This window comes from Lampetra planeri, chromosome 7 (assembly GCF_965212315.1).
Source record: "Lampetra planeri chromosome 7, kcLamPlan1.2.h2, whole genome shotgun sequence".
In the NCBI taxonomy this organism is placed as follows: Eukaryota; Metazoa; Chordata; class Hyperoartia; order Petromyzontiformes; family Petromyzontidae; genus Lampetra; species Lampetra planeri.
In genome coordinates, this window is record NC_136113.1 from 6550165 (window position 1) to 6693031 (window position 142867).

The following is a 142867-nucleotide window of genomic DNA, read 5'->3' on the forward strand; positions in this document are numbered from 1 at the left end:
GTAACACATTGGTCATACCGATTAAATACGCAATACATTTAAATGACAGTACTTGTGATCATACATTATTTCAAAATACAGCACATATGTTCATGTATTACACACATATAGTGTTGGATATATTGTGACTGGTAACATAAAAAAACAATTACAATATGCACCTGTAGTTTCACTACCTACAGTATATAGCCTGTAGAGTATTTGGGATTTATAAAAAGTAACCGTATTTTTATAACTGTAAAATAAAAATTAATCCAATTTTCGCACGAATAATGCCACGTCTTGTATACCGCTGCTTAGCTTTCACCCAATTCATTTATGGGTCCACTGTGGCCAGTCAACAATGGGTCACAACATAAAATTATTTCTATACTTTAAACGCCCTCTCACATTACATTTAATACCAGCACGGTGCCCAGCATGTACACCACATTACACTGTGTTCGGAGCCAATCTTCCAAAAGGAAAAAAGGAAATCCTAAGTAAATACCTGAGCACATAATAAAAATGTATGAGGCATTTTTAAAGGCAAAAATGTCAAATAATTTGTTTTAAATGAACTTCTATGTAGCTTTCTTAACTAAACACGTTCTAACATATTTGTTTATTTTAAAGCACACAATGAACGAATGTGAACGTTATACAAATATTACGGTGCATAAATGTGAAGAAAAACAAGAGAAGACTTTTTTTATTACAATAGAAAATAAACACCGCATCAAGGAGTACAGGGCGGCACTAAAACATGTATGTGAACTTTTAACACCTAAAATAAGTCCCCACTCCGTTTTGCCACATCATACCAAACTTTAAATGTCGCGTGACCTCAAATGTTGGGGAATCAAATTCTCCAGAGGATTCAGCAGGGGAACCTTTATGACTTCCATCGAACACTGCGTTTGGAGACAGCATTCCATTAGCGCTCGACTCAATAGAAATATCCGTTTTAGTGGCATGTGTCATCATTCTGAAATATATATACGCAGCTACATAATTCTCAGTATCAATGAACAGAACAATTATGATGCAGTATCCACAATTGATGTTATGCCAGCATTTTAAATTGCAATACAAATGGCAGGAACAAAATGAGTTTGTGATTGTAGCTAATGTCGCAATCATTAGGTTATTTCAAGCAGAACATGTATGAGGTATTTACACATTAAATGTAATACATTTTGATTCTTGAAGGATTTTCGTCTCGACAAATTGAATTACAAATACATTTCTGAGCATGACAGCACTGACAAATATCTATGAAGCTACTTAAATTAGCTCAACGAGAAGCGAAAACATGTGGATAATAAAGCCCCATACCCAGCTGTTCCAGGAAAATGAGATACAATGATTTGCACATATGGCGCATACATCATCATTGCATTTGGACTAGAAGTGACCACCCATATTTGTCACTGGGGAGCAAAACAAGCACTGTAAGCATGTGCAAAATATCTACAACAATGGCTCCAAAAAACGTATTCATAAACTCTTTACACTGTATTTAATTATATCCCAATCCTGCATAAGCTATTGAGCATTTCAATATGAGAATATTTGTTTTTGTATATTGAGGTTAAAAACGCTATTTGTAGATGTGTAGTGGTTGGGTATGTCACGATGTGGTGCCGGGCCTGCGAGGCCACGGCGAATGTTATGTTGCCATTATGTGTAGCCCGGTTACTGGGCGCAGTACGAGCCCCAGCGGGGCTTGGGTGGGCGCTGGTTAACGCGAGGGCACCATGTACAGTGTGCGGTGCGGGCTCCCGGTGACGGAGCAAGAGTGTCTGCCAGCCAGGGTTACGTTGGGGCAAGATATTCTGGGTGACCTGCTGACACGTGACCGGATAATATTGGTGGAGGGCCACCGGTGGACGGGGGACGCTGGGGGGCCACGTGGTATAGAGGAGCTCTCGGGAGCCTTGGGGAAAAAGCTCGAGCGAGAGATCTAGAAGGTAGGCGGGGCGAGAGGCGGAGCCAGCCCCGGCCCAGGTTGATATAACGGGGGCCCCGTGTGGGGCTCGGGGTTCTTGACCATTGGTGAGTGAAGATCCACGTCGGGTTGAAGAAGCCTCTAGCCACGCGGTCCAGGACCCAGCTCGTGGTCTGGACCGGGATAGCGGGACCGTGTCTAGTTCTGCCGTAGTGTGGTTAGATGTGCGTTCAACACCCGAGTGTAGGTTACGTTATGTTGTGTTGAGTTGATGTAATAGTGTTGCTCCCAAGACAACGTCTGGACTCACTACATATGTATCATCATGACAGGGTAATCCACAATAACTATAAGGCAATTCATTATATTAATTTGGAAATAGAAAAGGAAGTCTGAACATTTAGCACATTAGCAAAGGGGCCGTCCATAAATGACGTCATTTTTGACCTCGCCTCCCCCGCTCGGCACACGGCGTCACAAAGTCAGACCACCCTCAAATATGACGTCACAAATCTCTACCCCCCCCCCCCCCAATCATATTTCCATTTTGAAAATAAAACATGCTTCAAATCACTTTAAACTATTGTCATTGTCGTGCGTATTTAATGTGGCGCTGCTCTCTGATGTTGTAGGAGAAAACGTATTAAAAAGGCGTTGGAAAGCTGAAATTTAGCATAAAATTAACTTTAAAATATTCAATGTCTAACTAAAACTGCAGATTTTGAGAACATTATATTAAAATTATCTTATAATTATAAAATATTAAAAGTTATTATAACTATAAAAAAATACTTGAAACTTTGTAGTAGAATGAAGCAAAATGGAGAGTACAATTATAACAATCACATATTCATTTCACGGAATGAAAAGCCCTAGTAGAATCATTAGAATCAAAAAGTTCAGTATCATTTAAAAAAATTACAAAATGTATGCTTCTCCATTCTCCCATGGAGAAGCAAAATGATCTTTCATGGAATTAATAAAATGTGACCTTAGTCAATTTAAATAATCAAAAGTTAATAATGAAAATTAATCTAAATTAGTGTTGTTATAACAATTCTATTTAGATAATATTTATTTAAAGTTGCCCATTTTGATATGACGTCACATTTCTCAAACCCCCCCTCCCCCCCTCGTCACACATTGTCACAAATGTCTGACCCCCCCTCCCCCCTAGGTGCGTGACGTCATTTATGGACGGCCCAAAGCTAAACCAGGAATAGATCAGTGTCTTGAAGGCATGGTAATAATTTGACACTTGCTAAATACGAATTATTTTGACACAGGTGTTATTTCAGCTACAATTGAATATATGTGCAGAAAATGGAAGATTTTTATTATAATCAGCAGATGGAAAAGGAGCAAAAACAGGTCCCATGATGATGTCGGTTAAAGAGACAGAATTGGTTGGTGTCAGAGACGGAGGTCGGAGCAGATGGGAGCAAGGGTGAGCAACGTCATTCTTATAAAATACCTTTCGTCATATTTTTCATTTCCTCCCCATGATGATACTGCAGCTGAAATCCCAGGATGAGTTTAGTTACAGTACAGTACTGACATTGACATTGTCTCGGCAGTTGTACACCCAACAAGCAGAGAGGATGAGGCTATAATTTTACTAACACGACACTATCGGCTAATGATCTAAAGCCAGGCACTTAGGCACATGAACACGACACATTTGTGCGTATTAAGAAATCATAAAACTGTATGCCATCATTAATCATTGCATATTACGACACAAACAGCAATCTGAAACTTTTCAAGAGCACTTTGCTCATGCAGGGTCAAAAGTTTGTAATTACCATGCTGCACTTTTTTATTTGAACTTAAGAAAAAAACATGCAACAAAAGAGCAATGAATTTGACTGGGTCATAGAAACAAGGCCGTTTTTTTTATATTAAAACATCAAATAACTGTAAGCAAGAAGTTTATAGCGTCAGCCACAAATCATTGGAGTAGGGAGGAGATGTATTAAAATAGGGAGTGCATGTGCCCCGTGCTCGTTGACCCCCACATTAGATTTGGCAAGCAAGGCTGTTTCATGTCCCGCATTCTTACGATAAAATACTCATCCCACTCATCTCACCTTCGGCATCCCACTCATCTGGGTGTCTGATTAAATTATTTCCCATGTGCACTTAACCCCCTAAACCCAAAGGGCTTCCCTTTTATAAAAATTTTGATTTAGATGTTAGCTTGGGCTGCATTTAAATTAAATGGAGCATGTCACGATCTTTCGCCCTTCACCATATGTGCTGTTGGATGATTTTAATCAATACATAACCATCAACTGACAAACTTAATGACTCTTTTTTTTACTTAAGCACAATTACCAAATTAGATCAATTGAAAAAACTCTACATTCCAGTCGTTTTAACTTAAAGCAATTCACAAATGAAACAACACACCCCAGCAACATATATAAACTAGCGGCGAAAATATCCGAAGACTTTTTTAACATCTCTGACCTATTGCGACAAGGTAGCAATGCAAGTGTAGATCAAATTAAATGCAGTCCTTTCAGAGGAAAAATATACTGTCAGCCAGAAGTAAGAGTGACCTACGAAGTTCATCAGCTTGCAGTTACAAGACTGGGTGACAAACAAAATTGATACCACACATAAATAACTACTACTGAAATACAGTGGTCCATTCAATTATAATGTAAAATTACAAACTTACACTCATTTCTCCCTTCCTGTAAATTAAAGCAAACGTTGAGAATTGTCTCATTATTTGGTACTGATGTATACGTGACCAGATTTATATAACTTCATTAACACCGGGCATAAGTTTGGGGTGCGTCTGACTTTCTGAAGCGTCTTTTAATCTGCAGACTACGGAAAAACATTGTCGAGCCTTAAAAACATACCCCGGAACTCATCTTGCTTTTTAAAACCAATACCAAAATTGAGATATTGAGTCTCAATCCATTGCGGTCATTGGTAAACAAAGGTTGACTTCGATAGGGCTGGGAGGAAGCTCGTCACTAAATGTGGAACCCCTTCAATACCTCTCCTACACTGGGCATTAATTCTTGCGAGCATTCATTACGGCACTGGGCAGTCCCCCCGATCCATCCCTCCCTTTTTTCTTCTTCTTCTAAAGGGGTGTCAGACCTTAGGAAGACACCAGGGTTTATAGAGTGTATTGAAATCTTGATTGAAACGTGCGGCTTAGACAGGTTTTTCCATTGCACTGTAATCCGTAATGTGTTTGTGCTGGTGTCAATCCCCTTTCATATTATCTGTGGCGTGTACCCGAATCGTTGTGTTAATAAAATGCTTTCAGAAAAAAAAGTAGACTTCGATTTAACAAAAATGTCGTTTTTTGTAAAGAAATTATCCGTTTTAACATTGAATATGTAGGTTATTGCTTGAAATACTGTTTAGGGTGAAGGCTCATGAAACTTGTGGACTATATGCAAGCTAATAATACAGCAGCTGCAGCACTGGCCCTTTTCTCGCATATTTTTAAGGCGACATCTGCCGAAACAGTTGTTGGTTCCCGGACACGTTCACAAATCACTCGCGCACAAAGCAAAACCAGACCACTGGTTCAAATTGCAGGCAGCGTCTGCGAGCGACAGTATTCTTCATTCTGAAAGGGTAGGTTAAAATAACATATACAGTTACCTCGATTACTAATTTTAAACAGGCATCCCCTGCAATTAAACTCTTTGCACTTTAAACCTGAGGCAAGCATCTTCAATTGACCTATTTTTAAACAGGAACAATTCGCAAACAATTAACGGTTTCTGAGTAACTGTAGAATGCAGAGCCATGCAACATATCATAAAACGACCATCTGTAACCTATTCCTAGATTCTGTAATGTCTATGGAATAAGCCACACTCTTGAAAGTCTAACACTTTTATCTTTTCCTCCAACATCTGGATATAGAATTCCTAACAAATGATCAGTATAATAGCGGCATATGGTTCTGCCACACATTGTTAATCACCAGGCTGTATTTACTGTAGAGTTCCAAATGAACAAATGACAAAAATGTATTCGTAAAATAAACACATATTTTAACCATGGGATTTTCATAATCACCAGGGCCAGTTGAATATAACATTTTATTCAACACAAATGAGTAGCTTTTACCAACAACTTGGTGGCTCATGCCTTGAAAAAGAGCAAAATTGCCAAATGAAACAAATTTTTGGTCCTTTTAAGTCATCTCCATTACTTTGACATCAATTCTGAAAATCAAATAGTGGTCGATGTCTAGCATTCTGAACAACTTTCCATCAAGTGAAACAAAACTTTAACTGGGAATATTATTTTTGTAAAACCTGGCGACCAAAGGCCTCTTCTCCAGCTCGGCTGAATGATGATTTTCTTCATTATTAAAGAGTAGGTTCCTATATTGCATTCGTGTGGCCTTTGAAGTGTGATGCCTGTCAACACACTCGCCTCTGGGCTTGTCCAAGCTGTCAACTGTGGCTGATGCTCCTTTACATCTCCCTTCTTATGACAATAGTTACATACAAAAAACATTCCTAGGAATGTTATCAATTCTCCATGTGTACAATTCCGCATGAAAGAATGATAAAAGTCACAACCTTGAACAAAATTTTGATGCCAAATCTATGACTAGACATTGCTTGGACTTGCATTATTTTGAACATATCACAAGCAATAACGTTTTTAGTGCGGTTTGAGATTAGTTTATAATTCAAACAACAGAGATCCCTCCAAAACCTACATATACTGCACATATGTAAGACAAACTATAATGAATTGGATATTAATAATAGACTGTGCAGATCGCACGAATTGCTTTAGTTTATTTATCAACAGAATAACCGAACATCAAATGGACTTATGTTGCATGATCTATACATAACTGCGAGGGGTTGAAAATAAACGCAACCCCAGCAGGTTGACAATATTTTATTCGTGCGCACGCTTTAAAGGCGTTCAAAAGCCCCAACGTTCGGTAAACATATCACGTTTAAAAAGTGATGCGACCAAAATGGTAACTGTATAATGCATGCACGATACACAACACTATTTAGGGTATAGTGAAGGGAAGAAAAAAAAGAGTTCAGTAATTGTATGCAGTGTAAAGTCGTGCGGGTCGGCGCCACTCGACGCGAGGCTTTCCGAGATGCCGTCTTAATTACAGCGACGCCTAAGTGACCGCACAGCGACAGCTGGCCCGACAACCACCGCGGCATGTCGCGACCAAGGCAAAATATAAATGAATGGCCACTTGCAACGCAAAGGACAGATTTTAATTAGTTTTCCACGGCTTTGCAATAAAAGAAAACGTCATGTAGGATGGCGCAGATGAAACACCACCCTTAGATCCACGCCATACGCTAATGACAAATCACACAAAAATTACATTTCGGATCAAGACAGACGATGAACAATCCCAAACCAGCCAGCCAGCAAAGATGCCATTGTACAATAAATAATTTAGCAAGTCACCATCATCTGCCATGGTCAATTCACTGCTCGGCGAAGGCCTCGCCAAGCCACCGCCATCTCTCACGATCCTGCAAATACAATCATCCATTTAGCACTTGCACACAAACTGATTTCATCACTCAATCTCCAAGGTAGGGGTACTCTCAAGAACGTTCAATTTCTTGGCTGTCACTCCGTTATTATTCTCGACCATCAGCCACCATCTATTTTAGCAGACATACCCTGACCAAACCCACTTTTCTCCATGTGAATGCTGTTCACCTACGTGTTCTCTGATCCATGTTCATATTTCTGTCCCTCAGTGTAATTCCGAGCATGCATCTCTCCATTCAATTGTTCTTTATTTTTTGTTACTGACCATACACCTTTTTTTAAGCACATTGGTATATTACTTCATTATCAGGCTCGACCTTTCAAAAGCACTCCAACCGACACCATGTATTGCTGCCTTATAATATGCAAATGGATACATGCACATTTATTGCAATTTACTAAATACGTTTTAGCATTTTGTATATTAATATAAAACACGTATAAATACTAATTTAAAGCATTTGGTATTCACACCGTTTTAATGGTGCAAGGCCATCAAGAAGGCATTGAGTCTGAAATAGTTGCAAAATAGGGGGCAATTTTCCTGTGTGTAATCTCCATTCAGTGATTTGCTTTATTGTTTAGGATTGGCAAATTTGGACCACGATGTTGGCACACAATGGCCTCCTCAAATGAGATCAGGGGATCTTTAACGTACACTGTGAAGCGTACGGGAAGGGCGGACTTTCAGATTCGAAAAGCGACTGCAATACGCGGTGACTGCTCTACCGCTGGGCCAAGTCACTGCCACAAAGGCATAGCTTATGATAGAAAAACACGAATAAGACCTTAAGGTATCGTTTTAACTGTGCACAGTTTACACCGCAAAAATAATACGACATCCTACGTTCATAGGCCTATTAAAGCTCTGCAATCAAGTGGCACATTTTACGAGGTAGATAGAAAAGAACACAGTACGAGCATATCAAATGATATAAATTTATTGTAAATATTCCATGAAATTACTTCAACAAAATACAGCATTGATCTTATAAACTGAGGTTATTTTATTTAAATAAAATTGCTAAGATTATCTGAGTAATTACTGTATTTTTTTCCTGTGTGAAAATGCCTTCCGCTCTCAGGTAAAATAATTACATGAATACTCGTGTTAACAAATCTAGGTCGCCTATAAATATGCCACTTCATTTTGTATCATTTAAATTCTCAGGCAAGCTCACATATGTTTCAAACAAGATGCATGATATGCAAAGAAAAAGGTAAGTTACGACCTACATAAAGATCACAAATATATATTTCATACGGGGCTATTCATGACAGGTGTTTTTTTTATCCGATACATCACACCAGCAACACTTCCAATTGAGTTAAAATGTTTTCTTTGAACTAAATGAAGGACGTATATTTACAGTTTCAAGTGATCACCAATAGTCTGCTTGCCCTTTGGTCAGCATTTACATTGTATTATACAAAAACGACTTGTAACATCAAGACACATGGCAAGTTTATCCAGGCAGAAACACACAACCACATTCAGAGAAGAAAGCAATATTTCTTCTTAAGGCGTTCACACGTCATATTAACCAGAACACAACAAAAATTCTGAGAACTGTTAACCAAGACCACAGCATACAAGGTAACCTGGGGTCAACATTGTACAGAATACAAAAAGTGCTCGCAACAATATTGCACGGAGGAATTCAGACCTTCAATGATATGGCCTGAACAGGAAGCCCGTTAGGTTTGAGATGGCTTGAAAGTGCCGACAGAGTACTTTTTTCTTCAAAACCTTCAATATATTTAACATATATACATTTTCAGAGGCCACAAACACACCTCCCAGCAACGTCATCCTGTCCCATGGCTGCTCGAGTCAAAGACGCCTTTCCTAAAGAAGGATACTGCCTCACACACTGTATGCTTGGACAGTGTCGCTCCTGCCGTCTGCAGATTCAGGGGTGACTCTGGGATTCTCAGCATGATCGCGATAAAGTTCCGCAAGTAAGTCTGCAGCATGGAAAACAACATTATGGTATTTTCTTTGAAAAAACAAAAACAGCACATGGACAATAATTATCTATGTTTTGCTTCAAATTAAATCACAATCCTAGAGGATTGCTCGAAGCCTTATTTACCGAAATATAATAAATACATGTTATAAAATTATAACTAATGTTGAAAATATACACAACCTCCGCGTAGCTAAGTGACAAAATATATTCTAGATTTGAAGCTTTTGTAACTGCAAGGATTCATATTCTTAGGTTTTTTCGGTAAAGTCACGTAGGTAAAACATTAAAATTAATTTACTTGATACAGCTGTCGTGGCTGTGACGGTTCCACCTGAAGACGGAAGCTTGTGTTGCCTCCGAAACGTCGTGATTTTTATTTTATTTTACTTTTATTAATTTTAATGTTTTACCTACGTGACTTTACCGAAAAAACCTAGGAATATGACAAAATATATATTTAACAATGACAAGCAAGTATATGGTACCTCCAATTGGGCCTGTCTCTGGTCTATTACTCGCTCATCTTTATTTCCAAACAGCTTCTTCGGAGGGAATCCCAATTCTGCCACCTAGTGGACAAACACGTGCTTTCATAAACGAACAGATAAGCTCCTGAAAACAAAGCGAACATTCTACAACCCTAATTAAAGACACACAAATAAAAATCACAAATTATAATCAGTAACAAAGTTATTCCTTTACTATTTAGTTGCAAGACAGAACAGCCATAGGTCAGTGCAGATAAATGATATTCATTATGTGCTGCAGAATTACGTTACAAATTACAAGTGAAGAAAATGACCGGAAATATTGCAAAGCATTTCACTCATTTCGTGATGTTAATATACCAAGCTACTTCTGAAACTAGTCATGTCGTGTAGGTTTAATGTTTCACCTCGGGATATCGAGCTTTCATGAGCTTGTGCATTTCTCTAAATCGGCTATATCGTCGAAAAACTGACCACGTTTCCCCCAACACCGTGACCTGCAACACAAGTCAGTCAACCACATGCAACACAACCTCTTTTCAAAGCATTTGCATAGTTCTTAAATATTGCACATGAAGGCTTAATCGCTGATGACGATAATTTGACGAGCTTTGTAACTTTACAGGCTTGTTGAAGACACTTTGTATGCATGTTGTTAACAGGTAGGTCACATTATTATTATTGCAACCTTATAAATGTAACAACGCAGGCATTGACATACAAGTAACTTGCAATGAAAATGAAGTACCTTTACTTCAAACTGGAAGTGCTCAGCTTTTCCCTGACCACGCAGGACGTAACGCGGAATTGAAACTTTTAGTGGCTCTTTCACAGCGGAGATGTCCACATCCAGAGGTCTAGACAATATTCTCTGTGCAAAGACAATTCACAAACGTGTGAAAAAAACTATTACAAGAGGCGGTACATTTATAAATAGGTAAGGACATAATTTTTTGTTCTGCTAATCCTGGGACAATATAGTTTACTAAAATAAAATATCACACCAAAGCACGGTCATATTGAGACAATGCACACAAAGCTCTAACAAGTCATATATGCAATGTATTCTATTTAAATCGAAACGAGTACACGAAGCTGCATTCATTAGATTCTAGATTTGAAGCTTTCGTGACTGCATGGATTCATATTCTTAGGTTTTTTCGGTAAAGTCACGAAGGTAAAACATCAAAATTAATAAAAAATAAAATAAAGATCACGACGTTTCGGAGACTTGTGTTGCCTCCGAAACGTCGTGATCTTTATTTTATTTTTATTAATTTTGATGTTTTACCTACGTGACTTTACCGAAAAAACCTAAGAATATGCATTCATTAGAGTTGAGAATTTAGAATGATAAAGCGAACAGATTATTTTCATGACCAAAATTGAGAGACTGAATATCCATTTGTCTACCAAATGGATATTCAGTCGTAGTAAGTTGTACGCAATGAGCATGGTTACTCACCCAAGATGTCGAGCATTGCAATTATAGATTTTATTCGTACTTAATTCCTGATGAGATTAAATGATGCACCATGCAGAATTACAATTACAAGCCATTTACCGTATTGGGACAAAACCCTCTACATTTTCCTTTTTAAAAAAATTTCAATAAGCGGCATGAAACATATTCAATGGTTCAATTAAGTTAGTGTGAAATTAAGTGTTGATAATTTAAAAACAACCAATATTGTTAACTGCCCATGACATACCTCATACTTCATTTTTCTTGAAAAAGTACCATTTTGACACAATTCATCTGTCTGATGAGACCATAAACAAAACTGATATGAAACATCATGACATGGAATGCTGGAACAATGACAAAATACCATAGACGACCTAAAATGAATCAACATGACAAACCCCTGGTCCTTCCTAACAAACACAATAATACCCAACAAGGGTCGTTACAAAATGCAACAGAGTCAATGTGCCACCTCGTGAGTTTATACACATGCATTACGTATTTTGCACTTTAGCAATCCAGTGCGATGAATTTTAATTACGAGCAGGTATAAGGATAATTATGCATTTGCCTTTGAGCCATCGGTGGAACAGGAGGAGTCAAGCTGTTGACTTGGCTCGGGGGAAAATGCCAGGGAGGTACTGTGCTGCTCCTCATGCAGTCTCCGCCTCACCTCCTCCTCAATTACAGAGTTCAGCCTGCAGGAGCAAATGCAGTGACCCACATTTCCAATTATAATAGGATACCGGCAGCAAAAAAAAAGAACAGCAATACTGCACGCACATAAACATTGTATTCAATTTGTCAACTAGCACATTGACTTCATCAGTATCAGCCACTATCTATCTACTGCTGGATTAAGGCCCCCCACGCTATCTCCATTCCATGTGGTCCAGTGCTGCTAGCATTCTATTCACTGTACATGCCGAAGGGCACTTAAGCAAGTCTTTTTAATAGACACACAATTAAAGACAGAATGAGTGAACTAATTTTACCCACAATACATGTAATGTAAGTGTAATGGCTAAAAGCATGGCATATCACGACGCTCTGCCAAGTACGATTCTGGAGGTAAAGTACACTGTATACAAGACAGACTATGCACACCTTTCTCGTCCCACAGTAAGAAGTGAAGGCGAGTGTGCCTTGATGGGGCTGGCGTTGTCATTTAGGGGGCTACTCAGGGATGAAAACTTGTCCTCAGAAAAGCTGGCACTTCTCACATAGCTATCATCTCTTTGCCGGATGGTTAGCTTCAACTGCTGCATCTCTTGCTCCAGTCTAAACACTCACAGAAAAATATGAAAGGCCAAAAAGTCACTTGCGAGTTAAGCTTCTTTCATTATTTCCAATTCCCAGATGGCAAATACCAGGACGCACCGATCTCCATCCTGCTGCAGCTCTTTCTCCTGGGCTTCCAGACTGGCACACAGGCCAGCTTCTTGACCCTCGGACAGTCCTCCCAGCTGCCGCTTGTTCTCCTCCAGCCGGCGCCGCTCCTCATGCTTCACGCGCTGCAGAGCCGAGTGCTTGTGCATGAGTCGCGTCACGGCTTGCTCGAGCTCCTCCTGCTGCTGCTTCTCTTTCGACTGCAATATCTGCTTTTCCTTCTCACGGACTTTCTCTTCCTGCAATTAACGCAAAAGAAAATTGACGTAAAAAAATCCTCCTTCACAAAATATAAGCTTTAAAAGCATAATCACCTACGTGAATTGGTCATGGAAGTTTTTAAAGCCAACCACATTTATCTGGAGTAAATATATGATGTGTATAATGTCTTAGTCAGTTAGGATTACGAGGAAAAGCTATTCCCATATCTCAGGTGTTTTGGTACTGCATACATCACAATTTAAAATGTAATTCAATTGCATCTGTACATTATGCAGGGGGAATACCTGGCGAGCCACGTTGGTGGTAAACTCGTAGGTCTGTTGCAGCTGTAGCAGCTGGTCACGGCTCGCACGTTGCTGCAGAAGCTTGTCATCAATCTCCTCCAACTCCCGCTCAATCTGGTAAAGGGTGTTGTCCAGGCTTGGTGTCCCCCGCTCCAGGATTTCACTGGCCCTGTGCCTCTCCTCAATTATGGCAGGAAGCTGCTGTCCTGTCAACCACTCTACTTGCCTCTCCTTTGCAAGAATCCTCTGTTCCAAGTGTCGCATTTTCTCATCTTCCGCAGAAATTTCAGACGTTACCAACATTGCCGTTTCAGATCCGTTTTGCTCGGCATGAATCGCATGATCTTGATATGTTTTCTTTAATTCCACCAGGACATTTCGCTCTGTCTGAATCTCAAGGCCAAGCATTTCCCGCTCCCCACACATTTCAGATTCCAAAAGTAGCAAAGTCTGCACTTGCCTACTTTTTAAATCCATATACATCTGCTTGGCGCTGAGGACATCTTCCAAACATTCGCTGTTACCGTCGCTACTTTCTTTAGCTTCCAGAAGCACTGTCCTGATTTCCTCCAAAATGAGCTTCTCCTCTTCTACCCTGCGGTGTCCATCTCTCTTTAGAAGTTGTATCATCTCGTGCTTCTCCCGCAACTCAATCTCAAGCTTCGCCACAAGGGCTCGCTGTTCCAGCTCTTGCTCTTCCAATCTCTTCTTCTCGATTTCAAGTTTTGCACTCTGTTGCTCCTTCTCCATCTTGAGCCTCTCTAGTTCCTGCAGGATCTCCACCCGGGCTGTCTTTTCATGCTCATGTAGTTCCTTCAGCTGCTCCATCTCACCTTCCACCCTTGTGCGGATCTCCTCCTCTTGCTTCTGCCGCTGTAACTCCATCTCTTCTTTGCCTCTCTGCCTCTCTTCCTCAAACAGCTCTTTCTCAACCAAAAAGTCCTTGAACTTGCTCTCAATGTCCATGCTGCGACGCTTCAGGCTTTCCTCCTGCCGCTTTATCTGTAGCTGGACCTTCTGGGTTTCCATCCTCTGGCTCTCCATCTCCTCCTGCATTTTCTCCAGCTCTGCCTTTGCAGTTTTGTGCTTCTGTTCCATTTCCACTATTTCTTTCCTAGTGTTGCACAAACAGGTACCAAATCATATGAATACGAAGCACACACCATTGATAAATGTAGTGAGAAATTTTAAATATGTATATTATAATGTAGTAGTCACAAACCTTTTATGGTCTAGTTTTTCCATTTCTTCCTTGTGTTTCCTTTCAAATTCAAGCCTAACATCATACAAAGAGCTTAGTTGCTAAATATTAACATTTGTGTATTTAAACAAGATTAATGTTCATGATGTAATATCAACAAATTAATAAGACATGATATGCATCTTTGAATAACTTAATAAAGTGTACATAAATAGGATTACATATACACAAAGGGTACATCAGGAAAGGTTGTTCAACTTAACGGATTAATAAAAACACAACTTTCAGCATCCCATGACAAAGACTTATGAGCACTCTCATAACAAAATGTAGATCAAGAAAATAAAAAAAATAGTTTGCAAACAACAGTGAGAAAATGCAATCTCAAGGGAAACTGTTTATTTCTACTGCACCCTTGTTTGCTTATGTTTTACACTGAGCAAATGCTAAACAAAAATAAGTGTGCAAACTAAAAATCAATGTCTCAGCAATGTTGAAATGAATGACAGCAAAATGTGTAAACCTGCACAGCAGGATAACTATGTTAAACGCAACCTCCTTTTAGCTACCGAGGGTGCTCGTGTGGACATCTTCAATTACAATAAGTACTGGGCCTGGTGACAAATCACGGCCACATAAAATGTAGCCCCTTACACATCATTGCTCACAGCTTCTGTGCCTGGCTCTTTAGTAATTCACCGTCCGAATTATTATTGGCTACGGGTCCATTCTTCTCAAGGAGTGAATAGAATGTTGACCCACTGACCATAGGGCAATAGACAATACCAAGTATGTAATTTCATGCCAGCAAGTGGCAGAGAGACAAATTAAATGGTACACATGGCAGGGGCTTGGGTATTTATGCGTTTTCAAACCAACACTATTCTCAGCTAAATTACTACAAAGGCAACACACGCTATTGGACTGTTTACCCAATATGCACAAGTTACTTCAGAACTGCAATTTATAATTGTACATTTTGGACATTTTAATCTTTCTACATCAGCTTTACAACTTAATTATGATAAAGCTTCTTTATGTAGAAATAAACAGTTCAGTCTTCCATTTAAATAAAAACATACTTCGACACTAACTTACGTCGAACAGTAAACCAAAATAAATTTAACACAACTAATGCGAACATATTATATCTACCTTACAAATAAAGGCCTCCTTAAATTGTCCAGACTGCCAAAAGGAAGTAAAGCAAAGCAAAGGTAAGAGAAAAATAAATCTGCAATACATCGGGCATCAGTGATGTCAGTTTACATGCAAAGAATATACATAGCAAGGCAAAATGTAACATTAACAAATTCATATTTACGGGTACATTAATCTAAAAGTTTTGCATAATTAAAGGATTTATCAAAACACTTCGACATTTTTGCAATTCATCAGTTTACAGCCAGTTAAGCTGAGAAGGCAAGAAGTTATCTGTAATACTTACCCAGGGTTATAGAGCATGACTGCTGAAAGGTTTTCACATGACTTTGAAAGGTCAGTCATAGAGAGGCTGAGTGTTGACAGTAATCCACTCTGCAATATATTCAAATAAAAGGAGACATGTAACTGCTGTAAGGTCAGTCATTGACAGCCCGAGTGTTGACAGTATTCCACTCGGCAAAATATTGTAATGCAGAGCAGCATCTGCCGTCCTTGACACAAGTAAAAAGTATTTTCACATTCATATTAAAGCTTCCAAAATGGTCAGTAAAAACGCTTTTTTATGACTTCATACCAGGCTGAGTTATGCAGTCTACGTTCTAGGTAAATATGGCACTAATGGTATTCAATGTGCTTTACAAAGCTGGCTTTTAAAATAGAATCATCCATTAAAAACAACGAAGACAAACCTTCCTTTTCTCTCTGAGTTTTGCAGCTTCTTTGGGATGGTTGAATCTGAACATATTTGTTCGACCTAACAGGATGACAGCACCTAAAGCACAAACATTGACTTAAATTATTATTCTTTACATTATAGGTAAATATCACTACTCTACTCTTTCAGAGTACTTTTAATGTATGTACTTAATAATTCCAAATACATGCATCATTGTACTTGCATCTGTTTTTATATCTCGGTATTAAACACAGCCTCAAAGGCCCAAAATGCCAAGCGGTCAGCAACAAACTACATTTTTGAAGCTATTATCAACAAGAGTTAACACGTTTCCTGAATAAAAACAGATTATAAGAATTGAAGGGGAAAAACACGATGGGACTTAATGGCACAGCACAGTTAAGCAGTGTGAGGAAAGAGGCAAAATGTGAAGCGTTTTGACCCATTTAATATGTATGGTGATAAACACATGTGCAAACAAATGTCACAACTAATTAGTTACCCTGGCTGAGCTGTGTAGGTTGACGGATCTGTACTCCATTCACAGAGCAAAGGGCATTGTCACGAGGGACAAGGGTGACTACGCCTTTCAAATGCTCAAACACACAGTGTTCGCTTTCAAGATCTGGACCATGCAAGACTGAGGAAGCCAGAATACAAAACATTAAATGTCACAAGTACATATAACAACAGACATGACTGTGCATGTAGTGGCATCACAGAATTATACATTGACTGCATAGTCACTTACTTATGTCTTGCTCGTTTTCCGCATTATCTACCCCAACAAATGTCCTTCCTTCCTGTAATATACAACACAAATATTATGGAGCTACATAATCAAAAGCACTCAACCCAAATGACCATTATAGTATGTAACAAATTGTATTTTTAAAAACCCAGCAGACACCTACCTTCAGATGATAGAGTATGATCCCTGTGCTCAGCAGGTCATCATCAATGCCAATTAGATGAGGCAATTCTGAGTCGAGAATAACTCCAATGCCCTCCTTTCTCAAGGCCAAAGTTTGCTCCTGAAAGTCAAAGTTAGAATTATTACAAAAAAATATACATACTAATTAAATATTCCACTGAATGTAAGTACCAACAACCTATTAGGTTGGTTAACTATTTCCATTATAATAAAAAAGCATAAATGGTTTATTTAATTATGGCAATGGCTATGCTAATATAGCAGAAAAAATGCAAAAAAAATGCTTTGTGTTGAACCATGTTATGTACTCTGAAAATTGGTGTTATTGTCATCACTCTTTATATTTAGTACTGTTACACCTACTCTTAAGATATTCTGTGTTTCATTCCACTTATTTGTCCATTCTTTCGTGAGTTCTTCAACCTAAAATTAAAAAAACATGATTATTATAATACAAAAGTGTATGAAATAATCTTCTTTATACAATTAACAAGGCATTGGATTATATAAACTGCAGTACGATTCAGGGTCACGATTCAATACAAATATTCTTATAACACTGCTTAATGTAGCAGCCTCTCGTGGTTTAATGCAAACAATTAGTTCATATAAACATATATGGATTGACACAATTGTATGCATGTATCATGAACGTCAAATATCTTTGTCAATTCACTGCTGAATGAAGGCCTCCCCACACTGTGGAGGTCATAGGGGGTTGTTTGACCATAATTCAATTTGCTGGTCAGTGTGGGTTGGTCAAGGGGGAGCCCAGGACCTGTTCAGAAATCACTCAACATGAATGCTAGGTGTGGCCAGGAATCTAACTCAGGCTGCCATGTTCATAGCGCAACTGCTGCACTGGATCAGGAACTTACAAATTAAATATCAAGGAATGGATGCATCGTTCCAGGGCCACTGTATTTGCTTACATTAATGTGTATTACATCTTGTACATTTAAATCACCAAGTTTAACACAGAAAAGACATCACACTTACACGAGCTTCATTTTGATGTAACTTTTGTTCCATGCTTAGTGCCGTGGGTGAATCCAGTAGTGAATTCTGTAAATGAGAGATTTGTGCACGATATCCACATTATTGTACTTACGGGTTAAAGTGTACCATTACACTTGTATGAGAAAAGGCAATACTTTACATGATAGCTGGTGTGTTATGTTTCTCAGTTTACTGCTTGGCACAAACGAGGAAGTCCTTGTTTAACGCGGTAGATGCATTCCCGGAAAAGTTCCGCAGTTAAGCGAACACAATTTCCCCATAAATAATGCAATGATAAAGTTTGGCGAGATACTATGAACACAAAGTAAGATGGCAGGACAAAGAATTGAGGGTACGCCGCCGCGTTACTTTATCATTCTGTATACTGTATCATTCCGCTCAGCCACGAAGGTCAAGAAAGTAGTTCGTCCTTGACCGCTCAGAAGCCGCGTTATAACGGGAGAGTTCCACATTATAACGGGAGAGTTCCACGTTATAACGGGTGCGTTCTGTGTTGTGCGAAGTGTTCTCTAATGGAATTTCTACCCAAGGAACTTCTGCCCTTAAGTTTTACTACTGGAGACGTTTGGAAAATCACCAAAACAAATCAATGCGAGGTCTAAAATAACGGTCAACACACCTGGTTTCCCTGAGTGAGGAGTGCTTTAAGGCGAACAATCTCTGCACGTAGCTCTCGAATAAGCTTAACATTGGAGTCTTCATTGATAGTTGGCTTGTTGATAATGTTCTTGGCTCGGTTTGCATAGCGAAGTGTGCTCAGTGTCTCTCCGTAGTTGACATCGGCCGGTGAGATTGCTGTAAAGAAAAGTAAGTGCATGTATATCGGTAAACAGTAGTTAAAGCTCTCCAGTGTGTTTTTCGGTTGTACCGTGTGTTGGGAGCTTCAACATGTCGAGCCAAACGTCGAACAACATGCCCAACAACACCCGTTACAACCTGAAAATACATGGGAGGAATTCACAGCACTACCGCAAAAACCTACACAATAGTAGTATACCTAAATACATGTAACACATTTTTTGGTGATACTGCATTGCCAGTGGTGCACAACCACAATGCTACCTCTCTGGCATCTTTATGTGTCGCAAATGAGAGCCATTGCCCAAAACGTCACCTATATTATATACTTTTGAGTGTAATGTTAGTTACGAATGTCGAGTTTCTAAATAAACATAAAAAAGCAGACAATCTAGTTAAAAACAAGTAAATATTGATGCATGTAATGTTTCAACATGTGGGAAAGCAAGAAATGTGAGTAATGCCCACTTACTGGCTATCATTATGGTCTTGGAGTTTCCCCCAAGACTGTCTTTCAACAGCCACGTTAACACAGAGTCACGGTAAGGCACAAAGACTTGTTTCTTTCTTCCCTGAGGAGAACTTGAGGACAAGGAGATGTCGGCTGGTACAAAAGAGAAAGGCACATTTTTTTTCCAAGATAATCTTTCCATACGGTGTCAAAAAATTATTTTTGTTCGCCTTGATGAATGGCTATTAGCTGATCTATCAAACATAATTTCAGGAAAAAAATGTATAAAAACATTATTTAAAAGTAATTTGCCAATCTACTGCTGCATGAAATACTCCCCATGCCATATCGGTCACGATTGTTGTTTGAGCATACGTCAGCACACAGGGTAAATCAAGGTTGATAAAATTAAAGGGCGGGCCCTGGACCAGTTTAGACATCACTCGCCACCAATATTAGCCATGTCCAGGAACCAAATTTAGGTAGCTGGCTTCATAATGCAGTGTGTTATCCATCGCATCACCCTTATGTCCCAAAACGCGTTTCAAAACAGAAATGATTGTAACTTATTGTAAACATATATATAACAGAAAATAATCATGACAATTATAACCCTTTGTCAATCAACTGCTGAATGAGGGCATTTCTGTGCTGTGTGGAGTGTGGGCATTATTTAACCATGTACCTGTAAATACATATTTATGATATCATATTTCAGGTCATTATAAAAACAATTTGATATAAGACACCATAACCACATGGTTGGCACTCTCTGCTTCCATGTAATACAACACTGTGTGTAGCTAGCCCCTGCAGTCCCCTTACCCAGCGAGGAGATGACATTGCCCAGCGTAACGAGAGACTTGTTGATGTTCCCTCCCTCCTTGAGCCGCACGCCCGTGGCCCCGGTGGCATCAGCACGCTCGCTCCCAGCCAGGTCCACCAGGTGGATCTTGCTTACCGTTTCCCGTGGCATTTCGGCGTCGAATTTGGCCTGGCATGGAATGCAGCAAACGACTAGTCACATGCTCAACTGGGTTGTATGTACAACACAAGCATTATGTGTAATAACTATTGATATCTCAATGTATTTACTTAAACAGAGATGCCATCTTAGTCATTGAAGGAGTACGACCATATTGCACCTTGCTTATCAGTGGGGGTAGATAAAGGAGTTCAGAGTTTACTTGCCATTGATGTTAACTATGGCTGGGTATCAAACTCAGATAATCGAGTTAACAGTGCAATGTGCTAACCACTCCTCAGTCATGGTGCAATTATTACTTGACACCTATGTTCAAAACACCAACACATTTTGCATTTCAGTTGCTTCATACTTGCTATATTTGAAAAAGCAACAGGAATTAATGTAAACTTTTGAACATGATATATCAAGTACAAATATGCATTATTATGCAAAGGGAAAAAAGTTGATTCATAATGAAGTCATCATTGAGGATTAACCTGTGTAAACTTGATGGTGAAAATTGCATGAGAGCGGCTGCTGACATCATTCATCCCTGTGGCAGCTGTCGTCCTGTTTATGTTCCCAGCTTCCATCAGTTCTTCCACATCACTATAGTTCTGCACAAGGTGCTTTGACAAATCTGCGAAATTTTGGACCAAATATATTCAAATTAAACCCTTAGTACATTTGGCATCTGCGTCATTCTAGTAGCACAAAGCTATCACAAAGGCACTGTATCACAGATAAGCATAGTCTGCAGTAGTTTTATAATAGGGGGGCTATGGTGCTTTGTGGATTTACTCAATTAAGTAATATAAATACTATATAAATATTACATTCCGAATGCAGTTACAGGAAACTGGAATATTTAAAAAAATACTTGTTTTCAGAATAGAATCCATTCATATCAGTGGTTTAAAAGCAAATTTGTCAACCGTCTTTCACGTAGAAATGAAAAAAACCAAACCTTCAACATAGGGACCTTCTTTAGGGTGTTCTCGTACTCTGAGGTTGAAGCTCTTTGAAGATTTTCTCCTCAAAAGGTCCCTCACTCGCTCATTATAGATTTCCAGGTAGCTAAGGGCACAATGTGGTCATAAAAAGTTCGCGGATTGTTGCTATGATATACAAATGATTTGTCATCGTGTCCGGGTGGAGTTGCATATAAAATTAGGAAGTCGTAACTTACCTAACTTCAGTGCGATATGAAGCTCCGCTTGAGATATGCCGACTTACGCCTCTGTACAGCCCTTCACATATACGTGGAATCAACCCAAGGTCTCCCTGATTTCATTTTTGAAAAACATGCCAGAAAAAATAAACTATGAGAAAACTTGTGCTTTATACGTAAATTGCCGATGATGCAGGAAAATGCCAAAGTATGAAAAAAATCCGCTTGCAATCTGCACACATGCAGCAGGATTAAAGATTATAAAATAATTTGTCATACCATATTGCAATTACTACAAAACAAAGAATAGCTTAGGGAAATGCAAATACAATTAGCTCCACTTTAATGAAAGACCTCTAACAGCAAACTAAATCAAGTAGAAAAGCCTCAAAGCATTATCTGCAAAGTCCAAAGTAGCAGGTATGGGCACTTACTGGGTTTCCCATCATTGTGTATGACTTGCCAGAGCCGGTCTGTCCATATGCAAATATACAAGCGTTGTATCCTTCAAAAGCAGCATCCAGTACATCCATGCCTATGTCTTTATACACCTAAACAAAACAAATATTATCACCTTGAATTTTTTACGAGATTTTGACTTTAAAGTGTGTTTTATAGTATTACATTCTAACTAGAAAGCTTGTACGTTCGCAAAAACGTAAAGCTTATTTATAGCAGTACCTCGGTTAACGTTTTTAATCCATTCCACAAAAGCTACTGTTAACCAAAGTAACTTAATCGAATTCATTTATAATTTTAAAAAATATACGTAAAAATCACCAAGTCTGCAAGAGAGCTGTTTTCCACTGCCAAAAATAAAAAAATAAACATATACAGGGACTCCTCTAATTATGCACATTCGACTTACAAACTTTCAGAGATACGAACAAACCTGTCCGTATGTCCAGTTGCCTGTTCGGACCAAGAGTTGTAAGTTCAACCACCGCGCAATAGATGGGGGTGGTGGCATCTACATCTGCAGAAGATGAAGAACCAGTGGCATCTACATCCTTCCCTGTGTTTAGTGTACATGCCGTAGAACATGTTTGGAATCGACAGGAGTAAAGTTGGACTTACGAACAAATCGACTTTACCAACAGACGTCTGGAAACGAACTACTTCGTAAGGAGTCCCTATAATGTAAACAAAGCCAGTCGAGGTCTAAAAGCTCATGAATGGGCGTCGCTGATTGGCTGAGGGCATGGTTCAGCCTCACTTAACGAGCGCTTGGATTGGGTGAAATTGTCGTAAACATACCGTTTAATGTTAGTCGAAACCATGGGGTCCTATGGGGTAGGCGAAACGTTAACCGAAAAACCGTTAACCGATGTCACTGTTAACCGAGGGACTACTGTATATGGATACTTGTCTTAATATACTTTATTTCGATTTTATTTTCTTTATAACCACAGCCATAATATAATGAAAATGAAAGTTCACCATTTCCTGGGAAGCAAATTGGGGGCTCCTTTTGTCAACAGAAAAATAGGAGTAATCGTAAGTAAACTCCTTTAACCTCTCTCGGCTCACATCTCCAGTGCTGCCCTCTGGAGTCTAGAAAAAATACACAGAAACACTTTTCAGATTAAAACCAAAATAAACAGCAGAAATATATTAATAACGCAAAACAAATATTTGCAATTAAAACGTTTAATATGCATGGCAGCTCTCCGAATGTGTTTTCGCGTTGTATACTGCACCGCCGCTCGGTATGATTGTCAAACATTTCGCTTCACGTGTTTGGGAGCTACTTCATCAAGTGACATCATACCAAACATCGGGAGATGCATACAGCACGACCCTGAAAACCTACGCAGTAGAAACTTGTATGATAATATGTAACACAGTTTGGCGTGTCTAGCATGGATACTCACCTTTAAATTAGTGATTACAGTCTTTTTGCCCTCCATCTGGATAATGAATTTGGCCTCCAAGCCTTTTTCTCTGAAAAGAAAAATGCGTGTTGATGATAACAAACGAGTAACCTTGTTCCAAAATACACCATCATATGCAACAGGGCGAAGCAATAGATGAGCTGAGATGATAATTTTACCGCATTTAGACATCACAAATTATATCAATGATGACTGTAGCTCTATAATAAAGGTATAACAATACAATTTAAGAGGAAGAATTAATCTGTAAATGGGAACACTGTCCATTGAGCTATTCAACATTTCTGGTTAATGTGGTTAGATGTGTAAAATGAGCCATGTGAATAATATATTGGGCTGTTCAACGATGAAGGCATACTGAAGTGCCTTCCAAAGTGCCTATTGAACCAATGATTATTGAATCCATCGAGGTAGACTTGTGAAATAGGAAATACTGGGCAGCAAGTGCCCTGTATAGATTAACAATAATTGATCTAAAATCTAAATTAAGAGGCATCGTGGAAACATTACACGAACAATGTAAATTGCAACACAATGGTTTATCATGTTGTTACATCGATGAAGCTATCCTTGATTAAAATGACCGTTTGTTAATGTTATTGCAGGAGGTAACACGTGGCCCCTGATAGTACTGTAATTCATTGTCAGTGTTGACCTTTGATCACCATGGCGCGTTGAAGTACCACGTAACAATAATCATTGTGACCTAAATGAAACGGGCACTAGTTTCCACTTCCGTTTTACAGTAACTTTCTACTAAGTTACTGTATAGTAGTTGGTGAATGTTAACAGTTCATTCCAATTACGATTACATAAAATACTGATGGATATCTGGGAGAGTCAAGTTTTGTTAATTTAAACGGACTTAAGTCTTCACTATCATTCATAATTATCTATCCATCTTCTTGGTTCTTTCGGTAAAGTCACGTAGAAGGGAAGTAATAAAATAATAAAAATAAAACATAATAAAACAATTCTCACGACGTTTCGGCCACAACGCAAGCAGCCATCCTCAGGCGAAGAATGAAACACCCCAAGCTTGGAGCGTATATTTAAGCTGGGTTAGAGGGGGGGGAGGTGGGAAGAAGAGCGCCTAAACAAAATAATTTGCATATCAAGAGGAATTCAGCATATGGAAAATGCGTAGGAGGTGGGCGGGGGGGGTTCCAAATCAATACTATGCCCGTGCATTATGCAGGATTAGCAGCATCAAAGGGGGGGGGGGGAAGGGGGGGAGCATTAACAAAGGAAAGGAATGTTAATAGTATGTAGCTGTAGTTACTAAACAACCACGTAAAAAACTACAGTATAAACTGCATGACAAACTAAAGTATAAACTACATAGCATCATCAGTTTATACTTTAGTTTGTCATGCAGTTTATACTGTAGTTTTTTACGTGGTTGTTTAGTAACTACAGCTACATACTATTAACATTCCTTTCCTTTGTTAATGCTCCCCCCCTTCCCCCCCCCCCCTTTGATGCTGCTAATCCTGCATAATGCACGGGCATAGTATTGATTTGGAACCCCCCCCGCCCACCTCCTACGCATTTTCCATATGCTGAATTCCTCTTGATATGCAAATTATTTTGTTTAGGCGCTCTTCTTCCCACCTCCCCCCCCTCTAACCCAGCTTAAATATACGCTCCAAGCTTGGGGTGTTTCATTCTTCGCCTGAGGATGGCTGCTTGCGTTGTGGCCGAAACGTCGTGAGAATTGTTTTATTATGTTTTATTTTTATTATTTTATTACTTCCCTTCTACGTGACTTTACCGAAAGAACCAAGAAGATGAATCCCTGCAGTCACGAAAGCTTTAAATCGATATCTATCCATCGTTAAGACGAAAGCTTCCGCAGATCGTTTCTCACTGCCGCACGATTCCACGCACAATTTCGCTCCTGCGTGGGCTCAACTTGTCGCTCCATCTCCATCGTGGACGACGTCTGGGGCACGTTGCCTCCGTTCGGCTACCATCCCTGGGCTGGATCGAAGACGGTCTACGGGACTTACACGTGGGAAATCAATAATCTAGAGTGAAGACTGTCTGGCCCCGAGCTGGAACAAGGCTTGACCCGAGCTGGAACAAGGCTTAACCCGAGCTGGAACAAGGCTTGACCCGAGCTGGAACAAGGCTTGACCCGAGCTGGAACAAGGCTTGACCCGAGCTGGAACAAGGCTTGACCCGAGCTGGAACAAGGCTTAACCCGAGCTGGAACAAGGCTCGACCCGAGCTGGAACAAGGCTCGACCCGAGCTGGAACAAGGCTCGACCCGAGCTGGAACAAGGCTTGACCCGAGCTGGAACAAGGCTTGACCCGAGCTGGAACAAGGCTTAACCCGAGCTGGAACAAGGCTCGACCCGAGCTGGAACAAGGCTCGACCCGAGCTGGAACAAGGCTCGACCCGAGCTGGAACAAGGCTCGACCCGAGCTGGAACAAGGCTTAACCCGAGCTGGAACAAGACTTGACCCGAGCTGGAACAAGGCTTGACCCGAGCTGGAACAAGGCTTGACCCGAGCTGGAACAAGGCTTGACCCGAGCTGGAACAAGGCTTAACCCGAGCTGGAACAAGGCTCGACCCGAGCTGGAACAAGGCTCGACCCGAGCTGGAACAAGGCTCGACCCGAGCTGGAACAAGGCTTGACCCGAGCTGGAACAAGGCTTAACCCGAGCTGGAACAAGGCTTAACCCGAGCTGGAACAAGACTTGACCCGAGCTGGAACAAGGCTTGACCCGAGCTGGAACAAGGCTTGACCCGAGCTGGAACAAGGCTTGACCCGAGCTGGAACAAGGCTTGACCCGAGCTGGAACAAGGCTTGACCCGAGCTGGAACAAGGCTTGACCCGAGCTGGAACAAGGCTTGACCCGAGCAGGAACAAGGCTTGACCCGAGCTGGAACAAGGCTTAACCCGAGCTGGAACAAGGCTTGACCCGAGCTGGAACAAGGCTTAACCCGAGCTGGAACAAGGCTTAAGCCGAGCTGGAACAAGGTTTGACCAGCTCAGCTTAACCCGAGCTGGAACAAGGCTTAACCCGAGCTGGAACAAGCCTTAACCCGAGCTGGAACAAGGCTTAACCCGAGCTGGAACAAGGCTTGACCCGGGCTGGAACAAGGCTTGACCCGAGCTGGAACAAGGCTTGACCCGAGCTGGAACAAGGCTTGACCCGAGCTGGAACAAGGCTTAACCCGAGCTGGAACAAGGCTTGACCCGAGCTGGAACAAGGCTTAACCCGAGCTGGAACAAGGCTTAAGCCGAGCTGGAACAAGGTTTGACCAGCTCAGCTTAACCCGAGCTGGAACAAGGCTTAACCCGAGCTGGAACAAGCCTTAACCCGAGCTGGAACAAGGCTTAACCCGAGCTGGAACAAGGCTTGACCCGGGCTGGAACAAGGCTTGACCCGAGCTGGAACAAGGCTTAACCCGAGCTGGAACAAGCCTTAACCCGAGCTGGAACAAGGCTTGACCCGGGCTGGAACAAGGCTTAACCCGAGCTGGAACAAGGCTTAACCCGAGCTGGAACAAGCCTTAACCCGAGCTGGAACAAGGCTTAACCCGAGCTGGAACAAGGCTTGACCCGGGCTGGAACAAGGCTTGACCCGAGCTGGAACAAGGCTTGACCCGAGCTGGAACAAGGCTTGACCCGAGCTGGAACAAGGCTTAACCCGAGCTGGAACAAGGCTTGACCCGAGCTGGAACAAGGCTTAACCCGAGCTGGAACAAGGCTTAAGCCGAGCTGGAACAAGGTTTGACCAGCTCAGCTTAACCCGAGCTGGAACAAGGCTTAACCCGAGCTGGAACAAGCCTTAACCCGAGCTGGAACAAGGCTTAACCCGAGCTGGAACAAGGCTTAACCCGAGCTGGAACAAGGCTTGACCCGGGCTGTACCTGGGGATGAGCCCGCACCGCCCACGCCGCCTACCTCTGGTTCATGGGCCGCACCCGCACTGCCACCTTTACTGACGCCATGGCCACGCTCTGCCCCGTGCGAGACGACAAAGAAGGGAGGCGTGCAGCGGTGACTCGGCAGAGGACCACGGTCCCGTATCGGCGGTGTTTCTTGTTCGCGTTCCGACTATTGTCGTCGTCACCACCGCCGTTCGTCGTGGCCACGCACGCCTCGGCTGCCTGCCGCCTCCGTCCGCGAGCCGGGGCCGGTGTCAGCTGACATCCCCCCCCGGGCGCGACCACTAAACCCACCTCGAGGGGTGGACGAGGCCATGTGGCTACTCACTTTAGTGGCTATATACCACCGTTTTTGATATTAACACAATTAATAGTGGATATTTAATGTTTTGTTTTGTATATTTATTGTGTGCTATGGTACTGTGAATGCAATTATTGCCATGTCAATGGACTCTGCGTGATTTAGCCTCCCCGGCGTTTTGGTGATGTGGTAATGGTCTCGTCCGCTGGGCGCCACGTGACGGTGTTGACATTGGAGCATGAGAATCTTTCTCTGCGTGGCACCCACTCGGTTTGGTGTTTAACTTTCTACTGCCTCGAGCTGCGACCCACAACACAGTGCTGCAGCCTCGTTTTAATGAGTTAATGACACACAACGTTTAAAGAAGTAACATAAAAGGTTTTTTGGTATTATTCCCGGCGCTAATGCTGTACATTGGTCGCGGGCTATGCCACAATATCGATTTTTTGCGTCACACTAATTTCAAAACGTACTGGGGGGGGGGGGGAGTGAAGATATTGAAATTGTATGCGATTATGCATTCAGAACCTTTGAAAGCCTTTACAGATACGCACTTTCATAGGCCTAAGTAAAACAAATGAAAAACATCAAAAGGCGTGCCAACAACCCTCGCCCACCGAGATTTTCTCACGTTTGATGGGGTGGGCGAAAATTTTACAATTTGTTTATTTGGGACTTTAAAATCGGAGGTAATTTTTTTATTCTGCACTCGTCAAACATCCCCAGAGACAAATGTTTTGTGGGGCATGGATTGTTACAAATTAAACAAAAATCAACCCCATTTTTGGGAGGCACAAAATCGAACATGTTGGTATTTTTTTTACATATATACTGTATAAACTTAGACTGGATTATATATGCAAAATAAAAACACTTGTCAGCTCTACAACTCTTCTAGAACAATTAGAAGTATATTTCTACTCCGATAACGGCCGGCTATTCTGCCTCCCTTCATCTGATGGCCTTTCAAGCTTCACTGCAACATTTGTCAATATTTTGGTTCCGCTTTATAAAAGTAGAAAAACACGTTTTGCAGAAATGTACAATATAAAAACTTGCGTTATATTCTACAGTAAAATTTGGCCACACGTTATGCTGGACAACAGACGTATTCAATAGCAAATGTACAACCGCATACCTGTCAACCCATACGGTGTTACCCGTATTATTGTACAGGGAAATTGAGTTTTCAGGTCCATACTGAGTACAGCCGTTTAAATATGGGCAAAAACATGTGTTTTGTCTGTGTTTCTCCCATGTGATGGGATTTTGTAGGATGAATGTTGAGATTTATAAGGGCAGGGGGTGACCAATAAGCTCTGAATTGGGCTGTAATAAGATAGGTACTGATACGGGGTTGACAGGTATGCAACAGTATGTACTGTAAATAAAGTATTTAAATTTACCATATGTACACAGTTATGTAACTAAATTGCACGAGAGAATACGCTAATGCCTAAAGGTCAACCATTATGCTATTCTTTGGCGGATTTGTTAAATGGATGACTCGACATATTGATCTTGGGCGTAGCGTTGGCAGAGATTGTACATTGATTTAACTTACAACGGAATGAATATTATCGTGTCGCATAGTTCGCATGAAATACGATCTATACATGACTTGAAGTGGTTTAATGCATGTGAAAGCTCGATTAAAGAATGTACAGTGCTGCGTATCCTTAACCACTTAAGACATACATACACATCATTGTCAACCCCTTATCAGTGCCTACCTTATTACAGACCAATTCAGACCTTATTGGTCAGCCCCTGCCCTTATAAATCTCGACGTTCATCCTACAAAATCCCATCACAGGAGAGAAACACAAACTAATAGACAAAACGTGTTTTTTGCCCGAATTCAAACGGCTGTACACCGTATGGACCTGGAAACTCAATTTCCCTGCACAGGATTAGCAGTAAACCGTGTGGGTTAACAGGGATGCTGACAGCACAGTGTAAAGGCAACATGTTTCACCTTGTTTTTTATTGCACTTACTGTATTGCTAAATTGTGGTGTCATCTTCAAAGCCTTCCCAGCGCTTATTTTGCAAGCTGGCAGGCAACATCAGCTACGGTTAACAATAATTGCCCAATGTCCACTAAGTACTCTTGCATGCATACAAATACCGGTAGTTGTATTGTATTTGTGGGGAAATGCATGTACAGTCCAGTATTTAACTACCTGAACGTTAGGCCACGTGGTACTTGGCGTTAGTTTAAACTTGGAATTTTTCTTAATATATTTTCTTTGGTTACGAACCTTAAAAGCACTGCCAAAGTGATGTTTGCAACGATTGCACGTGATGTGCAGAAACAATACAGTACTTCTAACCATATTTTCAATGTTGTGTAGGTCATCTAGGGCTTACTTTCTCATGAGGCACGTGGCTGATAGGCACAGCCATAGAGGAGGTATACTTGATGTGGTGTGTCAGGTGCAGACATACCGAGACAGACCCGGCATAAAGCCCTGGGTAAATCTGCCTCGCCAATGATTTTTTGTTAAACTTTTGGTACATATAGATGCACACAGCCCTTTGTCAATCCACTGCTGGATCAAGGCCCTCCATACACCGCGTTGGTCAGTGCGGGTTGGTTAAAGGCAAGGAGCATCCATGTGGGAGCATCGAATTAGTGTGCCACGGATGTTGCTGCATTATGGTGCTCACATCAGTGTGCACACAAAGCATGACTACATATGTGTGTAGCTTCATCTGAACTTAATATTGTGTAAAACATGCATGGTATCAGGCTCAATTACAGTATTATGTAAATATAATCACCGTGGATGAAAGTTTTTACTTTTAAAAAAATTGTACTTTACTGTAGTTATAGTGATGGAAGCTGTATTCCTTAATTCGGTTCCCATGGGTGGATGTAATTGATTCTAAATACAGTCAATTGTCCCCAATGCATTCACTTTAGGAAGTCGTTGGCTGAAGCACTATGCAGTCGTTGGCTGAAGCACTATGCAGTAAATTAAAATGTGCTTTAAAGGAATAACGACAAATCAAGTCATTGTTTCTTTTACAGTTTTTATAACGAGCCGCATGCAAATCACTAAATATAGTTTGAACAGTAAAAGAAAGGTTTGGCTGCGTCTGTGTAACCGTTTGAGTATGTGTCTGACATATGCTTGACGTATTACATCAACCCGCAATGGGCAAGTGGCTGGGGGGACATCCATCAGTAGACAACTTCATTGGCTGCTGCCACTCACGTTTAAGAAACAAAGGCTTGCAATGGGAAGAAAGCAACTCGAACGGCGGTGGGATTTTAAACACGTCACTTTACAAACACTAACCTCTTTAACACCACAAACGACATCGTGGATAGTTCCATCACTGTTACATTGCTTTTATATCTTTATTTTGGTGATTTCGAAAACGTTTTGGTTTAGCCATATTTGTTTGTTGTAGTACAGAGTTAGACTGATCACTTTAATCTAAATTGTCTTATGGTTGTTATTGTTTGACTTGCATCCCACTTGGATTTTTGCACACAGCATTGATATACCGTGTTTTTTCTGGAAGACTTTGCTGTTTTTTCCTGGATTTTTCTGTTTGCGCTTAGTCACTTTAAGATGTTTCTTGTTCATGTTTCTGTTTGTTGCGGTTGCACCAAGTAAATGAATCTGAAACTGAAATTGCAGTCGCGCAGAGCTTTGAATGAGGCAAAAAGAGTGTTTTGTGCTAGTTTTGCCAAAATCTTTTCCAAAACTCCCCCACGCCTGCAAATAGTTTTACCCAGCCACACACGCCTCACTTATGTTATCCCAGCTGTACTCTTGTGTTGGCTGTATCTGGAATTTTATCCGTGTCAGTGCTCTCATACCTGGCTGTGGTGTAAACGTGACGATGTGCAGAACTGAGACCAGTGCAACGGGACATAAGCTACCAAAATGCCTATTGAAGTGAGTTTTTGTGATGTCATTTATCACACTTAATTTTGTAAAACTGTTGTCTTTGAAAATAAAATCTAAATCGCATATATATGTGTTAATGTTTTGTCCATTAAAAAATACAAAGGGTAATTTACCCTTAATCCCTACTAAAAATACAAATTCAGTTCAGAGCAGAATTGTTCGTGTGCCAAGCTAATGCTGGATGCGGCCCAGCACTACATACAAGCCTGACAGAATTGGGTCGAGTGAAATATATTGTAGCTTCTACATTATTAAGTGCATACTGTTGAAAAAATAAGTGTTAGAGGTTTAATACTGAATGTTATCACAGTTTTCAGTTTAAAATACAATGAAATGTAAAACCGTAAATGTGTAATGCTCATATTACATATTTCCACAGGCCACTGGTCTCACGGTGGTGTTTAAAGAAGAACCGAATCTCAAAATTGGCAAGTGCTGTTAAAATACTAAATCCCGTGTTACCTGATGTTCATGCTTCATATTAAACTGCAGCGTAGAGGAAGATACAGACATGACAGCAACTGCAAATTTTACAGTATTTACAAAATAGATAAGCAGACTGTCTTCTTCATATATGAAGTAGTTTTAAACACTATCAAACATTATTGTGTAAAGATTGTAATCAATACGTTATCAAACATCGCCCAAAGATATTGGAAGCAAAACAAAATGCAACATGCAACCAATTATTGTGTGCCATGATTCAACTTTTGAACCTTTCAAGTTAAAGTCCCAAAATTGTGCAAAGTATGGCATACATTACACATTGAGGAAGTGAACAGTAATTGTATTGAGCAGTTCCGTGGGCTTATAAATAATGGGAACAAATAAATCTGCTGATTACAGTCACCACATGCATTGCAAACAAACCCGTGAAACACGTGAAGAGGAGCGTGAGTCGTGAAGCCCAGGTGCGCCCACCACGACGCCTTTACAACCCCCAGCCTTGTGGGTCGCACCGCCCGCGCTTTCCAAATATTCTGTCGTAAAAATACAGACAGAGGGTCATGTGTATTGTGTTTATTTCCTTTCAACTATATCCTTTGGTAGTTTTTTGATAAAGCGTGAGGGCATGAAGTGGAACCTGCATGTTGTTTGTAGGTCTCTTACCAAGGTTGGGGAAAACCTGGTGGTATTTGAAGGCGAGCCCTCAAACAAGGTGAACGTGGCAGAGTTGTTCGCTGAAAAGACTGGCATCCAGTTAGGAGTCCCAAAAGATATCACCCCTGGGTGTTCCGAGTTTGTGTTCTTTTAATTAATACTCAGCTTTCTCACATACTAATTTAATGAAAGCTCTGGCACCGGAGGTGTTAACCCTTTGGATTTATATTGTACTGTATTTGCCTTTAGTACAATTACTGTTATACTTTTGCTTGCATCCAACAACTATCTCTGTATTCTGACAGGCTCACTTCCCCAGCTTTGTAAAATTAAACTAAACTCTTTTTTACGCTATTTTACCAGGTAAAGCAGATGAGCTGAAAGGGAAAGGCATGGAGGTGATTGCCTGTTTTTCTGTCAATGACCTCTTCGTGATATGTGCCTGGGGCCAGGCCAACCATGCTGATGGCAAGGTATGAACTGGAGCACACAAAATCCTCTCGTGTAGTCTGCAGCATTATATTACCCATTTACTTGAAAATAAACAGATTTCCATCGAATAGGAGTGGTCATTAACGTATTGCAAATGTGAAATAGCATGCACATCCAATTTTCTAATTACCCAAAGGACCACACTTTGAGTCATCAATCACATTTTTTTCTTATGGTTATAAAATATGTCCTGTATTGTTCTCTAGAGGCATGGGTTTTTATATTTGTTGTGGAACAATAATCAATGTTTAATATATTTTAATAAACCTTCCCATCACTAATAATGAATGACTTGGCTATAAATGATGCTCTGATTGTTCAACTAGTCTGCTTATGTTTAGGTGTGAATGGTGGCAGACCCCACCGGAGTCCTTGCAGAGGTAATTGCAAAACATCAACGGAAATGCTTGCATTTTATCAAGAGTAAGAGCGTTTTGGTTGTGGCTTTATGCATCCCGTCTGTGCCGTTAAATATACAGTATTTTTAAATATGTATATAATTCGACACTTCATTGCAACTTGTTGGTGTATTTTATTATTGGGATTAATTGTCTCTGCTTCTATGATAGGCTCTCTTGGCCTTGTGCTAGATAATCCAAATCTGGCTGCCATGATGGGAGGCAAACGTTCCACGAGGTGAGTGGTCACTTTGTTCTTTATGAATATCATAAGCCGTCTTCAATGAAAGTGGAAATACTTTTGTATGTAATCATCAAGAACTGCTACCGACTTAACACCAAATATTGTTACAAAATAAAAAAAAATGGCAGATGAAAAATACAATTAATTTAGCATCAATATTGTATAGCTGAGGCAGGTGATAACGTCTACTGTCATCTTCAAGAAGGGATTTCCATTTTATATTTTTTGAAGTCTTGACTGGTATATCATGCAATGGAGAAATGGGTTAACTTTAGTCTCTTTTGGGCAAAAAGTGATATCAGAATACCCACACCAGGTACAGCTAAACGATTCTGAGTGAAAATAGTAGTTTTTCACTCAGTATTTATTTACCTCCATAAACTATTAAGTTGAATTTGCTGTTGGGTAGAACTTAAATTTTCTCAGTTTTTGGTGGATAGTTGGCAGTACATGGTATAGAGGATTTAAAATTTCTAGCAGGTGGAGCCCGGACCCAGTCTGTTGTTTCATATACTATATTGGCCTGTGTTTCACATGTACTCCTGCTGCTGAAGAATGGTGTAGTGAGGAAGTTGTTCATTGAGTCTGATGGAACTGGGCTCACCTGCAGCTTGGCACCCAATATTCTTTCTGTCATCTAATCCCAAACGGAGCACACCATCTTAAAACTACCCCCAACATGCAATCCAGCCTGGCATAAGTTACCCGAATTAGTTTTCATGTACACATCACAACGAAATGATCTGATAAATAATAATTTCTCCAAATTTGCGTCCTTTTAATGGGCTAAACTGTGTGTGTTTAACAGCTATACTATTAAATAGAGACGGTATTTCACAATTGTTTTAATGTTGGTCTGGTAATGCTGGTGGTCAAACAATAAAGGCTATTTGGCATCAACAAAACATAGTTTGAACTGTGGAATTATGTGTTTATGTATGTGCGTATTCATAGAATGACCACTACATTATGAGAACACATTGGTACTTAATCTTTTTTACAGCATTAGTTTTAAATAATGTAACCATCAGCACAATAAAAGTTGCTGGTGTAAAAGGACACGGGAGCCAATGTTTCCACGTGACATTTTAGACGAGTACTATTGCATCACGATTAAGTGTACTTGGTTGCCAGGTAGCCAAGCCGTACACCAAACACGTTTGCCTTTTCACCTGACCACATACTATAGCGTAGTCTGCACCTTGACACCTTAAGTTGCGGCAGCATGGAGAGTAACGTGGGGAAAATAAATGCGGATGCCACTATTATGATGTGGCTCGGAACACTTAAGAAAGGGATGGACCTGGACTCATGGGGTCAACTTGTGGAAGCGATGAATGCATATGAACGGTACAGTGCGCAATGCTAATTATCTAAGGGATCAACACTAAATACACTTGAAAATGTTATCGCTTGAATATGGATGACAGTTTGACATAGATGTAAAGACTTGGATATTACGGTACTGATTTTACAACATTGAATTTAACACATTTTTATATACGTACTGTAATGAAAAACATCTCCAACTGTAGTCCCACTAGTATTTGGTTTAATACAATACATTACTGCATTTTTATGACATTGTCATACAATCTAAAATTAAGCTATGTATATTGCATGTAGCCACATACTAAACCTCGTCATAATGACATTGCATTTTTATAGAGTACAATACTCCTAACGTGACTTTTTTTTATTATGGCGATAAAGTGCAGGACAGTAATTTCGCTAACATCAAGTCTTGAATCCTGCTTGTTGTGGCAATGCATATGTTGTCAGTTGTCCCAAATATTCAAGCATACTTACACATTGACAATAAAATACTAATATTGTACATGTGGTTAACATCCAATTGTTTCTTTGTATTAAGATTTTTTTATTTGCAATTGTTCAGGCTTGTGGAAGAAATGATGCACGAGGCTCAGCAACCAAAAATGCTCTCGCTGTTCAGTGATGACCAAAAGGTAAGGCACATATGTGTGTGGCTTCCGTGAAAAGTTTAACTTTCGAATTAGATTGCTTTATATTGTATCCAAGATATTATGTTTGGAAGCATGGCAGTATGATCTATTAAAAACAACATCTAAAAGTGTAAGATGGACGGTTGTGGTTGTTACAGCATTTAATGTATATACGTTTTTGAATTAAATTACATTGCAGTTGTTGACATCTTATGATTCATCCACTTTACTAGATTACCTTAAGAAAAATTGCTGCTTGTCTGGAACTGCGTATAAAGTCCCTACAGGTGAGCGGTAAAGACAATAACTTTTTTTAATGTTTGCAGTTCATACAATCACATAACTGAAAAGTGCAACGCATACAAATATACATTTATCATGCTTGTTTTGATTGCTTTGTTCAGTCTCCAGATTTAGAAAATGCCTTCCTGTTAGAACAACTGGAGCAAATATACTTAGGTATGTATTGAAACCAAAAAATGTCGACTCAATTAAATGCATTTTACTCCAGCATACATAATATAACATTGATATGATTTACCTTTAGTGTATGTCATCAATCAAGATTTCAACTGCAAACCAAAGCGAGGATTACACTTTAGAATATTGTTGACTGCAGATATGGTATGATGCCTCAGGGGGTTAATACAGTGCCACCTTAGAGCACTCAGCTGACATTTCTGATATCCTTAGTCTATGGACCAGAGCAGAAATCAGTACCACCTAAGAAACCATATCAGGATATCTTTCGTGCCAATTCGTTTATTTGGCTCATACGAATGATTTGATAGCCCATTCATGTGAAATATTGTAGTCATCACACAATTCACTGTTACTGACCAGATAAAGAAATTGGAACCGCTAAAGTGATGCCATCTCTGGTGTATATAATGACAAGTGAAGTACCTGGCCTTGGCTCATGGACTGACTACCTGGGTTTCCATCTCGACAACCAGCTGTGATTAAAGTATCTTCTCAAGTGCATTGAATTGACGGTGGCAGTCAACCCAGTCACCAACGACCACACAGACCAAATCTAATGAGTACATTTAAACTTATTATAGCTCTGTGAATTAAACATTTTGTTTTGAAAAACCTACATAATATATGTAGGGCTCACAAAAGGTGTGCCTCTAGTGTGAATCAAAAGGCATAGTTATGTAATGGCATCTTTCACAAGGTGGTGCTCTGTTAGCTGTGAGAATTAAGGATGGGAATGTCATCCCATTACATGATGCTGATAGCAGCGGTTGCACAGTAGACATGCAACCTCCAATTTATTTCCCTTTGTCACCATAATCTTGAAGACAATTCCAATTTCTGTCCCGACAATCCCCCCCCCCCATCCTGTATACATACCACCTGCTACTATTGTTGTATAATCATATCTACAACATTTACCTGCCATGTTATCTTCTGGACTTCTGCATTGCTTATCCTGTGTTACCACAACATTCCAAACGTGGAATATTGCGGGAAGATAAAAGTACATTAACTGTACATTAATCATGTAAACGACATAATAGGAATATGATTGGAATGCATACGTTTTATATTTAAGAATGTACTTTGATACAAAATATATTTAGTTTTGCAGAACATCATGCTCCCATGTCAAGATTTTCCATTTGACGTGACGCCTCTTTCTGCAAAGTAAGCACAATGCAGTCAATAGTTGGCTAGTTTAAGGGCTTCATACATCACACTCGAATTGAATATTAACAAGTTTGAGACTTTGATCCAGCCATTAAACTGTGTACCACACAATATTTGGACATAAAGTCACATGCACCTGTACCATATTCCTTCAAAACATACCACAGCCTCCTTGTAAACAACCTTCACCTAGCTTTGTGAATTGTATGTACTGTGTAATGTTCAACAAAATTTTTGTGAAATGTTGCATGTGGATTAACAATATGTAAGTTGTTTTATAACATGCTGATTAATGGACGAGGGTATAGTATTACAGTATGGTTTAGTTTTATATTCTACTAAATTGGATAAACTTAAACATGTAAATATTTGTTATTGCATTTCAACAGAAAGTTACCTAAGCCTAAAGCTCCTAAGAAACTGGACTCTCCGAGAATATCAGGTACCTGTACTCCAATAACCAAGACTGTTCTACAACTGTTATTTTGCTGTAATTGAGATGGTTTCCTAAAGATGTTCATTTTAAACGAAACTGAACCTTTAGAACCAGATTTCAGAGAAAATGTCATAAAATAGTTTAATGATGGAGTACAATATTCTGCATTGCTCCAGTCATGTGTACCCATAGTATTGCAATGCAATATTTCACATTGTTTGAGGATTGGCAGCCAAAGACAGTATATAATTTATGTCCGACATCATCACCAGCCATGATCCATCCACTGCTGAATAAAGGACTTTCTAAGCCACCGCCATCGCTTATGCTCCCACGATGCAACAATCCATAATTTTATTATGGAGCATTGTATTTTTGTGCATGTTGCCTCCTTTGGCTGCCACTCTGTCAAGTCTCTACCACCGGTCATCATCCCTTCTTACAATCATGTCCAGCCCAAACCCACTTTTATTAACAGTCAATGTCTCATTCACACTGTAATTTCAGTATCCCTTTTTCTGTAAGTGTTATTCCAAGCATGTGCCTCTCCATGCTTCTTTGCACGCTTTTCCATTTTTGTTCCATTTTTATTGTCCATATTTACGATCCATGTCATAGCAAATGGCATATATAATATATTATGTATGTAGAATATGTCTACATAATAATTACTGTATGTTATCACAGTATTTTAATATTCAAACTGTTTTAACATGCTTATTAATTAAGTATTCTCTGCTGCCTGATATAGGAAATAGAGATGGTAAGTTCTTTCAGCTTATATGCATCACATTTTTGCATGACGCTAAATAGTTGACTATAGTATCTTACCTTTAAAAGTATTTTTTTGTCTGTCTGTCTGCACGGGTACCTTAAGACGTTTTTAACTGACAAATTGTGGGGTTTACGTATCAAATAAGTACACGGATACCACGCCGTATGCCCCGGGATACAAAAGCGCTCTTCGTATTTCACATCTTTCAACTTTAAAGTAAAGTTAACAATGTATTCCTTTTATAAGCACAGGGTGGCACCAGAGCACGCATCTGCGCATGCGCGAGTTACGCCGGCTCGTGGTGGTGGTTGCCCTCGCAACGCACACACGCAATCGGTGGGAGAAGGGGGCAATTTTCATTCGCGTTAAAAATGCAAAAAACATACACAATTCTGAGGTAAAATCTTCACAGTGTGATGTCCTCTTCTCCCCCCCCACCCCAATGTGTGCATTTACTATTATAGTGTCGGTAGATACTACTACTATAGTCCTTAGATACTATTACTGTAGAGCGGGCGGGGGGATGGTTGGGGGAGGGGTAGCATCCCAGCCCCAGCCTGCAAAGGTGCCACCTCGGCTGGCTGGGCAATCTAGGCAAGGCCGGGGGCTCTGCATGGGACTAGGCCTCACCACGGCACTATGTGAAGTTAGTAGATAATATTATAGAGTCGATATATACTGTTATAGAGTCGGTATATACGACTATAGAGTAGGTAGATACTACTGTAGAGTAGATAGATACTACTGTAGAGTAAATAGGTACTACTGTAGAGTAAATTCTTCACAGTGTGATGCCCTCTTCTCCCCCACCCCATTGTGTGCATTTACTACTATAGGGTCGGTAGATACTACTACTATAGTCCTTAGATACTATTACTGTAGAGCAAGAGCGGGCAGTGAGGAGGGGGGTATGTGTAGCAGTGCTATAGAGTCGATATATACTGCTATAGAGTCAGTATATACAACTGTCGTGATAGATACTACTACCCTCAGTATACACTGCTGTAGTGATAGCAGATACTACTACCGTCAGTATACACTGCTGTAGTGATAGCAGATACTACTACAGTCAGTACACACTGCTGTAGTGATAGCAGATACTACTACAGACAGTATATACTACTGTAGTGATAGTAGATACTGCTATTGAGTCGGCAGATACGACTCTACAGTCAGTAGATACCACTACGGTCAGTAAATACTGCTATAGTCAGTAGATACTACTACAGTAGATACTATACAGTCAGTAGATACTACTACGGCCAATAGATACTACTATAGAGTCAGTAGATACTACTGTATAGTTAGTATATACTACTCACAGTAAATACTACTACAGTCCGTAGAAACTACTATAGAATCAGTAGTTACTACTGTAGAGTTAGTAACAACGATAGTCAGTGGATACTACTATAGTCAGTAGTTACTACTATAGGGTCGGTAGATACTACTATAGAGTCGGTAGATACTACTATAGAGTCAGTAGATACTACCGTAGAGTCAGTATATACTACTATAGAGCCAATAGATACTACTATAGAGTCAGTAGATACTACTATAGTCAGTAGATAATACTGTAGAGCCAAATACTACTGTAGAGTCAGATACTACTATAGAGTCACTAGATACGACTCACTCTATCGTATGTAGGGTGTGTAGGTATATATGCATATGCGGGGGTAAATATATTTTTTTAGGGAGGGAGGGTCGACAATTTTCTGAAACCTTTTAGATCACCTATTTACCCCCCACTTTCTTTAACTATTTGGACTTCTGCAAGCCTCTTATAATTTTGTTGACGGACAAATGGACAGACAAATTACATGCCGGGCTTTCACAATAGCTTAGTATTTGTGTATGTTTACGTTATGTTTTTAAGATAAGTTTTGAAATATATTTTTCCTGCTAGTCATTTATAATTAACACAATGTAATAAAGTTTTAACTTGCACTTTACAAATAACATGCAAATTATGTGCTGTGACATTTAGACGACAACTGAGACACAATTAAAACGAGGTCATAAAAATTTGACAAGTATTTTTTATTGAATCGAATCATGACTGAATCATGACAATACAGGACATAATAACGTATGTATTATGTATCATTACCTATGTACTGTAGTGGTAATTAGTATTGCATATTCATTTTTTTAAAAATCAGTGGCCACCTGATGAATTGCAACTTTTTTACAGGGACTTTATTGCCACGCCTCAAGTCCAAGCATGGCAGGACATTGCTGACCATCAAGATTGTGAACATTGGCTTGAAGGACGCAGCCCTCTGTGTGGATCCTTACATCACGATCACAGTCCGAGGTGGTGCTTATGCTCAGCTCACATGGGTTTCAGGGTTGGTGGAAGGGGGGAAATGGCCTTCCTCTGAAATTCTACAGAGAGCTAATTGAGCAATGGGTGATTACTTTAGTTTAGTATGGGATGGCATAACGGTATTAACATTACTTTTAACAACAAATATTGACTTGAACGTTATGAGGGAGAATATTGTGGAGCGCTTTTTTATATCAATGATAAATATTCCAACACAAACATCTGGTTTTATTTGCAACGTTTATCGTGTGCATTTATAAAAGCAGTGTTGAATTAGCTCGAGGGTCATTTTAATAAATTAGATTCAACTTAAAATTGTAGATTTCATTTGAATATCTGATTTGTATATATGTAGTACAGTACTTTAATGATGGTAATTTGTGTGGCCAGTCACTTGAAAACAGTATTGAAGAATGCAATACAGGTATTCCATTGTATCACATTTTTGCACGATTAATATTTCACTACTTTTATAGATCTGTGTGGAGCAGAGTTGACTACATCACAAGATACACCTTTTGCTGTTAATCTGCAAGGAACATGTTTGAATTTCCAAGTGGATGTAGAAATACAATTGCCAGTTGAAGACATTCCAACAGGTACCATCACATTGCAGTTATATAATATTGATCAATGACCAAAACTTTCCTGTACAGTACCTGAATGCTCACACAAGCCATATTTATATTTAAGTTAATTTGTTTCTGTTTATTAATAAATCAGTTTTATTTGGAGTCCAATCACTTTTTAAGATCTACATTTCCAGTCATGTGTTCTCATTCGTAAGTTTTAAAAAGTGTTTAGTGGTGGTGCAGTAATTTGCTTTAAAAATATGCTGTGTTGTAAGGGAATTGTAATGTTATAGTGAGTGATATTGCACATCATATGTCACATTTGCTTTCTGATATCTCATTCAGATGCTGCCATCTTCTTTGAATTAAAACACTATAAGCCCTTAAAACGCCTGACAAGCACGAAGTGTTTTGCCTTGCTTGAAATGGATGAGATCCGGCCTGGAGCTGCCGTCATCGAGCTGTGAGCCCATTAACAATCACACCCTCCAGGACATCACATTTGTCGTGTCTGTGTAGGCTGCCAAAAATATGGGGTTTTATTAATTTCAACATAAAAAAGGAAGCAATGGTTCAATTTAAGCACTACTTTACCTGCCTATCCAAACAAGTTCATGAAACTGACTTTACATTTTTGGCATAACTGCCATGATATGCTCTATAACATTTTGAGATATGAAGGGAAAGTAATAATACCATTTTTATGGGCCTGTCACATCCTGCATTTTCTGCCTGCTGAATTGGAAATGTACATTATCCTTTAGCCGTATCTATTGCAGTTAGTCGTTAACAGTGAGCCACTGTGGTTATAATACTTTGTTGACATACATGTTAATTTTGTTTATGAAAGGTACAAGAAGCCAACTGACTACCGGAGAAAGAAACTGCAGCTGTTGACAAAGAAGTCCCTTTATCTCCACATCCATCAAACACTTCTCCACACAGCATGATTTCCTTCCATAGAACTGAGCCATACACTTATGCATGCTCACAGTCAAAATAAAATACCTCTCTTTTGATCGAAAAGATGGTCAGGCCAAGATCCATCATGCAGCTTTCCAAGTTATGACATACTAATTTCATAAATTATATAGTTCTTGGCCATAATGTACAATACCCATGTATACAAAGGCCTGAATTGAGTAAAATAAAATAAAAACATGGCCTGTAGTAATTTGTTATAAACCCACATTTCTCACAATTATATTTTATTTAAACATAATTTAATGTTATCCACTTTGAATGGGCCAAGAGATTTCATTCATGTAGGGAGTGATGTTACTTACATAAGCTGAATTCTGTCAGCACACCTAGATTAGAGTTATTATCAGCCATAGTCTATACACTACTGGATAAAGGTCTTTACATGCAGTCATCATTGTTCTCAGTCCTATGATGCCACAATCCATCTCATTGCTTAACCAAACACAAAAATGGGACATCATAGTCCTGTAGTAATAATTTGTCATGGTCAATCACATCAGTAAATAAGAGTCTCACTCGTACAGGCAAGAACCCACCCACAAGTTATTTAATATTTTTGTCGTGTTCCTGGAAAATGTTGAGGTTATGTTGCAGTATTTATATTTTAAAATGAATCATGCATTTAAAAACATGTACTTTTATGTACTGCCTAGTCTTTGTCATGGTAGCTATTGTTTGGATTGTAATATTTTCAGTGTATAGTTTGGCCTCTAGCGATGATGCCTCCTTTACCATTTACCAACATACTGTACAACTGTGATTATACAACAGTTAATTGTTGTGTGGGAAGATAGCAGTTTGTGTTTTAGTTTTGTTGACTACCATTCAAATATCATAACAGTATAAAGAAGATGTGGAATTAAACATTGTGTATCTTCTATTTGGTTTGACACCTTAATTTAATAAGCAACACTTAATAGTCTTTTCTAAAACAATTACAACTGAAGGGAGCTCGACATTATTTTATGATTTATCAATACTGTACCAAAATTCAACCGTCACAAATCAGGGTCACAATTTAATTGTCAATGCCTGGGGTGGCTCGAGGTCAGATTTATGAGCTGGCACTCCTGCGATTGCCGGTTCGGATCTGGGTTTGAGCAGCTCATGATTAAACCAGGTTCTCTAATGTAGTAAGATGATGGTCTCAGTCTGATCGCCATAAACTGCACACAATCAATAATTTGTTGCTATTTAACTAACACCTACACCTGTGTCTAAGTCTCTGTGTGTCTCCATGAATCTGTTCCACAGCAAAAATGTTATATAAATGCCAATGCACAGCATACTCAAAGGGTACAACTAAAGAAATATGTTAACAAAAACTATAAAAAGCCGGTGTAAATGTAAGATAAAAACGGATGAATCAATTTACTGGGCACTACCCTCAAGCCATCCTTAAATATATTTAAAACATTTAGGACCAAGCGCCGCCTATGTTTATCTCCCCTATTCCATGCCTCCACATGTGAGAGAACATTATCAGGGGGGAAAACACCTCTGCTCCCCAAATACATGATGAAGACCACATCATCAGATGGATACAGTTCAATACCTAGATATCTACTGGTACTGGCGTCCAAGACCTCAAGGGGTACCTTCTGATTGTGCTGCCTTTGAATTAAGTTTCTGAATGATCTTGGGAATCGGAAGGACTGGGAGACTCCCGAAAACCTGTGCCTGATAATCCACCATTAAGCTTGGGAGGGGGGGGGTCATAGTCAACTCGGGTTTGCTTATTGCGAACTGGAAGGGTAAAAGTCTGTGAAAGACAAGTGGAAAATGCACAAGTGGGCATGATGACTGCATAGTGGTTGGCATAAGTAATGCACATGCATTTCAGAAGACACGCATTGCATCAACCTGCATCTTTCCCAATGCCAATATATGATTCTGTGGCAATGGCTTCTATAATACGTGCTGGCTGCTCATTAAATAATGTTAACCTCAGGGAATCGAGGCCAGTTTATCTCATTCTCACCCAGGGTGTGACTCCTAATCTCAGAGGTTCCAGATCGATGCTCTGAAATCAACCCTTGCAGAGATATATACCCAGCTGTGGGGGGTATCGAGAAGGATCGTCCGTCGATGTTTCATCACCACGCTTCTAGCTTCTTCCATCTGCAGTAGCATTCCATTCCCCTCACGTTCGTTGTCATGCATCGTCTTCTTGATTCGCTTTCACATTATTTTGTTGGGCAAAACAACAAGGGAACTGTCATCTATGTTAATACATGTCGTGCAAAAAGCTTTAAGATATATATTACCGGCACGGTAACACTACTCGAGGCTAGAATTCTGGGCTAGCCAGAACTTTAAAACAAGATACCAACATATGTAAAAACAACCATTGCGCATATGCAAAAAGCACACAGTATGGAATGCTTAGGGATTCAAATACTGTACATACAAAATAACTAAAACCCCAATCGCAACACAATTTACACGCTAGTTAAGTTACATGCAGAAGCCTTCGTTTTTACCTGCACTCCCAATTTTAAAGCTAGATACTACTTGCCAGAGGTGTGGACTCGAGTCATGTGACTTGGACTCGAGTCAGACTCGAGTCATGAATTTGATGACTTGCGACTCGACTTGGACTTGCATAACAATGACTTTGTCCCACCTATGAGATGTGGACTCGAGTCATGTGACTTGGACTCGAGTCAGACTCGAGTCATGAATTTGATGACTTGCGACTCGACTTGGACTTGCATAACAATGACTTTGTCCCACCTCTGCTACTTGCCTGTTTAGATTTTTTTACTTCTTTACTGAGGAATGTTGTTGTCTTGAGTTTTCCGGAGAGCCCTGTGCCAACTCACAATAGGGGCGAAGTTTCTATGTGTAATGGAAATTAAGTTATTTGCAAGTAATGTTCCAGGATGTCCACTACCATTGTGTTCTTTTAGCTATGGGAGGAAACCAGGGAACCTAGGGGAAGCCCATGCAGAACAGGGGGAGAGCATACAAACTCCACGTAGAAAAGCACTAGAATCGGGACTGAAACCAAGGCACAGTAGTTCTTGCTGAGCGCCACTGCACTCATCCACGTGCTTTGCAAGGGCTCTAAAAAAAATTACATTTTAAAATGCCAAAATAAAAAAAACTTGGTTTTAATAATAAGCCTTCTACGTCAGCTTCAGTGTTGATGTCTCAGATTATAGTATGAAACTACATTTGTAAAACATTTTTTTTTAAATATGCATACTAAACTAGCATATTTGTTGCTGCTTGATATATGCCATTCTAAACTGCAAATATATTCACTTGTTATTGAGTCTTAATTAAGCGTGTTATGCACTCTATAGATGCAATTTAATCAGAGTACTGTAATTATGCATAATTTATTTGCAGTAATTCGCTCATCCCGCATAATAGAGGCCCGCCTTTCAATCATAAATTGGCTGTCTCATCAATTTCCAGTGCAGACTACTTTGTTACTAATCATTGCTATTTTATATCAATACACTCTAGCCATATTCTCTGAGTCATTGCTTATTTTACACCAATACCCTTTACTGCGTTAATATGTAACAACGCACCTACCAACAATACTTTTTGGAATTTCTAAACATTAATCGAACTGCGTGTCAAAGATTATTGCGGTACTATTATTATTTACGGTGTTACTCGCAAGGCCGCTACATTCACCGCCGGTAATGGTGTAGTGGGTATAAATTGACGAAGAACTTCTGGTGAGGCAACACGATATTTATTGGCTTTTCCTACAAGGTCCCTAACACAAAGGGGTATATCGGCCCCTTTACCCAATACCTGGGGAGGTATGGCCTCCGGACTACACGGGCCCTATCACTGGGAACTCCTTTAACCTTCGTCCTCCGGCTGGGGACCTCGGGGAGGCGATGCTGACCCGACCGTACCCGGTCCGTGGGCCCTGACCGCTGACCTCGCTGAGCTCCGGCCCTTAGAAGAATAACGGAGCTTGGGGTTCAGAGTCCTATCCTTCAGGGACCTATTATCCCCTGACCACTGGCCTCACTGAGCTCCGGCCCTTAGAAGGACAACGGATCTTGGGGTCCAGGGTCCTAGCTTCAGCCCAGGTCTTCGTTCTTCAGCTTGGAGATTACTGTCCCAGACCCTTGAGATGTCCGGCTTATATACTGGTTCGTGGCTTGCTCCGCCCTAGCCACGCCTCCCTTCCAGAACTTTCTGGAAGGTGACATCATCCCCCGGTCCCCCCTCCCGGGGTCCCGGGGAATGTGTCCCAGGATCCGTTTCCTAGGGATTTTGTCGTTGGCCCCTTTTGGGCCATGATCATGAGCCCTGGCGTGATGGCGCTTCCGCCCCCTGTTGACGAGAAGGGGGAGCTACCAGCCCACAGAGTGGTGAGTGCCGATTACCCCTACAATAGCAACAGATGTTATCGAAATCTAAACACCACATGTGTGAATGTACATAATTGTTAATATCGTATTATCATAACTTTTTTTTATTATATTGATTGATTTGTAACGTATTCTTTGGGTTTTTCGGTAAAGTCAAGTGTATGTCTGCTGGCAGTCAATCTTGAAAACGAACCGTAAATCCCTACGGCTTATTTACTCGGATAATGTACGTCTGAACATCAGAATGTGTTTATATTGGAGAAATCCTATGAGTTATGAAACCCTTTTTTACAGATGAGGCACGCGACCCGATTTTCACCTTTAAGATGACCCCAATATGTTGGTGTCTTGACATTCGCCAGAAACGGTGCTCAGTGACCCCAGGGAGAGACGTCCGTTCACGCCAGGGGTCGGCAAACCAAAATAACAAGATTAGACATTTTTGTTCAAATTCGATTTAACCACTCAATATTTCAAGAGCCGCAATGCTTGTGGAATGGGAGAGACTGTCCTTAATAAATAAGGTCACGAAGCGGTCCTTAAAAGATACGCATGCGGATTCGCAGGATTTTCTGACCCCTGGTCCACCACCGAAGTTCAACAAAGAGGGAGCGATAATAGAGCGGTTTTTTTCGGTTAGATCGCGTAAATATAAATGTGTCGTTAAACCCACCAGCACCCAACACTGCCAGTTAGGGGCCGTCCATAAATGACGTCACGCACCTGATTGGGGGGGGGGGTCAGACATTTGTGACGATGGGGGGGGGGTTGAGAAATGTGACGTCACATCAGAATGAGCAACTTTAAATAAATATAGACAACACGTTCTACTTAATTAAATACACTTTTTAATATATGTTTTCTCCTACAACATCAGTGCAGCGCAACATTAAATACGCACTACAATGACAATAGTTTAAAGCGATTTGAAGCATGTTTTATATTTGGGGGGGGGGGCAGAGCTTTGTGACGTCATATTTGAGGGGGGGGGTCTGACTTTTTGTGATGCCGTGTGACGAAGGGGGGGGGGTCAAAAATCGTCCAAAATCGCGTGACGTCATTTATGGACGGCTCCTTAGTGATGTTTGTCACGTCAACAAAACGTGCCAATTCGTTACCAGCACATCACACCGGTATTTAGGAGAGTAAACCCACAACATTTACAATACTCCAATTGTACTCGAACTGTGACCCTATAACCACTGACTAATATCGAATTGGACTCCAATTGTAATTGTTTGTGCTGTACGAGTAACGAATTGTCATGCTTTATTTACGTGCCAAAACAATTACTAATTGGCAGTGTGTCGGGTGGTGGCGGGTTTAACGACACACTTTTATTTACGCGATCTAACCCAAAAACTCTCTTATGGACAATATTGCTCGCGAAAGCCTCCTCCCTCCTACGACTCCGACACGACTCCGAGCTCCAGAGGTGTGGACTCGAGTCATGTGACTTGAACTCGAGTCAGACTCGAGTCATGAATTTGATGACTTGCGACTCGACTTGGACTTGCATAACAATGACTTTGTCCCACCTATAAAGATGTGGACTCGAGTCATGTGACTTGGACTCGAGTCAGACTCGAGTCATGAATTTGATGACTTGCGACTCGACTTGGACTTGCATAACAATGACTTTGTCCCACCTATAGAGATGTGGACTCGAGTCATGTGACTTGGACTCGAGTCAGACTCGAGTCATGAATTTGATGACTTGCGACTCGACTTGGACTTGCATAACAATGACTTTGTCCCACCTATAGAGATGTGGACTCGAGTCATGTGACTTGGACTCGAGTCAGACTCGAGTCATGAATTTGATGACTTGCGACTCGACTTGGACTTGCATAACAATGACTTTGTCCCACCTATAGAGATGTGGACTCGAGTCATGTGACTTGGACTCGAGTCAGACTCGAGTCATGAATTTGATGACTTGCGACTCGACTTGGACTTGCATAACAATGACTTTGTCCCACCTATAGAGATGTGGACTCGAGTCATGTGACTTGGACTCGAGTCAGACTCGAGTCATGAATTTGATGACTTGCGACTCGACTTGGACTTGCATAACAATGACTTTGTCCCACCTCTGCCGAGCTCCGTGTTAAAGACGGAGCCATGCTGGAGGGAGTCGCTGCTCGGCACCTTCTCCTGCAGGGGGCGACGCGAGACCAGGCGGCGTGCGGGTGACGTCACTCGAAGCGGCCGTTTCGGTGACGTCATGTAAAAACCCTCAATACCGATTACGTCACTCAGAAGGGCTGTTGCGGTGACCTCACACGTAAATGCTCCGTCTCGATGACGTCACACGGAAGGGAAGTTTCAGATGCCGTCACGCGGAGCGATTCCGTCCCGATGACGTTCACTGGAGCGTCCGTTTCGGAGACGTCACGTAAAGTCTCGGTACCGATGACGTCACTCAAGGGCCGTTGCGGTGACCTCACACGTAAAGGCTCCGTCTCGATGACGTCACACGGAAGGGAAGTTTCAGATGACGTCACGCGGAGCGATTCCGTCCCGATGACGTCACGCGGAGGGGGTCGTCCCGATGACGTCACGCACGTGATGGCGAGCCGGCTGCCTGCCCGCACGGGCCTCATCCTTCTGCTGCTGCCTCCGCTGCTGCTGCTGCCGCTGCTCTCCCCGTGCCAGAGCTCGGCCGTGGACCGCGAGCCGCTCTCCGACCAGAAGATATGCGCCGACGCGGAGTGCCGGGGTCAGTGCGGCAGCTGACAGCCCCGCGCGGCTCGCTCTGCCGTGCTGCGTTGATGGCGATGTTTATACGGTCACACTATAGGGTCACACACTGGCTGTAGGGTCACACATTGGCTGTACGGGCACACACTAGCTATAGGGTCACACACTGGCTATAGGGTCACACATTGGCTAAAGGGTCACACACTGGCTATAGGGTCACACTGGCTATAGGAGCACACACTGGCTATAGGGGCACACACTGGCTGTAGGGTCACACACTGGCTGTAGGGGCACACACTGGCTATAGGGTCACACTGGCTATAGGGGCACACACTGGCTATAGGGTCACACTGACTATAGGGTCACACTGACTAAAGGGTCACACTGGCTATAGGGGCACACATTGGCTATAGGGTCACACACTGGCTATAGGGTCACACTGGCTATAGGGGCACACACTGGCTATAGGGTCACACACTGGCTATAGGGTCACACTGGCTATAGGGTCACACACTGGCTATAGGGTCACACACTGGCTATAGGGTCACACACTGGCTGTAGGGTCACACACTGGCTATAGGGTCACACACTGGCTATAGGGTCACACTTTGGCAGCACTGGCTACATGGTCTGATACTACAGGCGCTGGCTATAAGGTCAGACACTGACTATATGGCTACATACTTGCAACACTGGCTCTAGGTTCAGAGCGACAGGATTATACAATGGCTATAGAGTCAGAGACACTGGTGGCACTGGATATAGGGTCACAGACTGGCAGTACTGGCTTTAGAGTCTAACACTGGCTATAGGGTGACATACTGGCAGCACTAACTGTAGGATCACACTGGTAGCACTGGCGATAAGGTCTGGCACTGGCTGTAGGGTCACACACTGAAAGCAACGACTTTTGTTAAACACGGGAATTGAGAATGTATCCTGTTGGCTAAGTACTATGTACCCATTTGCTTTAGAACAAAAAAAAACAGATGGGTTAGTGTGAAATGCAGATGTGTGTATACAATACGTATATGATTGGTTGCCACATTTGACCGTCATGTGTTCTTTTCTCATTGCCAGATGTGATGTACCATGTGAAGGCTATACGTGACTATGAGGCTCAAGACTGCCGATTTGTTTCCTTTTCAAAGGATGATGATGTCTATGTTTATTACCGGCTGGCAGGACAGCGGGAGGACCTATGGCTGGGAATGGTAGGTAATAGTTTTATGATGTATGGCCATTACAAAAAAAAACATACATCTAATTTTGGTCTGACTTAAGACTTTTTTTTTTCCTCTGTAGGTTGGCAATAAATTGGGCTATTTTCCTAAAGATGTTGTCGAAGTCCAAAATAACTATTCTACAACTGAAGTTACGCTTCCAACTATGGTAACATTTTACATTAAAATAATAAACAACAATACACATTAAATTTACATTACTGCATTTTGGAAGGGTTCCCGTCAAAAATATAGATGTTATTTTCTGTTTTATATTTACAGGACACCGATTTTTCTTGCTCCAAAGAAGAAGATGTTATTTCTGAATCAGCCGAATACCCTGATACCAAAATTCCAAATCTTAATGAGGATTCACTGGCCATTGATTTGAAAGATGACAGTGAGCACACACCACGTGACGTTCAAATAGCATCATCAAATGAGGAGAGCAATGATAAAACGGGACCTGATTTTTCAAATTATAAAGCGAAAGACCTGACATCCTCAAACAATGGTGGTGAACATTTCAGTGTACCCCTTGATAAGAATTCTACAATTTACAATGAACCTGGAGATTCAAAAGTGGCAGCCCACACTGAAGTTGAGGGTGGAGAAAGTGAGGACATTGTTGTACGATACAAAAATAGCATTATGCCAGACATCAAACACCCCATCGATGCTGAAGATGTGCATGACTTTGTTTTGGAAAAAGAAAAACCATTACCAAGAGAAGGTGATACTGTGAAAGTCGTGATAGAAAGGAATAACTTGGAAATACTGGATGACTCAGAAGTAATGGAAAACAATAAAGAGGGAGTAACTACCAAGAATCACATTACATATGAACAAGTCATGGGGTCTAATTTACCAAAACAAATTAATTTGATAGAGACTGAAAACAAAGATGCAGAAGAGGAACGATCACATGGCACAACAACAGGGAATGAGATTGAAACTGAAAACAATGATTTGGAAAATACTGATAATGTTTACAAGCAACATGACTCATATGTGTCATCAACATTAGAAAGTGAGAATGACATTGAGGGGGCCTCATTTTATGTAAATTCATTATTGACTACGTTAAACCTTTCAGCGCCTCATTATATGGAACAGAACAGAGACCTTGCTATTCTCAAGACTTACTTAAGAGAAGATATGCTTTCTCAACTCACGGAAATATTCGGAGAGGAAGGTGTGATCGCTTTAGAAACCAGCCTGTGGAGAATGGACGAGAAGCTTCAGCACATGGAGAATGCACTGGGCCATGATGTGCAGCGTGATGAACTGTTGGACTCAGTTGTCAATGAGTTCAGGCCTCATATTCTGTGGTGGTTTAAAAAAGTGGTGGATGCCCGTACGCGGCAAATCCCGTTAAATCCCGAAGAAGATATTCACAAAGACAACTTTACTTTTTTTAGTGATGTACAAGAGATCATATCCAGCCTAAGACAAAAATACTCAAAAGATGTTATAGAACCAGAGAATTTGCATCATGAAGGCGAAAGTCCAAGCAGACCTACACCCAGTGCAGGTTGTATGCACGCTTTATATTTGTTGACTTTTATTCTATGTAGAAAGAGTAATGTAATATATTTACAGGAGGATTATGAAATTAGCTTAAAAAAAAGTTTTTCCAAAATTGGTCCCTAAAACAGTGCAGTTATTGTATTACATTTAGTAATAATGTTCCCTAAATCATAAAACAATATGTTTGAACTTTTTTTTTAGATTAGCATCTCTAATATTCTTTTACTGGTCATTTAACATTGTGTTTTTTGTCAAGGTAAATGTGGTTAATGTTCATGTTTATTGACTGAATTAAGTAACGTTTATTTCCAGTAGGTTGTGTATAAAAAATATACATATTTTTTAGTCTTTCGGTAAAGTCAGGTAGATAGGTTCAAAGAAAATAACAAAAAACTACGACGTTTCGATCGCAACACAAGCAATCGTTATCTGGAGAAAAAATAGCAGGAAAGCTGCTGAGGCAGGATGTTTTAAAGGTTTAAAATGGGTGTAGCCCAAGGGTCATAAGCGAAGTGGGCGGGACTAGTGATGTTAAAGTGAGAAATTTGCATGTCAATGTAAGATCGGAGAGCTACCTCCACGACGACGAAGCTGCGGAGGTGGCCATTGTATTGTGAGAGATTAGCATGTCAATGTAGGATCGCAGAGCTCAGTTTGTACCCATCTTCTTAGTTGAAATTGTGTCTGAGCAATCATTGGAAGGACGTTATTAACCAGTTTAAGTCATAACTGGCTGTGATGTTTCCATCCTACCTTCCGATGTTAGTAGTTATTTTCGACTCTCTGGTTTTACATTAACAGGTTAAATGTTTTTACATTAACAGGTTAAATGTGCCACAAACACAGCCACCGTTGCTCGTTTTCCTCGATGTGGCGGTAGCTCTGCGATCTTACATTGACATGCAAATTTATCATTTTAACATCACTAGCCCTGCCCACTTCACTTATGACCCTTGGGCTACACCCATTTCAAACCTTTAAAACATCCTGCCTCAGCAGCTTTCCCGCTATTTTTTCTCCTGATGACGATTGCTTGTGTTGCGATCGAAACGTAGTTTTTGTTATTTTTTGTTATTTTCTTTGAACCTATTTACCTGACTTTACCGAAAGCCCCAAGAATATGAATTCCTGCAGTCACGAAAGCTTTAAGTCAAGATTTAAACAATATACATTATAAAATGGCCAATATTGACATTTTATATTTTATTTCATCTGTAGGAGTTCCATTTTTGACAAAAGATGTGAAGAAGACAGGTTCCCAAAAGTCTGGTGTTGCTGCTGCTGCTTATGTTCCAGAGATGATTCAAAAGTTTGACGGCTTTATTTTAAAAATTACTGCCGCTCTACACCCAGCTCTCCAACCATTCGTCATGGCTGTAAGTAAAACATAGGTCATAGTTGTCTTGAGATGCATTCGAATTTAAGTAATGTACATAATATATACATATTATTCCAGCATTAAAGTATTTGTTTTTACTATCGAATTCTTTTGAAATATAACTTTCTACAAAGTAATTGTAAGTTTGTATAGAACAGGTCCCCATCGTTTTGATTAAGTGCTTTCCCCATAACATCTGACATTTGTTTAAAGAGCCTGACTTTGCTGAAGGTTGAAACTGGTCCAGAATTGTATTGCTTTGGACAACTGCAACTGGATAATATTGATCTTGAAAGGCAATAGGCCAGTGAACGAAAACATATGTTTATCCATATGTGAAGTAACAGAACGGAGTTCTGCTTATATTTGAATTTAATGTTACTGGAGAAGTTAATTCGCTGATTAACATAAATGCCTTATGTGTTCCAGATTACGTCCTGGAAACCTGAACTGTCACAATCCATTGTGAACTACTATGGGCTTCCTTTGGATGTGTCTGTCTTGCTGATACTTTTTGCTTTCATCCTTTGCATGGTATTCTTCTGTAGGATTTGTCTTGTCGTAAGTGTAACATTAGCACCCCCAACATATCACACGTGAAAATAACGACATATTTCAGGATTGTATATCTGTCGGCCATAGGTTCACTGTTTTACAAAACACTGACCTTGTTCCTGTGTGTGTATTTCTGTTCAGGTACGAAACAGAAGTTATCTTAGTAAGTACATCAGTGCTATGATGTGTACATCAATCTTTCCACGACATTTTATTGAAAGGATATGGTGATTAATTTTATTAACTTTTTGTATTTCTCATCCAGAAAGAGAAGCAGAACTTGTTGTCCAAGTAAAAAATATCATCAATGAAAAAAACATGCTCATATGTCAGGTTGTGGACACTAAAGTGAAGGTATTTCTTACGCTTATCTTTGAGAGACATAGCAGCATGTACAATAATTTGAATACTGTTATTGCATAATTGTATGGCTTGTAATTTTTATATCGCTGTACAATTTCATTGCACAAGATTAATCATTTTAGAATCGTGTATATATATAAAACAAAGTTATCCCCTTTAGAACACTGAAAACTGTGCCCTGCCTATATTTTGACCTAAAAGAAACATTGTAAATGGATTGCAAATTCTTCACACTTGGAATTAGTTAACGTTTGTTTATGCATTACCTACGAATGCTGCATCAATGCCCATATAGAGATGGTGTTATTGACTAAATACATGTATTCGTCTTGTGTAGTTGGTGGAGGTGGAGACAACAATGGAGGAAACTAAGGGAAAGCTTGAGAACAGCAATGACGACAGTGTCGCTCTTAAGGTTGGTAAATAAAATAAGCTTAAATTTGCATTTAAAACTTTCGTGACTGCAGGAATTCATATTCTTTGGTTCTTTCGGTAAAGTCTCGTAGATGGAAAACAAGAAAAAAACAAAAACTCACGACGTTTTGATCGCAACACAAGCAGTTGTCATCAGGCGGAGAGAAAAGTGGGGGCAAGCCTCCAACTGCAACTGTTTATAACGGCTTGAAATGGGCGTAGCCCAAGTGTCAGAAGAAGTGGGGACAAGTGCTGCGGGGCAGCATGAATGGACGAGCTAGTGCTGAGCAGCGAGCGGCGCAGTCCAAGTGTGTCAGCAGCATGGGTGGGGCAGCCAATGCTAATGCAGGAGAAGACAAAGGGGGAGAGAGAGGGGGGCAGAGCTAGGGGGAGAGAGAGGGGGTAGAGATGGGGGGCATTGCACCTCGCTCCACACATCCGCACTGCTGATGGTGGAGGTTGGCAATAAATTACAAATCAAGTCATGACCGAAAGTGGTTGATGACATCTTTCCAATGATTGCTGAGTTTATAACCGTCTTCTCGGTTGAAATTGTGTCTGTGTCTATATATGTGGATGGCATCATGAACGAATCTTTGTTGATAGCTAGTAGGCTTACAAAGTACCATCGTTTTAGAGAAATCTATTTCGTGTAAGCCAGCCGCATTAAAATAATGATCAGCTACGGCAGAAACATTGGTCCGACCGTGTTTAAAATCTGCCTTATGTTCACGAACACGGTCCGAGACATGTCGCTTAGTTTCCCCAATGTAACTGCTGCCGCAGACACAGCTTAGTTTGTCGACACCGGGATATTGCATGTCAGGAATCTTGTCCTTCACAGATGGGATCAGATCACGAATTTTATGTACTGTGTTAAATCGGACCTGGATCTTGCGTTTGTTCATGATTTCGGAAATATTTTTGGTTACCCCTGCTATGTATGGCAAGGTGATGGTTTCGATTGGATCTTCAGATGGTTCCTTCCTCACGGTTGGGGTGATTGCTTATTTTGTGTGATTACATGTACATGGGTGGTGATACAAAACTACTATTTTACTTGACTTGCATGAGCAGGTCAATTGCAGCTGCAGCAGTTCCATGCCAGCGGTGCAAAGAGGCATGTATCCATCTCTATCTGGCGCTGCCTGGGGTGACAAGGCCAGTTAGCTGGATGCTTCCATTTGTGATACAATTTGAACCTCTAATCCTCATGTTTTTTTTTGTAAAAAAAATGTAGGCCGTCTGTAGAAGAATAGAACAAGAACTGCTCCAACTAGCACAAGCTAGTGAGGCTCTTATGGAAGACCTTGCAGCAGTAAGACAAGAAGGAGAATATCATAAGGAGAAGGTGAGTTCACAGGGCATCAGCAGTGGATTACAGGAAGATGAAGAGGAACATTGATTGTATTGTAATTTGAATTGGAATGGTCTTTCAATTCTGGTGACCAAGGGAAAGACCTAAGGCCAGATGGTGGGATACTGTTAGAGCAGATTTTTGAGGTTGCATGTCTTCTGTGTAGCAGCTGTTGGATCTGGTAGAGGGTAGAAAACATTGGGGAGGGGGTGGTGGCATTATTGGCTTTAGCCTTGATGATTTCTTGATCGGGTTTGCAAACAAAACAAAATTATACACTTTAAAGAATAGATTCCTTACAGCATATGAACCTTATGGTGGGACCCCAGCGTCCCGAATAAACGGAAGTCAAAATCGTAATTAATTTTAAAAAATGTTGACGACTCTGTCCCACCGCACACATAAATGCTGCGACCCACCTGATGCGGATCATTCTGTTGTCATGTCGCCCAAGCTCAGCCGTAGTCATAAACAAAACTTTGAAAGTTTGATGAGTGCAGATTGCCGTATCGTTCGCCTACAACAGACATACAATGACGTCGCAGCGCAGTTTATGCGAGAGCAAGGGGCTTATGGGACCACAGGGTCCCGCAATAAGGTTCATATGACCATGACTAAATTCGTTTTAATATTAAGCCATGATGATATCATGTACAGACTGAATCACAGACTGGTATTAGTGCACATTTTACAACAAAAAATACTTGAGGGCTGCGTAGCGATTACATAGCCTTACCATGCATGTCAAATTAGACTAGCTGGAATTTGTTTTTTAATTTGACATTGCTGTGTTGAGTTTAGTTACTTGAATGTATCCTTGCTTAATAATACTTTATAATGTGTGTTCAGTTGTATGAGATGAAGCAGAACATGGAGATGCTGGAGACCACTAAGGCATTGCTGGAGGCTCAAATGAAGCAGGTAGGGCATGTTTTAGTAGAATAATGCAAAGGACATATAAAGTATCACACTTTCCTTTGTACAGGAACGGTTTTTTTAATTGAAATAGGACAAGTCACCACATCACCACATACATTCGTTGCAGATAATAAAGAATAAATGTAGGCGATGTTCAATTCACCCTAAATTCTAAGTATTGACACTGGATGGGGATGACATTTGATTACCCCAACAGCTCATGCCAAAGGTGGACGCAAGCCATGCTGCTGAAAAGAAGTTACAGACTGAACTCCAGGCTATGCAGAGGACACATCAACAGCTCAGGGACAGTACTGCTCAGGTATACATATAATACTACGTCGGTTTATACTGGTAGGAACCTCCTGGTTACACCAGCCCACAGGGGATCATTGTGTCCGTCTGTCTGTCATGCAGGGTGGGGCTGGGTGGGGAGGGAGGGGTTGGGGTGGGGAGGGGAGGGTGGGGCTGGTTGGGAAGGGTGGGGAGGGGCTGGGTGGGGGGAGGGTGGGAAGGGGCTGGGTGGGGAGGGTGGGGAGGGGCTAGGTGGGGAGGGTGGGGCTGGGTGGGGGGTGGGAGGGGTGGGGCTGGGTGGGGAGGGGCTGGTCACCCCGTGGTGCCCTTATAAAACTCAACGTTTAACCTATTCACGCCGGCTTGTGCCCGCCCTCACTCGGCCATATTTGCGGAATACACCACGCTGCCGTTGACCCTGGCCATTGACCGAGCAACCCAACGTTCCTACCATCTCCCTCCGCAGGAATGTGTTACGGTTATGCTATATATCTCTGTGGGTGTACCACATCATGGATATCATTCCAGAGTTACGTATCGATATAAACACTGTTCCAGCAAGGTCGGAAGTTCAATGTTGATTTTACGTGAGGTGGTCATTGCTACAAGCTACTTTTGAGAGTTCTCCTTGGCTTGTTTCTTTGATGGCAGACTGACAGAGAAACAGAAAACTGTATGGTGCAGTCTTCGGAGCTGCAAGAACAATTGGAGCAAAGAAGACGGTACAAGGAGGAGATGATGGCAACACTGGCTTGCAAGGAAGAGGAACTGGAGGTGTGGGCAATAATCCTTCATAAATACTTTTACATTAAGAAACCATTTTTTTGCATGAATGAACTGTATTAAATACGAAGATTTGTTAAAACATTTTGAATTAAAAATATTATTGTGCATTTAAGACGATGATTATGATGTTGCACAGATATTCGGGTTGATTGATTCTACTTTACTATCTGGTGTCCTTGCAGGTGATGGCAAACTTCCTGAATGAGATAAGGCAGTTCACTTTGCCTTCTGAACAAGGGGGAGAGCGAAGACTGGTTGAGAATGGAGAACTAAATGGTCGGGCTATTGACGTTAAATATTTTTTTGTTGCAAAACACCTGTAAAGGCTTTGAAACCAATGTTCTTCCTGTTTTGGTCTAAAACATTGATATACATTGTCGTTCTATTTGTTTTATTTTTCAGACTCCCATAGTCATGTACAAAAGCTAAAGCTGCGTGATCTACTGGATGTGGAAAAGGTATTTTGGATATTTAATATGATTAAAATCTCTTGATGAATAAAGCAAAGACGTTGCATTCACATTTATCTGTGTAATAATTTGCACTCCTCGTGATTTGATTAATTATGTGATGGAGTTTCGATTTGATTTAAATAATAAATGTAGCACCTCTAATGGCTGCATAAAAATCTAAAATGAGAATTTCTTATGCACGATTCAATGCATGTATTGTGCGCATAATAATATTTTAAAATAAAAATAATTGAATGAATACATCTCCACATGCCTATTCACACTGTACTTATATCAAATTCAAACATTTAAATACTACCAGGCCATAACTATTACAAATATTTTACATGAAATACATTGTTGTATGATGTCATATTGTACTTTTATATATTTTTAAAGATGTATTCATGATTTGCTATCAAAATATATGTTGCAGCTCCAAGCAACCCTTGAAGTCACCGAAGAGGAAATAGCAGACTTAAAAACTAGATACTCTAATCAACTTGAAGAAAATAACAAATTGCAAGGTAGAGTGATTTGTATTAAATTGTCTTAACTGTACTTTGTACATGACAAAGCCACTCCTCGATGTGGGTTGTGGAGGTTGCTTGACTAAACTTCTCCACACTTGTCCCTGCACTTACTGCATTATAAAGTGATAAAACATATAATTGGGGATTTGCCTTCGAGCAAATTCACGAACAGCACAGCCTCTAAACACAGTTGTTGAGCATCCAAATGAATGCCACATATACCGTGGGAGGGACTTTGCAAACACAGCCCATCTCTGTGCAGTCACCAGTGCAATTTTCACATCAGCTCAGCGTTGGATCTTGATTATCATAAGTGGGGTAGGAAAATATTGAATTTGGGATGGCATAACAATATATATATAGTGCTAAATATTGATGTTAAACACATTTTCCACCCACAGGTGTGATTCAAGAGCGTGAGAAGAAGAACACAGAATTGTTCTCGGAGAGCAGCCATTTGAAAAATGAACTTGACTTCTGCAGGAAGAAGCTACAAATTGTGAAAGAAATGTATCAAGAAAAGGAAAGCACTCTGCAGAAGTAAGCATAACATGATAATAATGCGTATAGATTTTAAATGTCGCTTCAACCTCTATATTTGTATAATTTTAATCACAAAATCGATTCTTGTGAAGTTTTAAAGGTTTTTGTTGTGAGCAGTATCTAAAAATAATGTTAATATTTATTTTTCACTTTAGTAATGCTTGTTTCTCTATAAGTATATATTGTAAGCTTATGCAATTAGTATATTTGCTGGCTCGAACATATTTATGTTGAATTGGTCAACTTTTGTCCAGTTTCTCAAAAACATTATTGACTTGAATTTGCAATTTCCAATATATTCTGGTGTAGTTGTGGGCTGACTGTTTATGGTTGCCGCATCTGATCTTGCCAACAGGAAACTCTTTGTAGAGCAACAGGCACGCAATCTATTGGAGACTTCTCCAGAACATATGAACGAGAGGGCCCAGCAGGCCATGGAAGAAGCCAGCACTAACAAGTAGGACTGACATATACCCTTATCTTACATGTCTCATTTCTGTACTTTTGCTTTCCAGTGACATAAAATTCAATGATTCCACGTTGTCATAAATTTTTTTTTTTCTTCAAAGGAAACAAGTTCAGACGCTCCGTGAGGAGCTAGAGAAGGTTGAGTGTGGATTCCGGGAACAGGTATGTACATGAAGTGTTTTATTTTGAACACTGTCTTGATATAATTGAAATAATTTAACGATCCTTGTTGTTTTTCATGGTGCTGAAATTCATGTTTTTTAATGTACAGATGGCTGAGTTTGAAAAGAAAGCTTATGAAAACTGGGTAGGTTTTTTTATCTATTGTTGCCACCTTGGGTACATAAATGTTATCACTGCTACAACTTTTAATTTCTGTCATAAAAATAATGAAATTAATATTATTAAAAAAGATTAATGCAAATTGTTGCCTTCATGGAAAATTGGTAATAATTGGATAATAGAAACCATTAAGTCTCTGTATTCGCAAGGGGAGTGGTGAATAATTTTAATTTTCTAACATACAATGCATGCTTATTTTTGTAGCTGAAAACTCGGTCCGTAGAGAGGGATTTGAAGGCATCCAGGCAAGAGGTGGCCAATCTCAAGCAGAGGTAATTGAAACCATTCACATCCTGATGAGTACTTGTCATATCACTTCTTTGCAACGCATCACATGCAGATATAATGGCTGTCATACAGTGTTAATCCCTAGCATTCGGTTTCTTAGATAATTTCTTTGTATATGTGTGAGCTAACATAGTTTCTGCCTAACTTTATCTTTAAAGGATGGTGGAACTGGAATATAATATGGATTTGGCAGAAGCTCAAGAGATGCCACCACAGAACCACGGAGTTCCGCGCAGCTCGTCCACACCGCAGGGGTTGGCAGTAGGAGGTGCGTCTGTCTGCTTTGATCCTGTTTATTTTGCATTTTATTTACACTTGTGGTGATTTTTGAGGCAAGCAGCACTCTAGCGTCGGGGGGTGGAGGTGTGGGGTGGGCAGCTGGAGGGGGCTGCTTCAGGCTAAACAAAACTCTTGTAATTCAATTAAGTGATGGCAATCGCAGACCTTTGCTCCTAGAAGGCACAATAGACAAACGCAGATCGTATCGAGCCATTCTCTTTAACTTGTAATATTTGCACCATTGGAACCTCCTTTGCCAGTAGCAAAATATGATAATTGTTTTTTTTTACCCTTTTATCTGGCAACAAAACTGACACCTTTTTTTACAAGGAGTCATGTTTGCATTGACCACAATACCTGCGGTCGGAATGCAAACCAAAAACTCAACTCTGATAATGCACTGTCCTTGAAATTGATTGGTCCGACCGCAGGTGTTGTGGTCAATGCAAACATGACTCCTTGTAAAAAAAGGTGTCAGTTTTGTTGCCAGATAAAAGGGTAAAAACACCAATTATTGTAAGATTTGTTTAATAATTTTTTACAATGCCTGTATCATACCCCTCCAACCCTCTGCATTTTTGCATGCCTCCTGTTTTAACATGGCCACTCTATTGAGTTGTCCTATGGTATTATTCACCAAAGTGATAAACACAAAAGAGTATCAAAAGTGGCTCTGTGCTTCTGTTGGGCCGTGCAGGGTCTTCGCTCGTGGGAACCCCGTTCACCGTGTCCCCTGTGAGCATCCCCCCGTCGCCGCCACGCCTGACGGACGAACCTCGCCGTGCCCCCTCCGCCCCGCTGGGTGAGGCCAGCTGTCTGAGCAAGTGCCAGCGTCCTGTTATTGCAACCGCTAAATAGATGACGTTGCAATGTTTATGGTTTAATTGTTTTATTTAAAAAAGGTATCAAAAATTGCGTATTTCTATTAAGACCTCTGGTCATCCTTATTATAGAGCCAGTATCGTGACGATCATGGCTTTATAATAAAACATTACAGTTGGCCGTGACCTAATCTGGAATGTACAATATCTTGTCAGATGTTGGAAGCTTAGCAGGGTTGATCCTTGATGGTGCTGGAATGGGTATGTGTTAGGCTTTGGCAGGGAAATGTCAGAAAAATGCAGTGTAGCAATATCCGTTGTTGTGTGTGTACTATACTTCAACATTTATGCTCTCTGCACCCTCATGAATATGCATGGCTGAGCATGGTGAAAGTATGGTCAAATAACCGGGAGGCCCTCATCCAGCAGTGAACTTACAAAGGGCTTTATTTGTGCATTATATGTTCATGTTAATATTGTTTCCAAAGAAGTATTTAACATACAGCATGCATCGTTTACAGGGTATAGAGGTTTACCTGGCTATGGACCTGAGAGGACTCAGTTGAACTATGACAAACGATTTCCATCCCCTCACCCAGGTAATTACAGCTTATTGTGCAGAGGAGTTATTGAAAAAAACAATACTGTTTGACTAAAGTTAACCTGACCGTTTATGGGATGAATTGGCACATTCTTTAATTGGCTAAATGTAGTCGTTATATTGAGGTTAATGTGTATTTCACTTGCTGCTGCATCATCTGTTTAATGTCATCCCTTGTTAGTTTTTTTATTATAGATATTCATTGAGACAGGCTTGTTTCTAAGTGTGAGTTTTCTTCCTAGGTTATGAACCTGCAAATGAATTGCCAGAATCTGAATCGAATAACTATCATTCAATCAATGATGGAAATGATTGTCGGGTAAGTTTTTAAGTATTTTTATTGTATTGGCAGTAGTTTTTTAAAAGTGTTTTTATCACAGTAGCTGAGCAGATGCCCAAAATGCCAAAAAGGCCAGCAACTGTGGTCTGAGAAACGTGTATATTAAATAAATGAAATCTTGATATTTATGTTTAAATTGCATTGCATTATGATTTAGTGATGATGATGTCATCATCAGGTCTGGAATTAATGTGCAAATTATACGAAAATTGTTTTGATTTGATAATTGTATTCATGAAATAAATTAAACATGGTGTATTTGGTTCTTTTAGTAGTAGATAGTTGCAGCTAGAATGCCATAACAGTTTTCTAGTTTTCAATGTCATGCAAAATATGAAATTAAAATGGTGATGAAACCATTTTGATGGCTGAATGTTTTTTCAGGACAAAGTCACAAATGATGAGGTTGATGGAAAAGAAATTCCTGAAGTCTTATCGTCTCGCACTTCACCTTTGCTTCGCTGGGGGCTTCATCCAAGAGACTATTACAACCATGGACCAGGCCAGGGTCAACACTTTGAACTAGGCCTTCATAGGCCACAGTTTCCTCCCCCAGATGTATTGCAGTCCAGAGAAGCACACCATTATTACCGACCTCAACCGATGTTCCACCCCTTCGCCCCTCATCTGGCACGGGTACCACCAAGAGATTTTCCTCCTCATGCGGAGATGTATCCCTCACTTCCACCGCTGATGAATCCTATGGCAGGGCCACCTCCACCAAGAGGGCCTTACAACATGATGCCACTTCGACACTTTGGCCCACCGCCATTCTTCAGCTCCGGTCCACCTGTTCGACTTTATGGACCACCACCTCCTAGAGGACCTTATGGGCTTCCAACACATCTGGAACCACCACAGAGTGGACAAATTCCCTCTGGCCTGCACCCTCCTGATGAAGGCAAGTAAAATGCAGAAAAAGCATTATTTTACATGATTCATATGGTCTATATTTTCTCTAAATGTTTATGTAATCTATTACTATAATTTACAGAATGTACACAGTTACAGATCTTATTAATCTTATTTGATCACTTTAAATGAATGCTATTTACTATATCATCAAAGTTAGTACAAGTGTCAAATGTTTTTGTCAAGGTTTTATTTTAATGTCCTATGTCTGTTTTCGTTCTTGACAGTTGGAATATCATCAGTTCGAGATGATGAAAATATTCATCCAGTCTCATCAGCAGGGAGCGATTCCAGCAGACCTTAATGATTTGGGCTCTTGCCCATGCTTATGTACAGTACAGTATTACGCTGTTTTCCTGATGCCGAATTTCCTGCTGTTACATGTTGCATAGGTCAATAAAAATCAGGAACTTTCCGTTGTTGGAATATTTTAATCCCTTGTTTAATAAGATGAATTTGTGCTTATTCAATGTGTTGGTTATAGCGTCTAATGGTTTTTGTATTTGTTAGTTTTGTAATTAATGCTTAATTGATAATGCAGTCAATTATTAGCAGTTCATAGAGCAGGAATGGCCAATTCCAAGCCTGTCAAAATGTGCATTCCAGTCGTCTTACTGCTTCAAAATTTGGTTAACGTCCATTACTTTAATCTGTTGATTGAATTACATAATTTTATTAAATAATAACTGACCCGTGTGGCTTAGATTTTCCTGAGGTTGATGTACTGAGTACAGCTTTGGCGCTGATTTTCATTTGAGTGTTTCTGCTAAGGCATATATGCCTTTACTTTTGCTGTTATTGGAATGTTTTAAACAGTACATTTGTTAAATAAAGCGATTTTCTTTTTGCCAGTGTAAACAGTGCCCGTTCATGCTCATGTACAGACTGTATACAATATTGTATTGTACTAAAAGGTAAACTATGAGTCAAGTATAATGGCACACTCCCTAAATTTGTGCTTTGGAGGCAAGGTTTGGTGGCTCAAGAAGACATGGGAGACTACCAAATCCGCTGGGCTGGGAGGTGGCCAGGAGATGGCAGTGCAACTATTAAAAACTTACCATTAGCCATGAAACGTCATTGTTTTATTTCTTCAAATCTATGATACGTCTATCGCATTATACATGTGTAACATTTTATTCATTATAATTCTATGTAATTGTTAATATAAACGAGGCAGTCACGAGACAGCTTACATTATCACGAATCGAGACAATTGAGAGTGGCTGATTGTTACACAACTAAGAATTGTGGGAAGCTTCGAATGTTATGCCCTCAGATGTGTGGGATGTCTTTGGGTTCTTCGGTCTCCTATATAAAGCCAAGCAGTCATGGAATTGGCCAAACATCCCAATGTAGGATCCTCCTGGACATGGAGGTCTTAAATATCTGAAACTTTCCTGGTTACATAACATTAAAAACTCGTGGACTGATTGAAACACGCAGAACAGGATAGGTTTTCCTTAAGAGCGCCAATTAGGGTAAGACTCCTTTAGGATCAGAAACAGTATTTTCATTCCGGTTGTTTTTTAACAGACCAATTCAGACCTTATTGGTTGGTCACCCCGTGCCCTTATAAATCTCAACGTTCATCCTATAAAGCCCCATCACAACAGAGAAACACAAAACAAATAGACGAAACACGTTTTTTTTTGCCCGTATTGAAACGGCTGTACGCCGTATGGACGTGAAAACTCAATTTCCCTGTACAAGAATACGGATAAACCGTATGGGTTGACAGGTTTGTTTTTGACGAACTTGTTGAGTTTGTTGGTTGCTTCTGCAACAGCGCCGCCAAATGTCTAAACAGAGCAGAGATCCGTTCAGAACTCAACACAGCACCGGGCTGCTTACAGAGCACCAGAGAAGGGACTGTTTCGATTGAGAGCATCCAATAGAATAGGTAGAACGCTTATAAGGGCCATAAACATTGATCCTTTTAAGACCCCCCTCTCCACCCCGTACGTGACGGGTTTCTTTAAGAGCCCGAAAAGTCCCGCGTCCCTTTAAGAGCCCCACAATGCATCTCGGCGCCACCCACCGGTCCACCACGTGTTCGCTGCTGCTGCCGCTGTCACTGCACCGACTCGGATGAGAGCTCTCGTCTCTTCATTAACCCCACTTTAAAGTGACCACTTTTCTCTCGCCATCGCCCAAACTCGTCGGTCTCCCCCTGCAAAGGGCCGCCACGCGTTTCCATTGCCGGTGGCGGCGATCGGACCCGCCCGGCCCCTACCGTCCCGTCGATTGACCGGGGTGAATGTTCGATTCCCCGAGGCTCTGGGTATCTCCGTGCTGCGTCTCGCCGTTTCTCCTCGCCACGGCATGGCGTGGCGCGCACAGGGGCTCTCCCTCCGTGCCCTACGCCGGCTGTTCCCCCGAGGTCCGGGCGGCCACGTGGCTGCCGCCGCCGCCGTCACCTCCACGTGGGGCTCCGTGGTGCCGGCCAGGGGCAATTGCACCCCGCCGCGGGCAGGCAAAGCCAAGCAGTCGTTCTTCACGAACGTGGTGAGGCCCACTGAGAAGAAGGGACAGTTGTTCAATGCCAACGACGTCTCGCCGCAGAGGCCTTGGGGACGTGAGCAGCAGCAGCAGAAATATCAGCAGCAACGGCAGCAGGAAGAGCAACAGTGGACGAAGAATGATCAGCAGAAGCAGCAATACCAGAGGTCTATAGTAGAGGCACCGGACCAACCTCTGAGCCCAGCGGATTGGGCAGCCCTGAAAAAACAGGCCAACAACCCAAGGTTGGTCTTGCCTGTGGAATGTTGCTGGGCTGATGAGGGACCCGGTGGGCCAGGGGGTTCATCACGAAGATGTCAGAAATACTGAGCGCCGGTAACGTTGATATTTGTCAGTGCTTCTTCTCCACGTGATTGGAGTGGGTTCTCAAGTTGTAGGGGGATGATGGTCACGGTCTGGTCATCCATGACTGAACAAACAACTATTCCTGTACTGGCATTTGGTGTGTCACTTAATTTGGCTCATCCAAACTTTTAGGGTTCATACATTTGGTTTGATATGTGATGGGCACTTTCCAGGTGATGCATACACGTGTCGCAAGTGCAGATAAGCAATTTAAGGACCTTGGAAGTCGTTATGTTATTCACCTTTCAGGTCGGTTTTCTATCTCGGGGTGATGTGAGATTTCAAAATGTATCTATGACATTTCTTATTTCATGAGATTTGTTCATATGAGCCACATTGTTCATGATATGACCCTGATGGTAGGATTGTATTCTTTGTTATTACAAAAAATGTTACCAAAAAAACTAAACACCAAATAATTCTCCAAAAATGCATACAAACATGCCACCCCATGTGTTATTTTTTAGCATGATAGCAAAGCCCAGAGAGACACTGAAACACGCTCTCTGTGTACTGTTAACAAATATACAGGACTAGCCTTTTGCCGGGTGTATTGCAGTGAATCTGAAACTTGCAAGCGAAAATCGGACCGCGACGTGATATTCATTGCATCAATTTGTGTGCAATTTGTAAGACCGCGGTGACACAGATATATTTCATTTAAAGGTTAATATATTTCATTTAAAGGTTATAATCCCATATTCATCATGACTTCCTTTTTACTTTGATGTCTCAACAGCGTTAGGGAGATCACGTGATGACGTGAGGGTTCTGCCTTTGTAGTGAAGTTTGTGAGTTGACGCCGAGGAGGGGGGAGGAGGCGCCTCTCCCCCCCCCCCATGTGGAGTGACGTCACCCGCTAATTATTATGAATAGGGGGGGTCCATTTGGATGACGTCACTTGTTAATGATTATTAATGAGGGGCTGTTTGATGTGGAGTGACGTCACATGCTCATGATGATTAATGAGGTGGGGGTCCATGTGGTGGACGTAACCTGTTCATGATTATTAATGAGGGGGGCTTGTCGACGTGGAGTGTCGTTAGGAGCGTTGTACACAGACATTCTTGGCTCATTATAGTAGGTAATACGAATGGGGGGGGTGTCCATTTGGAGGACGTCACCTGCTCATGAATATTAATGAGGGGAGCTGCTCAATGTGGAGTGACGTCACAAGCGTTAAGGACAGACATTTCTGGGTGATTATAGTAGGGACTGTACTAGCTTTTTTGCCCGTCCAAGGATGGGTGTATATTGCAGTAAATCTGAAATATTCATTAGAAAAATTGTTCAGCTCATGATTATTAATGAGGGGGGGTTGTCCCATGTGGAGTGACGTCCCATGTGGAGTGACGTCACCCGCGAATGGTTATTGTGGAGGGGTGCGGCATGTGGAGTGACGTCACCCGCTCATGATTATTAATGTGGGGAGGGGTGCAGCATGTGGAGTGCGCGACCTTGTGCTTTCGTGTAAAAATCCACCTACTCATGAATATGAATGAAGGGGGTGGGCCTCATGTGGAGTGACGTCACACGGGGGGTGGGCCTCATGTGGAGAGACGTCACGCGCGGGACGGACAGACATTTCTGGGTGATTAAATGAATAGTCGGGGGGAGAAAGTAAAAGTCAAGGCGGCCCCATAGTCAAACGAACAAATACCTACTGCACCACTCACAACTGTTGGCTCACCTGAGCTAGTCGTGGACGTTCCACATTAACTTGTTGATGACTAATCTAGATCGTACAACCACAACGAAACCTGTCTCCCTTAAAAATATGGACCTCTTCGTCAATTCACTGCTTGATGAGAGCCTTCAAAATGTGTCGGTGCAGAGGGTTATTTAAATGATGATCGTGAAAGTTGGTGAAGAATATAGGCCCAGGATTTATCACCACTGACATTAGTTGTGGCCGGGACGAGAATCCAAGTCACTGGGTTAACAGTCAGCTTCCGTTAACCCACTGAGACATTAATTTGTGTTGGTGTAGCCATAGCATAACCAATATAGTTAACTTTCCAATTTTTAATATTCCATTAAAATATTTTGACTGCACCTTAGCGCAGCGTGTGTGAGTGTATACTCTTCACTGGCCCTGTCACACCAGGGTTGATTAGAGAGAAGCCTGTTTTGCCTTTAACATTTGTGAAAGTTTGCTTTAGAGTCACTTGTATGCACTCACCCCCCATCCTGAGATTGTAATGTCCCCCCTTTAAACAAGGTCACCATGCAAGGTTGACTAACACCGCATGTTATGCGTTACTTCACAGGTTTGAGTCCATAGTAATTGAAAAACTAATCGAGACTCACGGAGACCTGGACATTGCCAAGTCGCTGCTTAACTTCGTGGCGCTGGAGAGTGGTGACGTTTCCTACGGCATGCTGCTACCGTACCTGCGCTTGTGCGTGGCCAACCAGAACGTATCCGAGTTTCTGGATGTGTACAAGATCATGCGTGATCGTTACTCCATCCTCGAGGACACGGCGTATACCTTCGCCATCCGCGGGCTGTGCATGACGGAGCGCTGGCGAGAAAGCTTGGCTTTGCTGGAGGAGATGAACAGCCTCCTGCATCCTACAGCGGTGAACTACACGGACATTGTAAAGGCGGCATTGGCCAGATGCGATGTTGAGCTGGCTTTTCGGCTCTATGCAGAAATGCTGCAGAAGGACCTCCTGCCACAAGATTCGATGCTGCAGGCGTTTTTTGAGCTGCGCGGAGAGTTGGCCGAGACCAACCGGGATCAACTGGAGGGAATTCTGCAGTACCTACGGCACAGTCAAACCTTTCCCTCCGAGAAGCTGGCCAGGAGTATTGGCGGCTGGTTTGAAAGGTACACAGCATGGCTTGCGTTGTGCACATTGGTTAACTGCATGTTTATCGATAATGAGCAGGCACCTAAGGGGTACTTTGAATGTCGTAATTGTAATTCTGGAATTTTTGGATGAGCAACACCTCTGCTGGATATCATTTGTAAAAGTTTACAGAGGAATGCTTATGCTGTAATGTCACCTAATTATTTTGAGTTATCAAAAAAACATGTTTATGGAATGTATAAAAATATTAATACATGTAATTTTATTTGTTTTTCAGTTTTAAAACGGAGAAATGGAAAGCAAGATACATTCACATCCTACCACAGTTTGTTGTTTTAACTCTTTCCATAAAAACAAATCGACCTAAATTTTCCCATTCTCATCAGATCTTGGAAGCTAGTAATGTTGAGCCCCATTATTGAATGGGAGACCACGGGTGCTTACCAGGTTTTACAGGTGTTAGGTTGGGGGGTGTCCAGGCAATGATCGTCCAGGAATCTGATACATTCAACGTTTTGAGTCTGTCTGGACTGAAGCTATGCCATTTGTGTGGAGTTTTTAGTGTTATTCCCCTCCTATGCATGAGTATTCTTTGGGTACTTTGGGTTTCCTTCCACTTGAGCAAATATTTGCATTGGCCAAATTTCCCAATGCAGGACTATCCTGAAAAAAGTCCTGAGGAAAGTAAAACTTGTTTTATTTTTTATAATCATGTTTTTTTATAACATTGATGTGTATGATTATGATTATTTAGACAATTCAACATGCATGCAATACAAACCATACATCTTTGGAGATTATATCTGGTACTGTGCTAACATAAGAAGTGTGGTGCTCAGCTGCTTTTGCAGTGAAGGTCAAGTCGGACTTTCAAATTCCTTTGGTGGGCTACACATTAACACATAACTCAAAGGCCTATTGCAGTGACAGAAGATGCGGAGCCTGCTAAATTAAAAAAGATGTCAATTTGAAATGTCCCTCTCTAATACCCGATCAGTGCGACCGAGATGTAGTGATAGTTAAATACCGTTTGTGGGCCATTTTGAAGTAGTATGAAATGAAGTAGCGGTGGTGTATCGAGCCCACAGTAATGTAAGTTGCCTACCCTTGTGCTAGAGTTTGCGAGTGTGCTGGGTAGAGCTGCTGTGTTGTGTGTGCTGTTGCCAGGGCAGAACACTGTCCGAGTTGCAGTGAGAAACTGGAGTCGATCCATCTGACGAAGGGTGAGTACAAGGAGTTACAGGAATGCATCATGAACGACGTCATCAAGGGACATGACATCTACCGCAAGACCACACCCGCTGTGAGCAACGCACATGCTCCACACCGGCACAAGTGAGCGATAGGATGCTGCTACTGCTGTCATGCAATACATGCGTAGAATCACGTGCGTAAAAATGTATTATACAGCATGCAGAATAGATGGTGTACGTCGTAGTTGATTCACGTAAACCCTGCGGCCATTTGCGGTGCAACATATATGGCAAAACACAATAATATTCTTGAATCGAATGTTGACTACAAATTGTAATAATGCATTAAATCAAGAGGGGGCTTATAGATAAATGCCCGCTCTGTAACCTTACTGTACTAGTTGTGTAATTCAATTAAATGGCACGTTGAGGTTAACATGTAGATCATGAAAATCGCTGCTCCCACTGTCGTTTCCAGGAGCTGGCGCGCTTTCAGCGGCACATTGCCAGCAACGGTCCCTATGACGTGGTGGTGGACAGCCTCAACGTCTCTTACATCGGTGGCAAATATGCTCAATCACAGATCGTAAGCCTTGCATTGTCATAAGGATTACAAGCTCTATTCTCAATTATTATTGGCTGCTGTAATATTTTATACGCGTTTGCCGTAGGTGTAGCAATAATCTGATATGAATCTTCTAATTGTACGAGAATAAGTTGAAAACTGCAGTGCTTTATTTTCTTTAAAGCCCATTTAGATGTACTATTTTACATAGAGCTGGTAAAAATTGTTGCAGGGATGTATACAAGTCTTACCGTTTTACATTTACAATATAATTTTCACAATTTGGGATTTAAGGTAAATGCATCCTCATGTGGGTCTACTCTTCTAAATCATGCCACATGATATTTAACATGCAATAACTGTACCAATTACTCACGAACATTACCTTAACAATGGGAAATGAAACCAAGGTAAATCGGCAATGACATGCCGAGTTGAGGTGTTGTCAGTGGCTGGATGACTGATCTTTACCCATCTGGTGCTTTTCTGACGTGCAGCTCATGGATGTGGTGTCTCACCTGGCTGAACACGGGAAGCAGGTGCTAGTGCTGGGCCGGCGACACATGCTCAAAAACTCTAACTCCTGGCTTCGTGAGCACATGGATATCGTGAGGACGCAAGCAGACTGCTTCTTCATGGAAAACATGTAAAGCAACGCAATTCCTCTACGTGCTACATCACCGTCAGCTATGCAGGCTTGTTTTAATTAATTGAACTCGTGAGAATGGGTATTCAATTTGATTAGCTACAGTGTGATTCACATTTAGTTTTATGCAGGGCTTTAATTCTCCATATCCACCCCACCCGTTCAACACAATGCTTGCAGTTCCAAGGACGATCCTTTCCTGCTCTACGCGTGCCTGCACTCCGGAAACCACTGTTGGTTCGTGACGCGTGACCTGCTACGCGACCACTGCGCGCGCCTCACGGAGCCCATTATGCGCCACCTCTTCCGCAAGTGGCAGCGTGGACACCAGCTGGTGTTGGAGACCTACATCCCCAAGGGACAAATAATTTTTAAGGTACCTAAAACTGTCACTGCATGAGCAGTTGGCACTTGGCCTGTTTGTTTAGGCCAACTCTTCCATTGGTGGCTGTATTTTTCCAACTGCAAGGCCTAAAATGTCTGCTGTCTAAATGAACCAACTTTAATGTATACGTTAGTATTAGGCACGGTTTAAGGTTGAACAAAAAGCACAGGACAGAATTTATACAACATAACATGCTTTCATACAACATGCTTTATAGTCCTGGTAACCTATTAATGCTTTTCATTTAGATATTCATACTGGAAATGACCCACGGATTACGGAAGATCCAGTAATATGATTGACTCTAGATTTGAAGCTTTCGTGACTGCAAGGATTCATACTCTTAGGTTTTTCGGTAAAGTTACCTACGTGACTTTACCGAAAAACCTAAGAGTATGAATATGATTACCTTGTCTCTAACTCGTGTCTTTCTACTCTGGCCATTCTCTAATAATAGTGCACATCTTCTCTTTGTATAGCAGCATTTTATGTATTGCTCAATATTTGTGTTCTTTCTTTGTACTTTAATATATGACCATTTCATGAGGTAAACCGCTTCAAGCACATTCTCAATCCCTTATTAAACTTTATATATAATCAAGAGAAATTCAAAAATAAAATCAATAGAAATGCAACTCTGTTGAACTATTGAACGTTTAGATGAAGCTTGCTAATTATGCAATGTGTTTGCAGACGGTGCCGTCTTTCGATACGGTTTTGCAGACAACGACAGGGAGCTGGCACATCCCATACGACAAGGATGGAATCGAGAGGTCCCACATTCAGGTCCCTGGAAACTGGGTGTGCATGCACAAACAAAAATCACAAAGACGACTTAATAACTTACTTAAAGACTCAGAATGACAAAATAGCCTCAAACCACCTCACTGGCTCATAATTTTATAGAAAAAAAAAATTGTGGAAAATGTGTGCAATTAGACATGGTTTACCGTTTAGCCTTTATTTTACATGCACTGATAATTATGCTGTATTTGCAGTTGTTTATACAAAATAATACCCAGTCAAGTTGAAAATGTTAAACTGTACATATTGTGTGCAAAGCATTCACTTTTAATTATACAATTGTAGATATACACATTTTACAGTTTTTGTGGGTTTTTGGTTTCTTTGTGGAAACGTACGACTTCTGCAGAAATGGTTATGTTAACAACAGCACCACCACCACACATTGTTACGCACCAATAGTTCTGTTGGTACAACGTTTTATTTTGTGCATATTAATTTGCAGCAACTGACATTCAGTAGGGATTAAAAATATATCAATGCATTCCCTACTTAGTATTCTTTTTAAAATAGAAGAGTAAATGTATACAACTCCCCACGACAAGAACCGAAAGCACTCTGGAAGTTAAAGCACGTTGATAAAACATCCACACCATCACCCACTCCAAACACAGCAAAACAGTACCAAAAATATTGCATATTGGACAAAATGAGCAAGTGCGTAGTTATTGTTTTTAAATGCCTGCTTTTCCTAGCTCTAAATTATAACCGGACCTGACAATGTAGTCGGCAATACAATATTCTAGGAGGCACTGATGTACAAAGAAATGTAAATGAGTACAAACAAACCGTATCATTAAGAGCAAAGTCTTTTTTTTTTACAGCACTTGCTAAAGCTCATTATTTAGCAAATTTAGTATTTTGCAATAAAAATGTTAACTATAAAACAGGAAATGGTCGAATAAAAACGAATCCTGGGCTGGATGTACATGTGAGAAACATGGCAAACGAATGCATTTTTAAACTGTTAATTATACACCCGTGACTACAGCATTATTGTTTGTGTAATGCACATTTTTCAGAGCTCAAAGAAAAGGAAATCGTTATGACTATTTTTTTACAGCAAGGCTGTAGGAAAGCATAGCATCTGCCCATTAACATTGTCCGTTAAAGCTTGCTGTAGTTCCTCCCAACAGCCACTTGGCTGTCAGAGGTACCCTTCAAAAAGGGTAAATTGGGTAAACAAGACAGGAGGAGGAGCTTCAAGCAAGGGTACATCATAAGATAAGGGAACTCAGGATATCCACTTAATCAGTGCTGCCAGCTCCAAAGCAGCCATGTCCATCCATCTAGGCTGCTTTTTTAAAAATCTGCAATTAGTAAATACGTTTCAGCTCAGGACTGTTACCCAACACTTATAGGAACCTTTCACCAGACACCAAAGGTGGGGGGAGAGGAAATAAAAGTAAATGACACCAGTAAAAAAATAACAAATTAATGTCTTGCACGTAAAAAACAGAAAAGCTAAACTCGTTGCACGACGGGCAGCGGCTGACGGGCCGCACTGCGCTTGCGGCGTCCACGTGCATATACCCGCAGGAATAGTGCAAGAAACACTACGCCCACCCCGAAAACACCCACCAGGCCCATGTGGTGTCCGTATATGAGGCAGGAAAGCAGAATGGCCAGGGCCTGCCGTGTAGTCATGATGAGTGTGAATATGGCAGCTCCAAAGTGATTGATGGTGTAGAAGATGAAGAGCTGTCCACTCGCCGAGCACATGGACAGCAGCAGCGCGTGCAAAGCGAAGTCGGAGTGACGCGACATGAACGACAGCCCCTCAAGCAGGGCGCCTTGCTCGAGCAGAGAGCACGTCGTCAGCAGGCACGAGAACAAATTGACACCAAACATCATTTGCACGGAAGACATGCGATACTTGAAGAGGGCATCTTGCCAGTTAGATGTGAAGCTGTCGAAGAGGATGTATCCAGCGAGGATGACGAGGCCAGAGAAGGTAGTGACGGTTGAGGAGTGCTTCTCTTCGCTGTTGGAAGAGAGCAGGAACATGCTGACGCCCACCGAGATGAGCCCAGCCGTGAGGTACTCCCAATGCTCGTACGTCTTGTGTGACACCAGCTTCCCCATCAGCATGACAGGAATTACCTGTGACACAGCGTGACACAAGGTGTACATGTGGATTTAATGAAAATCTCTTGGTCTCCCGCAAGCGTTGATGGAACTTTGGGGGTTAAACGCTGAAAGCTATTTTGGCGTTTTACATAATTTACTTTAGGCAACATGATTATTATTTGAGCCAGAAAGAAAAAAGCGACCTAAAATTCAATCTATAAATGTTATTTTGACTAATTAGTTGAGTTGCATTGGTTTGCATTACTGCATGCTTATATGATCTCTTGTGTCTGAGAGGACATGAACTAAGGAGATGGAGTGATGAGATCAGTTCATGTGCAGGTGCTGGATCGTGAAAGGTAGTGACAGCTTAGCTTGGGGAGGGGCCTTCATCCAGCATTGGACTGCTCATGGATGGTGATGTGATCTCTAGCTAGAAGAATTGACTTTACCTTTGAAGCCTTAGCCAGCACTTGTGTGGGGAAGCTGACGAACTTGAGGGCCTCATACTGGCACCAGCTGCTGAGGATGTTGGACATGGAGCAGAAGGAGTACTTGTACATGGGAGCGCCATGCCGGGGCTGCTTGGACATTGCACAGCAGAGGCCAGAAATGGCCAGCGCCAGGATGCGGTTCATGAAGACCATGAACTGCGAGTCACGGAATGTCTCACCACCGCCCTCCTCGCCCTTCCCATACTCGCGCGTCATGACACGCTCTTGTAGCACACCCCACGTCAGGTACGACACCTTCAAAGGCAAGGGGGCAGCAATGCAGAAAGAAAATGCAGACATCAGGAGTTTACAAAATAGTATTTTAAGTGCCTAGGACTGGGTGTGGGTAAGAAACATGCTCGAGGGCAGTATTGCGATTGTCAAAGTTACATTTTTCTACAGTACTTCTTTTCCAGTTTACTCAATGAGTGGCAGGTTATCAACATCAGTTTATGCTCTCAATTTGCAAGTTATAGTTGTTAAATGACATATAGCTTCAATGCCTTAATATCTTTGTGAGAGAAATTAATATTGACTACATAGACTACGCCTTTGACCAGATCAACCGGAATGCATTTGATCTGACCAGACCTCGGACAATGAACATGCGCTCAAGCCTGGGTATTGCTTGCATGGGTGATGATGCATAAAACAGTTGTAGGCATTTTGGGCAGTAGACGGCAGTGCAGGAAAACCCATTATGTATTCCCCCCCACCTTTAACCGGCACTGACCAGATTGGTGAAGTATGGACAATTAACCCTCACTGACTGCACAGCGTGGGGAGGCCCTCATCCAGCAATAAATTAATAGTGCAACACTTAAGGTTGTCAATTTTGTTTTCTTGGATGAAAACAGCATACATCTTTCTAAAAAAATCAAGGTTGAATAGCTACACTCGAGTGTGCAATGGTTGTGGCACTAACAGATTAAACCATTCAATTCGCTTACAAAAGAAATGGAGATTAGTGCTGTTTCAAGTTCCAAGGGCAAGTGGTTTATAAAACGGCAGGCTACTAATGCATTTACTTTGGAAGCTCCACATTTGCAAAACCTTAAAGGTTAAGATTTTACTTAACAATAAATGTTCACCGATACTGCACCATAGCTGTTTTCAAGATAAAAACTCAAGTTACATCGGAATATATTTCACATTATTTTATTTTGTAAATGTATGTATGTTGCACTTCTATCGCACCATATGTAGCAGTTAATATTAAAGCTGTAATATTGCAGTTGTAATGTGAGTTGGAGACAATAGTCCAGTCTGTAACCTTTGGGACCCTAAAAGTGCCAACCTTGAATGTAGACACTATATTACCATCAACCTATTTTAGACCACGCAACAGAAGAAGCCAATGTAGACAAAGCTACAGCTAAGGTGTTCCAAGAGTAAATGTATGCTCATGCTAAACGTGATAACGCTTGAGTTGGCTTGGATTTTTTTATCCCAAAATTGTTCATTCTTTCAGGGTGCATTTTGGTGTCAGTGTTTCCGGACAATCATGGACACACCCAATTACATATGCAAGGACCATGGAGTGCTATTTTAAAGTAAAATTCAAAGTACCCATTTACAGTTGAACAATGATCCCATTTACTAATTTTTATTACACATACAGTGAATGCTTCGGAGGCATATCCAGTTTGTGAAATATACAGAAATGTACATCTACATTAAGTTCACAATGCTTATTATGCTGGTCTTCATAAATTAACCAATTTCCCCTCGAGAAGATGTATGGCCGAGTACTGAGTTGCATCATGGCTGCACTTCTCACCTGCAGCCCAGTGATGCACATGATGAGCCGGGCAGCCTGCTTGGCTGTGGAGCTCTCGACTGCCTCTGACACTAGCGTGGCCGATTCCCCCACAGTGCCCGTCTTGTCCTCGTTTCCAAAGACGCACGCGCGCACCAAGGGAAAGCATTTGCCATGCCCTGCACAAAGATCACACGCGCCACGCTCCTGTATGCAGCTCTGTTTTGCTTAATGTCGCAAGAATCTCACTATTTTCATAGGTACGCCACCAGACTTTTTTTTTATACATGACCTTTGCAGAAAACTTAAGAAAAACAAAATGAGTATGCTACAATAAAGCTTAATTTTAACACAAATATTGTACCAAATGAAGGTAAAAATGAATAGGCATAACAAACCTGTCTCTAGGTAGTTACGATGCTTTAGGTAACGGATAAGTAGATATCCAGGTAGGATTATGGTACTATATCCAGCCATATTTATGACGAGCCGAAAAACCCAGAAGTCTGTCCATGATTCTTCCAGACTCTCTTCAGTGCTCGCAACCGTGGGCCACAGCATGGCCATGACCAGTCCCAGCCACAGGCCTTCAGACCTGTACATATGTTAATGGGAAACAGGTTACAATTCGTAAAATATATTTTACAGTGCATAAACAAACTATCTTATATTTATTTTATGGAATTGCTTTGCACATGAATACAAATAATTTTGAAAAATACATACATTTAATAAGACTGCACAGACAGCAATGATATTAACACTACTTTATTATTCCATGTCAACATGGAATCCTAACATGTTATTTAAATATTATAGATAGCTAGTCAAACATATTGATGGAATTAATCCATTCACCAGCTGGATGTTGTACTTCACATTACTCATAAGTTGTTGAAATCTGACCAATGGAAAATGAATTAAGACTGTGCGAAAGTAACCCTCCCCCCTATTGGATGTCATGTCTAAATATGAGTTGGTGATGATGTAACATTTTCAGTTTGGACAAGCAGAACATACGACAGAGAAAATGCACTAACGGGAATGGTTCACCTCAAAGTAAAAAATCCTAAATCAATAAACTTAATGTAACTGAATATTTTCCAACTTTTAATAGCCAATGCACTGCATAACTTGGATATGATTTTATATTTGACGGTGTTACTCGTGTAACTTTGCATACACGCAGAATATGAATAATCAACCGTTGTATTCTAGATTTGAAGCTTTCGTGACTGCAAGGAATCATCTTCTTAGGTTTTTTCGGTAAAGTCACGTGACTTTACCGAAAAAACCTAAGAAGACAACCGTTGTATATTTTTTTCCACAAAACTACCTTATGGACACTGCCCTGCACACCCTCAAATATTGCAGTTGAAACGCACATTTAAAGAGACGAAATATTTATGTTCCGTCTTTCCTCCAGACCAGCCTATTATCTAATGCACATCTATGTACTATACAGTATTTAAAGTAATTTTGGCAACTCAATAGAGTATCTTCTTAATAAGCAAGCTCTGCATTGCACACGTGTATTTCTCTTGAATGCCACAACTCTATCTGAGTTAATTTTTAGTAAATATATTATTGGACTATATAACGTATGAGCGGTTGAGTTTATATAGCAAGGTTGGTACCGAATGTATCCAACGTACGTGGCACCTAATCGGAGGTGACATTTACATAGCTGCTTACCATAAACGTGTACAATAAATACAAAACATAGGTCAGTTTGTGCAAACACGAGCACATCTCCAATGCCCCGTGGATTCACATATCTATGAAGGCAAGAAAGGTTTACCTATTACTGGGCGACCATTCGCTTTTTTCTCATTGGTAGCACACACAATAATAACATTTTCCCAGTCAAACACATGCGCTCGATAACAGATCAGCATTGCAGAGCAAAGATCCACAACGGAGTGTTTGTCCTTTAGTCATGTCCTTATTTAACACCGTAAAATTCTGCGTTTCCTTATTGACAGACGGAGGAGCTGCTTGCGTCAATGCTCTTAAAAGTTAAGCGAAATAGAATTGCCTTCGGCTCTGCAAACCACATCGGCTTGCAGTTCTCCAATACCATGCGTCACATGTCAGTCCAGAATCATTCCCCAGATGTCACCGGGGTCAGAGCACTGCTGCTGCACATACCTGCTGAATGGCAAATGTGATAAGGTAGAGAATCCTGCGGGGGTGATGATGAATGCGAGAACCTGCACTTGATGTCCGAACTACGTGAAGTCTGCGTAGAGAAGTTCTCAAAACTCCCCTCTTGCACCCCAAAGCTAATCAAAGCCTAGTAATCCCAAAGTCCAGCGTAAGCAATAAATCACAACTGCTCAACGACTTCACTTAGAATGTACAACTCGCTCACACGCACCACTGGCTGCAACATCTCAAATGAGCATTGGCGTTGGTTGACCCCGAGTGAATTGTGTTCTTTATGCGCCCCCTAGCTCCCAAGGTGGGCTCCCTAGCTCCCAAGGTGGGCCCCCAAGCTCCAGTTCCCTCTAACCCTGGGTCCACACACAAGTTCCCCGAGTTGCCCACGGAAGGCGATGTCCCACCGAGGTGCTCTTAAGATTCCGCTCGAAAAGGTCTTTTCCGACACGAAACTAACTCAATTAAACGACCTGACTCTTGAGAGAGCAACATATACCTTCCGTGGAGTGCGAGGGGGGCCCCCCTCTCGACCCCCAGTTCCCATCGGGTCTCCCCGGAACCCCCACGACAGCCCCACTTACCCCATATCGGTGCGCACCGCTCCCGAGACCCGCTTCGTGCCGCGTCCGTCCGGGTCGAGCCACGGGCGCGCTCAAGCCCTGCGGCCCGTGTACCCACACGTCTGCTGTCACTAATGTTATTATCGCTACTAGTATTTCAATCTGCACCGGCAATTAATTACCTGACGCTGATAACAATGGGCCGCTGTTAATTCATAATTGAGCGGAGAGCCGTGACCACTGCTGCTGCTGCTGCCACCGCCGCCTCCGTTTACTGTACGCGGCCACGAGTGGAGACAGCGGCGTGACGTCATCGCGCAACAGCCCCGCGCGTTGCGTGGTGACGTCATCGATCGGTTTATTGGGTTGTGGGCGAGAGCACGCGTCATTACGCACGGCGTCGTGTCGTCATCGCGCAGAGCCCGCCCCCCCTTGGCCCCACCCCCCCCCCCGGAACGTCCGGCGAATGCGAGGGCGTCACCGGGTGACGGCCACGTGGGCAAGCTGCCACGTGCGTGCGCTCACGGCTCGCGGTGGCTTTTAAAGCTGTAAAGGATGGGACCCCAACACATGATGTACTCTTGTCAATGAAACTTATCTATACATCTGAAAGGCTATAAAGGGTGTCTGCAACAACTCGGCTGGCTCCTTCAAATGTATATGTTGCTCTCTCAAGAGTCAGGTCGTTTAATTGAGTTAGTGTCGTGTCGGAAAAGAACGCAGAAATTGACAATTGAGTTTTTGGTATTGATTTGAAGCTTTTTGTGTTTTTAGAGGAATGTTTGATTTAAAAAAATGAGTAAAAAAACGAATGCGTGAATGTTTTAGTAAGATCTGCTAGATCGGCGTATGTTACGCCGGGTCCAGCTAGTATATTTTATTTATTTAAGGGGCGCCACGTTGGTGTGATGTTATTTTCGTCGCCTTGTATGCAGGAAATCGGGGCTTGGATCGCGACGCTGACGCCTGTGTATTTGGAGTTTGCGTGCCTCTCACCCCGTGGTCACGTGGATTTTTGTTTCTCTGGATCGTCCGGTTTTCCATTCACATTTAGAAACATGCATTTAGATTGTTTAGATTATTTTTGCTGCTATACATTTTCACATAAGCCGCTTTGTGGCCAGATTCCTTCTGAAAAATAAACTCATAGCTTAGTGGGCCTTACCTAATAAGATAAAAAAAGTAAAATTTATTTGTATACATTTTTGAAGCAATTTGTTTACATTTCCTATAATTTTCACTCCTATCGTGTTTAGTGTTGTTTGTCGTAACGTCCCTAACTGTACATCTGTGAAAAATAGCTTTATAGCTCATCAAATCCCTCCAGTATAAATATTCTTATTCTGACTAATACGGTCACATACACCTTACAAATTGTAAGACGCCAGTTGTTGCTTTAAGACACTGGAGGGAAATTATGTGTGTATCGTAATATAGAGAATGCGGTATCTGTTTGGGACTATGCAGATGTAATGCTCATGTGGAAAATCAATCAACGTGTATTTGTAAAACGGGAAGTCCTATTTAGCCAGTTACCCGACTAGTTTGCAAGGGTGATCTGTGGTGCATGAACTCAGAAGAACGACAACATCAACTGATGCATGCGTACAGAAGAAAGGCAACAAATAACGCGAAAAACCCCAACAGATTGGTCGTGCAGGCCGGAAGATGTGATGTGGAAGTTGATATAAAATAACTTTGGGGAAATGTGAATTGTCCCTCAATGGTATCCTCATGCATCATGCCACGAGTGGACTGCTATGTCTAGTCTATGTCAAAAGTGATTTCAAGTTGGAGTGATGTATTTCTCAATTAACATTTGTATATGACTGCTATGAAATAACGTGTAACATTAAAAATACATTACAGTACTCTTAAAATCGCATTCACCAAAAAAAATGTATTACAGTAATGCACCAGGGGTTAAACCAATAAAATGTACTGTACCTTGGTTAAGCCGTGTTCTTTATGTGATACAATATAATCACTTAAAGGTCCTTTATGCAGTCGGCGCTGCTTCCTTTGAACCAGTGCCTAACACACGAAGCTGGAAATCTTGGTATTCTCATATCAGTATTCATCTTACAATTAACATGTCAAAACGTTGCGAGGATAACGTTCAATAATGTAGATAAATTTGCCCGTCTGTGCCACATTATTTGTTCTGAAGATACTGAGAGACTGGATCATTCTTTAGTTTTTTCCCGTCTTGATCATTGCAATGCTTTGTTCTCCGGAGCCCCGGAGTATACTCCTTGGAGACTGTCCAACATACAGCCTCCCGGGTGTTCACGCGTACTCCCCTTCAGGATCAGAACTTATGCTCATGCCTCTGCATTCGGCTTCCAGTTCACATCAGCATTGAATTTAAGATTTCCCTCCTTCTGTGCAAGGCTTTAATTTGGCTTGCTCCATATATCCAGGAGCCAATTTAGCTGCACTCCATTGAGATCTCCCGATCGTGCCCGACTCAGCGTGGCGCCCATGTTCTGGAATTCTTTGCTCTTGGAGGTTAACTCGAAATCGATGGAGACTTAAGTCCCGGTTGAAGACACCTATTTAACTCGCCTTTAGCCCGTGCAAGGACGGGTGTATTGCAGTAAATCTGAAACTTGCAAGCGAAAAGCAGACCGCGAAGTGATATTCATTCCATCAATTTGTGTGCAATTTGTAAGGGCGCGGTGACACAGACCTATTTCATTTAAAGGTTATAATCCCTTGTTCATCATGTCCTTTTTGCTTTGATGTCTCAACAGCTTTACGGAGATCGCGTGACATGAGGGTTCTGCATTTGTAGTGAGGGTTGTGAGTTGACGCCGAGGGGGGAGGCGCCTCGGTCGCCCATGTGGAGTGACGTAAGACGCTAATGATTATTAATAATGAGGGGGGCTGTTCGATGTTGTCGTCACCTGCTTATGCTTATTAATGGCGTAGGGTGCTCCATGTGGAGTGACGTCACATGCTCATGATTATTAATGAGGGGGGCTGGTCGACGTGAGTGACGTCATGAGCGTTGCACACAGACATTCTTGGCTCATTATAGTAGGTAATAATAATGGTGGGAGTGTCTATTTGGAGGACGTCACCTGCTCATTATTGAGGGGGGCTGTTCTATGTTGAGTGTCGTCACTTGCGCATGATTATTAGTGGGGGGGGGGGAAGTACTCCATAGTGACGTCACCCGCTCATGATTTAATGAGGGGTGGGGGGTATCCATTTGGAGGACACCTGCTCATGAATATTAATGAGGGAGGCTGGTCGATGTGGCGTGCCGTCACGAGCGTTGACAGACATTCCTGGGTGATTATAGTAGGTATAAGGCCCCGGTTACTTTTCAGTTTCCACATTTATATGCATGGTACTTTGTAAATCTAAATTATTACACGTGCAATCCTTTTGTTGATCCATTGCTGGATAAAGGCCTCCACACCACGTGAGGGATGAACGCTGGATCAGTTTTTGGCACATAGCAGTCCAATTTACTGCACTGCCCTCTGCTGCCCATCCCACAGCTTCGCAGCCTATGCTAATGTTTTGTGCATGTTCCCATCCAAGCAGTATAGGCACATTGTATGCGGTTTTCGTGATATTTTCATCTTTAATTAATCCAACTGCAATGATTTAAGCATCTGGTAATACTGTATAGCAACTTATTGTACATCTTAAACATCAAGTTTGTAGTGTGTTTTAAATAAAAAACCGGTGCACGCAATTTCAAAAGAATGTTTATTAACAGTTTGGTATTGTGAGCCATGCTATTGCACACGTACAGCCCTTTTGTTAATCTACGACTCGATACGCAAACTGTCCACTTCGTGTCCATTGTCAAGGAGCATAAACCATCGCAACTTTTGGCTGTCCATCGAACAGACGGTCACTTCATCGAGCTTTCAAAAGCACTTCTGCAGCCGTCTGGATTGCTCTTCCTTCCGATATTAAGAAGCCACGAGGCTATGCACTTTTAAATCTATATTGAAAACTAATTTCTTTAGAACTGCGTTGTGTTTAGTTTGTTGTCCTTCCCCCACACCTCCGATTAGTACGGTTGGCTATGTATAGTGCGAACGAAGTTTAACTCACATATATACATTGTACTCTATTACATTTAAAACATGCTAAAATTAATGGAGCAAAACAAACTACTGAATAAAAACCTAATTCGTTGTCTTTACGGACAAGCGAAACACTGAAAAATGTAAGCTTAAAAGTAAATATTACACAAAAAGGTAGACAATTCATTTTCCATTACCTTCGAAAAAATGCTGATCCAATTGTTTGTGAAAAATGGTCAATAAGTAAATGCAACGTTTGTGTACTAAAATTGGAATAATATAGTCATAAATACAACAATGTACTATGTTTAATTAATCACTTATATGTACCTGTACAGACTAGAGGTATAACTATGTACTTGTAATCATACCAATTTCATTGAAGCATGCGGTGTGAATCATAGCAATGTAAATCTGTACACATAAAAACAAAGTATTGTGTAATGCAATACATCCCAAATTGCGATATTTTCAATGCATGAGATCTAGTTTAAACATAACCAAATTATAGTATTACTTCTAACCTATATTTTATAAACAAATAAGTATCTAAATGACCATTAAACATGCATTAAGTTATAAGCTATGATTGAAATGGTAAAATCAGCCTTAGATAAAGTTATATCACTCGTACGTTTCAAACCGACAAGTGTGCATTTGTGCAAAGTACTGGACCTAGAGCGAGCTATTCACATGCATGCTCCAGTAAAAAATGAACCGAGTTTTAGGGTGGATTTGTTGATCTCTTGAAAATTCTGCAAAATTAAGCAGTACTGTACATGACGTGTAAATATCCAACCATCACATCTACCTGGACCAATCAACTGCCCCACCCAGTGAAATATGTGCATGGTGCAACAAATTTGACTTTCTCATGTAGAAATATACAATATTCCTCATCTCACAAACATGCACTTACTTGTAAAAGGTCAGAAAATCATATATCCCAGTTTAAACCATTTTGCCATGTATTTGTCCAGCAATCTATTTATGCATGGTGTAACTGTCATTCTCATATCCAACATTTTTACATATCTGCCGATACCTCCATCCAACGAGTTTAGATGTGATGTTGTACTTCAGAGACGTTTGGCATGTAAGTAACAAAACACGATTAATTAAAAAGTGTTCTTCACCAGGTGGCCTTCAATTGTCAAGTCATCATAAGCAAACAGGGACATCTGCAAAGAGATTTATAATTAACAACATGCATTTTAAAGACTAGAAAAGTTACAATTTGTTTATGTAAATATTTACATCGCTTTAAATATCACTGTATTAACCTGAACTTAAACAATGTACATAATATAAACTGTACCTAATTACATGGTTAAGCAAGCATGTACTTGAATATCGTTACCCCATGACTGCCGTGTCATGTTCACCTATACACATTAGAATGGCAAAAATGGGGGTAAAAATCACCCCAACGACTGACGCGGTTTACATCACCAATGTTATCTGTGGCCAGGAAGTGAACTTGGGCAGCATAATTTATGGTATTGTGCACAAACCACTTCCCCCAATCATATTAATATTTATACTTAGTTAAAACAGGCTTAAATGTAAATTAACTAGTCATTTTAGAAAATACACACGCATTCATGGCAACCATTTACAAGATATTTACCGAAACTTCCCATGACTCATTATTTCCTACTGTAGTATAGTTTGCATAATTCCACAACTTGCAACCCAAAAACTTGTTGATAAAGCACATTACGCACCCCATGATCATCGGCGAGGTCGAGTGGCGAATCGTACTCCAGGTTGGGTAGGGTGGCGTCTGCTCCCAGACGCATTAGCAATTTTGCCAAATCGGCCAACCTCCTCCCAACAGCCTGGTGCAGGGGAGTGCATCCGTTGTACATGATGGCATTGACCTGAGCTCCGAGCTCGACAAGACGTGACACCATCAGGCCGTCATCCTGTTCCACGGCCATATGCAGTGCTGTCCGGCCACTCTTGGGATCCTGCAGTTGAGAGTATGCATGAGATAAACTTTTGAAAACATCACATTAAACTAGTTACCTGTTAATTATACTGCCCTCACTCCCCCCTCCCTCCAAATTTCCCCTACCCAAATTATCCAGGTTGCGTAAACGCCGTTTGCAAAAAAGGAAATAAAATACGCCAAGTCATCCATACCTTTGCCGAACATCCTTGTTCTATTTTTACCTGTTCCTCACTTGTGACTCAGTGAGAGCTTACTTCTAGAAGCAATACAATGATGCCATATTCTACATATTAGGTCTTTTTATACCTAATTTGCAAATGTATTATCCTTGTTTTTACTTTATCCGAGACATTCCTCCTCTCAGATAAATTGCGAGTTCACTGTATGGTGTCATAGATTTCATTATAAAATAATTACGTGACAAATGCCAAGCCTTACCTTTGCTTCAATGTTAGCTCCTTTTCTGACGAGGTAATCCACTAATTTTACATTGGAGTTCAGGACTGCCAGATGTAAGCATGTGGATCCTACAAAAAGCAAGCATCACAAAATTTGTTAAGACCATGACATTATTTATTTACTGCACTTAAGGGACTTGATGTCTCTGAAATGTGGAAACCAACACTAATAAATAACTAAACAAAATTGCATCAGTTCCCAGGTTGTAATGTATTTTTCATACATGTACAAAGCCTACAGAAATATCATGTTTTTGTTTGGCCTTAATTCTTACCTTTGTAGTTCAGTATCTCCATGCTTGATGGGACAATTATAGGACTTGTCGTATTGATGGGTATCTCATCGGGAGAGAGTTGATCAGTCAGTGCCCAAACGGCTTCTAGGCTCTGATGTGCACAAGCCAAGTGCAGTGGGGTGTTTCCACGCAGGTCCTGAAGACACATGTTGGCTCCAGCAAGCACCAGCGACCGTGCCAATCGCCACTCGTCTGTTACTACAGCCAGGTGCAGTGGTGTCTGAAAGAGAAGCAGAAATAAATGGATTTGAGTTCAACCGGATCTCCGGTCTCATGTTTTGCATTGGCCACCATCAAGTAACGACGGGTTGTCACAGGGCGGTGGCGCTATGCTGTGAGCAGCAGTGCATTATAATACAATGGTATACTCTACTTATCTGTTCCCAGGTATCTGTTGAAGTATTATTAAATAAACTCCAAGATCCCGCAATGGCAATGCCCCCATCCAGTCCTGGATTCACAAAAGGGTTGCACATGTACACTTATATCATGCAATTAATTTACCCAGGAAACTCTGAGTATCGTGACAGCTATTGCAGGTTCGAAATTTAGATGTTTGACCAGTGATTGAGTTTTTCATGCGAGAGAAAACTAAGAGTACCGGACAGTAACACGGGAAAAAACCCACGAATCGATTCGTTCAGCACCGCCACCTCCTGGCCAAATCGCGCAACACGAGTTTTGTAAACAACAAAAGAACGCGTATAATATTTGGTCCAACACCATGTGAGACTCGGCTCTAAGAAAATCTGTCTCGGGTGTGGACCAATCAATTTCAAGGACAGTGCATACATTATCAGAGTTGTGTTTTTCGTTTGCATTCCGACCGCAGGTATTGTGGTCAATGCAAACATGACTCCTTGTAAAAAAAGGTGTCAGTTTTGTTGCCAGATAAAAGGGTAAAAAAACCAATTACCAACGCGTATAATGTACACACGAGTAATTTGGGGTATTTTACAAATACACTACCTGCATCAAATAGTTTTGCTGATCGATGAGACATCTGTTCACGTCCTTGTAGAGTACGTGCAGTGCGATATCCGGCGCTCCGTGGATTATAGCTTGATGCAAAAACCTGAGAGTGCGTACAAAATTACGAAATGCTGTTAATGGACATTGACAAACAACACAAGTCCCGTAAAAATGGTAAAACCGCGTTCCTATATTTCGGAATTCACACATCCCACCGCAGCCTTACAAATACGACCACACATCTTATTTAAGATTTAGGATTCCTATATGTTGAATGTATGCACCTTCCTGCCAAAGTAAATTCCTTGTCTGTGCGAACTTTCATGGCGAATGAAACCCTTTCTGATTCTGATCTCTCACTGCGTGTGGCCTTACGTGTCTCCATCCTCGTCCGCTTCCGCAGCAATGACGGCTGCCCAGCGGTCGTTCTCATGTGCGGTGCAGCCGAATCCGCAGACCCCCGACTCAATGTCCGTGCTGTCGTCAGGGATTCTCTCCACCTCACGCAGATCCACGTCTCTGCCAGAGACAGCTGCCCTCCTCAGCTCCGTCTCGAGGTCTGCTTCGCACATGGAACTGATGGCCGAGTCTGTGCTCAAGAATGTACCGCCACAAGAGTCCATGCTGGTGGCGAGGTACGAGCCGGGGTACGTGCCAGGCTGGGTGCCAGGCTGGGTGCCCGTTTCGTTTCCACGGCGGCAGTCGTCATCATGGGTGCCCAGCTGAGCGTAGGCCTGCGTGCCGTCGACCCCGAGGCGCGACACGCCGGCCCTGATGCTCTCCACGTCCGCCTCGCACAAGGAGCCGATGCCGGAGTCGCACGCCTCGTCCACCGCAGGGGCCGACTTTGAGGCCTGGCGGCCCTGGGCATCTCCACGAGAGACGCTCATCTTGGCTGGCCACTCCTTGTCCTTGTTTCTCCTCTCCACCGTAGCCCGTGGCCTCCCCCCTCGCTTCTCCTGCCACCCACCCCCTGTGTCCTCCTCCCCTGTGTCGCCTTCTCGCCTTCACCTCCGACTCCAAGTCGAGCCCGAGGCCTCAACGACGACGATGGCGACAGCGGCGGCCGCGAACATCGCCCGGGCACATCGCCTGGACACTCGCCTGTGCTGCCGATAGAGCGACGAGGAAGCCGAGGGTGAAGATAACCGACGAGTCGTAACGAAGGTAACGATGGTAGCGATAGTATATAGAAAAAAAGAGATGAGGGTAACCGGGCTAAACGGCGTCGCAATATCAAAGCGCCTCGCCCGCCTGGGTTTTCCCGAGCGCTATAAATAGCGCAGCCAATAGCAGCGCGCCTTGCTGGCCCCACGTGATCTTTAGATCAGCGTCGCCGTCTCCTATTGGTCAACAGCTCCGCGTGGGGAATTCCCAGGGATGAGGGGAGGGGGCAAGGGGGAGTGGGCCTGAGGGGGTTTGAGGGGAGGGGGACTGAGGGGAGGGGGACTGAGGGGAGGGGGACTGAGGGGAGGGGGCCTGAGGGGGATTGAGGGGAGGGGGACTGAGGGGGATTGAGGGGGACTGAGGGGAGGGGTCTGAGGGGGACTGAGGGAAGGGGGACTGAGGGGAGGGGGTCTGAGGGGAGGGGGACTGAGGGAAGGGGGATTGAGGGGAGGGGGACTGAGGGGGATTGAGGGGAGGGGGACTGAGGGGGATTGAGGGGGACTGAGGGAAGGGGGACTGAGGGGAGGGGGTCTGAGGGGAGGGGGACTGAGGGAAGGGGGATTGAGGGGAGGGGGACTGAGGAGGGATTGAGGGGAGGGGGGCTGAGGGGGGCTGAGGGGAGGGGGACTGAGGGGAGGGGGATTGAGGGGAGGGGGTCTGAGGGAAGGGGGACTGAGGGGAGGGGGACTGAGGGGGATTGAGGGGAGGGGGACTGAGGGGGATTGAGGGGGACTGAGGGGAGGGGTCTGAGGGGGACTGAGGGAAGGGGGACTGAGGGGAGGGGGTCTGAGGGGAGGGGGACTGAGGGAAGGGGGATTGAGGGGAGGGGGACTGAGGGGGATTGAGGGGAGGGGGACTGAGGGGGATTGAGGGGGACTGAGGGAATGGGGACTGAGGGGAGGGGGTCTGAGGGGAGGGGGACTGAGGGAAGGGGGATTGAGGGGAGGGGGACTGAGGGGGGATTGAGGGGAGGGGGGCTGAGGGGGGCTGAGGGGAGGGGGACTGAGGGGAGGGGGATTGAGGGGAGGGGGTCTGAGGGAAGGGGGACTGAGGGGAGGGGGACTGAGGGGGATTGAGGGGAGGGGGACTGAGGGGGATTGAGGGGAGGGGGACTGAGGGGGACTGAGGGGAGGGGGACTGAGGGGAGGGGGTCTGAGGGAAGGGGGACTGAGGGGAGGGGGACTGAGGGGGTTTGAGGGGAGGGGGACTCAGGGGGATTGAGGGGAGGGGGACTGAGGGGGACTGAGGGGGACTGAGGGGAGGGGGACTGAGGGGGACTGAGGGGAGGGGGACTGAGGGGGACTGAGGGGAGGGGGACTGAGGGGGACTGAGGGGAGGGGGACTGAGGGGGATTGAGGGGAAGGGGACTGAGGGGGATTGAGGGGAGGGGGACTGAGGGGGACTGAGGGGAGGGGGACTGAGGGGGACTGAGGGGAGGGGGACTGAGGGGGTTTGAGGGGAGGGGGACTGAGGGGGATTGAGGGGAGGGGGACTGAGGGGGACTGAGGGGAGGGGGACTGAGGGAAGGGGGATTGAGGGGAGGGGGACTGAGGGGGGATTGAGGGGAGGGGGTCTGAGGGGGGCTGAGGGGAGCGGGGCTGAGGGGAGGGGGATTGAGGGGAGGGGGTCTGAGGGGAGGGGGACTGAGGGGGATTGAGGGGAGGGGGACTGAGGGGGATTGAGGGGAGGGGGACTGAGGGGGACTTAGGGGAGGGGGACTGAGGGGAGGGGGTCTGAGGGAAGGGGGACTGAGGGGGGATTGAGGGGAGGGGGACTGAGGGGGACTGAGGGGAGGGGGACTGAGGGAAGGGGGATTGAGGGGAGGGGGACTGAGGGGGGATTGAGGGGAGGGGGTCTGAGGGGGGCTGAGGGGAGGGGGACTGAGGGGAGGGGGATTGAGGGGAGGGGGTCTGAGGGGAGGGGGACTGAGGGGGATTGAGGGGAGGGGGACTGAGGGGGATTGAGGGGAGGGGGACTGAGGGGGACTTAGGGGAGGGGGACTGAGGGGAGGGGGTCTGAGGGAAGGGGGACTGAGGGGAGGGGGACTGAGGGGGTTTGAGGGGAGGGGGACTCAGGGGGATTGAGGGGAGGGGGACTGAGGGGGACTGAGGGGAGGGGGACTGAGGGGGACTGAGGGGAGGGGGGCTGAGGGGGATTGAGGGGAAGGGGACTGAGGGGGTTTGAGGGGAGGGGGACTGAGGGGGATTGAGGGGAGGGGGACTGAGGGGGACTGAGGGGAGGGGGACTGAGGGGAGGGGGTCTGAGGGAAGGGGGACTGAGGGGAGGGGGACTGAGGGGGTTTGAGGGGAGGGGGACTCAGGGGGATTGAGGGGAGGGGGACTGAGGGGGACTGAGGGGAGGGGGACTGAGGGGGACTGAGGGGAGGGGGACTGAGGGGGATTGAGGGGAAGGGGACTGAGGGGAGGGGGTCTGAGGGAAGGGGGACTGAGGGGAGGGGGACTGAGGGGGTTTGAGGGGAGGGGGACTCAGGGGGATTGAGGGGAGGGGGACTGAGGGGGACTGAGGGGAGGGGGACTGAGGGGGACTGAGGGGAGGGGGACTGAGGGGGTTTGAGGGGAAGGGGACTGAGGGGGTTTGAGGGGAGGGGGACTGAGGGGGACTGAGGGGAGGGGGACTGAGGGGGACTGAGGGGAGGGGGACTGAGGGGGTTTGAGGGGAGGGGGACTGAGGGGGACTGAGGGGAGGGGGACTGAGGGGGACTGAGGGGAGGGGGACTGAGGGGGACTGAGGGGAGGGGGACTGAGGGGGTTTGAGGGGAGGGGGACTGAGGGGGACTGAGGGGAGGGGGGCTAAAGGGGGAGGGGGACTGAGGGGAGGGGCCCCTCCTTCGTGTCGTGAATAATTTAAGTTAACATAATCTTCCTTCCCAGGTGGACTTCTCCACAAATCTGGCTGTCGCCTGATGAAGCTGGTTGTAATAACTGGCGAAACGTCGTACTTGGATTGTAAATGTTGTGGCTTGGCTCTCCAACACACCGGTGTTGCTGTACTAGTGACGAATTGGCCACGTTCTGTTTGCGTGACAAACCTCACTAATTGGCTGTGTCGGGTGGTGGTGGGTTTAACGACACATTTATATATTTACGCGATCTAAACATCTATTATGAACCTTCCTGTGTCTGTCTATGCATGTTAAACAATACTGCAATGGGTTTTTTGGGGGGATGTGCGTTGCTAGCATTACAGATTGTAACGTTACAACCATTTGGTTTTACAGATTTAGGAGCTCTTCCAGGCATTATTTATGTGCGAGTTTACTTGTCAGTCAATACTTGGTAAATGTCTCTGGACATGGTTTAAGGTATTAACGTCCCTTGGCAAATTGTCGAGTCACATTTAGACTACTCTTGGTCTTTGTAGCGACATCTAACGACTCTTTGAGGTTGGTTCGGGGACGGTAGGTTTCAAGGAGTTGGCAACAATGGGAGGGAAAATTCGTAATAATGAGAGGCGTGGCGATTATTTAAATCGGATGAGGGTAGGTGAAGTTGCATGAAGAAACCAACAAAACGCAAATCATAAGAGTCAGACACGGAGATACATAGCAACAGAATATATTTTCAAAAATGTGTATTGGAGACGTGCATATGCATAAGCACAAACGTATAAACCATATCTTTTCAGATGACAGAGTCAACCATGATTATTAACTATAGGAAATTATGGAATAAATGGATGTTTATGTTGGAACGCGTCTAATCACCTGCCTCTAACCTGTGGGTTTTTGACAGAATTCAGACTGACCAGATACGTCCATCCGATCTCTGGGAACATTTTGATCTCCCGAAACACCGAGACCAGATCGACCCTCCACGGACTAGTCTCAAATCCCAGAAACCAATCTGGGATCGCATGAGATAATAAGATGAAACAGGGTCAACTGGCGGACGCTGTCGAATTCTGCAGAGGTTCCTAATAAAAGCCTCATCGAGGGCTCCACCACTGCTCCGCACGACTTTGATCTGCCAAGATAAGTGTGGTGGCTTCATCAATCGCTTGAGAACAGCGACCGGTCACTGTTGCACACACCTCTTACACAACTGGAAACCCACAGATGACTCAGTTCAGTGTGACCGCGGCCACCCAAACCAAACGATCAACCATATCACGAAAAGCTGCATTCTATGCCCGCTCTCCGGCAGACTGGACGGTATTACTTTTACTCCCGAAGCTATCACATGGCTCAGAAACGTCAACCTAGACGTTTAATTTACAGATACTTTACATGCGCACGAAGAAGTTGCTCTGTGAACAGGAAATGGTTGCTTTTATGCTGGTATTATTGAATGCAACACTGCCCTTGGCTGTTTCAACACATCTTTGCGATGTAATGCAACACGGTGATATAACAAAGTGATCCTACCTAACTCGATCTGTCGCAACACACGTGACTTGTTGAATGCAATGCCCATGTATTAAGTTGCACATTTAAGCGCTGTTTGGCCGTGGATAATGCTGCAGTTAATGTCTTATTAGTTCGTCACTGTAACTCAACACACGTTTGAAGCCATGCAGAAAGTGGAGATGGTGTGTTTTCTGTACTACTCAATCTCTCTAATACCCTCCCACATTAATCGCTCTGCCAGAAAAGGGAAAGTTGAGATTTTTTTGAAGAATTGTTAATAATAAAACCAGTTATTTATGCAGTGTATTGTGAGGAATCTGGATTTTGCTCTAAAATTTCCAATACAGTCCTTCAGTTGTAATGTATCCACATGACTTAAACACTGGTGTGATAATGGATAACATTTGCTTTTGGCCTTGTGGAAAGGGTCTTCTATTCCCATTCTCCACTCATGAAGATCGATGCATCCCTGGTGGCTGTTTAAAGAGTCTACTTGTAAAGCAAAGCTTACTTGAAAGAGCTAAGTCTATCACACATGCCCTCTTTTATTGTGGACACATGCCCTGCGCCTTTTACACCAGTGTACATTATTTAGAATGTAGACAGAAATCACAGTCTGCTTTACCGCCATTTGCCAAATTTTTGAACGATTTCCCTGAGGTTACAATGAATATAAATTAAGGTTTCATTCTTACAGGTACAGTACACTATATACGGATACAATATACTTTAAATCATACGGAATACATTTTGTTTGTGGAAATCTTACTGTGAGTCTTTAATGGTGGGTACGTATTTTGTAAAATATATATTTCACAACTTGAGCATATTCAACCCACCATCGCAATTTAAATGTAAACCACTTGAGTTTATGTCCAATCCTTGTATCCCAGATGTGCTGACGTGTATTTTATTTTATTCATGTTACTATATTTCATATTTATAGAGCCTAATGGGACATATTAAGAGTTAGGATGACACGCTGGGGTAGCAGTGTGCTGTGCTCCGTTTGAAATGTCTTTTTGAAATGTCTTTTTGTGATGTGTGAGAAACAATTAATTTTATATCTTCGAATGTTTGAAATAAATGAATCTCGGTTTTAGGAACGTTATTGCCATGTGATTACTTTCTGAACCATTCACAGCACTGTGTGGTAATCATGATGTGTATCCTGTTAATATTGAGATGCTTTTATGACTAATAAAACCCCAGGGATCTACATAAGTTATATTTTTTTATTTGAATGCTTTTCATTGCGTTACATTAAATAATAATACATTATATACAGTATATTGTAAGCAATATTTACATTTGATTTAGGTGTTGTGTAGTTACTCTTTCCAAATTATGGTCTAGCAGTTCACAATTATAATTCAAGGCACATCAATGAATTGTAAATATAAACGCAAAACTATTTTTTACAATTACGGATAAAATATCACATGTTCAACTGGGAGTCATTTTCCACGTGTATAGTTTACACAGTGTTGACACTAAGTGTGCGTTCATTAGCAAGAAGCAAGCTCTTTCTCTGGTGCTTTTATAGCCGAGGCAAGAGATTACATCTTCAGGGCTTTTGTGCATCAGATTTTCCCACCACTGAGCCACCAATCGGGCTGGTGGGAACGGCATGGCTCTGCATAGCTCTCATTGTACTCCCAGAGGAACATCTGCCGTTACTGGCTGCAGCAGTGATGCACGCGTGTGCCCAGAGAGAGAGAGACGCCACAAAAGATGCGGAGCTTTAACCTCATGTGCCTTACGTTCAGCCCATGGGATACTCACCCAAGCCACCAGAACAATTGATGGACACTCAAAGTTGAAAATACAAATTTAGCATTCTTGATGCAATCGATCGCCTGCAACGGGACTGCATACATTTGATTGACAAACATTGCATTGTAACTAAGCCATACCAACATGTAGTAATTTCATAATGTGTTAGTTTTATGTCTGTCATGATTACATGAACCACGGGTTTTCTTAATGTGTTGAAGCCTTTATCTGCTTAGAAAGAAAAACATTGGTCTTGCAATTTTTTAAAATTTATATTGCCAGTGCTTCTTTTTTTCTTTCGGTGGAAAGTATAGCACTTTATTTCAATCATAACGGAAAACTATAGTATATGGGGGCATTTTTTTTATCAACATGCTATGTTAGTGATGGCAGAAACAAGTAAATAATAATTTTATGGAATTCAAAAATGGCAATCGTGTGCATACTATTGCCGTGAACATGAAATCCATTAATAAAAAAAGAAGTGCAGGCGAAATATAATATCCCTCGCTATCATTCTTTCAGATACTTGCAAATTAGATACGCCATAATGGAAGACCCAGATAAGAACCTAGGCGGATCACTCCACCCAATCATAGACTTGTGAGAAGTGCCGAAGGCCAAATATAGACTGTCAGAGGTCTACCGCCTGTTAGGCGGTGAATGAGCCTGCACCAGACCAGTACCCAAGAATTTCTCGAACAGGTGTTTGTCATCCCATCACAGAAGTGGATATAAATCTGGCAAGCCCCACGATCTGGACCAAGATTGCTGCCACTGAGGCTTATTCAGTTAATATGTATGCACGGCACCTATATGAATAATGAAAGAAGAAGGAAATTCATGGAGGTCCCCCAGATGTCCCTCGGGTATGGTTCAGTTTCCCCCCCTCGAATACAGTTTTTTTCGGGTTAGATCGCGTAAATATGTGTCGTTAAACCCGCCACCACCCGACACAGCCAATTAGTAAGGTTTGTCATGTAAACAGAATATGCCAATTCGTACGATTTCATCCCGCAGAATTTGAACTCTTCCCCTCCCCTCCACCAATGTCGATCAGTGTATTTTATCGGGCTCGCGTTTTGTCGCAATAAGAACATGAAAACAAGAAATTAATCAGCAAAATTCAGATTCTGATCACGAACATAATGTGTTCATGGAATTTTCCATTACGCAACAGAATATTTTGCGTTTAAAATGATTTGTGTAGAGGGAGTGGTGGAGCAGTGGTTTTCTCTCTGCGGTATGAGCTCGGCGACCTGAGTTTGATTACCTTCCATGGTTAACATCAGTGGCGAGTTATTTCCAGAAAGGGTAAACCTATTGTTATATTTCATCGCTAAATAGCAAACCAGTTCTGGCCCTTCTTCACTAATCCACACTGACCCACAATATTGGTGTTGTATTGATTTTTACCAGATAACCTTTTTAACACGTAGGCTTTCGCGACCAATATTATTATTATTTATGTAGTGCTTTATTTAAAAGGTTTTAAATTACAGGACCACAACCCCTAGATCTGCCTCTGCACTGAGCAATGGGGTGAAGTATGGTCAAACAACCAAAATTATCGATATGGTGTGGGGACTGGCGAGGCCTTTGTGTAACAGTGGATTTACAAAAGGCTGTAAAAAAATATTCTGTTTATAATGCACAAAATACATATAAAGTAAACAGAAATAATAAATTATAAACTATATATATGTATCGATTTAAAGCTTTCGTGACTGCAGGGATTCATCTTCTTGGTTCTTTCGGTAAAGTCATGTAGAAGGGAGATAATAAAATAATAAAAAATAAAACATAATAAAATAATACAATTCTCAGTGAAATTCTCAGTGAGAATTGTATTATTTTATAATGTTTTATTTGTATTATCTCCCTTCTACGTGACTTTACCGAAAGAACCAAGAAGATATATATATGTACCTTCACATAATTTACAAACCTTCCTGTGCAGTTAACACTTTGCCACAATTTATATTAGTTGTCTGTTTTAAAATTCCCCGTGCAGGTGTTTGATTGTAAACTTCCAAAAAGGTGTTGACTGAGTGTGCTTAACCCCAAACTCCCTCTTATAATCACGTGCATATTCTGGAGGGAAGCTGGCTGGAGACACATAGATGTGCTGAATTTGACACCTTTGCTAATGAAAGCAGTTCTAGTAAAACATACACATTCATTCGACATCTGTGTTTTTGGCGCCTGTGTTGGGATTTCATTCCAGGTGGCCCCCCCTGGGTTTTTTTTTTACCGACACACTTTTAAGGTGTGATTGCAAATGGGGCTTGCTGTCTTTTGTCCCCTGGGACCATCTGCCAGCCGCGTGGCAGCGTGTGCTCGCAGGCGTGTCCTGGCGCCCCCGGGTTCATGTGAACAGCCCTCCCACGGCACACGCCGCTTTCAGAGTGCTGGGAATTCCACGCCCACCACTTGGAAAATCTTACATCCCCCGCTGAGCAACGTAAAGCCCGTGTCGCCTTTGTTATTTCAAACGACCATTCATCCCATGCCAACGCGGAATTTCAGTAATTTATATGTTTATATATTTTTTTGCTAAATCCTGACATGCATGGTATGCCATTGGTGAAACAATAGTATCGTAATTGCAGTGTGGTTAATTTGCTATGCGTAACTTTAGATATCCTTGGAATTATGTTGAAAGGCAGAAAAAGGAACGCGTGGATTAGCGCGCATACGCAAGTTAAAAGACGTAATTATAATTGTTAAGAAACATAAGTGGGCTTGGGCAGACACGTCATTAAAAGGAATGATGACCAAAAATAATTGAGTGACAAGAGAGGGATGGAACGGGTCTGAGAAGAGATGCACGGGGAGACAGAGTGATGATGTCAGCTCGTGTGCATGTGACCCGTGGATTGCTGTATCCCAGAATTGTAAGAGATGGAGATGGCTTATGGAGACCTTCATCCAGCAAGGGATCGATAATGGCTGATGGTAATTGACTTTAAAAGACGTTACAATTGATCAAGTTGGTCTTGATAATTTGATGAAGGCTAGAAATCCAAAATTATTAAATGGATGTCACCATTCTAAATAATAAGATAGCTTACATTGCAATGGACAGTGCAATGGAGAGGGGGCAAAATAAATACAAGAGAACAAGTTATCTGAAACTATGAAAAGAATGATGGAGAAGCATAGTATAAAACAAATGGAATATGAGCAACTCTGTCAAAACAATAGTAAAATAATGAAATACATTAGAGAACACAACATAGTTGAATGTCATAACACTCAATGGGTACATAAATGCAGCAAAAAGTACACGTGTTTGGTAAATTGCAGATAAAAGCCCTTTAAGGGAGATGGAACCATATTACAGTATTTCCTGAATGAAAGAAAATTGAGGGACATGACCTTTAATACACAAGAAAGTATGTATATCTATGAAATTTATTTAAGGTAGATTTGTATCAAAATAATGACAATTAGACCAGAGCGAGAGCCGAGTGCGGTGCTTTTGGAAATGTTTTACTTGATAATGAAATGGTACATACCAATGTTCCTAAACAAGAGAGTGCTCAATCAGTATTACCTGCCATGATATATAAATATAAAATTTTAGACTCTGACAAAGAATATGGAACAAAATCTGGAAAAGTACACAAAGATGCATGAAAGAGATGCATCCTGGGAATTACACAGATACAGAAAAAAAACACATTGGTGAAATAACAAATGCAAATATCAGGCATCTTGGTGAATGTTAAGAATGTAAGTGGGCTTGAGCAATACACAATGGATGAGACTGGTGAGTGAAATGACAACCAAAGAAGGTACACGCCCAAGAGGTCGATAACCATGAAGATGGAACAATGAGATCATCTCATACACAGGAGTCAAATAAACTGATATTGCAGGACTGTGAGAGATGGAGACCACAATCTTGAAAATTAGTGAGACATATTTGGGGATGGGTTCACTTACTCTTTAATCAGAACTTCTCAAGTATAAATATAATCGCGTTTTAATTTTAATTTGTGTCATACATGCAAATTGCTTGTCTCAAAATGCTGCAGAATTTGTAACTAGCACAGTTTTTCGAACAGAGGCGTGGGAAACCACACACAAGCGCAAATACAGTCAGAACTGGCGCGAACAACTGCCCAAGATTTGTGGTCCTATGTTGGAATGTTTGGCTAACTCTATTAATGCTTATTTATACATGTGGGAGGAATCAAAGAGCACTCGGAGAAAATATGTAATATATGTCTTTATACATGACATGGTTGAATATATTTTGTTAACCAACACTTTTAAATGTCATGTTCATTTTATATGCTGTTCAATGTGGTTAAGTGAAATGTTTTGTCTTTCCAAATACAACTGACTAACAAGCTAAAATACGTTCTATTATGTAAAACAATAATCCCTTTTTAACTCACATTGACTACTGTGCCAGTTTTTTGTTGTTGCTTTGTTTATTTTTTATTAACTTCTCTTTATTTCAGACAAAACTCAATGGTGCGGTATTGTGAGCTGAGAATGCAGTTGGGTGCAGGTTCCCGATTGGTTCAATGGGGGGTGCTCTCTGAAAGCTGTAACACCGGTCCTGGGCTCCCCCATTCACCAACCGCACTGATCAGTGTAGTGAAGTATGGTCGAGCAATTCCCATGACCAACAGAAATACGTTTAGAAAATCTAATTATTTTATAACTGGTTGAAGGGACGATAATGTTCATGTTGCATCCTACATTATCAATTGTTTATGTGGGATTAAACTTGGTTATCAATCAAATACAATTGTGAATTGTAGTGATTAAAACATGACAGAATACGTTTTCCAGCCATTTTATAAATTAAACAATCCCTCAGCTCTTTAGTGATTGGCACTTTTGTATTAGACTACTCCAGGCAGTTACACTTTAAGAAAAAAAATGAAAAATTACAAAACATCACCACAGATGTGACGAAATTAAACTGTGTTGTGCATAACAATAAAACTAGGAGGTAATCGCGTTGAATTATGCATAACCATGAGAACAAGTCATTTGTAAATCAAATTTTAATGCAAAATATACACAGGTAATACTGTACAGTTTTCAATGCTACATTCACGAAACGCAAACAAATGACCTGGGGAACAGCATTCTCCGCGTTCCTCACGGCGCTCATGCAGGGAGCACCTGACAGGCGCAGTGTGAAATGCCACAAACAGCCGTTACAATTGCATTTCCACGGGAAAAAAAATAATCAATTCTCTGAAATAAATGGGTCACTTGCAGGATAATGAAATTGCCCTCCCATCAATTATGCATAATACAACCATACCAAGCATTAAAACTTTATCGTGTTAAAACAGTGCAATTTTTGGAGAAACACATTTGAACATGAAGGAGTTTATGTGGTGTACTGTATTACATTATGTAAAATCCGGACACTTTCTATTCATAGAAGAAAAGTGTCAATTTTTTACATCAGACAATTTTGCTCAGTTTTAAGTGACCAGTTAATCACTCTAAAATATTATTGCAGAGTACTTTGCATTTTTTTTATATAACATGAAACAACGATCAAACACATAAAGCGGAAATTTTTAAACACCATTATTAATGGAAACAAAATAATCTTCACAGAAGTTTACAATTTTCATAACGGTCACAAAAATGTCCAACATTAGTCCTTCGCTTTACAGTACAGCAATTCTTGTTCCAGCAGCAGATGTGAAAGAAAGTCGGTTTGGAAAAAAAAAATCTTCACCAAGGTCGCCACAGTTTCTGATGTTTCCTTGCAGCAAACCTCAACTGATCTCTGAAATCTGCTTCTGCGCCGCTGTCCCAGCCCGAGCCGTGGGGCCCCGGCGAGAAGGACTGCCGCTCTCTTGTGGACGCCGCGTGGCCTCCAGCGCAGGCCCCCTTGACGTGGGCAGCGGGGTGCAGGGCGCCTGGCGTCTGCTGCTGCACCTTGCAGAGGTAGTTGATCGTCAGCTCCAGGATGTCTGCCTTCTCCAGTTTGGACGTTGATGCATGCTGCAAAAAAACATAAAAATGTTTAAACATTTTGAAACTTATATTTTTCTCAGAGATAATATGGTATCCAGCTGACTTTTCAGAGCACAAGATTTAAACTAAATGCATTTTAGGAGTAAAATCGCAATACAGTATATAAGTGTTCATATTACATTGACATGCTATGCCAAAAATGAGTTTTTAACTTTCAATTAAGGATTCAGCTGCCATGTTTATAGTGGATGTTATATAAACTAATTGCCAGAGGTGGGACAAAGTCATTGTTATGCAAGTCCAAGTCGAGTCGCAAGTCATCAAATTCATGACTCGAGTCTGACTCGAGTCCAAGTCACATGACTCGAGTCCACATCTCATAGGTGGGACAAAGTCATTGTTATGCAAGTCCAAGTCGAGTCGCAAGTCATCAAATTCATGACTCGAGTCTGACTCGAGTCCAAGTCACATGACTCGAGTCCACACCTCTGCTAATTGCTCATTTAATGTTTTGCTGCATGCTGAAAATAGAAACAAACAAAAAACAGGTGGCGATAATTGTTTTGAGCTGTGTTATCCTGTGCATAGGCTAGTCCATGCCAGACGAATACGTGTATGGCATTTTCACCACTGACTTAGTACTGTGCAAAATTTAAATCCATGGCTGCTCACCTCATGCTGGCTGCTGTCCAGAACGATGCTTTTCAGATGTTCCAGGAGGTTATTGATCCTGTCCCGTCTCTGCTTTTCCACGAGAGGTTTTCTGACCTGAAGAAAGAGAAGGAGAGGTTGAAGATACATTAAAATATTTGATGTATATACCTCGTTGGACCGCAAGCAGTTTACAAAAAATCAACACAAGATGCGAAAAGTAAAATAAGTAGGTCTAGAGCAGAACTTACTTTGCGGGACTGCTGGCAAAAAAAGGTCTCCACAGCTGCCGTTGGCGCCATTAAGCTCTATTGCAGTCGTTCTGCCTTGATTCTATATTCTGCCTTGTACCTTTTTGAATGAGAGGAAGCAATGTACCCTGAGCCAGTCCTGAGCTGCTTTTATACTAAAGGCTGTGAGATGCTATCTTGCAGGTCTTTTGTGCGTCAGATTTTCCCACCACCAAGCCACCAATCAGGCCAGTGGGAACGCTTGTGCTTGGCCATGGCTATCATTGTGTTCTCTCGGTGGAACATCTGCCGATGCTGGCTACAGCGGTTGCGCGCATGTGGCCAGAGTGGGCCCCCACAAAAGCCTCTTAATTGCCAAATCCTTCTGCGCCATGTGGCGGGCCCGTGGGAAAGTAGCTCCCTGAAACTTGTAGGGAAATCATTCACCTTGCTTAATTGTTTTCGAGTGGTTTATGTGGGATTTTTTTTTATAAGTATTGATAAAAACTGCTTTTAAAATGACAACTCATAATAGATTTTTTGAAATGAATAAATGCCAGAAAGGTTTCACCAGCTCATCGTTGAAAATATCTCATTTGTAAATCCTTCCCGAACATGGCCAGTTGTCAGACTGTAAATGTAGATGCCCCGGTATCAAACTCGTTCACCCTGCAGCCCACGTTCACTGCATTTTCCCCTTCTGAAAGTGCCGGTATGCATGTTTGGGGTTTTGAGAATTAGCAGCATGACACATTGTCGTATACAGCCACATATCGACCATTGAACATGACTCTCAATAACACATTATAATTGGTGATTGAGAGACAGAATGAAGAATGCATGGATTAGACAACAAATGCATGTTAGAAACATCCTTATTGACTTTTAGAAAAAGTGAGCTCGGCAGAGCACATTGTGAGCCCGTGGTAAAGACTCGTGATAGAATGGCAGCCAAAGCAGATTACATACCTCAGTGAGTATCCACCATGGAGGTAGAGTGATGAAATCAATTTGTGTGCAGGTGCTAGATGGATTGTTACATTACAGAACTGTGAGAGATGGTTACAGCTTGGGGAGGATTTTATCTCGCAACGGATTGATCATGCCCATTATGATGCCATATCACGGATAACTGCCAGGTACAACACTCGTATTCTGGTGGAACAAGCGGACTCTGCTCAGATACCACCCCGGATCCCTTCGAATGGCTTACACAATTAGAATACAATCGTGGCATGTTGTTGTTGTTTTTTTTCTTCAAACGCCATCGGAAAAAATATGGAGACAATGCCAGGTACATTCCTCACTGTGCTGTGTGTATGTTCTGCAGCCGTCTGGAACGCTCTTCAATTCGATATTAGGAAGCCACTGGGGCTATGCACTTTTAAATCTAGATTGAACATGCATTTATTTAGAACGGCTTTTTATGTTTAGTTGTCATTCCCCTGCACCTCTGATTAGCACGGTTGGCTACGTACGGTGCAAAAGAAGTTCAACATACATCCAAGCTGGTGACAATGTCAGGTACATGGCGGCTTTAACGGCACCTTTATATATTTACGCGATCCATTATGGATTCCGCACCGTGTTGTGTGGATGTTGTAACATGGGACTCCGAATGAAAGTTTTCCCAGCACGCTTGCTTGGAATGTAGCAGAATTCAACATTTGCACCCCTTTGTGTCTCCCTTGGCCATCTGCTGGCCTTGCGGCTCTACGTTCTCACGGCTGCGGTGCGGTGATTGCAGCAGGGAGGAGGAAATAAAAACATTCACGCCTCTGGGAACACCACGCCCACCCTCGGGTCGCAGGCAGCCTCGTTCTCTTGCAGAGCCGCATAATACCCCGTGTCATTGTTATTGTCGAATGGCCCGCTTACGCAATGCCCAGACAGTCACACTTGTTTATTACTTCGTAGCTTGGTGAATGGTGAAAACATGTTGCTTTTGTTTTTAAACCACAAACTGTGAGATGTTTTTTTCTCTTTAATTTGTATGCATGACCTCATATGTTTGCAAGAAGTTAGAATCAACCGTTTACATTTTCCTGAGCTTGTGTATGTGTTGATTTGACAAATTCGAAAGAAATTGGCAGAAAAACATCTTGTCTGAGTCAAATGGAAGTTGCAGCCTCTCAACAGAAGGGGCTTTCTGCCTTTCGGATGCTCGCTGACGTTCTGAGTGTCACTGGGTGTTCTTACCTAATGGAATTGCTAAACAGGGCCCCTGCCTTTCAGAATTCATCACGGAATAGGAGGAAAGGCTAGGTTGAATCCAGTTGGATGGGGAAGTACAGTTTGTGAAGCAATGCCGTAAGCAAGCAATTTGATGGATGCACCTTTATCGCTTTTAGTTTGTTAATCGCTTCCCGTCCAACCCAGCACAAATGTGGTGCTTCTACTGCTTATACCAAAATTGCATTAGGTGTTATTGTAATATTGTATAGTGACTTAAAGAGCTATTCTAGCTTGAGGGGGGGGGCATAATTGTCTCTTTAATTACGATGTGCAAATATACCATAACTTTTACAGCACGGTAATTATACTTCATTGTGTGCTATTGTGTGCAGGACGATGTATCACATTCATTTATGTGGGTTTTTAAATTGATTTAACATTATGGTATTTTGACATTGTGTAGAGTACGATAATGTGATTTGTATACCCGTTGGCGCTTATTTCACACGTTGTATGCGTCTGATTAACACATCCAAAGCTGCCTATCGCTCGTTTTCCAATTAGTCTCCATGCAAAATTACTGCACCTTTTTATACGAAACAAATTATCTTCATTCACGGCAATCCTAATGCATTTATTGAGAAACATAACTAATATATGAAGAAAGGCACTCATTTTAAGTGGAATGGTGGTACAGTGGCGCGGTGTTTTATTAACTTCCCCATGAACTCGGCGACCTGAATTCGATTCCCTGCCACAGTTGTCAGTGGCTAAGAGTGATATATGAACTGCACCTGGCCTCACCCTTCACTAACTCGCACTGACCAGCGTGGTGAAGCCTGATTAAACAACCCCCACGACCAACATAGTGTGGCAGAAGATTTTTTTCAGCAGTGGTTTGATAATGGGCTGTACATTTGTCGTTATTTTAAGAATGCAGGATACATATATTGTATTGCATTCTATATATTGCATATAAACCATGTTATTAAAATTATTAATAAACATCGCCTCTGGGAGAACGGTGGTGGCATAATGGATTGTGCGCTGTGCTACGAACCCAGTTGCCTGAGTTGTATTACTGGTGAGTGATATCTGAATCAACCGACACATTCCAGGATGTTTAAGTTTGGTAAAATAATTTATGTGACCAACACGACATGGGGAGCAGGCTTCATCCAGCAGCGGATCGACAAAGGGGCTGGACATGGTTTAAATGTATGTCAGCCTCACTTATTAGAGCAAAACAGTTATTTGGAAACCCAATGAATATCATTCCAGTCTGCAAGCAGCTTTCACTAAGTTTATCAGTTAAGACATGAATTTATTCAGGACCAAGATGAGTGCTCTTTAGAAGTGTCCACTCATTATAATGACAATCGTGACCTTTTTCAGTGGCGATGCACCTCTTTCAAAAAGGTCATCACCGTAAATGGGTGGCTGTAATAAACTGATTATGCAAAGGAAGATATTTTTCATTCTGTCATGTTATTAGATTTCCATTGGTCCCATTGAATGTGTGGCTGTCTGAAGACTAGAAAATCAGGCAACCATTTTGTATTATAATTTTTTACATTCTGCCGATGAGCCTCAGAGTCAAAACTGGCCCAGAATTTAATCTACTTATGCAAAATGCTGCTGGAAATGATTGATCTGTAAATCCAATTAGCTGCTGGTCTAAAATGTTACTTATGTTTACATAGTGGATATATGCCTGTTTATGAATTAATTAGTCATTTGGCCTTCATAGTTTAACTGGGAGATATTATTTAGGGTTATGTGTATTTTTGTGCATTTACGAATAGTGGGAAAAACTGCTTATGCCAGTCATCTCAGACCTTTTGCCAGCGAGCCTTAGACACTTTACATGGCCTGAAAGCACACCTGGCTTGGCACAGGCGCCATGGTGATGTCACTGAGTGGTGAATGCCAGCTGTTTTTGTTGTAGCAATAGCCACACAAAAAAGGCATCCTGTTCATCCCCTATGAATCATAACATTCTCTGCTTTTTCACCTACCCCTGCTGCTATGGCAACTGGTGGAACCAGAGCTATGGGGAAGTGGGGGGATATGTGGTTTATGTGCGATCATAGGGTGTTTTTTTTACCATACTTTGTCACATTAGGTCAATGCCCGTGAGTGTGTGTTTGTCTTCAACTTTTAAATGTGACTTTCCATTGTACCAGATAATAATACTATACGAATTGAGGCGTAAAACAATGCATTTTTTTCTTCATTGAAGCATTTATTGGAAAATAAAAATGGTTTTCCAACATCCACAGAATATTGTGTGTAACACAAAACCAAGATGAATGAGTTTTGCAGAAATTCCACTTTGTTCAACATTCATCGCTTGCACTCACAGAGTGCACACGTGCATCAATTCACAGGTGCTGTACATTGTACAACACACTCGCAATGTATATGACATTTCCATTGGAAATAACAGATATGAAATACTCATAGCTACAAAATTCTCATAGAAAATTTTACTTTGCAATTTCTTTGTTTACGTAAAAAGAAATTAGTAATAGCAGAACTCACTACCTTTGAATTGTTTGAACTTATGGGTGTGAAACGTGACATGTTTAGCAGCGGATTAATAATTAAATTATTAGTGTGACGTGTTTTACTTATAAAGTTAGGTAAACACGTCAGCGTAAGGCACAATAACTGTCAATTCGAGCAAATGAAACAACTCAAAAGCCACAACAGATGGCTACACAATTCTTCATAGAAGGAACGATGTTTGGTTACTCAAATCATTGTATCAATGAAACACCTATAAAATATAACATGTACATGTTTAGATCCACAGGACCGAACAAATGAAATCAAATGTGATTTTTAGCAATAACAGCTTGCAAAATGTTTGCATTAAAACAACGTAAATACTGCCAAAGCATCTGGCTACGAGAGTTCTTCGTGGAAGAAAGAGTGTGAGTTTGAACACCTCGCATCAGCGAGCCGCGCTCAATATTGAAGATGTCGCAAAGTTCCTGTCGCCGATTGCTAATCACCAAGGTCTCCACAGTTGCTCGCTCTTCTTCTTGGTGAATGTGAAGTCTTCTGCGCCGCTGTCCCAGCCCGAGCCGTGGGGCCCCGGCGAGAAGGACTGCCGCTCTCTTGTGGACGCCGCGTGGCCTCCAGCGCAGGCCCCCTTGACGTGGGCAGCGGGGTGCAGGGCGCCTGGCGTCTGCTGCTGCACCTTGCAGAGGTATTTGATCGTCAGCTCCAGGATGTCTGCCTTCTCCAGTTTGGACGTTGACGCATGCTGCAAAAATGGAATAATAAAAAATATCCGTTAAAATTTTGTTACATATTTTTCTTCTCGGAAATTAAGCTCAACATTTTCAGTGATAAACACTTTTAATGTAGAATTACAAAAATTACTTTTGCTATATTGTACAAAACGACTTTTAAAATTTCACTCGAGTTTTCAGTTGCCATGTTTATAATAGATGCAATTATATGTAATTGCAGTGTTTATATGATGTATATAAATCGGTTCCTCTTCTTGTGATCTTGTTTTTAAGCGGCACGCAAGTTTCAATGATGCTCACCTCATGCTGGCTGCTGTCCAGGATGATGCTCTTGAGATGTTCCAGGAGATTATTGATCCTGTCCCGTCTTTGCTTTTCCACAAGAGGTTTTCTCACCTGAGTGGAAATAAAAAATAACATAACATTTAATTACGTCATTTCAGAATACAATAAATAATCAATTTCCGGCTCAAAATATGGAAGTAAAATTATATTCGCTTGTTAAATAAAACATTTTTTGTAAAAAAAAACATTTAGTCTTTCACGACGAAATAATACTCACTTTGCGGGACAGTTGGTAAGACGAGCTCTCCAAAGTTGCAGTGGGTGCCATTTTTAGTTCTGACCGCCTCTTCTCTCACTCTTGTGCCTGCTTGTTGCCTTCACCCTGGATGCCAGGAAGCGATCTGCTCTCAGTGAGAACTCACGCTGCCTTTATACTCGAGGCAGCAAGACGCCCTCCACAGCCCCTTTTGTGCGTCAAATTTTCCCACCACCGATCCACCAATCAGGCTGGTGGGAACGGCGCGGGCTCGGCGGAGCTCTCATTGTTTCGCCCAGAGGAACATCTGCCGGTGCTGGCCGCAGTAGTCACACGTGTGTGCCCACAGAGCGCCGCCATAAAAGACCCGGGAGCTTTAACTCCTCCCGTGCTGTGTGGGAAACTCATGGGAAAGCCACTCCCCCCCCCCCACCAAGCCTCGAGGACAATTACTGGATTAGGCTCACCTCTGTGACCAGGCAGTGCGTTCATGCGAGGACACTTAGCACATGGAGAAAAGAATGCGGTCAGTTCATACGTCACCGCTGTTTACAGAGCCCGCACTTCAAAATTACATATTTCTGCAACCCCCCCACTCCGCTCCCAAGTTTACTTCATAATGTTCACAATTTAAAGTTTGTGCTGTCTTATGTTGATCTACTAAGAACTAACTAAGATCTTGTTTTATGGTCTCAGTTTGTTCCCTCTACACAGATGATATTAAGCTACTCTGTTCCAAATTTGCACGTTTCTGCTTTTTTCTGGATTATTTAATGTAGAGCTCATGTTGTTCACCTAAGATCCTGTTTTATGACGTAGTCCGATCACATGCTCCCTTTTCAGTTTGTATAAGCTACTGTCCTGTGTGATTCTGTAAAGCTTATATAAGCTATCTTTCCCAGACAGATAGTTAAAATGACACACTTGCTACACACTACCAATCTCAATTTTCTGTTTGAATCTAAGCAGCAAGAGCTGCTTGTATATCATCGTTATGTTAAAGGTTATGTGGCATAATTCATCCTCTGAATAAATGTAATGTTATGACTTGCAAGTATAGGTTACTTTACATGTGGATTTGTAAATCTTAAGCTTTTTATTGACAAAAGATGTATGTGAAATCCTACTTAAAAGGGACACCCATTACGGCATCTGCAAATTACTTGTATGCAGTGTAATGAAGCTGCACAACCGTATAAATACATCACGGAGTAAGTACGGTGTCATACTACGTCATTGAATGCATTGTGTGGCATTGTTAATTTAAAAACGGGGGTAATATTACAAAGTGCGCAGTCTTGGTAAAGATAAAATTTCAGGGGCATTCACAAACTCAATGGGTGCGTGTTGGGTTTTTTTTTACCTGCGGGTGGCTCCTTGGGTTTCCCAGCACATTGCTCGGGATGTGATTAAGTGCTGGAGTTGCTCTCCTTTTTTTTGTCTCTCTGGACCATCTGCCAGCCGCGTGGCAGCGTGTGCTCACGGATGTGGCCGGGGGCCTGAGGTTCATGAGAAAATCCCTCCCACGGCACACGTCGCTTTCACGAGCCTGGGAACGCCACGCCTATTGCTCACAGACAGCCCCGCACACCCACTGAGCCATATAATAGCTTTGTCCTCTTTATTGTGTCGGGTGACCTGACAATGCTACAGGTTTCTTCAAAGCCAAAGCGACTCATGCCCACACTTGTTTATCGTCTTTAGTAAAACTTTATTTAAAATTTTGTACGGCGATTTTTGAAACAAAACATTTTCACAATTATTTTTCTTTAATTTTTTTGCTATCAGCGTCGTTGTCATGAGACTAAGGCATTTGCATTCAAAAGTCTGCAGCTACTAGTGCATCACCCTGTGTCAGAGAATGGCACCCAGAAGATGATGTCACAAAACGCCTCCTGAGGTCACTTCAATAGGCCTCTTTATACAACACACAAGGGACACAACCTTTTATGTGCCCCGCAAAGCGTGCTTGCGGAATGTCAATCCAACCAAAATAAGTCTCAGTCTTAACATTTTTGCGAAAACCAACATTTTATTTGATGGGGGTTTTTTTTGGTGTGTGTGTGTGGAGTTTATTGGTGACTGGCAAGAGCCCATGAACTCGGTAGACTTGTGAAGCCGGTTTAATGACGCGTGTCTGTCCCCCAGTCGAACCCAGGCGCTCAGGCGTGTCGACTCATGGCTGTGAGCCACCTGGCCACCTGCCCTTCATAAAAGCGTTATTTTGTGTTTGTATTGAGCCAGAGGGCTGCCGTCCACGCGGACGTCCGAAGAAGCGATGAATGGACCGAATAAAGGAAGACATGAAGACGGTCAACGGATCCCCTGAAGATGCCCTGGACCGAGCCAAATGGAGAAGACAATGCCGAAAAGCGGACCCTGCGCCACAGCGGGAACAACGCTAGGAAGAAGAAGACTTCGAGAAGATGATTGTTAACTTCAATTGCGATTTTGACATTTGTAAAATCCTATTTCGTGGACAATCAATGCAATGTAATTGTTTCTATTAAGCGTCTTCTTTAAATAAAAGGCAAAGATGAAACCTTAACAGACTGTTGGGGCAAGTGCTGTTAGCGAGCACCTATGAATGCCAGCACGGCACACAAGTGGGTGGGTGGCCAGCAACACCCCCATACCGCCTTTGTCTCTCCAGTGGAGATATTTACACACCGCACTAGGTACCCATTTGGGGCTGAATCGTCCTAGGGGAGACCCAAGGACTGGTTCAGATAATCGTCACTGGTGTTGACCGTGAGCAGGAATCGAACTCGGGTGGGCAGGTTCATAGCGCAGTGCACTAACCGCTACAATACCGCTCTCCACGAAATAAAAACAAGTTTTTATGAATGATAGGTGGCCAGTTGGCTGGGGGGTCAGAGCAATGAGATGGCACGGCTGAGAGCCTCGGTTCAACTGGGGCACAGACACCCGTGATTGAACCGGGTTCTTAAGGCTTGCGAGTGCATGGTCTCATCCCAGTCATCAATAACTCCGTAAAAAAACACCCCAATCACGTAAAATGTTGCTTTTATTTATAGAAGACAAGTATTAGAAACCATTTTATTGGATTGTTTGCTCACAAAAAAAGCATTTGACTGGGATTTCAATCATTCTAACATTTCTAAATGAGCTGCGTTGCTTACATTACCTCCAATCACAATCCGAATGCCCCATTATGGAGGTGACTTGTGAAAATTTTGAAGTGTTGCCAAATGAATGCATGACTGGCTTTTTAAAAGTACGTTTTAAAAATCTTCTTAAGTGTCTAATAAAGCTAAGAATATAATTTAATAAAGTGCATTTTTACAGCTATTATGCAGTGCGAATGAGCTCGCATACTCAATGATGCAGTGTGAAATGAAATCTTTATTTGAGAATGCACTGTAAAATTTGCGTGTATAAACGAGGGTTATTTGGATGAAACATCTTAATATACAGAAGACTGCAGATGTTGGGCACTGGTTGACAGCACTTGACTGTCTTACAGCTTGTCTGTGCTTCCTGAGCGATTGTCAGATACCATCCGCCCGAATATCTCTGTTTCAAACGTAAAACTTAAATAAATGTAGTGTGCAGTATTTAATTTGTACATATACAATTTGTACATGTAGAAATTACATGTAGAGTTTTCATTGATTTTTTTTTAAATGTACAGTCGTTTAATCAATCCACTGCTGTGGTTGAGGGCCTCCACGCGCCGTGCAGGCAATGAAGAAGACAATTATTAGAAGCCATACTTCAGCGTGCCTGGCGAGTGTTAGTTTGTGAGGTTGCGGTGGACTGTCTAGACACGGGTACAGAAATGTAGTACAACTGATCTTTCTGCCCTGCACTCTGTTGCCCACCACGTAGCCCCACAACCCGATGACAACAACCTTTTTGTGCATTATTCACCCATCCGGGTGCCATGCAGAATCAACCCCACGTAGTTTCCGAAATCTCACGAGACTGGGTGTATTCTGGGCGATTTCGTCAAAAAGGCTTAGTAGCATTTACTGCATATTAAATACAGCGATACACTTATAACCTTTAATTACACATTTCCGTACTAATTGTAGTGCATCAAAGTTATAAATGTATGGCTATTTTTAATACGCATTAAGTGTTTAATGTAACCTTTCCACGATGGCTTTTTCTATAAAATTACAGAGAAATTGTACAGCAAGTGACCTTGGACATTTTTCTCGCTTTGCCATTGTGGCAAAGTTGCTTGTGAATTGTTTGCACATTCTTTAGGAAGCCTCTTAAGAGTGGGAGGTCAATTATTTGGGGGGGGGGGTCGGGAGGAAGCTGATTTGCACTCTCTTTTCATGTCCATTATACTTTTAAAATGCAATGCGTGGGAGTACCAAATCCATTACTGTCGATGCATATTCATACAATGTTACGTTTCTGCTTTAATCTCCCAAAGGAGTATTTAGGTATGTGAAAGCATGACCGTTTGTAGCACCAACAGATAATTATCATCGGCCCTATGCAGCTCTTGTGTATAAACATTAGTTTTGTGTGTCCCTTGGCATCACCTTTTCAATTAGTGGCGGTATATTGCCAGGAATGATTAATATTTTGGATGCAGCTCTCGTGTATTAACATTAGTTGTGTGTGTCTCTAGGCATCACCTTTTGAATTAGTGGCGGTATATTGCCAGGATTGATGAATATTTTGCGAGGGGGACGGTGACGTTAGTGGTTAGCACAATGTGCAATTAAATCAGCGAGCCGAATTACATTTCCAGCCAAAACCAATGAATCACTGGCGGGTGATTTCAAAACTGGTCACCAACCGGTACCGACCAGCGTGGCTAAGTACGAGTAAAAAAAAACTCGCACGACCGGCACGGCTTGGGGAAGCACCTCTGATTAGCATGGTCGGCTACGTACGGTGCAAAATAAGTTCAACGTAAATTCACAACTTTCACAAATCTAAATGTATTTTGGATTAATGATTGTGTATATATCAATGAGGCTTGCGAACTTCAAGGCTGCAAGCTGCTCATTAATGCGGATAAAAAAGCAATGGGGAAGGTTTCATGATTCACTTCCCACTTCTAGGCACCGATTTATCTGTGGTGGATAGTTTAATAGAAATAGCAAAGCAGCAAATGATGTTGACAAACGACGTCGTTAAAGTGTTTTTGGAAAACAGATAAATGTTTTGATGATAAGCTTAGTAAGGGGATATTGTATATAAATTGACAAAATCATTAATTTCATATCAAAATGTTTATTGATTACAATCGAGTCTGATAACAACATTCATAAAGTACAAGGAATGCAAATAATACATGGGCAACATACAAACGATGTATTTTCTTTGCATGCAATTGGCACTTTTGCAGCATAAACTCTGCTACCGATACAGCACATTATACCGAATACAGTCGATATAATTAAATTTCCACAGGAAACAACATTTCTCGCAATAGAGGGACATTAATATGATGACATTACAGTCTACTTAATAAATGTTACACGTCACTAAAATGCAGGTACTGTAATTTTAAGAGTAGTGGAACGTAGAACTCTACATCTATTATGGTACAATACAGTAAAAATGTGTAATACCAATATAAATGTTAACATATGGTTGACAAACACAATAACAGGGACAGTTTTTCTTAAGGCACGTAGAAGCCACATTATTTTGGAAATGTCAAATCTGTCACGTTTAAACATGACTAAGGCCACAACAGATGGCTACAAACAATTCTTCATGGAAGAAAGTGTATTCATTTTTTTCCCCACAAATTCATATTCATGGCTACAAAAATACTCAAACGTATTTATCATCACTAAGATCAGTTGGGATCCATTGGACCAGATTCTGAAATTGTTTCAAAATATAAATTCAATATTTAATATTGGCCTTGCATGTCTTTTGTAACAAAGATAACCTTATTTACGTGTGCTCTTTTCGTTTTAAAGCAAACAAAAACGCCACACTAAGGATTAACGGGGAGGAAAGTGTTCCATCAGGGAGGAAGGCTTTCTCAAATTCTGGAATCACCACGGCCTCCACAGCTGCTCGCTCTTCCTCTTGGTGAATGTGAAGTCTTCTGCGCCGCTGTCCCAGCCCGAGCCGTGGGGCCCCGGCGAGAAGGACTGCCGCTCTCTTGTGGACGCCGCGTGGCCTCCAGCGCAGGCCCCCTTGACGTGGGCAGCGGGGTGCAGGGCGCCTGGCGTCTGCTGCTGCACCTTGCAGAGGTATTTGATCGTCAGCTCCAGGATGTCTGCCTTCTCCAGTTTGGACGTTGACGCATGCTGCAAAAAAAAACAACAACAAATTGTCGATCAATATAAATACATTACACTAATGATTGCATTTGATTAAACAAGCATTAAATTGCGTAGCTTACAAGTGTAACTCTAAAATCCATGTCTGCTCACCTCATGCTGGCTGCTGTCCAGAACGATGCTCTTCAGGTGCTCCAGGAGGTTATTGATCCTGTCCCGTCTTTGCTTTTCCACGAGAGGTTTTCTGACCTGAAGAAAGAAAAGGAGAATAACATTTAGTAAATATCAACGTACTCTCCATGATCACGTCCGTAATGTAAACCATTAGTATGCTGCAATTGTCTTTCTCAATATAGAAACAGTACTTACTTTGCGGGACAGTTGGTAAGATGAGATTTCCAAAGTTGCAGTGGGTGCCATTCTGAGTTCTGACCGCTTCTTCTCTCACTCTTGTGCTTGCTTATTGCCTTTAGCTTGGATGCCAGGAAGCGATCTGCTCTCAGTGAGAACTCACGCTGCCTTTATACTCGAGGCAGCAATACGGCCTCCACAGCCCCTTTTGTGCGTCAGATTTTCCCACCATCGAACCACCAATCAGGCTGGTGGGAACGGCGCGGGCTCAGCGGAGCTCTCATTGTTTCCCCCAGAGGAACATCTGCCGGTGCTGGCCGCAGCAGTGATGCGCGTGTGTGCCCGGAGAGCATCGCCACAAAGGACACGGAGCTCTAACTCCTCGTGTGCCCTGCGTGCAGCCCATGGGAAAGCCACTCCCCCAAGCAACTAGAACAATCAGATGATTAGACTCACCTTAGAGGAGGGCGTGCGTTTGGATATGAGGGGGGGGGGGCAGGCTCGTGTTGCTTTCATGGCTCGTATTGACAAGACATCGCTCCACGTGCCCAGAAATGTATGACCTCACTTCACCCAATAACCCCCTCCACTACGTCCTAACTAGTTCATACTTCTCTGGATATTCACACGCATGTATTGCCATCATGTAATGATGACAATACATGCGTTGATATTTAATAATATCGTACCAGTTTATACCAGCTTTGATTATGTCCCCCCTCCTTTACCTATTAACAAAAATGCAAACACACCTAATGTCCTTAATTAATAATTGGGCTTTCATTTACAGTGTCATTATTGATGTAAAGCAAATATTCTATTTTATGTACTTACAACCATGCAATGGTCCTTCCCAATAATTATTAATTCTGATAATCATGTAATATAATATATATAAGTGTTAAAAATGTTGGGAAGTTAATCATGGGATATGATTTGTGAACACAAAAGTAAGGCTACCACCTTTGTTTCCCTAGGCCATCTGTCGGCCGCGTGGCAGCGTGTGCTCACGTACGGACATGCCCTGGGGGTCTGGGGTTCATGAGAACAGCCCTCCCACGGCACACGCCACATTCAAAGCCCTGGGAACGCCACGCCCAACGCTCACAGCCAGTTTGGCACAGCCGCTTAGCCAAATAATGCCCTTGTCACTTTTATTATATCAAACAACCCCACTACGTAATGCCATGGGATGCTCGGAATTACTGACGGACAACATGCACACGGTTAGGTTAATGTTAATTTTGGAATGTTCGTTTTCAAAGTCGATGTTTTATGTTTCCTAATGCAATACTTATTTTATAAAATACAATTATGTTTACACATTGTTTGATTCTTCAGTAGAACACAGAATCTTCTTGGTTCTTTCGGTAAAGTCACGTAGAATGGAAATAATAAAATAATAAAATAAAACATAATAAAATAATTCTCACGACGTTTCGGCCACAACGCAAGCAGCCGTCCTCAGGTGGAGAGCAGGTCTGTCGAGTAGACTCTGTCTACTTACCGAAAGAACCAAGAAGATGAATCCCTGCAGTCACGAAAGCTTTAAATCGAAAGAACACAGAATGTCGTGATGTAGATCGGCATCCTTTATTTTCACATTGAGGGAACAGCAGAACACAGAATGTCGTGATGTAGATCGGCATCCTTTATTTTCACATTGAGGGAACAGCAGAACACAGAATGTCGTGATGTAGATCGGCATCCTTTATTTTCACATTGAGGGAACAGCAGAACACAGAATGTCGTGATGTAGATAGGCATCTTTTATTTTCAACCAGGTGAGAGCACATTGAGGGAACGGGTCTCTTCTTCAAGGGAGACCTGACTTCAAAAGGCAAGTGCCAGATTTAACAAAAACGATTGCACAGCACGTAAACTAAGTTTTTGCTGTGACGGTTTCACCTGAAGACGGAAGCTTGTGTTGCCTCCGAAACGTCGTGATTTTTATTGTTTTATTTTTATTAATTTTTATTTAATTTTTTACCTACGTGACTTTACCAAAAGAACTAAGAGTATGAATCCTTGCAGTCACGAAAGCTTCAAATCTAGAATTAAGTTTTAGCTATTATAAACACATCCGCTGAAGTTAATTTAAACTACATATAGTTTTCTGTGATCAAGGTGATTTCAGGAAGAAAAAAAACGATGCATGCTGAAACGTACTCTTAAAATTACTTTATAAACATTAACAAAAACCAAAATATATCTATTTTAAAACAAATACAATTCAAAGGTTAACTTTCCTTAACACAGTTCTGTACATGTTTTAGTAATCACAACACAAGTGTAATTTCTGCCATTTTTACGTTGTACAAATTGATTTTTTTGGCTGTAACCTTTGGGCACGCTTCCTATTGTTTGGGGTGACTCTCATGTAGATGACAGTGCTGTGCATCTCAGAGGGTTGCTTGCTTTCTCATTTGAAACCCACACTTGTTGCCAAAAGGTGATCCTAATTTACTAATTTCCCTACACGTTTCGGGGGCGTGGCTTTCCCATGGGCCGTACACATGGTGCAGAAGGATTTGACACTTGAGGGCTTTTGTGGACACCCACGTGTCACTGCTGTGGCCAGCATCGGCAGATGTTACGCCGGGAGGACAATGAGAGCTATGCGGAGCCTCTCGTTCCCACCAGCCTGATTGGTGGCTCAGTGGTGGGAAAATCTGACGCACAAAGGGCCTGCAGATGCAGCATTGGCGTCTCGGCTATATAAACTGCTCAAGTCTGGCACAGAAGCAGATCTCTTCCTGGCATCCAGGGTAAAGGCCACAAGCAAGGACAAGAGTGAGAAAATCAGCAGTCGGAACTCGCAATGGCACCTACTGCAACTGTTGAGGCCTCCTCCTACCAACTGCCACGCAAAGTGAGTACAATAACGTGACCTCAAGCACCATATCATTTCCTGCAGTGTTATGAATTTATATTACAGAATAACATGAGCAACCAGAAATTAACAGCTTATCTTCTTTCCTCAGGTCAGAAAACCTCTTGTGGAAAAGCAGAGACGGGACAGGATCAATAACCTCCTGGAACATCTGAAGAGCATCATCCTGGACAGCAGCCAGCATGAGGTGAGCAGCCATGGATATAATTGGTGCACCTACATGTTTGTTATATTAGATTTTAATTATATTTAACAAGCTATTAAATCATATTTTATTGTACATCTGAATAACATTTGTTTTCAATTGTATTTATTTTGCAGCATGCGTCAACGTCCAAACTGGAGAAGGCAGACATCCTGGAGCTGACGATCAACTACCTCTGCAAGGTGCAGCAGCAGACGCCAGGCGCCCTGCACCCCGCTGCCCACGTCAAGGGGGCCTGCGCTGGAGGCCACGCGGCGTCCACAAGAGAGCGGCAGTCCTTCTCGCCGGGGCCCCACGGCTCGGCCTGGGACAGCGGCGCAGAAGACTTCACATTCACCAAGAGGAAGAGCGAGCAGCTGTGGAGACCTTGGTGATGATAATTCAGAAACCAGTGACTTTTCCGTGAAATATGGTGCAAAGAAGCAGTTTTATGTAAGCAAGTTGTCAAATGAAAATGTCAACTTCTGTGAAGTGTGTTGGTAATAATTTGTGCGGTGTTACAAATGTATTCAATGTAAGATTTTAAAAATCGCCTCCTATAATTCAGTTGTATGGATTTTGCATGGATTATATGAATCTCTTGCTGCGAGTTGAGCAGTGTCGGTAACTGCAAGTACTTGGTATTATTTTAATTTGGATAATTTTCTTTCAAATAAAAAAAATCGCTATCTTCAGAGAAGACTCTTGTAGCTACAAGTTGTAGAATTATACCACATCTTTGAACGCATTAAAGTGTAGTGATTCATTTTTTTAAATGAAGTTTTGAGTTGGGTATTAAATACCCGTGTTTATAGCAATAATGTGCCTAAATTAGGGATGTTTTGCACTCTTTATGGTGATGAATGCATAAAAGGGCTCTTGCGAAACATCGCTGTTCGTGAATGTCAATAAAAGCCAATGTCTCAAAAGCCAATAAATGTCCGCGCTGAATTGTTGAAACTCAATACTGTATGAACAGTATAGTATGATATTTATATAGTCTTCTGATTTTAAGACTTTCCAGAAGATAAGACGCACCCAAGACTTGTGTGAATTAATTTATATTGACACCTACACACGAACCGAATTGTATAACTCACCGCCAACTTCTGCCTTTATAAAATACGGGGTAAAAAAAGGTGCGTCTTATAATCAGTGGATTACGGTAATCACTAATGTTGTTGTTGGTGGGTGATTCGTTTTTGAGAATTTCATTCTACCAGTAAGGTTTTAAAATTGGTTTTAAATACTCAATATATGTGCCTGTGTGCAAGTAAATGGTCATTCACTTACGTTATGTAAATACAACACATTTAATTGGGCCGGCAGCGTAACGATCGTGGGGGTAGGGGTTGCCTTGGCCCCGGCTGGTGGCCAAAGCTACGATTTGGGGCTTCCTTGACAGCCACCATGAGATATGTTTTCAACAACAGTGTAAAATAACAAGCACTTGTTCCAAACGCCGTTTACATTTATTGTCATGAAAATGCTTAAATTTACGGTCCACGTTTTATTTTCAAATTAATTAAAGCAGGAACGTTTGGCACCTGCAAATTGCGCAAATCAAATTATTGGGGCCCCCTTAACTGATAATATAGTGACTACGCCACTGAGTTGGGCTACACAGTACGTATATGTCCTCACTCTTGGTTTTATGACAGATTTTTGTTTCAATCCTGGCTTTGGATGAGGAATATGCGTGCAATCCCTCGAGTGTAACACTAGATGGCATCCGGCTGTAGTGGCTTCCATTTCGAGTGTTAGTCCATGGACCCTGCATAGAATTCGGTACCACAGGGCACACACATGAACCGCAATACCTTGTTGAGCTCGTCAAGGAGCATTAACCATCACGTGAACTCCGGTCATCCTCACAGCCGCTTTTGGCTCGCCATCGAACAGATGCACTTCTGCGGCCGTCTGGAACGCTCTTCCTTCCGATATTAGGAAGCGACTGGAGCTATGCACTTTTAAATTATCTCGATTGAAAACTCATTTCTTTTGAACTGCTTTTTGTGTTTAGTTTGTTGTCCTTCTCCAGCACCTCAGATGATCACGGTTGGCTCCGTACAGTGCGAAATAAGTTCAACATATGGCGTATACAGGTGCTGGCAAATATTTATGGATTCCAGTTTGTATATCTTGATGATGAAAGCAAATTACAGTACAGTAGGTGATTACATCATTATAAAATAAGGTTCTTGCATAATTAACTTATATTGGTCATTTAAATGTTGGTACAACTCACGTTTTACCTTCTCAGGTAAGAAGGTAGTACATACGACTTGCATGTTTCCCAGTCTGGAACGCTGTATAAACTTTGACACGATAACTCATCGCGAGATTTACAACGACGACTACTCCCTCTCCAACCCCGAGGAATTCCATAAATTGTCACAATTCTTGTCGCGATTCCATCGGAGAATCGATTTAGTTTCTGTTCTGATGACAAACGATAACAGGTAAAGGAGGACCCGTGAAATGCCTTGCTAACGCTCTGGATAACCCCCTCTAGAGAGTAATTTGGTCTACTCTTCCACTGTGGCCAGACGTCTAGTGAGAGTATCTTCACGAGTGGTTCTTAACCTGGAGTGCACGCACCCCCCTGGGAGCGCGAGACATGGACAGATTTTTTTAGAAGGTAAATAATCGAAACACAAACTAAGCACGGCCACGTAAGTACAACTACTTTTTTCGGTAAAGTCACGTAGGTAAAAAATGAAATTAAAATTAATAAAAATAAAACAATAAAAATCACGACGTTTCGGAGGCAACATAAGTCTCTGTCATCAGGTGTGAAGGTCCCACCTGATGACGGAGACTTGTGTTGCCTCCGAAACGTCGTGATTTTATTGCTTTATTTTATTAATTTTAATTTCATTTTTTTACCTACGTGACTTTACCGAAAAAACGAATAGTATGAATCCTTGCAGTCACGAAAGCTTCAAATCTAGAAATACAACTACTTTGTTTCATCAAACCCTATGTGTTTGTTAACATTGTGGGGGTTTCTTTACGATTGAGAACCAAACGGGTGCAAGGCTGCAGTGAAGGTTAAGAACCAACTGGCCTACACTTTACCCACCACACAAGACCTCGATATGAAGTAACGTGCGGCGTACCCTTGTTTTATGGCTGGTGCGGATAGAGGCGAAGGTCGAGTGGAATTGATCGTTTTTTTCAATCCTCGCACCGAGAGATCGAAGTCAGAGCGTCCTCTGGATTGCAAGTCCATTGTGCTCACCCACAACACACACGGAGATCGCACAAATACATCTCAGTTACAGGTGTGCAGGGGATGTCCGAGCCATCTTCACGCGCAATCTCCGCACTTTTTGTTTCTAGATTTGAAGTTTTCGTGACTGCAAGGATTCATATTCTTTGTGTTTTTTTCGGTAAAGTCACGTAGGTAAAAAAATAATAAAATAAAAGAAATGAAAACAACTAAATTAATCTTCTTGGTTCTTTCGGTAAAGTCACGTAGAAGGGAAATAATATTTATATTTTTGTTATTTTATTATTATTTTATTATTTCCATTCTACGTGACTTTACCGAAAGAACCAAGAAGATGAATCTCTGCAGTCACGAAAGCTTTAAATCAAAACTAAATGAAATCACGACGTTTCGGAGGCAACACAAGCCTCCCTCATCAGGTGTTAAAAGGCAAATAACTAGAGCTACAGTTATTTTGCTGTGCCTTTTTACACCTGATGAGGGAGGCTTGTGTTGCCTCCGAAACGTCGTGATATAATTTAGTTGTTTTCATTTATTTTATTTTATTAATTGTTTTACCTACGTGACTTTACCGAAAAAAACAAAGAGTATAGCTAGCACACACTAATCACACACACGGGATTACACTCGACGGGGGTCAAGGGATTAAAGGGCACAGAGATGTGGATTGGCGAACGAGGGCGGAGATGGATGGTTTAAAAGGGGCTGTGAAACGCGCATTCGGGGTTGGTTTGGAGGAACGAGTGTGGCTGTGGGTTGAAGAATAAAGAAGTGGTTAAACCAGTCTCCGACTCCTCTTCACAGGTTACAGAACATTTAGGGAAATCGCTTATCGAAGTGCTGACTGCGCCCTTTGCATATGTAATACAGCATTTAACAACGTGTACTTTCTCGACAATATTGATGCGTTTTCTGCTGCGCACATCTCCAGTAATTCTGTGCGAAATTGAAATGTTCACGCGTGCGTGCGCTCACGTGCGCTCACGTGCGTGCGTGCGCGCACGTGAGCTGTCCACATGATCAAATTCTGAAACCAACCACACGCACGCAGAGACACACAAACCCAGGGCCGGCCCGAGGCATAAGCGAACTAAGCGGCTGCTTGGGGCCCCCTGGCCACCTTCTAGCACAGATGAGTCTGCGTGGTGGGAGGGGGGCCCCCAAATCAAATTCTGCTTAGGGCCCCCAAGAGGCTCGGGCCGGCACTGCACAAACCCATTAGTCTGTTAAATATAGCACGAGTTCTATCGTATGTGCTGCTCGGAGCAATTATAATTGAAATTGAATTCAGTGAACTTTAGTCCAAATTAGACATCAAATAATTAGAAAGGTGACCCGGAGCACGAAGCAAATCAGCAGCGATTGTGAAAAGGAGTTTCTGGAAATAGCTCATGGGGTTGCACCCACGTGTCGTTCCCACGTCGGGGAATTTATGAGCAAACATTGCTGCAGATGGCCGTGGTGGCATCAGCTTGTGTTACGTTCACAAGTGGCGGAGTGTCAGCCAAGGAATGGGCTGATTAAACCAGCTCGCGTGTGCGCGCCACGTGGATTGTCACGTCGCAAATAAAACCGTGAGATGATGACGGCTTGTGAGAGGCATTCATCCAGCAGTGGATTTAGCATGGCTGATTAATGTACGTTGAACTTCTTTCGCACAGTACGTAGCCAACCGTGCTAATCGCAGCTGCACATACACAACTGTGCAATGTATTTGACGGCCACAATAACAACGATGTTGAGAGTACGCACTAGAGACTCGAGTTCGTAGGGGATAAAGAGAGAAGGCTAAAGAAGCAAAGACAGTGGAAGATGTGGTGAGACGTAATAAAAATAACTCGGAGGCCACTTTTGGACAATAACAACCAAAGGGGAATGAAGGAATGGAAGAGAATGGGGGAGACCCTTGCCCAACACACCGACACCAACGATAACAACAACAGTACGTACGGTAACATCACTACCAAAAGCCATGCAAAGCCGCACACTGACCCGTATGACAGTGAATGCGTAAGAACACATTTTTGTCGGAAACCTTGAGCGTTATGGGTTGGTTTTTTGTTGTTGCTAACATTGATTTTGATATAAATTAGCGAGGGCTTTCTGTTAAAGCCAAGCGTGACTTTCGTTAGGCAACGACTGGGCCAATGCGTGCTTTAGCTCGCTCGTCCCATTTTACTGTCATCATTTCGCGAGTCCCATCTTGCCAGTCACAGTTGAAATTGAGCCAAAAGCAAATGCAACGTTTGGCAGCTGCAATTACTACCGGGCAGGCTGTGTGTGTGCGTGGAATTCCAATGAGAGGCCAGTAATTCCCGCATGTACTTATCTACGCAATTATTCAATACCGTATTGTAAAATGTTATATACAGAAGGGTTGGAATGTATATCTGCCATAAAGCTGAACTAAATATGTTTTGGGTACTGTGTTCACAGTGGTGCACAAGCACAAATAAGAAACCTCAAGACATTTCGTCACTAACATAGCCTTAAAAGGAAACATATTTATACATAAGTGGAGACGTTTCTGGAAATTGCCATTTTTCATACCAGAGAGATAATCTCTTAACATCAGCTGATAATAAACTTAGATGAGTCCGCTTCATTGCCACTCTTTACACTGCCACGTTTAATGTGGATTTTTGCATTACCAAAATGGAGTTTTGGGCTAAGCAAGGTTTTTGCAGCGTGGAAATGTCTGTGTGTGTGAACATCTTCATCAAACACTCCCCATATTCACCGAGACATTGTCGCCACCATAATCCCGAACAGATTACCGCTCATAATCGAGCATTACGGCTTTTTATTGTATCGATAGGCGTGCGGTCACATTTTAACGGCGCCCAGTTACACATACGCAAATAAGCGCTAGGGGAGGTGATTTCTGGTAATTGCATTGTTAGAAAGGGATACGGCACGAATCGGAGAGATTGCAACTTCGAGATGTCGCGTTAAATGGCAAGGCGAATGGGCTTGTGCAAGACAACACCGCAGGAAGGGAACGGCCTCGAAGACGGCCCACTGCAGTGAGATGAGTTCATGTGCAGAAGGGACATTGATTGTTGCATCGCAAGACTGCATTGGCTTGTGGAGGCCTTCATCTAGCAACGGATAGAGAATGGCCAATGCTGATGCGTCACAAAACTAAGATGTACATAGCCCACTGAAGGCATAATAATGTAAACTTCACACTGATGAATGTGCATTTGTTACCTGGCATGTCGTGTTAAATTGAACATCGTAATTGATTACTGTTCAACCCTGCATTTGCGTTGCGCGTACGACAATAAGTTATATACGACGTATGCAAATATTTCTAAATTGCATGCCAATCTTACATATAGGTTCGTGCAGTACAAAGGTTCCAACGATGCCTTTAAAAACTCCCAATACAAACGAGACTAAACAATACTACTGTATTTATTAAATAGAATTGCGACAATAAATCTTCATCATTCCTCAAATTGCTGGCAGTGTGAATTATGACTTGCCTTTTTATTAGTAAATTTCCAATATTGACTGTCACAGCTACTGACAGCAATGCATTGCTATTATAACGTGTGTGAGATGTATCATCTTGGGGTTTCTGCAGGAAACGTGTCATGAGTTGTTCATACCCTTTGAAGCTTTAGATCGGAGAAAATTACTAAGATAATGAGTCAATAATGTCTGTTTGTGTGTCCCGCGCATGACGTCACTCCACATGCCGCACCCCCCCCCCCTTCATTAATATTCATGAGCGGGTGGATTTTTACACTCACGCAAAAGGTCGAGCGGAAATATTTTTTTTCGCAAATTCTCTTTAAGTTATACGTTTCTTTATTGAAAGTGAATCTAATAAATAATTATACGCAGCAACAAAATGGATTTGGTGTCTTTATTTATTTCTTCAGCACTTGAGACAAAAGGTCAGTCTAATTTATGCTTCGACATTATGGTAAAATAGACATTTCTCGATGATTTTCCAGATATTGTATCGATTTCCAATTTATTTCAACCCCAGCGACTGAAAGCAGAAGAGAATAAAGTATCAGAGCAGTGAATTTGAACAAATTGAAGGTCATCATGGGACCTCCTTTGCCAGTGCCAAAATGTGAGAATATGTTTTTTCCTTTTTTCTGGCAACAAAACAGGTGTTAAGATATTAAAACACCAAACTGAAACCTTATACAAGGAATCATGTCTGCATTAATCATGATTCCTTGTAAAAGGTTTCAGTTTGGTGTTTTAACATCTTAACACCTGTTTTGTTGCCAGAAAAAAGGGGAAAACCTACTGTCATATTTTGATACTGGCAAAGGAGGTCCCATGATGTAGCTGCTCACCCCGAGCTCTCCTTACTCAAATCAAGATTACTCTGATAGTGCGTTGTCTTTGTGTAGTACGTCTTTTGGTGTCCTCCGGTCTAACACCCTTTTGAGACTAGGCTCCAAAGAAAGCTGTCGCTGGTGTGGACCAATCAGTTTCAAAGACAATGCATATATTATCAGAGTATTTTTTTGTTTGCATTCTGACCACAAGTAGTGTGGTTAATGCAGACATGATTCCTTGTAAAAGGTTTAAGTTTGGTGTTTTAACATCCTAACACCTGTTTTGTTGCCAGAAAAAGGGGGAAACCCTATTCTTAAATTGAGGGTCAATTATATACAGTGATACAGTGACATGAAGTGAGGTGTTTTATGACATAATTTTGTGCAAGAATCACTGTCATTAATACAGCACTACAGTGAACTGCAGTGAAGTGTTTGATGACATACTTTCGTGCAAGATTCACTGACATTAAATTTACACAAGATACAATTATACTCTGCTCATTTTTTTCGTATATATTACAGCTTCCGTACTAGGACGGGCAAAGAAGCTATTAAAATGTAATGTGCTGCACTTTTTTTTTGCATGGGTACTAACCAGGGTTAATGTACCTATGAAATGACTAGTGTTTCATATCGTGCCAATCCTATATGCTGAGGTGTCTCTGAGTGCTTTATATCTCACTTCTCATCTCGACATATTTGAAAGAACACCCCCAGTGTCAGCTGTCCCTGTGCAGCACAAGGTGTCTCAGAACTTGGCCTGCAAACGGGCATTAGTCTTCCAGTAGGGGGCGGTGATTGCTTTGTGTAGTCCTAGTGGCGTCATTGATAGCCAAAATATGAAACGTTATTCATGTTTTCGCATTGATGTTGTACCAGCAGCATGTATGCGTTATATCTATGTCAAACTTATTTCGCATTGTACATAGCCAACCGTGCTCATCGTAGGTACAGGGAATGACAACAATCTAAACACAAAAAGCAGTTATAAAGAAATTAGTTTTCAATCTATAAAGTGCACAAGCTAGAGTGGCTTCCTAATATCGGAAGGAAGAGCGTTCCAGATGGCCGCAGAAGCGCATCTGAAAGCAAGCGATGCGTTAAGCCTCATCAACGTTTTTTTCAGATGATTTAAATATATATAATTTACTTTTAACTATGTTATTGTACACATGTGTAGGTATTAATGATATACAACAATAAAAATTGCAATACACTTCACTGCTATTACAGAAATACTTAATGATAGACATTATTAAACCATATTTCACATTTTAATTCTTTTCAGTTTACTCGGTTTGCATATGAAATTAGTGCACGCAAATCTAAGGTTGCTTTTGGCTGTATGGACGACCAACTGTGTGGTTATGTTGCTGAGATCATGTTTGATGCTGTCTCAAGAACCAGATTAATAAGAACCACATTGCCTTTGATTAATTTACAAGCCCTATGTGACGACAAACACCAGCATGTTATTGGCTACAAGCCCCAACAATGTATCTAATCAGTATGAGGTCTATAATCTAAAGTGACATAATCTATACGTAATGCTTGTGTGTCAGTTGTGATATCAAGGAAATGCTGAGATTAAAAAGTACATTTTGTTGGTTTTCATCACCACTTTATATAATTTACACATGTGAGTTGTATATGGTGATGGTAAACACATCACCTTTCTGAGAAAATAATCTGTGTCATTTGAAGTAAAAACTAAACTCGTGTTATTTGGTATGTGGGGAGCTATGCGATGTGTTGGAAGGAGAAGATGCATGCAACCAGGGGCGCAATTTCCTATTTCGCCGGGGGTCAGTATGCAAGATGCGACTGTGCCCCCCCCCCCCCTTTCATTCTCCCGACTCACTTTTAGTGAAATAGCCACGTTTTTTGTTTTTACCCGTATACAATAATATGTAGGCTATAACTCTCTCTATATATTATTATAGTTGGACCGTGTATTGGGTTAAGAGGAAGACAGTCTCAGAGTGACAGTGTTAATAAAAAAAGATTTAAAGGGACAATACTCACAATTAAGTTATCATGCGTCTTGCTTTCATGCCGGCCCATCGGTCTAGAACAGTGGCTCTTAACCTTTACTGCAACCTCGCACCCCTTTGGTTCCCAATCGTTAAACGAATGTTTAATGTTAGTAAATACATAGGGATTGATGAAACAACGTAGTTGTACTTACGTGCTCGTGCTTAATTTGTGTTTCGATGATTTACCTTCTAGAACAACCTGCCCATGTCTTGCACCTCCAGCAAGGACATCTTGCACCCCCAGGGGGTGCAGCGTGCACCCCAGGTCAAGAGAACCACTCGTCGAGGATTTCCTCAAAGGGAGTGGATTTCGCAACTTCATGCTGCCGTATTGATATGACAGCCAGATGCGTTAGTCGGGCTTGGTCCATGGTAGACCGCAGGTATTTTTAAATGAATACATAAAAAAACTCTTTACATTTTTACTTGTTTAGTTGTTGATTCTGGACCCCATTGTTGCCGATTGGTCCCCAATGCGTTGCCAAAACGCTGCCACATACCCCTCCCCTCAACCATAGTTGCCCCCTGCATGCAACCCCCCGTTGTACTTGGACATCCCAGCAATCCTCCTGCGGATAGACAAGGCAAAGGCGCAAACCCCGCGACTTCCTTCATCATAGGGAGCTCTGCAGAAGACACTGTATTTATGAGATATTTGGCATACTCTTCCACGGTGATCGGGCGTCTTGGCATCGACGGGAGCACCCACAATTGATGGGCGCACATAATCGGGGCTTTGAAAGCGACGTGTCCATTGTTTCAGCTGCCGGTCCGGGAGATCGAACCGGCAATCTCCGCTGACCCTCCACAAGTTTACCTTTTGAGATTTCTCGGCAGACAAACTGGCTTCCACTCCACGATTAAGAACTTCAGCCCCTTCATATGACACAATCCTTAGGTATGCATCTAATTGTGCTGGGGTAACCTACTGCACATAACCTATTACTGCACACCCGCCACGACTGGACATCTGTGAAAAAGAGCTTTATAGCTCATAGGATTCCTCCAGTATAAATAAATATTCTGATTCTGATCACGGACGGTGGAATACCACCTACAGCTCTCGTGTGCAATTACGTTGAATTTCTTTCGCACCGTACGTAGCCAACCGTGCTCATCGGATGTGCGGGGTCGAGAAAGTAAGCGCGTGAACACACACGCGTAGCATATAAATGTTCTTTATCCCTTTTCGCTTGGCGGTGCTTACAACACAGTTGACCCACGCCTCTCTTCATTCATGGGATTTCCAAACAACAACAACAACATGAAACGCGCACAACCGCCGCAGCAGTCAGCTGTTGGGGGATAATCTATGGGTACGATTGCTCCGGGCTATGAGACCGATGTGTAGATGAGATGACGTCACTGTGAAAACCACTGGTGGGGGGGGGGGGCGAGTAACGGTGGGGTTCTGGCATAGTTGGGGGGGGGGTGGTAGAGCGGTTGAGGGAGGGGGGGTGTGAGGTGCGTGGGGGGGGGCTTGCGAGACAGGGGTAGCATGAGCACAAGATGAATATGCGGCTGACTGGAGGGCGTGCGTGCGTGTGCGCAGCAAGCAGCTCGCCTCCAGTGACCACGAGACCCAGGCAGCAGCAACAGCATCAGCACAAAATGCATTAGCAGGAGCAGCGTAATCACTGCCACCACCGGCGTTTTCATCACACCATTAGCAGCAGCAGCAGCAGCAACAACATCCGTGAAAAATGTAACGAGGATCAGCATCATCATTGCTACCAGCTTCATCAACAGCATCAGTTGCAAACTGCGTTAGCCGGAGCAGTATAATCACTGCTACCAGCTCCATCACCAACCATCACGAGCATCATCAATCAGCAGCAGCAGCACCAGCAGTATCATTCGCACCAGCACCAGCAGCATCAGCATCAGCAGCAGCTTGGGCTGCCCGTGATGTGTCAGCAGGCTGCCCGTCTGCAGGCGCGGGCTGGCTCGGGGCGGGGTGGTGCGGGAGCGGCCCCAGCTCGTCGCGGCACCAGCAGCTGCTGGTGCTGGTGGTGGTGCAATCAGCACCGCCATGGTGTCTCACGGCGCAGGGGGCAGCAGGAGCGAGGAGGCGGTCACCCCGGTGGCCAGCGAGGGGGCAGCGACCCCGGGCTTGGAGGCTGTGCCACGCTGCGAATGGATGCGGGGAGAGGTGAGGCAGCCAGCCAGCCAGCCTCTCGGGGGTTTAAACCCCCTACTTTGCACTGTTGTCTGAACACAGTTTAGACACTGTTTGTGGATTTCGTATTCATCGGTTCGTCGTCATCATTCATCATCGGCCATGATCAATCCACTGCTTGATTAAGGCATCTCCACACTGTTTTTTTTTCATGCGTGATGGCCATACATAATAAACGCACACCAATTCCCATGCCAATGCTGTATTTAGTAGTCGTACGAGTATATAGTTTAGAAATGTTTGCACGTAATATCATCGTCAGCCATGGTCAATCCGCTGCTGGATGAAGGCATCCCCACGCCCTCGCCATCTCTCACAACCCTGCGATGTCACAATCCACCTTGCACCACCTGCACCCGAGCTGGTTTCATTCGCTCCATCTCTCTTCGCTGGACGTCCTCTCTAACTCGTTCCATTCCCTTGGCTGCAGCTGCTCCATTATAGTTATCGAAACTCAAAACATCTACGCAAGAAATCGTCGTCATTCTTGGCCATCGGTCATCATCCCCTACAGCGACGTGTCCTGCTCAAGGATGTTGCATAATTGTGTATGTTCTCTGATCCACGTGTTTTTATCTCGGTGTAATTCCGAGTATGCACCTCTTTTAAGCTTCTTTGCACGCCTTCCAGTTTTTGTTCCATCTTCTCCGATCCACGTGTGTCTCGATACAGCGTATGGACGTGTGTGTAGTTAATGATTATACATCCCGTATATTCACGTCCGTATGCATTCCATTTTTTTGCCTTGCAGCAATTACATTTGCATTGATCTAGGAGAAAATCTTCCAATAAGAGCGCAATGGGTTATATATTCAGATAGGCAATATATCATCATTACCATCTTTATAACAAGATGATAAACCGTTGAGTGTAAGTTCTCCCTTTATAAGGAGAAGCAACATCTACAGCACGATGTTGTGAATTATTGTATGGTCATCATCATCATCATCTGCTATGGTCAATCCACTGCTGGATGAAGGCCTCCATGTCCCACGATGTGTATAATCCGCCGAGTACCTGCATGCGAACTATATACTTGTGCATGGCAATACGAATTGATTGTATCTCCCCACCTCCTTGGTATATGTTCTATAGGATGCTTTCCATTCCGTTGTAAATCAAATGAATACATCTTAATCTCGTAACTGTTAAACGTGTTAATGTCACCGGGACCAAGCTCATGTACCGTCATGTATAATTTGTAAAGGCGAAAATAAAAATGGAATATTTCTACAAAGTTAACCACATTATTTAATTTGTACGCAATGTGGGAAGGCTAAAACATGCACTGCATAAATAAACAATGGTTTTATTTCGGCGAAAACAAAGCAACATATGGACATGTTTCCATTCACAAATTATTCCAAGAAGCTTTTAACTATATCTTCCATGTGAATGGATTATCTGATTGCAGTTTTTTTTTACACTTGTTTGCAGCACTGCTTATGTTTAAATAAGATACGTTATGCGGTGTATCCTGACAAGATTAAGTCGCGGCGACACCACCGGTGAAAGGAATCTGTTGTGGATAATTCGAGGGATTTTATTTTCCTCCACAAAGACGCGAGGCACCACTTTGTTCATGGGCTGTTTCCGGAGTGATCGGCTTTGTGTTCCCGTGCGTTTCTCAATCGTGATGGATATGCTTTGAGTGGGTGGGGGGGACCACACAACACTTCTCATACTGATGCTGCAGAATAGGTGTAGTTACAAAACACATTTACACATTACGTTGTAATGTTACACCTCTCAAAATGCGACATGCGACCATGGTTAATGATGACGATGAAGAAGATTGCAAACCGGTTGCAAAAAAATGCGCCCTATAACGTTACCCGCGACTAAAAGCTGCAATTACACAGATGAACATTTTCAAGTGCATTTTCATATACACAAGTATTGTAATCATAACTAACGGCAATGCGATGCGGATAGCCGGGGAGAGCGCAATAAGTTATAGATGCACCATGCGTGCGTGTGTGTGGTAATTACGTTAAGTAGACAATTTGTTTGAATGAACCACCGTATTTAATAATTAATGTGATCTAATCAATTAAGCCAGCTTCAATTGTTTTTCGATGCATGGTTAAATTGGCTTACAATTGGCCCCTGTGAAACAAAACCCACCCATGAGGAAGCGTGTTTGATGTTGGCACTGTGCAAAAAGTGGCACATGGTGCCATTACTTGCGTGGCTTGTGTAATGCTGTTTGCTGCCTTATTGTTGACCTGCACGCACGTGGTAGATTTTTAAGGTACGTTTCAAACACGGCCTTTTCAATAAGTCGATCTGATGTGACATGCATTTACGAGGTGTGTTAAGAATCAGCATGCCACGGATGCTGTATGAGATGTGCCACTTCTCTATATAAGACTTGTGCCACATATACTATATGTTGGTTTTCATTATCAGTTTTTATTTGAGCGCAAGTTAATTATTCGGTTTACTCTTGGGCCTTTTAAACGCGTGGTCCATTTAACAATCTGCATCTGGCGCATCAATGTTACGTCTTGTAATTATAAAGTGACCATTCCGACCACTCATTGGATTTTATGATCACAGTGCGGGCTGTTTATCCATGATTGCATGAGCAGTACTTATCGTTATGTGTTCATATACTCAAGTATTTATTGCAATCCAGTCTCTCGGAAAGAGATTTGGACACAATATACAGGCAATATATTGCCCGACACTATTATGAAACAATACCCGATAATTTGGAATAGTATTGTTTTAAATATTTGAAACATAATTCCATACAACACATGTGATACAGAATTATTCTGAATACTAAGTGCAGAAGATACACTTATTAAATAACACTGGAAATTCAGTTTGGTTGGCTTAAATTCCAAATGAATGTCGTTATGCAGCCTGCATTTATCTCGATAATATTAAAAACACCTATTTTAAACCAATTTTAAGAACACGGCATATGCATATTATGAGGACACTTGCAAGTATTCGCATGGTCATTTAAAATTGAGGTGATGTGATTGCCAAACGGATCCCATTTAAGATTCAATCTTTTTTTCTTAATGGGAGACCTGTGCCAAATAAATGAAGGGAAAAGATTTAATCATCAATATTTAAATAACATCTTTCAAAGTTAATTACTGAGCGCAATTTTTGGTAGAAGAAAAGCAACTATAATAGTGCAAATTATAAACACAGTAATGTCAAGTGGAGCTACAAAAATATGTTGAAACATTTATGTAATGTTAAATAGTAAATGTTTGTAAATTATAAAACAAAAACACTTCATATTGCAATAACAACTGTTAATTGTAATAATACATTATTTAGAAAATGCTTTAGCTGCCTGCACTAACAGCCTCGAGCAGTTTTACATCCATAATTTTCAACTTGAGATTAAATCTGTGAATTGGCGTTTTTACCAGTAAATGTTGATAAAGACAATGAACATTTAACAACATTCCGTGATATTAAAGCATCAGATGCAACACCTTTTAAGCAATATCCTGAATTTACATTTTGGAATGTTGTAGAACATTTTTCATCTCACATCTTAGATCGCTTGCTTTGGTTTCCCTGTATTTTAAATATACAACTTTACATACCTCTATTAATATTCTACATGAGTGTATTCTTTTCGTCCAATCCTTACTGAAACCGATACATAGATCTGGTCTATATATTTTTTTAAATCATGCTGTCAAGGGCTAGAGAGCTGTCGCAGGCTATTGGCATATAAAATAGCTCGTTTTAAATGATACATTTACATCATGTACATTTCCACTGTTACAAGAACAACATTATACGACTCTGTTGTAATTCACACGTGAAAGCTTTGAACGTTTACGAATGTGGATACTACTGCTGTTATGCATTCTGCCATTCGTCAAAGCCCTAATTCAATTTGTGCCCATATCTGCATTGGTGACGATACAGCAGCGCCCGGTGCAGCCTTCGCTGGGTGCCTCTCTGTGCCGAGAGAACAACTGGAAGTGCTTGGTGCTCACCATGCTGATGTACGGCTGCCTGGGCGCCTTGACGTGGTGCGACCTCACCACCGTCACCCGGCTTGCCTTTGACCAGGCGCACACAGGCAAGACCATGGTCTACCACGAGAGCCCATGCGCCAACGGCTACGTGTACATTCCGCTGGCCTTTCTCGGCATGCTTTACGTGGTGTACCTCTTCGAGTGCTGGCACTGCCAGACTCAGAGCCAGCGGCAATACAAGGTGGACGTGAGCGGAGCCTACGAGCGCATCCGCCGCCTGCAAGAGGCGAAGCCCTGCCTCTGGTGGCAGGCGGTGAGCTACCACTACGTGCGGCGCACCCGCCAGGTGACGCGCTACCGCAACGGGGAGGCGTACACGAGCACGCAGATGTACCAGGAGAGGGTGACCACGCGCGTCTCCGAGGCCGAGTTCGACTTCTCGCACTGCGGCGTGCGGGACGTCTCCAAAGATATCTACGGGCTGGAAAAATTCCCGGTCACGAGGCTTCACTTCACGCGCTGCTTCAGCTTCGCCAACCCGGAGTCGGAGAATGCGTACCTGAACCAGCGTGCCCGCTTCTTCCGCGAGAACGAGGGCCAGGACGACTACATGGAGGCCAGGGAAGGCATGCACCTCAAGAACGTGGAGTTCAAAGAGTTTGTGATCGCCTTTGCCGACCCAGACAAGCTGCCTTGGTACGTCTCCCGGCCTGTCTTCTGGGCAGCCGCCCTGCTGCTGCTGTCGTGGCCGCTGCGCGTGTGGATGGAGTACCGGACTGCCTTCGTGCACTACCACATCGAGAAGCTTTTCGGCCTGGATTATAGCTCTCCGCCCGCCGAGGCCACCACCTATCTGCGCCTGCCACGCATCAGCACAATGGACAGCGCTGACCTCGAGTGGCACATCCGCAGCAACCGGCAGCTCGTGCCCAGCTACTCAGAGGCCGTGCTCATGGACATGACGGAGCCGACGGCCTACGCCGCCAACTGCTCTTCGTGCACGCCGAGCAGCCAGGCGCGCTCCTGCGAGGGGTGCCGCAGGGCCATGAGCAGCTCTTCCATCTTCTCCCGCTGCGGCTCTGGACTTTCGTTGCGGGACAGCCGGCGCTCATCCCTGCGGCGTGCCCTGCGAGGTTCCCGGCCAAACTTCCTTTCGCGCAGCGCGAGCAGCCGCGCGCAGCTGGGTGAGGACACCAGCTGCAGGACGTCCCGTTGCCTCTCGCAGCAGATTTCCCTGCAGGAGGACCCGCCGTCGTACCAGGACGCGATGCTCTTTCCCGTCGTGAGCCTCAGCGGAGCCACCGAGAGGCGGGCGTGGGTGGACGGGTCGCACCACCCACGCAGGAACGCGTGCGTCGAGACGTTCCTGTGAACTTGTCTTTGCCAAAGCAGCTTTCACTTGGAGCCTTTGTGTTATAGTACATGTTGACGTCGGACATATGGAGGGACCGTATAAGGTGGCTTATTATGCTGTCAACGAATTTGCTCGATAATAGAGGGGTTTGCACTGCCTTATTCATTGAATTGGTGGTAAAGTTGGGTACACGTGAAAGATTAGGGTTAAGGAGCAAGATAATGCTGACTGAGCAGCTTTACTTTGGAGTTAAGAGGGTTAAGGTTGTTCACCAATAATAGGCTGGTGGCGATAATAATACAATTATGGCTCCCTTACGAATATAAGACAGGGGCACAATGTGTAGAATGGTTTGAAGTCTAACCCTTTATCTTTCATAAATGGTACCATGAAAAATAATCATAGGGTTTCCCCTTGCTGGCAATACAACAGGTGTTAAGATGTTCAAACACCAAATAGATAAATTTTGCAATGAATCAAGTCTGTGGTGAACATGCAAACATGCTCTTATAATACAATATATGCATTGTCTTTGAAACTGAATAAGCCCACACCAGAGACATCCTTCTTTATGGCATTGTCTCACCAGTGGTAGACCAGAGAACGCCAAAAGGTGAACGATACAAAGACAATGCACGTATCAGAGGATTTATAACTCGGGGTGAGCAGCTATATCATCATGGGATATAGCAAAAAGGTCCACTGAAACGGTACCATTTTGCTATGCAAAAAGTTGTATAGCTTTTCAGTTATTATTTCACTATTTTGTATTAATTGTATGTATTGCATATGTAGACATGCAAGGATACTTGCATGGTGAAATGCGTGGAAAGTAATCTTGCATGTCCATCAATTAAATGGTGAAATGGACCACATTGCGGTTGCTGCTGTTAATTAAAATTTAGAATTTAGTCCGAGTGGTCGTGAACGTGTCGAATTATTGACACATCGACCGATTGAAATACAATTTCAGATTTTGCTTCGAAAGAACTGCTTGTTTTGGAATGCTGTTAACTGCAGTTTATAATCAACTGCTAGATTTCTGATTTGTTTTTAAGAACTGTAAACATAGACCTTTTAAAATTTTAGAATAAGTTCAACTGTGAATACCAGTTGCTGCTATAGGTTGGCGTGTGTTTTGTGTGTTCTATATAGAGTACATTGACATTTAGGCAGAGACGCACCTCCAGTCATGGGCGACGTGTGATCTGTAGCCCTTCGTGTTATTTATTCCCTTGGATGTGCTGCAGATGAATCGGTTTTTCATGACGACATTCGTTTTGAATAAAGTTTGCGTTTTGTTTAAAGCTACTTACAATGGAATTGCGTAATCATTTTCAACGTAAGACTTAATTTAACGTTGTGATTGTATAGATTGTATAGCTTGTACAAGCGACGCTCTGATTATAGATGAGCTGTATGGTGGTGTGCTTATAATGTAGCTGGAGAGGGGTGATTACCTACAATCAGTCCCTCGTGCAAAGTGTGAACATCAGCTCTGGGGAGACAAAAGTGGCCGAGTGTCGTGAAAGCCTTAAACAATCATCGCTAGCGAAAAACAACTCGTTGCAACAGCTTAGCCAAAGAAGAGGAATTTGTGTGTATCAATTTAAAGTGAATGTACACCAGGCTGAAAATAATAATAGCGCGTAACAATATACTAAAAACTGTACTCTCTTTGCCAAAATAGGTTGCTTGTGTAATAGTTTATGATTTTAAATATAAGCGAAGCCATAAAACAACCCAAACTGACATGACATTCAGCCATATGTAATTTTTTACAACAATACGGCTAGGTTGCTATGTTGCGTAACGATGTAAATAATATCTATGGGATACATTGGGTGGGGGGGGGTTGTTGCTCAGGCCTCATTTGTAAAATGCTATGGTCGCAAATATCACGAAAGGACGAGTCTCTTTTTCAAGCCGTTTCAAAGTTAAAATCATGCTTGCCATATGATATTGTGGTCCATCTTTTTGTCAAAAAATATCAACTGCACACTAGCCATTCTCGATACCGTGTGGCATGTGGCTTTGCCCATAATTAAATAACGGTGCGCTAATTGACTGATATTTAAACACCACAGAGGCCAAATAGCGTTGGGGAATGACTATGCATGCCATAGGGTATTTACATGATCCTCGTGCTCATTGGATTCAAACCTAATCTGTACCAAGCGTTTTAAACACTGGGTAATTATTATAATTGGTCATATCAGCATCGACCATGCTCTATCCACTGTTGCTTTACATCCCTCATGCTTTCGCAATGCAGCATTCAATACTTAAGTTGTGTTCTCAAATCCATTTTTTCCACTTTCTGCCTCCTGTGTGATAATTCAAGCATGCATATACCTGTCTTCTTTGCACACGTTTACGTTTTTGTCCATGTCATGAGCTCATTTTTCTTACATGTCATAGGTAATACACACTGAATGAAAACTGTTTTTCTTTCGACTAACATTATCAATCTTGATTTTAAGCTTTCGTGACTGCAGGAATCCATACTCTTTTTGGCTATTTCGGTAAAGAAAGAACCGAAGAGTAACATTATCAAGTTCAGTTTTCCAAAAGCACTCCAACATGCTCTTGCCATCCTCTTCATTTCATCGCCTTCAATAATCACCGTAAATATATGCAGGCAGTTCCTGAGATACGAGCGTTCGACTTAGCAACACCCGCACTTACAAATGAACCACCATAAAATGTTATTATCTTTAACCATCTGACTTGCGAACGTTCGGTCGTTCTTACGAACTAAAGCGTGGGAATATTTTGTTCGGCGGAGTGATCCTCCATGAGATGTAATGCAGTCCCAGCATCCCGAGTGATGCACATTTAACCCTTCGACTCAAGGTAAGTGAAGATGAAACAGATGTTTTTCTTTTAATGTTATTTTATTTTCTATTTACTGTACAGTATTTATCATCGTATGGCATACATATATACAATATTTCTCGTTATTTGTTTTTTTTGTTGAACCATGTACAATTAAATATTGAGTCCCGAGATACGAACGGGTCTCAGGAACGTAACCCTCTTCCTAAGCCAAGCGCTGCGTGTGTTTTTTTTCCCTTCGCGACCCTCCAACAAATATACAGCAAGTCCTCTGGTTGCTCCTAATTAACGTTCATTTTTTTCACCATAACACCGTTAATGCATCGTTGTTTTGAAAAAATACAATCGAGAGCAAAGTACACGCGGTAGTTTTGTTACAGCGCGCGCGTGGCCCAGACGCACAAGGAGACGACGCCCCCTCGCGGACGTACGGGCCACGTGGTCGCCGCTCCTCCTGAAGACCCCAACGCCGCGAAATGCAAATCTCCACCACCACCACCACCATTCTGTGGTGGGGTCCGTACTGCTTGCTCTGTATTCACTTATTTATTTCAAGCTGTTATGTCACATCTTTTTGGGATATTTTGTCATCCATTTTTTTAATACTTAATACTTTTTTTCGGTGCTAATTATGACAAAAAGATGACCCACAGGAAAGTTGCCTGAATGTATATCGTTAAGTCAATGGTACAGTTTATCTTTAAGTTCTTTCGACTAACGTCGCATTTTTTTCCAGGGACGCATACCCAACGTTGATATAAGACGTACCGTATGTATTCATTTTTGTTGTGAACGTGTTGTACGTTACTTTATTGTTTAACTCCTATTTATCAATGGAGTCCATATATATGAGTCGTTATCAATGCCTTTTGTTAATTCGGGAAAGCATCACTGAGTCTTCGGACTGGTTTTCAGGAGGGTCCGATTCCACGACTGGCCATTTCGGAGTACCTGGAGAAAACCCGCACCTACGTTCTGCACAGTTGGACTCAATCCACTTTCTGTATTTACATCTACTGGCCACCAGCAAGGCCAGTGGGTTAACTATCATATAATGTGCATGCATAAATTGCTTGCATGATGTACGCATGATAATAGGGTTTTCCCCTTTTTTCTGGCAACAAAACGGGTGTTAAGATGTTAAAACACCCAACTGAAACCTTTTACAAGGAATCATGTCTGCATTAACCACAATGCGTGTGGTCAGAATGCAAATTAAAAAACATACTCTGATAATATATGCATTGTCCTTGAAACTGATTGGTCCACACCAGAGACAGCTTTCTTTTGAGCCTCGTCGCAAACGGTGTTAGACCAGAGGACACCAAAAGGCGTACAGCCAAAAGACAATGCACTGTCAGAGTAATGAGAGCTCGGGGTGAGCATCTACATTATGGGACCTCCTTTGCCAGTACTTGTAAAAGGTTTCAGCTTTGTTGTTTTAACATCTTAACACCTGTTTTGTTGCCAGAAAAAAGGGGAAACCCCTATTATCATATTTTGGTACTGGCAAAGGAGGTCTCATGATGATGTACGCATGCATATATATCTATCTGTTGATTAACTGCGAATAACACAACCAATAATAAATGTTTATTGTCATTTATATGACTACATTCACCCCCACCCCCTCTGATTTTCGCACCTGATTGACTCACAAGTGACGTCATCACACCTATCCCTTTATTTAAGACCGAACCAGAGGGATTTCTCCACAACTCTGGATGTCGCCTGATGAGGCTGGTTCTAATTACCAGCGAAACGTCGTACTCGAATTGCAAATGTTGTGGGTTTACTCTCCAACACACAACCGGTGTGCTCAACGAGTAACCAATTGGCACGTTTTGTTTATGTGAGAAACCTTCCTAATTGGCTGTGTTAAGTGGTGGGTTTAACGTGACATTCATAATTACACGATTTATCCCAAAAAACCTCTCATAGATAATATTGGTCGCAAAAGCCTCTCGTGTTCAACGGGTTAAATATGTTAGCCAGTTTATGCGATAGAACGGACACCTATAAATGTAAACTTCATACAGATATGAAACCATTATACAGTAAATGTACACGTTTCTGTGTCCCCCCCCTCCAACAAATATATTTGAGCTGTTTAAAAGATAACTGGAACAATCGCTTCATGGGAGATCACAAACGCAAGCTGGTTCATAGTCACAGTTGTATGAAGACAGCGTGACATAGAGCCTGAACATTAAAAAAAATGGGCTTCTCTCATACAATAAGTCCATCGTGGGATAAAAGGAGAATATTGGAATTTATATTTTACAAGCTGCGACTGTGTTTCCAGCAGGTGAATGGGTCTCACAAATGGCAGCCCTGACAGCCAGAAACCAGAGGTGTGGACTCGAGTCATGTGACTTGGACTCGAGTCAGACTCGAGTCATGAATTTGATGACTTGCGACTCGACTTGGACTTGCATAACAATGACTTTGTCCCACCTATGAGATGTGGACTCGAGTCATGTGACTTGGACTCGAGTCAGACTCGAGTCATGAATTTGATGACTTGCGACTCGACTTGGACTTGCATAACAATGACTTTGTCCCACCTCTGCCAGAAACACACAGCAGGCTTGCATGCTGGTGCCCTTGGGGAGCGGTAGTGTAGTGGTTCGCACGCTGTGCTATGAACCACGAGCCTGATACCTGCTCACCACCAACACCAGTGACGATTATCTGAACTAGTCATGGGCTTCGCCTAGGTCAACTCAAATGAGAACCTGGTGCTATGTGTAATCATCGCCACTCGGGAGACAAAGGCCGAGTGTGGTGCTGGTTACTCACCAGGGAGGCGATATGGAGGATTTTTGCCGAATGTCTATATGTGCATAAAACTGTTTGTGACTAATTTCATATTCACATTTCGTCCAAACCGAAGTGAAGTCCCAAAAAAGGTCTAAATTATCATACAGTATTGAGTCTTTATTTATTTATTTTCGGAATAGAAGGTACTCACTCCCGCACCTCCGATTCGCATGGTTGGCTATCTACGGTACGAAATAAGTTAATAAAATACAAGTTGCTTCTTAAATGTTGCTTCTTAATTGGCTAAATACAATTTGCTTGTTAATCGCCGAAATAAATTCGATTAAATTACAGATTTAAATACCGAGGCCTTATTCTGGCTTCAAAATATGCACTTTATTTCAATGAACACCAATTTGGGGAGGAATGAGACACGTTGGCAGCGTACAGTGTGAAAGAAATTCAACATACGTACATCATTTATTATTGGCTGTACGTGAACACTGCAGAAAACGTGTCAATCTTATGGAATATTGTCCATCTTATAGATAGATATTGTCCATCTTATGGACAATAGATAGATATTGTCCATCTTAAGGACAATATCTATAAGATAACCGACTACATTCATTCGCGTGTTTTTTTGGTTGATGTTTCATTGCACATTAGATGTGATAGATGTGAAATTTCCACGAGCACATGAACATCAGTCAATAATAACAGCATTGAGCAGTTTGCCTACAGGAGGCTCAGTTTGTTCACAGGAGGCTTCGCATGGATGCTAACGCCTTCTTTTGTATTGTCTGGGGCTTTTCAGATTAATTTGTCAAAGTATAATTACATTTTTTTATATTAATGTAGTTTGTATCTAGATTATAAAATATTAACCTGACTGGTGGCCCCCGGTTAAAATGTGGTTAGGGGGATGTGATAAAGAAACAATTCACATTGACAAAGGAAGATCTTGAGCCTGGACTTGAACGAGGCCCGGGTGTCGATGGCACAGATGACTGAGGCAAGGGACAGCACAGTTCCAGACTATTGGGGCAGCAGATTAGTTCTTGAAACCTACACAAGTTGTAAAGGTTACTCAGAGTCTTCATTCATAATTAAGAGGTTCGACCCATAAAGTATGAAATAAACTCTACTTACAGAGAGGTCAAGTGAAGAATTTACTGCATAATTTCTCTTGCCATTTAATTGTGTGTCCAGTGTATATAATAAACATATTGATAATTTGATAGAAACGGAATTCCAAGAACAATCAAGGCATATTACACACGTTGATTAAATTGACTCATTACCTATCGCACGTGCCACGTGTGTAAAAACTTTTGGAAATTACCAAAGCCAAAAATTATGGTTGTTTCAAGGTGTGTGACTGGTTCTGTGTCCCATGCTGTAATGGACATCTGTGAAGAAGAGCTTCATAGTTCATCGGGTTCCTCCAGTCGAAATAAATATTATGATTCTGAGATTCTGTAAATCCGATACTGTGTAGATAATCATACAGAGTACAGTATATATTCTGTGATTGTTACATCGATGGTCGATGGCAGCGGCTTAACGAGACCATCAAACAGTGGATTGGCCATGGCTGATAACGACGATAATCTGTGAAGTCGTATGGGATGTTTCATGTTCCTCGGATTGAGTGGGTTTGCCTTTTGGTTCAGAAATATCAAAGCTAATGCACCAAAGACTCTGAAGAAAAGTATACTGTAAAAAAAATCAATACAACATGGCATAGAATTACAAAATATTGTTGATTATTTTAATATTGAAATGCATGTATCCTTCAGTATGCAGTTTAAATTGCTAATATAGTATGATGAATCGGTATGTATGTTATGCAGGTGGACACAACCACACATGAAATACACATGTAGGTTATATGATAGTCATTCAGAGAGGCGTATATTTATTTTCATTTTACCACCCAATAAAATAAATTTATGTGGGTTTTTTCATTATTTTTCCCCTGACACAAACATTAATGGTATGCGCTAGATAAATATTGCACGTGGTTCAGAAGGGATAGGGGCAAGATGGCATTGAATGCTGCATCGATGGATGTGCAACAAAAGTGTGTGGTGACATTTTTGGAAAAAGGCAAACATGAGGTGCTCTGATAATTACCGGTGAGCGATGTAATTTGTTCATGGCAGGCAGAAATATAGATTGAGTGATGCTTCGTATGCTACAAATGCACGCGTCTT

The 142867-nt window shown here is 42.1% G+C and overlaps 11 protein-coding genes across 15 annotated transcripts; 5 read left to right on the plus strand and 6 right to left on the minus strand.

Annotated features, from left to right (window-relative positions):
- Nucleotides 1-8396: 8396 nt before the first annotated feature.
- On the minus strand, nucleotides 8397-27731 carry LOC144719858 (kinesin-like protein KIF16B). The gene is made up of 27 exons (XM_078596122.1): nucleotides 27494-27731; nucleotides 23552-23621; nucleotides 23118-23231; nucleotides 22112-22228; nucleotides 21696-21790; nucleotides 21474-21583; nucleotides 21004-21146; nucleotides 20365-20533; nucleotides 19561-19692; nucleotides 18910-19085; nucleotides 18270-18335; nucleotides 17634-17693; nucleotides 17251-17370; nucleotides 17088-17139; nucleotides 16839-16976; nucleotides 16350-16432; nucleotides 15944-16032; nucleotides 14518-14571; nucleotides 13296-14409; nucleotides 12781-13028; nucleotides 12508-12681; nucleotides 11972-12098; nucleotides 11645-11695; nucleotides 10681-10803; nucleotides 10340-10429; nucleotides 9930-10013; nucleotides 8397-9439 (listed from the first exon to the last, which is right to left on the minus strand). The coding sequence occupies exons 1-27, from the start codon at nucleotides 27538-27540 to the stop codon at nucleotides 9281-9283; spliced, it is 4005 nt and encodes a 1334-aa protein (XP_078452248.1). The 5' UTR covers nucleotides 27541-27731; the 3' UTR covers nucleotides 8397-9280.
- A 7348-nt stretch (nucleotides 27732-35079) lies between these two features.
- LOC144719859 (axin interactor, dorsalization-associated protein A-like) lies at nucleotides 35080-43524 on the plus strand. Its single transcript, XM_078596123.1, has 11 exons — nucleotides 35080-35291; nucleotides 35839-35908; nucleotides 36139-36192; nucleotides 36310-36364; nucleotides 37495-37558; nucleotides 37951-38003; nucleotides 38749-38760; nucleotides 40970-41092; nucleotides 41581-41703; nucleotides 42022-42139; nucleotides 42527-43524. Exons 1-11 carry the CDS (start codon nucleotides 35167-35169, stop codon nucleotides 42624-42626), a joined length of 897 nt encoding a protein of 298 aa, XP_078452249.1. The 5' UTR covers nucleotides 35080-35166; the 3' UTR covers nucleotides 42627-43524.
- Nucleotides 43525-49520: 5996 nt separating this feature from the next.
- On the plus strand, nucleotides 49521-64967 carry LOC144719860 (melanoma inhibitory activity protein 2-like). 2 transcript variants are annotated; one of them, XM_078596124.1, is made up of 27 exons: nucleotides 49521-49731; nucleotides 50793-50926; nucleotides 51018-51104; nucleotides 51218-52469; nucleotides 53684-53841; nucleotides 54273-54404; nucleotides 54540-54561; nucleotides 54664-54752; nucleotides 55099-55176; nucleotides 56416-56526; nucleotides 57382-57453; nucleotides 57668-57772; nucleotides 58396-58518; nucleotides 58713-58806; nucleotides 58933-58988; nucleotides 59419-59509; nucleotides 59917-60055; nucleotides 60414-60515; nucleotides 60628-60688; nucleotides 60798-60833; nucleotides 61073-61140; nucleotides 61315-61424; nucleotides 62133-62237; nucleotides 62778-62855; nucleotides 63100-63176; nucleotides 63582-64098; nucleotides 64337-64967. In XM_078596124.1, the coding sequence occupies exons 1-27, from the start codon at nucleotides 49536-49538 to the stop codon at nucleotides 64411-64413; spliced, it is 4170 nt and encodes a 1389-aa protein (XP_078452250.1). In that variant the 5' UTR covers nucleotides 49521-49535; the 3' UTR covers nucleotides 64414-64967. The 2 variants fall into 2 exon arrangements, with proteins under 2 accessions (XP_078452250.1, XP_078452251.1); XM_078596125.1 differs by lacking the exon at nucleotides 62778-62855.
- Nucleotides 64968-66141: 1174 nt separating this feature from the next.
- On the plus strand, nucleotides 66142-74326 carry PRORP (protein only RNase P catalytic subunit). The gene is made up of 8 exons (XM_078596126.1): nucleotides 66142-66856; nucleotides 69248-69811; nucleotides 70072-70119; nucleotides 70962-71097; nucleotides 71466-71573; nucleotides 72050-72198; nucleotides 72379-72574; nucleotides 73277-74326. Exons 1-8 carry the CDS (start codon nucleotides 66435-66437, stop codon nucleotides 73445-73447), a joined length of 1794 nt encoding a protein of 597 aa, XP_078452252.1. The 5' UTR covers nucleotides 66142-66434; the 3' UTR covers nucleotides 73448-74326.
- On the minus strand, nucleotides 73453-80733 carry SLC35B2 (solute carrier family 35 member B2). 3 transcript variants are annotated; one of them, XM_078596127.1, is made up of 5 exons: nucleotides 80455-80733; nucleotides 78109-78305; nucleotides 77732-77889; nucleotides 75910-76206; nucleotides 73453-75490 (listed from the first exon to the last, which is right to left on the minus strand). In XM_078596127.1, exons 1-5 carry the CDS (start codon nucleotides 80457-80459, stop codon nucleotides 74852-74854), a joined length of 1296 nt encoding a protein of 431 aa, XP_078452253.1. In that variant the 5' UTR covers nucleotides 80460-80733; the 3' UTR covers nucleotides 73453-74851. The 3 variants fall into 3 exon arrangements, with proteins under 3 accessions (XP_078452253.1, XP_078452254.1, XP_078452255.1); XM_078596128.1 differs by having other exon boundaries at nucleotides 80616-80731; XM_078596129.1 differs by lacking the exon at nucleotides 80455-80733 and adding an exon at nucleotides 79862-80360.
- A 3412-nt stretch (nucleotides 80734-84145) lies between these two features.
- Nucleotides 84146-89451, minus strand: LOC144719864 (NF-kappa-B inhibitor epsilon-like). 2 transcript variants are annotated; one of them, XM_078596132.1, is made up of 6 exons: nucleotides 88544-89450; nucleotides 88166-88271; nucleotides 87176-87416; nucleotides 86881-86969; nucleotides 86213-86458; nucleotides 84146-85666 (listed from the first exon to the last, which is right to left on the minus strand). In XM_078596132.1, exons 1-6 carry the CDS (start codon nucleotides 89056-89058, stop codon nucleotides 85604-85606), a joined length of 1260 nt encoding a protein of 419 aa, XP_078452258.1. In that variant the 5' UTR covers nucleotides 89059-89450; the 3' UTR covers nucleotides 84146-85603. The 2 variants fall into 2 exon arrangements, with proteins under 2 accessions (XP_078452258.1, XP_078452257.1); XM_078596131.1 differs by lacking the exon at nucleotides 84146-85666 and having other exon boundaries at nucleotides 85674-86458; nucleotides 88544-89451.
- An 11038-nt stretch (nucleotides 89452-100489) lies between these two features.
- On the minus strand, nucleotides 100490-102509 carry LOC144719865 (enhancer of split m3 protein-like). The gene is made up of 3 exons (XM_078596133.1): nucleotides 102347-102509; nucleotides 102117-102212; nucleotides 100490-101471 (listed from the first exon to the last, which is right to left on the minus strand). Exons 1-3 carry the CDS (start codon nucleotides 102395-102397, stop codon nucleotides 101199-101201), a joined length of 420 nt encoding a protein of 139 aa, XP_078452259.1. The 5' UTR covers nucleotides 102398-102509; the 3' UTR covers nucleotides 100490-101198.
- A 4215-nt stretch (nucleotides 102510-106724) lies between these two features.
- LOC144719866 (protein hairy-like) lies at nucleotides 106725-108648 on the minus strand. Its single transcript, XM_078596134.1, has 3 exons — nucleotides 108326-108648; nucleotides 108064-108159; nucleotides 106725-107774 (listed from the first exon to the last, which is right to left on the minus strand). The coding sequence occupies exons 1-3, from the start codon at nucleotides 108374-108376 to the stop codon at nucleotides 107517-107519; spliced, it is 405 nt and encodes a 134-aa protein (XP_078452260.1). The 5' UTR covers nucleotides 108377-108648; the 3' UTR covers nucleotides 106725-107516.
- A 4863-nt stretch (nucleotides 108649-113511) lies between these two features.
- Nucleotides 113512-115043, minus strand: LOC144719867 (protein hairy-like). Its single transcript, XM_078596135.1, has 3 exons — nucleotides 114907-115043; nucleotides 114691-114786; nucleotides 113512-114564 (listed from the first exon to the last, which is right to left on the minus strand). Exons 1-3 carry the CDS (start codon nucleotides 114955-114957, stop codon nucleotides 114307-114309), a joined length of 405 nt encoding a protein of 134 aa, XP_078452261.1. The 5' UTR covers nucleotides 114958-115043; the 3' UTR covers nucleotides 113512-114306.
- Nucleotides 115044-117633: 2590 nt separating this feature from the next.
- LOC144719868 (enhancer of split m3 protein-like) lies at nucleotides 117634-118903 on the plus strand. The gene is made up of 3 exons (XM_078596136.1): nucleotides 117634-117760; nucleotides 117873-117968; nucleotides 118103-118903. Exons 1-3 carry the CDS (start codon nucleotides 117710-117712, stop codon nucleotides 118358-118360), a joined length of 405 nt encoding a protein of 134 aa, XP_078452262.1. The 5' UTR covers nucleotides 117634-117709; the 3' UTR covers nucleotides 118361-118903.
- Nucleotides 118904-129131: 10228 nt separating this feature from the next.
- LOC144720158 (transmembrane protein 151B-like) lies at nucleotides 129132-136358 on the plus strand. The gene is made up of 2 exons (XM_078596665.1): nucleotides 129132-129701; nucleotides 133641-136358. Exons 1-2 carry the CDS (start codon nucleotides 129582-129584, stop codon nucleotides 135063-135065), a joined length of 1545 nt encoding a protein of 514 aa, XP_078452791.1. The 5' UTR covers nucleotides 129132-129581; the 3' UTR covers nucleotides 135066-136358.
- The last annotated feature ends 6509 nt before the right edge of the window (nucleotides 136359-142867 follow it).

Coding starts and splice junctions, on each gene's coding strand:
- LOC144720158 (XM_078596665.1), top strand. CDS start 129,582: ATGGTGTCTCACGGCGCAGGGGGCAGCAGGAGCGAGGAGGCGGTCACC. Junction 129,702..133,640: donor GCGAATGGATGCGGGGAGAG/GTGAGGCAGCCA, acceptor GTGACGATACAG/CAGCGCCCGGTGCAGCCTTC.
- LOC144719860 (XM_078596124.1), top strand. CDS start 49,536: ATGACGTCACGCGGAGGGGGTCGTCCCGATGACGTCACGCACGTGATG. Junction 58,807..58,932: donor TGAGAATGGAGAACTAAATG/GTCGGGCTATTG, acceptor TTTATTTTTCAG/ACTCCCATAGTCATGTACAA. Junction 61,425..62,132: donor GCAGGGGTTGGCAGTAGGAG/GTGCGTCTGTCT, acceptor TGGGCCGTGCAG/GGTCTTCGCTCGTGGGAACC.
- PRORP (XM_078596126.1), top strand. CDS start 66,435: ATGGCGTGGCGCGCACAGGGGCTCTCCCTCCGTGCCCTACGCCGGCTG. Junction 71,098..71,465: donor ACCGCAAGACCACACCCGCT/GTGAGCAACGCA, acceptor TGTCGTTTCCAG/GAGCTGGCGCGCTTTCAGCG. Junction 71,574..72,049: donor AATATGCTCAATCACAGATC/GTAAGCCTTGCA, acceptor TCTGACGTGCAG/CTCATGGATGTGGTGTCTCA.
- LOC144719858 (XM_078596122.1), bottom strand. CDS start 27,540: ATGGCGTCAGTAAAGGTGGCAGTGCGGGTGCGGCCCATGAACCAGAG. Junction 20,534..21,003: donor TCACCATCAAGTTTACACAG/GTTAATCCTCAA, acceptor ATTCCATGCCAG/GCCAAATTCGACGCCGAAAT. Junction 16,033..16,349: donor AACTCAGAGAGAAAAGGAAG/GTTTGTCTTCGT, acceptor AATATATTGCAG/AGTGGATTACTGTCAACACT.
- LOC144719868 (XM_078596136.1), top strand. CDS start 117,710: ATGGCACCTACTGCAACTGTTGAGGCCTCCTCCTACCAACTGCCACGC. Junction 117,761..117,872: donor CCTACCAACTGCCACGCAAA/GTGAGTACAATA, acceptor TTCTTTCCTCAG/GTCAGAAAACCTCTTGTGGA. Junction 117,969..118,102: donor TGGACAGCAGCCAGCATGAG/GTGAGCAGCCAT, acceptor TTTATTTTGCAG/CATGCGTCAACGTCCAAACT.
- SLC35B2 (XM_078596127.1), bottom strand. Junction 77,890..78,108: donor TCGTAACTACCTAGAGACAG/GTTTGTTATGCC, acceptor ATCTTTGTGCAG/GGCATGGCAAATGCTTTCCC. Junction 75,491..75,909: donor TGCTGGCTAAGGCTTCAAAG/GTAAAGTCAATT, acceptor GCTGTGTCACAG/GTAATTCCTGTCATGCTGAT.
- LOC144719866 (XM_078596134.1), bottom strand. CDS start 108,376: ATGGCACCCACTGCAACTTTGGAGAGCTCGTCTTACCAACTGTCCCGC. Junction 108,160..108,325: donor CTTACCAACTGTCCCGCAAA/GTGAGTATTATT, acceptor ATTTCCACTCAG/GTGAGAAAACCTCTTGTGGA. Junction 107,775..108,063: donor TGGACAGCAGCCAGCATGAG/GTGAGCATCATT, acceptor CCATTTTTGCAG/CATGCGTCAACGTCCAAACT.
- LOC144719867 (XM_078596135.1), bottom strand. CDS start 114,957: ATGGCACCCACTGCAACTTTGGAAATCTCATCTTACCAACTGTCCCGC. Junction 114,787..114,906: donor CTTACCAACTGTCCCGCAAA/GTAAGTACTGTT, acceptor TTCTTTCTTCAG/GTCAGAAAACCTCTCGTGGA. Junction 114,565..114,690: donor TGGACAGCAGCCAGCATGAG/GTGAGCAGACAT, acceptor TTTTTTTTGCAG/CATGCGTCAACGTCCAAACT.
- LOC144719859 (XM_078596123.1), top strand. CDS start 35,167: ATGGAGAGTAACGTGGGGAAAATAAATGCGGATGCCACTATTATGATG. Junction 36,365..37,494: donor ACTGGAGCAAATATACTTAG/GTATGTATTGAA, acceptor AAATATATTTAG/TTTTGCAGAACATCATGCTC. Junction 37,559..37,950: donor GTGACGCCTCTTTCTGCAAA/GTAAGCACAATG, acceptor GCATTTCAACAG/AAAGTTACCTAAGCCTAAAG.
- LOC144719864 (XM_078596131.1), bottom strand. CDS start 89,058: ATGAGCGTCTCTCGTGGAGATGCCCAGGGCCGCCAGGCCTCAAAGTCG. Junction 87,417..88,165: donor AGCAAAACTATTTGATGCAG/GTAGTGTATTTG, acceptor CTTCTCTTTCAG/ACACCACTGCACCTGGCTGT. Junction 86,970..87,175: donor GGAGATACTGAACTACAAAG/GTAAGAATTAAG, acceptor TGCTTTTTGTAG/GATCCACATGCTTACATCTG.
- LOC144719865 (XM_078596133.1), bottom strand. CDS start 102,397: ATGGCGCCAACGGCAGCTGTGGAGACCTTTTTTTGCCAGCAGTCCCGC. Junction 102,213..102,346: donor TTTGCCAGCAGTCCCGCAAA/GTAAGTTCTGCT, acceptor CTCTTTCTTCAG/GTCAGAAAACCTCTCGTGGA. Junction 101,472..102,116: donor TGGACAGCAGCCAGCATGAG/GTGAGCAGCCAT, acceptor GTTTTTTTGCAG/CATGCATCAACGTCCAAACT.